The 144,179-nt window shown below is 41.3% G+C and overlaps 1 protein-coding gene across 1 annotated transcript; it reads right to left on the reverse strand.

The window, feature by feature from the left end:
* Positions 1-39,127: 39,127 nt before the first annotated feature.
* Positions 39,128-96,968, reverse strand: SLC7A11 (solute carrier family 7 member 11; the record flags this gene model as incomplete). Its single annotated transcript, XM_082315279.1, has 12 exons — positions 39,128-39,195; positions 44,269-44,446; positions 46,166-46,315; positions 49,296-49,392; positions 49,889-49,992; positions 51,161-51,284; positions 76,882-76,926; positions 80,057-80,156; positions 82,386-82,511; positions 89,399-89,514; positions 93,596-93,722; positions 96,692-96,968. 12 exons carry the CDS (start codon positions 96,966-96,968, stop codon positions 39,128-39,130), a joined length of 1,512 nt encoding a protein of 503 aa, XP_082171405.1.
* Between the last annotated feature and the right edge of the window lie 47,211 nt (positions 96,969-144,179).

Raw genomic sequence — 144,179 nt, forward strand, 5'->3', positions numbered from 1 at the left:
TGACTTGTGAATGCAACAATTTCAAGACTTCTTTTATTTTTGGAGCATTGATAAGCCATTGATTGCATTCTCTTCACCTAATCTGGGAAAATCCATCTTTGTTTTGTAGACACGGTCAAGGGAAAGACAACCTTTCTCTTTTCCAAATAATTTGTTTAACAATAAGAAGCAATCTTGAAATCATTTTGGACCTTTCTTTTCCCATGGAAAATCTGTTGAGGATGTTACAATGTTCTTTCTTCTAGATGTCCTATTTGTTCCACTCTGGATGGAAGCCACCTATTCACCAGGACAGCTCTTAGGATCCAGCAGGCATTGAACTTTGTTTACCCACAAAAGTAGGAGAATAAATTATATATAAATAAAATCTAGGCTATATGGTGACGCAAAGCACTCAGTATGGAGTAGTTAAGAGCAAATATGTCCAAATAAAGCTTGAAGTAAATTTTTGCTTGCAAAGAAGTTGCAGACAGCAAATAATAAATGTATCTGGTAGGCTGAAAATAAATAAATTGGAGTGGAAGATAATGGGAAGGAAGGTTTCCTACAGGCGGCCTGAGGAATGTTAGTGTCAATAAATAGTAACATATTTCCATGCTATACCATCTATTAATACTCCCGCAGGAAGTTAGGCATGATAAATTAACATTCCCCTTTTCCAGAAAACTGTGAGAGGAATCAGTAAAACTCAGATCGTCTGAATCCAGTGTCCTTTGTTACACAGTTCCTGTTTGAATTAAGATAAAAACAATACCTAGGTCCAGACTTTTACTAAATACATTAATACTTTCTTTAGGTGATTAGGTCACATGAAAGGATAATAGCCGAGAAATACAATGTATATAAAAGAACATAAAAAGAGACTAAAATGATGGTGTTCTGTGGCAAAAGGGAACCAACCAAACCAAAACACATTAAATACAATAAATAAATAAAACACAATACAATAAATAAAACAAAAAACAACCCAAAGTTGTATCACTCTTCATAATGAAGAAGAGTTTCTCTAGAATAAAATGGGACTCTGACTTCTTTGACCATGTATTAGTTTAGGTAATTACATAGTGCCTCACTATAGCCCCAGGAATCTATGTTCACTAGATGATCATTCACTTTTGTATCGAAGAGTTGCCATGTTTTGTCCTGCAGAAGGCTGCATTTCAACAAGGATTAATAATACTTGTGTATTGCTTGCAAATCATTTTGAGTTTTTAAAGCTTCACAGGGCTACCTGGTCTTTTGTTCCTTATAAAAGATACAAGGATCATATATAAGGAAAGATGTACTTTCTTTGCTCAGGGATCATGTGGGAAATGTCCCCTCCACCACAGTGACCATTGCTATATAATGGCAAAATAACAAGTTAGTTCTTATGGAGGACTGATGTCAAAGTTGCCAATTAAACCTTAAAATCTCCCAAAATGGGAAAGGTTTGGAAACTGTCCAATGTTCTTCGGTTTTTTAAATCATTTCCTCAACAATATTTCTAATATAGCTTGTGGTAAATTAATAAAAATAGCATTGCCTTAGGATTCCAGTAGTTTCATAACAGTCCGTGCCACGTCAGATCTTGCAGCAAGAGCAAACACATTGTCGCGATTTTCTTTTTTAAATGAGCCCGTACTGTTCAACAACAAAACCAGCAAAAGGCTTGCTATCCCGTATTTTGCAGAAAGACTAGATTCTGACGCTCTGACTCCTGCCAAGAGCTCCTTCCTGCACAAACATTTACGCTGACTTAAATGTGGCTATGCAAATCCTTGAACCAGGAGGCAAACTTGAACTCTGGCATGTAAAGAAATCTCACTCAAGTCAATTGCCATTCTTAAATGTAAGCATAGGCATAAATTGCCTGTTGAATTTTGCCTACGATGATAGTCAGGACTGAAGAAATTCATTAGAATTTTATTTGGAAGAATCTAACTAGCCAGAAGGAAAAAAAAATCTTACTGTTTAACTGTGTTTGAAATGAATAATTTAGTATCCAAAGACAATGCACCTGTGTCTGGTTCTGACAAAATACTGTAATATAGATATGAAACCCATTCCCCATCTCTTAACTATCCTTTGAAAATATCATTTTCATTCCAAATTGAAATAGTTTCACAAAGATCTACAACATAATTCTTCTCCCAAGGACATAACTCTGGAGGGGAAAACAATAAAATAAAAAATTATGGAGATTTCCAAAGACTATTAAGTAACTATTAAGTATATTTAATACTTAATTTATTATTATTATTAATTAATTAATTAATTAAATTTGATACTTAAAATTTAATAACTATTAAGTATATTTAAGTAACACAACCTGAGCAATGCATTGGTCATACGTAATAATTATGCAAACCTCAGAAAAAGTACATGAAAGTAGACACAGTCTTTGTCTCAAAGGCTATTGAACCTGAGAGCAAAAAACCATATAATTTGGTATTAGCAGAATTTTCCTGTGCTCCAGATTTCCCTTACAAATGTAGCACGGCTGACTTATAACTAGGATTTTCATGGAAAATAGGATGAAGCAAGCGCATCCTCCCTTTCAGACAGGTGCAATGGAGAGGTACCCCCATCACGACAGCCTTCAGGCTACTGCGGAACGAGAAGGCAGCCTCGGAGCATGTCCTCCTGACTTATCTCAGGCTGAAGGAGTCAGTCTGAAAACATTTTCAAGGTGCATGGGTCTACATTTGTAAAAATCAAAAAGAATAATGCAACAGGCAACAATAGTAGTCAATGTTTTTATAAGCCAATGTTCTTCTGGTAGCGTGATTTTTTTTTTTTTTTTTTTGAGGAAAACACTTGCCTTTTTGCCACAGCAGCACGGTTAATAAATCTAGTCTCTCTCAAGAGCTCCACAAGCCCAAGTCTTCCTTGCCTTCCTCAGTGCAGAATAGCCCATACCTCTGCCAAATGCTGCCACAGGGGACGTAACACAGACAGCAAGACATGAGGCAGGAGAAATTCAGCCCCTGAATCTCTGGTTAAGTCCCAAAAGAGGCACTTCCAACTATTGCGACTTTTAAAATGAAGCTGTCCCATCCTCTGGCCTTCAGACCTAACCCAATGGTTTTCCCTTCTCTGCAGTCAGAGCACCCTGCTTCTTATCCCCTTAATGCCTCAGGTGCTCCCGCAGCAAACAGCATATACCAAAGGGTCCTTAATTTCCACAATGCCTATACTAGCAGCAATACCAGAACCAAGGATGATAGCATATGTACTTCATTTCTGAGTCACACGCTGTTTCTTTCTCTGAGTTTTGACCTTCAAGCTCCCCATTAAAACTGTTGCTTTTGGCAGAAGCAAAAGCTCTTGACCACAAAATAAGGAGGAGGAGGGAGAGGAGGGAGCAGTGATGAAATGGAAAAAATCAGGCATCTGACCAGAATTTAGACTGTTGGAAGAATAACATTTCCAAGTTATTTTTCCCATCAGAAAGAAGGAAGAGAAAGGCCACGATAGCTTTTGAATCTGTGAGCTGCAGGAATGGTGGGATTTGTGGTAAAAAAATAAAAAAGAAAACAGCAGTACTCATATTTCATCCAACGCTCTCTAAACATTGTATAAAATGGAGAAGCATTATCAGTCCCTTGGGGATACTGAGAGGACGAAGTGACATCGTGAAACAAAACTGCCAGGTGACTTTCCCTTATGCCTTCCCCTTCCCCTCCTCATCCTGCCACCCACCTCCCGTCCTTGTCACGGCCAGGCGAGCACCTCCAAACAGCACGGAGGCAGCCCAGGTCCCTTACCCCTGCACAGTGCCTTCCCTGCTCGCCGGGGTTTCCCCTCGCAGGAGGGACGCCTTCTGCAAGGAAAATACATGCTCTAGGTAGTGCCTTATTCCAGCCTCGTCGTTTCCTGGCTGCATCTGATTCAATGACAAGAGTCTCAAGGATGATCTCGTGAAAATTGTGTCTTACCTACCATGGCCCAAATACAAAGAGGGACATCAGTCAGCGCGCCTCATTGTTATAGTCAGATGGGTTTGTATCTCTCAGAGGAGAAAGTCAGGAAAGAGGAAGGGAGGGAGAGAATAAAAGAAGGATTTTGAAAGAATGCTGGTTTACCGTAGCAGTCATTAGCCTGTTTTGCTAACCTCCTTTGACTGCCACTGCTGTGGTCTTACAGCCAGTTCTCCTCTACTTGTGCCCTGCAGTGCAGGCCCACGGCTAGGGATGAGGGGTGCGTGCGCGTGTGTGTGCGCACGTAGCTTCGCGTTTTGCACCATCGGGGCAAAGCACCATGGCAGAAATCTGTTCTCTCATTCTCACGTGGTGTGGGGCTGGGGTACTTAGCAAAAAAAGAAAAGCTACCAGCTGAGGAGGGGCATCGGAAAGAACAGCTTTGGAAAGGAACGGGCCACGCGCTTCTTTGAGTCTGAAACTGCCTGAAGTTAACAGCTCACATAAGAAGAATAAACTGGCGGTGCTGTAATTGAATTTTTATGGAAATAAACAGGTGGCAGATTTACTATGGCTGCGGGGATAGCGGGGGGTGAAATGCTGCAGCCACATTAACCTGTTTAATTTAATAGCCTCTCTACTCCAAGAGAAAAAAAAAAAGATACTGTGCAGTTAGTTCAGTCAGCTGGATGCCAAATGTAAATAACTACAATTACCCTACTATGCCCATGTGCTGGATGGGAAAGGGGCTTTGTGCCAGCTCTCACTTAGTTGTCATGTTTATTAATTAAGCTCCAGGAAGTTTCAAAAACCCAGAAGTTTTCAAGAAAAAGCAAGACACACAGGAGGAGCATGCATATGGCAGCAAGCACAGGGTTTACCTGGATCCCCTCTGCAGCGTCTGCTACTTAGACCCCGCACCGCAGCCAGAGAGATGCCACCGAGTCGGTAGCTTTGTGCCAGGCTACCGCCTACTGGGCTATTTAATAGCAACTTTAATGCTCACAGGGAACCTGCATCAAATTAGCACAGGGAATCCAAAACCATTATGTATTTATAATCAACGTAATTGTAGGGGGAGGGCTGGAAATATTAGATTTAGCTTCTTTCCCCTTAACTGCTGATGTGAAACAAAAATAGGCTGAGGCATTAGTAGCGCTATATTTGCATCCTGGCATGTTAGAGGTATATGAAAGAAATGCTGCAATAATATTTGAAGAGGGCTCCAGGGCAGCCCTATAAAATTACACATTAAGGGAACGGGGAAGCTGCACAGTTAGGCAGCCGCCAGCCAAAAATGGGTTCCAGGGCTCTGCCCCTCGTGCATATGGATGATGATACAGTCTTTAAGTATATGATCAGTCTTTAATGGTGAAATATAACAACAACGCACTTCTTGGTGCACTGCTCTCGCTAAGTTGGTGTAACCCCCTCCACCTGTGGCTAAGTAGCCATTAAAATATTTTCTACGTAGGACTTCTTTTAATTCAAGCAAATGAACATACTTCCTCAGAAAATTGCTCTGTTCAAGAAAGGGAGTCACGTTGTCTGTTAGTGTATACTGGCACTGGCTTTCATAAAGCTACAGCAATTTATATGCATTGAAGATCTGGTCTAAGCGATCATGTAATTAAAGACTGCAGTGCAATTGCATCTCATTAGCATGGCCGAGATAAACCTTTAATTTGTCATTACCTGCCTTCTGAGCAAAATATCTGTGTTTTTAACATACTTTCACTGTTAGTCTTTATGTAATTTCCTAGCTATCTTAAGAAGAGCATGACTGAAAACAAGAAGATCCCATAATTTGAAACACTTCAGCAAGACATGACTGGAAAAATGCACATTGACCCATGCTTCATTCACTATGCTCTCTGCGATGTACAGACTGCACACACAAGCATCCCTCCTCGTTCCTCACTAATCTTCAGTAAATTATTGCCTTTTCTCATTTATTCATGGACAAAAAAAAAACCCTGCCTTCCCCTCTGAACATTTAACAGTTGCTGCTCAACTTACTAAACATCTTAAAAACCCTTCTCATCATACTGTTTTGCTATACCTGCCACTCTAAATGACCTGAAAAGGTCAGGAGGACAGCAAAAATGGAAAGGAGTTTTTAAAGAAAAGATGTCTTTTAAAGCACAACAGATTACATTTGGCTGGGGAAACTGAAGTCTGCTTTTCTGTTGTTCTAGGTATTCTCTAAATCCCAAGAAGAAAAGCAGGAGCTTGCACTCCTGGCTCCATTTTAAAATTGTACTTTCTGAAAGAATACTGATTTTGAGTAGTTATGGTGATAAAAGTATAAAACAAACGCAGAACAAGGGCCGGGTTTTCTGTCCCCAATGATGCATCTAAGCAAACCGTAAATTTAAACACCAGTAAGGACTGCATGTTGCAAACTGCAGCTGTTAAAATATAGCTCATTCCGAGACATTATTCATGACCCTCCTTTTAGCTGTGATCTGTCTTAAATATTGCATTGCACAATTAGGGTGTGCAAAAGATACAAGGTAATGAATCTGTAAGCTGAAGGTAAAAAAAAAAAAATTCAAAAATCTGTTAGAGAGCTCATTCTTGTCTCCTTTGCTTCTCTCAACAGTCTTCAGCCTGATCCGCATGAAGTCCCCGTGGGTGCATCCCCAGTCCTGAGAGTCCGTTCACCCCCTAATAAATGCCAGGATCACCTTTCGTGGGGAGACCCCTCCCCAGAAGGAGCCTGGGGCACGGCAGAAGAGAAAGAACACCGGTGCCTGCCATGAAAAGGCAAATCCCCGCCGCAGCGACATTTTGCAGGCACACCCGGCAGTGCCCAGAGGAGCTGGGGTTTGCGGCTGGGTTGATGCTACCACCTAGTGGGTCTTGCTGGGAGGAGGCGAGCAGCCAGGGAAGGACGAGCAGCTCCGGGGCGTCCAGCGCATCACCCCCGCGCTCTGCCAAGCCTGCGACTGGACTGGAACCACAGTGAGAAGGGTCAAAAAAAAATGGGCTACAGATTAGCAGCCTCCTGGAGTTCGCTCTTCCTCGGGGAGGTCTCCAACCCAGCAGTAAGACTTGCTGGAAAATGTTTTCTTTGAGCAAAAAGCAAGTCCGCACTCTTTAAAAGCTGTCAGTACTCTGTCATCCGCTGGTAGCAAAGGCTGATCCATGCTCTGTGCCTTTGGACTATGAGAAACAGCCTCAGGTCTGCAAACTGAAAACTCAGTGTTTCTCAGTATTGAAGCTACCACTAAAATTTGGAAACATTATCGCTACAATTGCAAATTAAAACAATATAAACTCACCTTATGGGCATCAAATCAAAATTTATATATATATATATATATATAAAAATAAATAAATAGAGTGTTTATCTTTTTTTTTCCTGAAGTTCTGTTAAACTTAAGGAGGATTGCTGTTCTGGAAGAAATGTCTTCAGGCTTCCCTGGTCCCTCACAACGCTTGGATTTAGCACAGAGGGAGAAGACATTTTTATGGGCAAAATATGCAAAATATTGCACTGATGGGGGCCTTCTTCCTCAGAAACCTGTGTCTAAACTGGCCACTACAAAGCATAAATGCAGGAAAATTATGTTGCTCCTCACAGTGGTATAGGATAATGAAAGTGTTGAAACTAGAAAAATGTGATACAGGTATATAAGTGTCTTGGGAGTCTGAAGGTATCATAAACCACTCACGCTTTTTTCTTTTTACTGTCAGAACCCCATAATGCCTGCATAGTGTTTTATCACCAGTTTTTCCTCAGTTGGTTCTTTATATGTAATGGATACAAATAACTCTCATAGGTAGTGGTGTAGTATTCAGTTATGTAGTACTGGTAACCTAAATACTCATATTTTATTTCTTCTTCAGGGGAACTGGTTTTTTAATCCAGGTTACTCTTTGGCACACATGCATGAGAAGTTAATATTCCTTTGAGTGAACAGAAAAATGAAAGTAAACCAAATAAATTTGGAAGGATTTCCCCCTGACAGGATGATAAATATTCCAAGGAACCCAGTTCTACCTATGTACAGGAATTTTACAGTTGTTCTGCTATGCATTCAACAATGTAAGTGTAAAAACCACAGCAAAAACCGAAAGCTAAAGAATTTTTTTGTGTATATCTGCTTATCAAAGTCCCCAAATATTTTTGCATCTTTTGTGCTGTTGTCTCATCTTTTTCTGGCTTTTTTGTTGTTGTTTCTGTATTTGGTTATTGTCATTCAAGCATCTCATGTTTATTTCCCAGAGCAGTATTTTCAGTCCAGAATAATGTATGCAACATATATTTAGATCTTTTGATACTGATTCTTGCTTTGTTTTTTGGGTTTTGGTTTTTATTTTGTTACTTCCACAATGGCTTCTTTACAGCATTATGCTTCAAAACATGCCGCAATCTCGCTTTTAGAAATACATTATCTTGTTTACATTTTCATGGGTGCATGAGCTCCATAGAATATTCTTCATTCTTCCATTGCAGGAGTGCTAAAAAGCCTGTGCCTTTGGTTTCACAGAGTTTTGGGTTGGTTTCACAGGGTTTTATGTAAAATGTTCCTTCAACTGCAGTCTGAACGAGTGCGATTTCCTTGAATTTTACTGTTTCCAAGCACATAAGGGATCTCACCCTAGTGAAATTCTGTCTCAACTTGAGTTTAATCTGAATTCACGTCACCTCTAGCCAAATTCCTTTTCTTTTTCCAGATATAGTAGTCCAAATTTTAAACCAAGTGAAACTCAACTCACATCCAACCTAACACCAGTGCACAGTCATCTGAAATGCTTGGGAAGCTCTTATAATGGTAAACAAGCACAACTTCACTTATACCTGTAAGCTGTATGATAACTTGAATAGCAGGCCAGAATAAGTCCCGTGCCTCTGAAACTTATTTCACAGCCCAAGTCTGAACCATCACAATTGAAGCACCACTGCAATTTGCACGTTTCCATTTGTTTGCAAATATATCACATATTGCTTTTCTATTAAACCAACCCAGGTGTGTGAATACAACATGTTAACTCGAAGGGCTCAGAATCCCTGCTTATGAAAATCAGCTGACATCAGTGGAATTGGTTAATTTACACCGTTTAGCCATCTGGCCCTCTGGCATTTTCTATCAAATACAGCTAAATAACAGCCGAGTAGCTAAGCGTAAACTAACAGGTAGTGAACATATGCAAAACAGTTGTACATTTTGTAACTGGAAAGTAAGAAATAGGTTTTCCAGATGAGACTTAGCTCTCTGTCTGGCACTGAAAGTGCCTTCACCTGAAATTTAGATGCTGACAATACTGAGCTGTAATCTGCCTGGTGGTAATACACAGAGCTATTGCAGGCTGGACACACACAGACATACCCAGCATCCGTGCCGGGGCAAATCCCCCGGAGCATTCACCAGCAGGTGTTTCCCTCACCACCTAGGGACACGCTGAACTTCTCCCGCTGAAGCGGCTCCACCTGCAAAAACTGATTCAATATGAAATCAGTGAGGAACCCCAGCCCTGTGCTCAGGGAGTTAGCATCTCTCTTTCTCACGGTAGTGGTAGAAACCAAAATTGCCTGAAGCCCTCAGAGGGCTTGCAGTGACACTGGTGGCTTCTCCAATGTTCATTGAACTTCTCCGTTTGTTTGCTTGTTTGGAGGGGGAAGGCGCCGACCAGCCTTTGCCCCTGCCCCCCAGCCAGCCTTCACAGCTGTGCACCCTGAACGTACACGGAGACCTTTCCCCCCCTCATTTCTGAGCAAGGCATCTAAACCCTTCTCTTCCTTTCTGCTGGTCAGGCTAAACAGCTCCCTACTCAACATGCTGGCTTTTACAAACCCCAGCCTTAGTCCTTTAACGTATACCCCCGAAGCCGAGCGGTGGTACTCAGGTCAGCGCGGGTATCAGAACGGCCCCGGCCGCGTTAGCAGAGCGCCCATCGATAACCGGGCTGGGCTGTGTGTGCCCGGGGAGGCTGTTGATCTAACACGGCCACGCTCCCGCCGGCACTCCATCCAGCTACCTGAGCAATGCAAACTGCCTCTCCCTCTGCGGCACCCCCGAGCCTGCAAGTTTCTTATCGCAGCACTAAGCCCACCTGGGAATCTAATCTTAGTTTTTCCATGGCTAGAACAGGCTTATTTGCCTGTTGACATGGCAGTAAGAAAACTGGAATATTTGTTCTCTTTTGGGGATCTGAATCCAGACCTAAAAACCTTCCTCGTCCTCCTGTCTCCCCCTAAAATCCATTCCACGTGTCTGCCAAAGCTGTTTGTCTCTGCTTCAACAATGACACCAAAATAATGCAGTTGTTGCCCAAATGCCAGTCGCTGCCATCCTCTCAGTAGGAAAAAGAGGATCTTTGATCTCAGCTAGTTATTCATCCTGCCCCACACCTACTACTACTGTTAAAAAACATAACACACTGGAGGGAGATTGTGCTATATTTCATGAACATTCATTGCTGGCGCTAAGGGACATACCCATCTGTTATTTGCTCTCAGCTTTGCTTACTGATAAAACAGGAAAGACAGCTTGCTGATGGGCTCTTTGAAGCAAAAGGCTTTTCTCTTTTTTGCAATTAAAGTCTATACGTTATCTTTTTCAGTAGATGGTATGCAGCCTACCTCAAATCAAAATTACTTCTACTAAAGTAAAATTAAATATTCTGTATATCTTTTTGTATCACATGACTTTGAGTGATGGAACCTTACAGTAGTGTGACGCTCCTTAAAATGTATTGAATTGGACTTTTTCCCAGCACAATCTCGCTTTGTGTTATCTGGGTTTCAAACATATGCTCTAGTGTGCTTTTGAGCTATGCTGTCACATAAAAACGTGTGAGGGAGTTAGTGTGTTCTGGCTCAGGGGCCCACGAGGGAATTAAGGGCAGAGGGCAGGCAGGAGGACATAGCTGCCTGTAGGATGGAGGTTATGACAGATACTGGGCTATGTCCTTTCAGGGGGGCTCTCTACTCATTTTTATGAGCATCATAGATCCCAAGAACATCCCGGTACTGAAGACAGACAGCCTGCTAACACCCTGGGAGTGACCTTAGCTGTCGGACACACCATACAAACCCCCTCCGGTGGTTACTGCATCCACCAGAACTGTTAGAAGTCATCCTCCACTTTGGGCTCTCTCAATGCAGCCAGGGGCACCAGCATAGAGAAGGTCCCATCAGAGCAGGTCCGTGCAGGGACTTGGGTCTTGCCATGATGAGCGGGCACTCCTATCTGTTCATTTCTATGCACCTTGCTGACCTTTCCCATGCCAAGTTTCTGCTCGTGAGGGTGTAGATCTCTACTGTGCAGAGAACAAACATAAAAGCATAAAATTAATGCCAGGAATACACCTTCCAAAAAAACCCCATAACTAACACCCTTGTTTTTGTTGTACTTCTACTCTGCATGTGCTCAGACACTTCAGTTACCTCATGCTTTCTCAAAAAGGCAGTATCTGAAGATTTCAGCATCTCAGCAGGGGTGGTTTTCACCTCCAGGAGCATGTAATCAGGGATAAAGCACACTTTAAACACATGGGATTTATGTCTTCAGAGCGACAACCGGTCCCTCCTTTTTGTTACTTAGAGTAATCACTGCATTGCCAACCACCATCAATCAGTGCATCAGCTCAGATTTAATGCCAAAAAAGATTAAAAATCCTCTAGAAAGTTTCCAATTTTGCCAAACAAACCCATAACCTGGCAGCGACCCATCTAACACGAGGTGCCTGTGCCGCCCATCAAGCCCTGTCAGCGGACCGCTGCCCAGGCGCTGGGTTCCTCTTCGCTCCGTACAGCAGTGACAGCTCTGAGGAATGGGAGCTACTCAATGGAAAGGGGCACCAGCGACAGATGATATACAGTTTCTTTTGATATATAGCTCAAAGCAACATTTAAAGCTTTGTGAGGGAAAGTTAATTTTCTGGCATTATAATGCCTGCTGGTATTATACCACCAGGAAGCATAGGAAGAGCGATCCTCTCTGACTCACAGTCAATGAGTTCCGAGCTTTCCAGATTTCAATGCGCTGTCTAATGAAGTGCAACAGTTAGCAGCATACTCTGCGCACTTCTCAAGATATTTGAGAACAACTCATTGTTCTGACAAGGTCATGTCTACTGCTTGGACCAATTAAACCTCTTAAAGAGAAAAAAATAGATTGCCTGTTAGCACAGAAAATTTAGCTGTAGATTCAAGATATTTCAGAGTGCTTGCATAGTTCAGAATAAATAACCTTATAATATCAGAACAAATTTGCTAGGACAAACATCTCTGCACAACCATTTTCATTTTGCTAAATGTGATGAATATACAGAATGCCTGTAAAGGAGTCCTATGGGTGTGCGACCTCTACACGTGAGATATCCAAATAACTAGACCAGCAATCTTTCCCCATTCCTCTTCTCCCCATTGTTCACAGCAATCTACAACACAGGAGCAAAATCTGAGGAGGAGTGTTGACTGGTGAATTCCTATTGCTTTAGGAGGCTGGAGGTCTGCGTAAGCTGAGTCACCGTGCCACAGGTGTCGTCTTAAAATATCCTGGGAAAACATTCAGAGAAGAATACCAATGCTCTCTGATTGTATTGTTATTCTACCTTTCCTATACCGACAAGCCCTCAGAGAAGGCTGATGAGTACTGTCTTACTAACAGCAGTCAAGTGTTTTGAGATTCTCGATGAAAAGCATTGCTGAAGTGCAGGTGGTTCACAGAGGGGCAGGTGTCAGAGCTGCAGTGTGCAGGTTCACCTGGTTTATGCTTAAAAGGTGACTTAAGATGGAAGGCAAATGGAGGCAAATGCCACACCAAGTGCAGTCACCCCTTTGTGCCTCTGGCTACAGGAATTGATTTGGCTGAAACACACTGTACCGGAGGGTCACCGGGCTCAGCTGGACTTTGGGGGATACACCGGTATGTACAAAGTCAGGGTAACCTCACAGTGGAAAAGTCTCAACTGTGTTACTGCTTTGCTTGCAGCAATCGTTGTTATCTCTTCCGTAAGCATATCTGTCATTGTTGCAGGTGAACATAATTACAATAGCATTTGTCTACACTTTGAAAAAAAATGTGGTTTGCAATGGTGTGACCCACTGTCACGACTGTCTTGGCTCCATTGTTCTCCCCCATACAGCATCTTTGCCACATGTTTGGGTTTTTTTTCCTCTTGGGCAGGATAAACTAAAAAAGCACGTAACAAAACCTCCGCCAGTCCTGAAGCCCTTAATCTTTACTCAGGCAAATATGCCTTTAAAGCTCAGTTGATATCTGCCTCTGTTCAGAGGGACCAGCCCCGAAAGGACAGGTCAGGTTTCTCCCCAGGTACTTCCCCGTTCAGGCCAGCCCTGGGCACTGGCCTTCACCTGGGAATACTGGAAGAACCGCACGGACACACTCACTCGTTACGAAGCCGTCCATCACCACTGACCAGGAGGTGTCCCTTCCTGCCCCAGGCAACAGAGACCTTCCTCTTGAGACTTTTTGGGGCCACGGTACACGGTTCTTCATCCCACAGGCAGAAAGGGCCACCTCTCTCTCATAGTTCCACAGCATTTCCAATGCACCAGAACAGAAAAAGGGCTTAAGTAGCAACAGGTCATGAAACCTCGTGTGATGTGGAAAGGGCGATCTCCTATGCCCTTTTCCTTGCTTAAGATTGAAGAAGGGAAAGAAGACAAGACATGCACAAGCACAATAGAAGTAAAAAAAAAAGTCAATTACAAAGTAGGCTGAAATACCTATACTTGTGCATTATTTATGATAGATTTACAAATGCTTTTCATCTCTAGTCATCTAATACATCCAATCCTTGAAATATACCTACTTTTTAGTAGGGTCTGTAGAGATGGGACAAGGACTAATGGTTTTAAACTAAAAAAGGGTAGATTTAGATTGGACATAAGGAAGAAATTTTTTGTGATGAGGGTGGTGAAACACTGGCACAGGTTGCCCAGAGAAGTTGTGGATGCCCCATCCCTGGAAACATTCAAGGCCAGGTTGGATGGGGCTCTGAGCAACCTGATCTTGTGGAAGATGTCCCTGCTCATTGCAGGGAGGTTGGACTAGATGACCTTTAAAGGTCCATTCCAACCCAAACCTTTCTATGATTCTATGATTCTGTACGTGTGTATACATACATATATATATATGTATATATATATTTCCTGGTATAATCAGTTCATTTGTTAGCCTGTTTTTATGCTGTCGAGAGCCTTCTGGGAGAAATACTAGGGATTTCATGGATAGTCTGAACTTACCATTCCTTCCTTTCAAACAAGGTCTATGGATTATTTATCCGTTCCCTTCAAGTGTGAACACATTCTGTCATACATTATTACATGAAGCTCCTTAGGGACTATATAGTGCAATTAGATCCTCTTCTGTCACCTTCTTTCTAGGCCTGGAGATATTGTACTCTCCAAACCCCTTCTCATACATAACACATTCATTTAATTCCCTGCAGTACACTTCTTTTTGCCCTTCTCTGCACTTCTTACGGTATTTAGGTACCATCTTCAAACTTTTGTTATGAGACTAGCCAACAAAACAGCACACAGGAATTAGTCCAATTTTTGGAGATGTTGTAGAGATGTTTTCTTTTCTTTGACTCATAACAGTGCTCTTCCTGGTCTTCTGGCAGCTCAATCCTTTGAGAAAAGGAGCCTCAAAAGCAAGCCATTTCTAAAAGAGAGCTAGAGCTTGTTGCTTTTTCTGGTGCACTTCAGGCATTTTCAGGCTGCACCGAGTATCCTGGGTTATATGATTTCCTTTTGCTCAAGCGTGTCATCAGCATCTCGAGTCTGTTCTGGTAGTGTTACAGTCAGCACACAAACAGTGCAAGCCATGAATTTCAAAATAGATATGCTGGGAGCTAAAGGGTATTTTCTTAGTTTTCAAAGTGTTGTCACAAAGTGCTAAAACCTTGAATACCTATCAGAAAAAATGAAACATCTGTTAGGAATGGAAGGTTATAATTTGTAACAGCAAGAGTTTCTATTCTTAAAAAAAATAAAATAAAACTGAGGGAACAAAATATCAATCCCTCATCAAGCAATCCTCTGGAGAAATCAGCTGTCTCCTTACAAGCAATACCACTTACGAGTGAAGCGTTCTCCACTTTTCTTTCTCAAATGAATTTTGTGCTCAATAAAAGCATGAACGTGTGATTACATTATGCTTCTTACAGTTGCCAGTGCCTGACTATATTTAGTCCGCTTCTAAACCCTGTCAAGTTTACATTTTCCCTATTGTTAAATAGACTATTTTGTGCAGTTTGTTTCTTCTGCACAATAATGAGCAGACTGGTATGTGTCACTCCTCTACTGTCATTAACAGCGGACTGGAACGAGGCCATGCCTTGCTGGAGCAAAGCCAGAGCAGAGAAGTGTCTTAATAAATACCAAAGCTTGTCGGAGAGAATACCCCAAAGAGAGCGAGCCAGAAAATTTCCAACAAAATATGTTCTTATTGAAATGCATCAGGTTCCTCAAACACAAAATACTAAATAGAAACATGCTGATTTTGGTGAGAGGGGCCCTGAGAAGTATGACTGGTTTCCAGCCAGGTGGAGCAACCCTCCGGAACACAGGGTCTGTCCTGGAAGCATCTTTGCTATTAATACCCCAGCAGTTATTCCATGATTCATAGCCCAGGAGCAGATCCCGCTTGCAGGCTGCCATAGGTAAGGGGCTCCATGAATTTCTCAAGGAGGTTTTTTTCCCTAGTTTTTTCATTGGAAGTTTCATACACATACTTTTTTTCCCTAAAAACTAAAAAAAAAAAAAAAAAATCCAAAGCTCCAGGGCTTCTGAATACCTCAGGACTGTGAAAAGAAATCTCTGTTTTCCACTAGCTCTGTTCTCCAATATTGACTTCTTCAGAAAGCTCACAGTAAGTTTGAGATGCAGGTCTACACAATGCAACACTCGGGGTGAGCATACACTTTAAATTGTAATTGCTTTGGTTTCCCTACGGGTATAGGAAAAACACACTAATAATAGTGCAGTGCTGCCCACTCTTATGTTTCTCTTATTTCTTTCTCTTTTGGTGAAATACACTATATTTCAAATTTTTCACTGGAGTCATCAGCAACACTGTACAGCCTCATAGTACGGGAATTAGGCTCCTTGAAGAGTTAGCTTGGATTTTATGGTGGGTTTAATGTCTAGCTAGTGTGCTTCTCTTCTTAATCTGAGCGTCATTACAACTCGCCTGTGTGAAACGACATGAAGATCCAAAACAGATGAATCAGTACCACATCTGCAAAATGAGTACAGCATTGAACTCTGGTCTTCTCACTAGTGTAGTGCAGTGCAACTGTAGAGATGACTTATGACACAATTCCTCTATATTAATTTAGATGACATGCTCTCCCCCTCAAAAATAACTTAGGCATTCTTCTGCCCATGCCACAAGTACATTTTGCTGAGTCAGCCTCTAGCTAGCTCTTTATTTCAGCACCATAAATTTCAACAACTGATAATAAAATGTATACTTTTTCTTGCTTAGGAGCACCAGGAGTTTAAGGTCTACACTTCTCTAACCCTGGAGCTGGGTTTGGTCATTACAGTGGTGCCTGGGGGTAAAAGTAATTAATTATCCCCGACAAATACTTTTCCATAAAAACAATTCAGCACCTGATCTAGTTGAAGATGTCCCTGCCAATTGCAGGGGGGATGGACTAAGTGACCTATAAAGGTCCCTTCCATCCCAAAATATTCTATGATTCTATGATTTGTATATATAAATATACGTGTGTCTGTGTCTGAAAAAAAGCTCTTAAACAAGTGAAAAATTCAAGAGATGTAAAAATTTGCCTTCGAGTTGGGGGCAGGGGTGGTGGTGCTGACAGCCATATTTGCAAATGAAACCACTCTCAGTTTTAAGACCCAAACTTGTCTTAACTATTCCATTGGCAGCAGCACCTGCTTTTTTTTAGAAGATCACTTATACATGACAAATCCTAAAAGTAAGATTTTATTTTACTATTATCCTGAGTCTGATAGGGGCCTGGGTTGCTATTTCTGCCATTTTAATCCTCTTATTGGCTGGCAACATTGCCTGGCATGTGCAGTGTCATGCCACACCGGGGGAGAGGTTTGCTTTCCCCTGGAGCACTGCAAGCACTGTTCGCAGACTCTTAGCGGTAATAATTTCTACTGTCCCCAGATCCCCGTCCTGCTCACACACGCGGTATCAGCCTGTAAGCCAGATTTCACGTCTAGACAGGTTTTATATCCTGTTGGCTTGGCAAGGACAAAAAGATGGGGGCTTTAGCTCTCTATTCTGTGGAGTACAAAGTGATCCCCAGGCTCAGATGGGCGTTTACCTGGCAAAATTGCTGTGCCACAGGGACACGGGACACTGGTGTTTATCTACATATACATACGCATACATATACATAGGACCTAACCTCTCTTTCTCTGTTTTTGACTCTGGCTTCTCTCCAGTGCCACTTGCTGTGGTTCATTATTATTTTCGCCTTCGATTCACTTACCACAAGTCTTACATTGATTATAGGGTATCAGAGTGATTTGTGACCTGTTGAGGCTGGTGACAGGTGGAATAGATGTTCTGTAGACCCTTCTAACCCAGACATCAGTAGTATGGTTGTCTGTGATAGCAATCAGATGATTCCTGCATTTCTAACATATTTGAGCAAATGTTAAATGCATCCTGCCCCTTTCTCCCTTTGTTTTTCCTCTTAAAATGTCATTTGTAGAGTTAGACTTGTAAGACAGAAAAATATCTGAAAATATCTGATTTAAGGCTAAATTTACCTTTGCTCATGAATATCTACATTGCAGAGAAAAGGACTGTAGCACTTTGGAGGAAACACTGTAGTGCCTTCAAGGAAAGAGTGAGAACCAAAACACGTATTTTGAAGAAAATACATACCCAGTTTCACATAAGACATCTGAAGGTGTGGATGAGTATGTTGAATCTTACATTTAACTTCACGGGAAAGGTTATCTTTGTTTTGTCTATAAATATAAAGAAAGACCAAGCCCAAAGGCACGGATTCAGCTCAAAGTTTGCAAATGCCCCTCTATATCGTATCGCAGGCCCTGTAGGTGAGGTTGCTTGCTTGTTCTGGACCCCACCACTGGAAATATCCCTTAAGCGTAGAAGTCTGTAGTTAATGTCTAAAGTTAATCTTTGTGACTATTCCAAGGTTTCAGCCTAAAGTAGAAGCTTCAAACAACTGCAGACAGCTGAAATTAGGATGTTGTATGGGAAACCATTCCTTCATTCAGCATTATGTTTCATCCTCTCAAGTAGTTCCAATTTAATTTATCTCTAAAATATTCACCACTTCTCTTCCAATGTGAGCTCTCAGTGTGCTCTTGTGGTGATGAAGGTTGACCACAAACTGGGCTGTACTGGTAAGACTGGAGGCAGTAACTCAAGGAAGTCATTATTCTCCTCTTTTTAACACTTCTGAGACCACATCTGGAGTAGTGTGCCCAGTTTGGGGCTCTCCAATACCAGCAGGACATAGACATACTAGAGCAAGTCCGGCAAAGGGCTACGAAGATGGATGGGGGTCTGTGAGGAGAGGCCAAGGGAGACACTCAGTGAAGAGAAGGCAAGTAGTCCTCAGCTGTCCAGTGGGTGGTTTTATGGAAGAGAAAGCCAGATGCTTCCTGGAGGAAGAACAGTGAAAGGACAAGAGGCAAAAGACATCAGCTGATGATGATCTGAGGAACAGAATTTCACCACGAGGGTGGTCAAACACTGGAGCAGGCTGCCCAGAAAGGCTCTGCCATCTCCATCCTTAGAGGCATTCAAAACTCCACTGTGCGTGGCCCTGGGCAGCCTAGTCCAGTGCAGAAGTTGGCCAGCTTAGATAAGGAGGCTGGACCAAACAAGCTGGAGAGGTCCCTTCCAACCCAACGTTTTCTGTGATTCTGGTCTGCAGATCTAAAAGTCCTACAAAGAAATGGAGCAATGTGCGAATCAGGAGGCAGAGGTATAAAGAAAGGGAGGAAACCAGGGCAATTTTAATCCTAAGCTGAATTCCTCTGCCATTTGCGATAGCAAATTATTTCATAAACATAACTAGGAAAATGTCCAGTTCCTGAGGCCCATTTATAAAATGCACTGACATTGAAAGAAGTCTTCCAGAACAACATCCTTCCCCCTCTCGCAAAATGTGCTCGGATTTTTGATGACATTTTGCAGAGGGACAGCCAGCCCTGAGAGAGCTGATTAATTCCACTCCCTAGTCACCGGGGGTAGGTTAAAAGCTGGAATGCAGGCATCTAGCCTAGCAATACCAATTATAATAGTAAGATGACTAATGAGATGAGTAATGGAGGATATCATGGCTTAAAATTTCACCTTTCCCAGAGATGAAAGGTTGAGGGAGATAGTTGCATTTATACTCTAATTCCTTCCATATAGGGACCAGATGGCTTTTAGAATTGATTCCATTGATTTTCTTTTTTTTTCTTTTTTTATTTGACATTCCAGCAAGAGAGCTCTGCTTTCATAGCAGCTGTGTGACTTATCTTTGCATAGTCCTACAACAGTTCTTTCTTCCCTTTCCTTTTCCTAATCTGTGCTTTTTTTGATAACCAAAAAGCCAATTTTGCAAAGTTTAAATGTAGCAGCAGTGCAAGACGGAAACATTATTCTTTTGCCTGTTATTAACATGGTTTGTCACTTATGCTAAACAAAAATTCTGCCCTCAGAAAAAAGGTTACATGTGAGAGAGATAAATGGTGGCTTACTGTACAGCATGTTAAAATGTTTTACCTTCTACTAGGTCCACACTGTGTCCAATATTGTGTGTCTAAGTCACACCTGGAAAAGCACTTAAGCACATACCTATTTATAGGTGGCAGAAGTAGATTGCTACCTAGGAATGGACTACTCAGCTGGGGACTGCATTTGCAAATCGCACATTTATCAGCAAATCTGAGTAAGTATTATAAAAGGCACTGTCTGAATACCACACATATGGCGCAGAAATTGCCATACCACCAGAAAGGAAATATACAGAGTGGTAACGATAATCACTATTATTAGTGGTTTAATCAATGGAAATGATGAGTAACTAGTAATAATGTATCCCGGTGTTTTGATTTGAAAGTTTTTTTCTGAGATTAGGAGTTTCACAGAAGTTTGCACTATAAAGGGCAATATTTTAAGAAGGAAGGCAGGCTTAATGCCGTGTTTTAAAGAGCTCTGAATATCAGGATATTTCAACAGTTCAGGCTCATCCAAGCATGATTTTGCAGGGTGTCATGAGGTGGCACTGCTAGATCCCACACTAGGAGGTCTCCTGCTGCCTGTGAACCCGTGACCGGGCCTTGCAGCAGAACTGACTGCACTCAGGTCTGCTACGAAGGGTCTCTCCAAGTGGAAGAGAGACGCTTTGCTTTAGACTCTTTGTCTGTTGACAGCTATTGAGGTCAATAAGTGGTTTCCAATGAATTTATCGTCTGCATCAGCATCAGGCTCTCCTGAAAAGCGAGGTTTCCATATGCTGTTTTATAAGCTTTGCAGCAGTGATTATTGCAATAAACAAGTTTGTTTCACAAGGAAACTCTGACCTTTATATTCCCAACTTCCCTCTGATGAGAAGACAGCTTGCAAGACTGCAACATCTGCTGCCTCTTAGACACAGGACGATGATACTAGCTCAGCCCTATTGCACAGGCAGCATACTTGCATCCATGGAAATGTGGAAATCCGACCACAGGGAGTGCACTGACCTCCCAACTCACCTGGAAACTTCTAAGAGTCTTGCACATCAGGTCAGATCCACCAGTCCCACCAGTCCTCTTTTGCCTCAGTGGAAACCATGGAATCTGTTCACAGTTTTTACTTCACAAAGCAAGACAGTGCATGGAGAGTGCCAGTTATCTTTGCTAGGTGACTCAGAGTCTTCAAATCTCTGGTCAAGAGGTCTGTCTCTCAATTTGGAAGGGTTTTTTATGTTTTCAATTTATTACTCTGAGTTACTATTTTCTCTGAGATACTCAGTTTAACGACTTGAATTTATAGGCCTTCTGCTAATAACTTCATCTGACTATGGAGTGTGAACAACAATGGTAAAGACACAGAGTAGCCTTATAGCAAAATAGCTTTTGAAAAATTGAAGTTGAATTTATGCTAATATAGCTATAAATAAACGGAACTACTCTATGACATCTCTACAGAGAAAAATAACAGCAGGGGTACTTCTTACAGGCTTTCTCATGCCTTTTTGTGATTATTCAATGACTTCAACTTCATGCTCTTCAGAGAAGCGCAGCAATGCCTAGTTGCCATGGCAGTACTAAAAAACTGCTTCAAATTCACCATGAATGTAGTCTCTTGCCTGTATAATTTTTTTCTCCTGGTATTGGTGGCCATGAGAGGCTCGGTCCTGATCCATGCATCGTTGATGGGAAATAGAGAGTATTTATCCCATATGAGTGCAAGACGTGAACCCTCATGTGGGCCAAGATCTTGTCTCTGTTCCACACCTCCAGGAGCCATTTCTCTTTTCACTGGTGTAAGGCAGACTGAAAACCACTGACAGATACTTTGGAGAAAGGGGCTTTTCTCACAGCCTTTCCCTCCCTGTTCCCCTCCGCTTATGGGCATTGCCTAACATACCTGATAAAAATCATAGAATCATAGAATAGTTTGGGTTGGAAGGGACGTTTAAAGGTCATCTAGTCCAACCCCCCCTGCAATGAGCAGGGACATCTTCCACTAGAGCATGTTGCTCAGAGCCCCATCCAACCCGATCTTGAATGTTTCCAGGGATGGGGCATCCACAACTTCTCTGGGCAACCTGTTCCAGTGTTTCACCACCCTCATTGTAAAAAATTTCTTCCTTATATCTAGTCTAAATCCACCCTTTTTTAGTTTAAAACCATTACCCCTTGTCCTATCGCTACAGGCCCTACTAAAAAGTCTGTCCCCATCTTTCTTACAAGCCCACTTTAAGTATTGAAAGGCCGCTATAAGGTCTCCCTGGAGCCTTCTCTTCTCCAGGCTGAATAACCCCAGCTCTCTCAGCCTTTCTTCATAGGAGAGGTGCTCCAGGCCTCTGATCATTTTTGTATGGAGAAGAAGAAAGCATCCTCCTTCCTGACAGCAATGACTTTATTTGCAGTTGACATTTATCCAGGGTTTAGACATCACACCTATCTGTCGCCTTCTCCAGCCACCCTCCGCTTTCTTTTGGAAACATGAAACCTTTCACTTGCACTGCCCTTTCTGACTTGCAGGTGGAGCTTTGACTGCAGCTGAACTTAGAAAAGTCTCTGTTACCTGTTAAACTTTTTCTTTCCATAGCTGTATTGCAGTTCAGCCACCAAAGTCTGATCCAAATACAGTCTCAGGAACTGAAGAACCAAGAGGGCAAATCCAGAGCATCATACAGGCAGCTCCGCTACATAAATACGTATGTGTGCGTGTGTCTGCGTGTGCACGTGAGAGGGTGCATGTGCACACACACGCACAGACCCCAATTGCTAAATTGCACTTTTTCCATAACTTCAGTCTGAGACAAATGAAACTGCCCCCCAAAAAATAATGAAAGCCAAATTGATCTCCTAAGTGGATCAATAGAAGCTTAACTGAAATAGATAGGGGAGTTTATCAGACTTGATGTAGTAAAACACTAATAAGATCACTTCCAATTCACACGTAGAGAACTAAATTTTCAGAACAAATTGATCTCATTGCCAAGGATGAATGGGAACCTTTAGTAACGGATTAGGGCTGTAAAGCATTCTTTTTCTATACAAACAGTAGATTTTCCTCTTATCCTTACTGATTGCATATTTTTAATGCTGCCTTTCTTCTGCACAAAACAGTAGATTTCTCTCTGAAGTGCTTATTTGTTTCAGAAAACAAACTATCAGTTCATTGTCTGCACCATTTTGCACTGAATGGTACCTGAGAGAAAGAGTATGGGAGTAAAAGTCACTTATGGCTGTGAATGTAAAAGCATTCCTCCCAGAGCCCTTGTTGCTACCCCTGCCGGCAGCGACCACATAAGGGGTTTGGATGAAGCGGAGCAGCCTCAGGAGAGGGGATGGAGAGAGTCCCCAGCAGCACTGCAGCAGAGGGAAGATCCAAACCGGAGGCTCCCATCGCTGGCACTGACCACCGGCTATTTGACACCTCCTTTAAATTTTTGGTTTTGAGGTTGCCTGCAAGAAAGAAAAAACTGTTTTTTCCCCTAACTCCTTGACTATGAAATCTGCAAAAGGCAAGTCACTCCCTCTGCCCCAGGGACAGGCACCAGGCCGCCTTTTGGAGTGGGGCTGAAGCACCCCCTTCTCTGCATTCCCCCCGGCTACCGCGATGCTTTCTTCCCCCAGCACGTTATCCTGGCTGCTTACCCAGGCATACGGACTGCTAGTCGGATGGATAATCTTGTTGGGTTTATCACTACTACTTCAAAGAGTGGGATTTACCTCATGTATTTTCAGCTGCCCTAAAGTCCGATGTGTAGCTTATGTTCTTCTGTAGCCTAAGGCTATTCTCCATGGTCAATGGGGAAAAACAGGCTCCTCCAGAGGGAGCGATAAGAAAACCCACCGTACTCAAATGGCCGTGAGCTGAGATGTGGCGAAGAGCAGCAGCGTGAAAGGCAGTGAAGTCCAACAGTACTGGAGAGACAAAATACAACTCCCCTAAAAGCAGAAGGCAGGCAGATAGAAATTCATCCCGCATACGCCAGAATAGCTCACATCGCCTCCTGGAAGGACTGGTTTCTCCCCAGTGACTACAGAGATCTTCAACACTTACACTGACTAAATGCTTAGTTTTCAGATGGTTAGAGGCAAGTGAAATGAGTACAGCTTTGAAGATCCAGCATCCACAGCTGTGAAGTTAGCTCTTAATCTGATCCTATTTTTTTCTGGAAGGCTGTTCATGCAGCTGGAATATAACTTGTTTGCTGCAGGTTGATCCATTTAAAGGATAAAAAAATGAGGGCAAGAGTAAGCGCTCCCCTTCCCATTTTTAGTTACATGCATGTAAATAAATGCATTCAAAAAGGAGACAGCCCTTGCACAGCTTTACCTTTCTCTATCTGACTCCTAAAATACAAAGAAAGAAAATAAAAGGAATTGCCAAGAGAAATCTTCTTGTGCTATAGGACATGGGGGGGGGGGGGGGGGGGGGGGAGAAGACACCATAAAATATGTAGATAAAAAAGCAAACCTAAGTTTTGACCATGTAAAGTTTTGGTGATGTTAAGAGGTACTCTCTGTACCAGCAATTTCAGACCCATTGCGCATAGGATACGGAGTTTTGCTGCAGCCCGGTCTGAAGCTAGCGTAGCGTCTGCGAAGTGATACCCATCATTTTGATACAGAGACATTCAGTAAGGCGTTTGGTATGCTCTGGGGTCAGAGGATCCAGAAGACTTTCAGCACCACAGAGCAAAGATGGCTGAATATTTATATCCTGAGGTATCACATTGAGAATGACTTACAGGAAAAATAAGGATGAAATTATAACACAGTGTAATAAAAGGCTTTTCCTAACGTTTTTATATAGAGTGATATTTAACAGGATCATTCATACTTTTTAACTGTAGAACCAGCTATATATCATTAAGAAAATGGAATTCATAGATAAATACGTTTATAAAAGTATTCTACCAAGGTAATAATCTCTTTGTGAGGAAACCCTGGAGCAGCGTACAAGAAGGAACACTGCAGAACGATACTGGAGATTTCTGACAGAAAGACAACTGGAGACCAAATGCAGGACTCTCGGCATTGCCAATTACTACAAATAAACTTAACGAAAACCAGACAGAACTGAAGAAAGATAAGATTTCCTGGACCAGAACTTCTGAACATGAATTGTTGTCTGAAAGAAGCATGTTGAATATGGCATATTATAATAGATGAGAAAAACAACAAAAGTGGAGCTACAATCAATTTTTGAAATAACAGAACCATAAATAAAAGAGCAGCAGTATCATGATACCCATCGGACCTGTATTTTGTTAATGAGGAGTAAAGGATTTCTGCAAAATAGGCTGTTAATGTAAAATCCATAACTGTGCCTAGACTTCAGATAGCTGTCTCTGGAATGATAGCTCCTAGTCTGCTCCTAGCATTGCCAAGAATACAAGAATATATACTGTATCCAGAGTGCAGACAATAAACACAAAACCTTTTTTTTTTTTTTTTAATGAACAAAATCTTTCAGTAATGGACTCGAATTGCAGGCTTTGCAGCAAAAATTTCGAAGCACTTTTGGAATGCAATGAGCGGTACGCACCCTGTTCAGAAGAAAAAAAAATAAATTTACTGCTCCAAATAGAGCCCACAGCTTCTAAATTAAGGCTCTGAAAGTTCCTTTTAAGTCTGAAAATTAAGCTCAAAATATATCAAATTAGTTGCTCCAAAACATAGACAACCAAAATCTGTTGCTGTCTTTTAATATATTTTTTTATGATTTGAAAAGCATAATTGTAACTGAAGCACTTTGTGCATGCCCTTTCCATTATCATTTGAACTGAAATTTTTGAAGTAGGTGCCCCAGCAGAACAGAAACAATGTTATGTGCCTGTCTCAACCAATTGCAATTGTTTTACGGATATAAGTCCTCAATTGTAGACTAAAGTATTCAAAACAATATTTCTCAAATACGCTTGAATATCAGATGACTCTCAGGGAACGACAATTTGTTAATTGATACAATAGTATCAGAAAAAGGATATACAACTGTCAAAACAGTCATTAAAAATTGCATTGTCTATGTATTAGTAACAAACCACATCAAGAAATTAATTTCTATTAGATGCGTGTGCATTGAGGGCAGGATGAGGAGCCACAAATCTTACCAGACTACATTTTCATGGTGAAGAACGGCAGGACAGAAACAACTTCAAAAAGGCTGTACTGCAGGGAGGGTTACCCCCCTAGGACAGGCAGCGCGCTGTTACAAGTGAAGGGAGAGGCGATTTGTGCGTCGCTTTAGAAGCACCTGCAGAGGGATGTGGTGGGTGCCTGAAGCGGCAAACAACCCGTCCTGGGCCCTGGCTCACCTTTGGCAGCGGGATTTGCGTGAGAACCTGCTGAAGGTCCATGTCCAGCCAGGCCACCTGTGAGGACGTTGCTTCTTTCTTCACCTCTTGGCCGAGCGTTTCGCAAGATGAAGCGTCTGACTCTGGTCATGGCTGTGGGCAGAGGGACCTGCTGCCGACGGGCATTTTGTGAAGTTTGGCTCAGCCGTTTCGGCGTCTGAAGAACATTTTGGTGGGAACTCATTAATGCTTGGTTATTTCTTTAAAGAGCTTTGCATGTGGCACGGCTGTCTGTTAGGTGTCTCTCTCTTAGCCAGGGCCAAAATAACATCTGCTACACAATTTGTTAAAAAAGCATTGTTGCCTCTAGTGAAACTTGGAAATATATGGTTTGTCCTAATGATTAGTTCTGACCTGGAAGAAAATTAAAGAAAACAAAAAGGAAAAAAAAACCCCAACCGCAAACCCCAAACTACTATTCTTCAAGCTACACAGTAACAGGACAAACAGAAATGGCTATCTAACTTTCTTCCTAGATAGGTTCAAAAAGGGGGAGAGAGCACGTTTTTTGAGGCCGTGTTCCTCACAGCTGTTAAACACCCTGGTCCAGGTGCGGTCGCTGGCTCGGGGAGTCCTTTCCCCCAGCCGCTGAGAGGTAGGTCAGGGAAGCCACGTCTGGCCCTCTTCCCAGTACTTTTTTGTTCTCAGAAGAAAAGCCACAGGCAGGGACAGGACACTAGATTATATGGACCTTTGCTCTCGGTCAATACAGCAACTTTTATATTCATAGACCTGTATCACTAGATTATATGGACCTTTGCTCTCGGTCAATACAGCAACTTTTATATTCATAGACCTGTATCATCCATTTACATTATCAAAAAAAAAAAAAAAGGGAAAAAAAAAAAAAAAGGTTAGATTGCATAGAATACAAAGAAACTCCTGGAGTCTCAATTCTTGCTTGTTTTGGTCCCATTTGGTGGCTGGAGGCTCTTGGGACAGACACATAGAGGCAAACCAGGCCTCGTAGTGGAAGGGACCCAAACTCAAATACATTTGTTGCCTGAAGCTACATAGGGGAAAAACACAGAAGGCAAACCAGAGAACTTGAAAGGTTTATACGAATGTTCATTCTGTATTCGTGCAAATGAATGCCACAACAGCTTTGACCTCTTTTCAGCTCAGTCCTAGCCAATATAACTTGTCCCAGGCATCTCTTACCTGCCCTCAGGTGTCATCCATCAGACGTCGGTTTTCTCTGGCAAGGAGAGATAGATCTGTCTCTCTGGCATCCTCCTTCAGGAGAACTTCAAGCCTGTACTTGCCTCTTCAAGTCACCGTGACTTGAAATTCATGGGGACAAAACTCTGCTCATTCTTTCTTACAGGCAATGGCTCTGTCAGTGTATTGCCCTGATCCTCAATTTAGTCCGTCTCGCTACTGTTAACTTTCTTCTTTTCTCCAGCCTCCTAAAACAAGCCAGTCTTTGCAACTGCCCTCAAGAAATGAGGCTTTTTTTTCCTCCTTTTTTTTTTTTTTTTTTTTTTTTTTTTAAGATGTGCTTGCCTCTCCAGGGAGCTGAATTAATTATCCTCCACAGGGGCAGGAGCACAGAAATAGCACAACACTGGCAGCACCGGTATGTTCGGGTTTGGGGCTTATTTCTTTAATACGGCCTATTGTAGCTCAGTATGAAAGACTTTATGGTTTGCAAGCTTCCAGTAGCTCCCATTTGTCACAAACACTGGTTTCTGGGTGGGGTCTCAAAAGCCACCTGTTTTTCCCCAGACTTCGCTCTTATTAAATTCAACAGTCCCCGTGGGCACGGCGAGAGCAGGAACCACGCGGTGTAGAGGTCCACGGGGGCTGATGGCTTTCCCAGGCACCTTGCTTCTGCGGATGCTCTGCAGCTCACGCCTTCCATTTCCTTCACCCGGCCGGGGAAGAGCCACTCCGGACAAATTTCTCCGCGGTGTCAGCACCTGAAAGATCGGCGCTGGAGGTGCTCGGGAGGAGAGACGTGAATATCAGAGCAGCGTCCCAAAATTGCAGCAGCACAACTCTCCTGCTGCAGCACTCGCTCCTTCCCCGTGGCCGGTGGCCCAGAGCTCAGCATCAGCACACACAGCGTTGCTCTTATGCACTGCTTCCACCCATAATGCTTTATCCCCTCCCTCACACACACATATATTAGAGTGAAAAGGTTTTATATAAGTCTGGAGGATTGGGTTTTATTTTTAAAATGTTTGCAGTAGCACTTCTGAAGCATCCCTATCGTCTGGCAAAAAAGGAAGTTTAATGTAAAACCATATTTCAGTCGCTCTCCCAACACTGCTGCTTCCCCTACAGAAATTGTTTTATTGAATCTGACTTCTTTGAAATGAATTTGATATTCATGAAAGAGCTCAGATTGATAGCTTGGAAAGCGATGGCCAGATTTCCACCCAGAACCCAGGTAACAAAACTGATTTCAGACCCGCTGCAATGACTGCTTGAAGAAGCTCAGTTTTTAAAGGGGTTCAGCTGGGGTTTTGGTTCTAATCCACAGAGAAACATTTCACCCATGCGCACAGCATTGTGCAAGGCAGTGTTCCCACTGACACCCGGACTTCTTCCCAGGCTCATTTTAAAGGCTTGGGTCGCCTGGGTTGGGTTCTGTGGGATAGCAGCCTCCGCATTTGGTGCCTTTGGGAGGCAGCGTAATGACAGACAGTGACCAGTAACGTGGTCAGTGGTTCAAACAACTGAACCAACATCAAAAAGCTGATTTATTACCTGACAGATTCAATCTTCTCTTTCATCAGTTTAGTTAGAAGGAAAGGAAATGGTTGGATTTTAAGAGCAATGTTGAAAAATATGCTACTGATGAAATATGAAACAGCAATCTTTTTCTTTCTTAGAGTATCAGAAAAGACTAGCCAGAGCCTTACACTAGTGGTTACATCCTCCTGTCACAGTTTAACGCCAGCCGGCAACTAAGCACCGCACAGCCGCTCGCTCGCTCCCTCTCCCCTCCCTGCCCTGGTGGGATGGGGACAGAATCGGAAGGGTAAAAGAGAGAAAGCTTGCGGGTTGAGATAAGAATAGTTTAATAATTAAAATAAAATAATAATAATAATGATAATGATAATAATAATAATAATAATAATAATAATAATAATAATAATAATAGTGAAAAGGAAAACAACAACAACAAAAAAGGACAACACCCAGGAAAAACAAGTGATTCAACTGCTCACCACCCGCCGACCAATGCCCAGCCCGTCCCCAAGCAGCGATCGCTGCCCCCTGGCCAGCTCCCCCAGTTATATACTGGGCATGACGCCATACGGGATGGCAGAGCCCTTGGGCCAGTCGGGGTCAGCTGTCCTGGCTGTGCCCCCTCCCAGCTTCTTGTGCACCAGGCAGAGCAGGGGAAGCTGAAAAGTCCTTGACTGGTGTAAGCACTGCTGAGCAACAACTAAACCATCGGTGTGTTACCAACATTGTTCTCATCCTAAATCCAAATCACTATACCAGCTACTAGGAAGAAAATTAACTCTATCCCAGGTGAAACCAGGACACCTCCAAAGGACTTCAAATTTTGCAGCAGCATTTGTATCTGTCCAAGAGCGATGTTCACATGACCCGATAGGCACAGCCACTTCGATATGAGTAAACACAGGTGCAGATTTGCATCAATCAAAAAAAAAATAAAAAAAAATAAATCTGTGTTATGTTTTTCCAGTAGCTCCCTTTTATTATCTTTTCCATTTCAATCTAGCTTTGTTCCAAGTTCAAAATAACAAGCCTTCGCTTTAGGCACAGTTGCAGTGCTGGTACGATACCTTACCAATAAAGATGTTCCATGCACAAGGAAAACAGGGTCCATCTTATTTTGTCTTATTTATATTGGGGAAAAATAGATTCTGAAGTACTGTAGATTTATTACAGAGAGCTTGAAGGAACCTCCTAATTATTATTCACTGCTTTATAGATCATTGTTAAAAGTGTTAATTTCAATTATCTAAATGTTTTTCTGGCTTGTATGTCATTTGCAATAAAATTACTAGGGCCAGATTTACTGGTGTACACCATTTGCTGTGTGCAATTCCAGCCTCGGGTTTACGACTGCTTTGTGTTGCTGGAGTGGTGCACTGAGCTTTCTAATGATTCTGGCTTATTGCCTTTTCCCCACACATTCTATATCAATTTATTATTCCATGGTGGATGGTTATATGCTTTCTACAATTTACTTTAGAAATAGTATTAAAAATGACGTTGACATGCATTAAATAATACTTTATTGATTTTCTTAAACTTGCAACACAGGAACGCACCTCTGCATCGCTAGCCCTAAACCGTACATACGTATATATGTATATACAGAAAACCACACGTATAATATAAGAGAAAGCCTGATGAAAGCCACACAAGTTGAACATAAATACATCTCAAATGACATCTTGAAAAATTGTGAGGGGAAAAAAAAAAAAGCAGCATACTGCACCACTGTGTTTTGTATGTGGGCACATTCGCAACATGAATGAAATACAATTTCTCCCTGAGCGCAGCGTCCCAATGAGCCACGCCGTTACAGCGGCTACACAAACCGCTCACCAAGAAGCCCAGGAAGGGGAGACGGCCACACGCCGCTCCCCCTCGCCTCCTCTGCACGGGGACGTTGTTGGGTTTCAGACCGTATTTCAAGCACAGAGTTTTGGTGCAGACATCCATCGTCAAGAGCCAAACAGCAACAAATCAACCCCGAAGCTGTAGGACTAGATTGTTTCTGATACCCAATTAGACAGGTTTTTTTCTAAAGCAGGAATAAGGGGAGCGTTTGGGTGACCACCTAACCTTTTGACTAACGTATAACGATTTAATTTCTAAAAGTCGCAACTCTAAGTGAGCGTGGAGATGAGGTATTTTATTACCCACATGTGGCTGCTTTAGATAAAGGCTTTACATATCCATTTTGGAAAGCATTTTGAAAACAATTTTTGTTTAAAATATGGGTAAAGGAATAAAAATGGGTCAAGGTGTATTCAACACAAGACATAATTATTAGCATGAGCTACAGCCTGAAGCATTTCAGAGTACACATGCCGCTAGATAAATATGACACTGGTGCAGCACAGTATGCTATCTTCTAAGCTAGCGTGCTTTTCATCATCCAGATGTCTTTGTATGATGTAAAGTAGGGCTGCATGAGACTTGCAGTCAAATGCAGTGCTGTCAGAAAGGTACGATCAATCATCTCTGCCAAGCTGACAGTACAGGATCTGATTTATCCTGCCTCTGACTCATATATTTATTATAAAATCAAAGGTAGCTAGAGTTTAGCATCAGTACAAAGTGCTGGAATTTTGTTCAATAGTGAGCTATTGCATGTGGAACAAGCATCAAATCTCCTGGCATTTAATGATTCATTTTAAATATATCTGGCACATGAATTAGCAAACAGAGCTGTGAAATACTAACAGCAGCCAAAAGTAATTTATGAATATTGAATTGCACTGTGCAGTATGTCAAGTAAAAATACAGCAAGAACTCCCTTAAAAGCTTCTTTGCTTGTCCCAGCTTTCTGGTAATCAGAACACCTGAGAGAACTGTGCTGAATGTAATGCTTCAAATCTCCAAAAAGAAAAAAAAAAAAAAAAAAAAAAGAAAAAAAGAGAAAAAAGAAAACAAACCCAGAAAACCTGAAACGTCCCCCTAGAAATGGGTAACAGGTATTTTTTTTAATGAAGTTGTTGATAATTGAAAATATGCAAGTAATTAAGTATACATAGATGGTTAATCATAAAATTCACTGCTGTGCAGAGTCTTTCAGTTTGTCCAAATCTATCAATATCCCCACAGAGTTTTCATAACCTCTAGCAGGGTTTGTCATGTGTCCAAATTTTCTAATGCAAGCTGGCCGTGTCAGGACCTCTAATGGGGTGTTGGAGTGCGAGTGCAAGGATTCTATTAAGACCCTGCAGCACATCTGAGATACCCCAGAGGAGCTGAGTATTTGATGTGGTAAGCTTTAAGATCCTCTGATTGCAGTCTGCAAACAAAACCATACAAGCCTGTAAGGGAGGAGCTGCTTGGCAAGGCTTTAGGTCCTTATGTGGCCATAACTCATGATCATGTTACTTTTTAAAAGTACTGTTACAGCCTGGAAAACTGGGTTTCTATGACGTGACAGTTTTCAGATGAGGAAAAATAGGAGGCTTAAAAAAAATCGAAAGTGGATGGGCAAGAATAGCACCCAGCTTAAAATTAAATACAGATGTCTCAAAAAGCTGGCTTGCAGAGGAGACACTGAAAGGAAATGCTTTCAGTGAAAAGTTATTTGTAACCTTCAGTCCGGGTGAATGTAGGAGAAAGCACTGGGGAAATGGCAAGAATCATCATCTGCCTAGGAATTCGTGTTTATACCTCTAAGATTTTCCTCATTTTCTCCCAGAAATTTTGCCAAGCGCGGCAGAACGCACACATATACACAGTCTAAAACACCCCTGGCTTTGCACACACCGTGTCCTGGGCTGTGGCACAAGCCCTTTGGAAACCCCCCGTCCCCTTTAAGCCAGAGATCCTGCCTTGATGCTTTTAAACAGCTTGATACGTAGGTACCGTGAAAGCTCAAGTTCTTGTGAAGACTTATTCATCTGTACAAGTCTGTCTACTACGCTATGCGTATTCACTGATTAGTATCCTTAGAAATCAGCTGGATATCATAATTAAGACAAGCCAGCATTGCTAGCAGCAAATTATACACGTACTTTAGATCCAATTACACTGTAATGACTGAGTGGCAAAGAGATATTGGCAGCTAACACTGCATCAAATGGCTTTCTTGAGGCAGAGCCAACAGTACGGGGTAAAATTAGAAAACTGTCCCATAACATTTAAACTTCTCATAACAAACAGGGAGGGGGAAAAAAAAAAAAACCAAAACACCAAAATTCCTAGGTAACAATTTTATAAAACATTGTAAGTACGAATGGTAATTGCAAAAGCCAGCTACTTTATAAAAGCCAGGACTCCGGCTCCCCTTGAAGAGAACAAGCTCTGGGCTCAGCAAGGCGCCTGTCTGCAGCTGCGGCCACTTGTTCACATCCAAAGCACCAGCTGTAGGTGGTGAGGTGCACCCCAAAGGAAGGGATGGTATTTCCCTTTCAAAGGAGATCTAGCTGAATTCCTGGGAGCAGAAAAAGGCCTGCAGAAAAGCTCAGCAGTGGGAAAGTTTTGTAGCTTGCGTTGTGAGAAGAGAATGAGCTACAGAAGCATAAAACTGAATGTAGCCACAGTGCTTTTATAACCATGTTGGATCATCATCAATACGATATTTAGAAAATATCAAAGCTTTGGTTTAGATCACAACACTGTAGACATTCCTGGTACAGGGAATGTAAAGGGGATCCAAACTCTCTCTTGATAAAGTCAAGCCTTTGTTGAAAAAGGTGTTTTATCCATTTGGGTCTTTGCGCTTCAAGGAAAAAATTCTTTCAAAAATTCCTTTGAATATAAAGGAAACAAGACAGAAAATGTGAACAGAATTGGTGTGTCAATTGTAGACGTGCGCCCCAGCAGTTTCTTGGCAAAAAGACAATAACGGAAATCAAATTAAACATGGACTGACAAGCAAGAAAAATATATAGTCTTCCGAAGGCAAGCAGGAAATTCCACGTCAGTTTGCCAAGTCTCAACGAGTCACCAGTAGGTGTTTAAGGCAAGGAGACTTCCCTCAGTTGCTCCAGACTCATCACCAGAGAGAGCTGGGTAACGGAGTGCACGGGGAATGTCCGAGGGGGAAATAACCACAACTGCCATCTTCTGCAGACAAGGGCTCCTGTCTGGGCACAGGGGTATCTCAGCCCTGACACCTCCCTCGGGCAGCACCAGCCTTCCCTGGGGACTGACCCCGCCAGGGCAGGGAGCCAGGCTGAGGGGGAGTCCACAGCACCTTAGGCAGGACACGAGCTGGCGTGGGCACTAGCGCGCTTTCCCAGGATGCTTATCCTCACTACTGTTCTGAGGCTTGCAGAAAACCACCTGTACAGACTACGTATAGAGTGTGAGTAAGTTTAAGAGAGGAAGCCAGTTCAAATGCCTGAAGGCCCAGTGATGTTCCTGAACTGGCGTTCATTACTGGCCTTGCCTGTGCCAGCAGCCGCACGGACACTGCAGTCGCTGCAGAAAAGACCCCAGTCTCAGGAAGCAGCCCGATAACCAAACAGGGGTTATCACACGTTGTCCCGCGCGTCCCCCTGGCCGCCTTCTCCTGGGTTCAAAATGCCGGACTTTGTCACTCGCATCCTTCCCAGACATAAATACACTTTTTGCACTGGACTTCAGTGTGTTCCCTGCTACAGGCTCTGCTATACGAGCCATCTGTGCTCCGCTGGTCATTAAACACAATGTTCGATAGGTATGTTGGAAAAATGAAATACCTACTTCCTCCCGAAGAAAGATCAACACCCATTTTTCTAAGACCTATATTGATTAAAATCTGTCTGGATCCTGATTTATGCCTAATGCTTGAACCAAAAATTCCAGAGGTACTGAACGTTATGGAAAGTCCTTTTCATTCTTGTTGCATCAACACAATTAGCTACCTACCTTGTGGGTATAGGTTACTTCTATCTTTTTCTGTAGAATAATGTTTGAAAAATATTCTTAAATTGAAGGCTGATTTTCCTCTGAAAATCAAAAAACAGGAGCATACACGTTCAGCCAATATTTATATATACACAGTCAAAGGCAGATGAACTTCTTGCAAGCAAAGTTTTTTGGTTTGGTTTCAATTCAAATTGAAAAATATGGAAAATGCAGTGTGTTCTAGTCAAAAGAAACCTCTATTGCAATTTGAATTGAAAATAAGTAATTCTTAGGGGGCAATTGTGATCCTCAGTATCAATCAGTTTAGAACGCAAGGGCTTTCAGTAATTTTGTTATAGTGGCTGCAGTAACTTAGGGTTCATTTCACTCCCGCTCAGCTACCTAACATGTTAAGCATGCCTAAACGAGTCATCCCATCTCCTCCTTCAAGAAAAACAGAGCTACGAGCAATTCCAGAGATCAGTTCATCTCATCTACCTTAAATACCTGTCTTAGCATGGGATGCATCACATCTGGAGGCAGCTTAGTTGCCTTTCTCTAAGCCAGCTTGGCCCTTAGTTTATGATGTCAGTCAGATACATATTTATATCAAATCAGATTAAATGCCTTTGTAACTGTACACTAGCATTAAAAGACAACTTTTGAAATGCACAAGTGAGAGTAAAAATAAGCAACGATTTCTGTATAAAGGGAAAAACATACTAAAAATTAAAAAAGGTGGCATAAAAGTTATGACAGTTACTTCATTTTGAATGGCTTTCCCCAAAGTATTTAGAAGCTTTCTCATAAAAATATAACTTGAACACATGTTATGGCAATATATACAAGTATATATATATACACACACACACACACACACACACTCCTACAAGATATTGGATGTTTAGCTGCTGAAGCCGCAGCTCTGAGCTATCCACCTCTCTCCACTGTGGAGAGGCTCCAGAGCCAGCTCCTAAAACACTGTGATTGATGCAGCAGTATTTTAAGGCAGACCAAAATCAATGCAGGTTAACTTAAAACACTACATGGGAAACTGCTGCAGGCCTGGGAGCTGATTGACAAGGCAAGGAGCCGGCGACAGGCATTGCGCTAAAGCATCTTTGCTCCTTGGCCACAGCCGGAGGCCGCGGTGTCCCTGGGAAAGTGCTGCCAGTCGGCGGCCTGTCGGCACTACCGCTTCGCAAACCCCATGCCATCGTGACAAAAAGCACCCCTGAAACTTTGCAGCTGCCAGTCACGTCAAAGACCTCAGTGTGTTTTGTCTTGTACCAAAAACGTCTACACACAACAACGCAAAAAGGGCACAATACCTATTAAAAGCTCTGTAGGCTGGATCTGGAAGTATTTCACACAACATACACAATTCAGATTTTATCAGACTACAGGCACTTCATTTAAAAAAATGGGATTGTCTCTCACCTGCTTTGATTCCTGTGTATAAAGGAAATTACCTGGAGTAGCAGAAATGCATCGTGAAAACCCTAGGCCCAGACAAGGAATGTATTGCTGACGTAGGGAAGGAAAATGAGACCCTCTGGCTCCCATCCGATAGCCCCTCGAAAGCCATGGCAGACTCCTGGGCTGGGAGGGGAGGGCAGGGACAGACCTGCAACATGCGGCACCAGAGAAAAGGTCGCTACGCTGTGCCCATGCAGAGCTGGGAGCAGGCTTCAGAAATCAAAACGTGCCCCTCAGATAAAATTATGCCTTAGGCCACGTAGCAGTCCAGATCAGGAGGCGCAAAGATAGGTCAGCATCTTCGGAGGCTTCAGATACTGAACTCTTTCTCTAACAGGTGTTGTACTAAACCTCGTCAGTATTTGCTACTCACATAAAATGTTCATTTCTGTTACCTTTGATGACACTTCTGCCTATATGCCAGAAGAGCAACAAATTCAAAGCAGAACGGCAGCACCCACCTAAACAAAAAGAAAGAAATGTTTTGACAGAGTCCAGCTGATAAAAAGGTGCAAAGAACAAGGAAAAAAAGGTAAAAAAAATGGCCTGACCACCTCAGGCCCTAATAAGAAAAATTATAAAGTTTATCCTTTATTCTAGAAGAATTTCCTTTATGACTCTGAAGGCAATACTTTTAAAAAGTATTAAAAAATAACCTGATGCTTTAAAAAAAATTATAACTTGTTTTTCCTCCATTTGTGAGGATATGCTTCACTTCAAAGTGTAATAAAAGTCCTTAATACTGACTTTTATAACACAGTGGAAACCCAGTTATAATATTTTGCATTTTGATTGTATGTGCTAAAGAAACTCAACTTGAAATTAGAACCCCTGTGCATTTTCAAAAAAATAGTTTTCTATTTTGCAGGTAATTTTTTTTCCTCCTAAAATATACAACTTCACAATCAATGAGTCACAGCATTTCCCTGGGGAAAATTAACCCCTTACATCAAATAAACCTAGTAAAATGTGGTCATTCAATCAGGCTTCAGGAACATTTCTGAACTTCAACGTCCACGATGAGAAAATAAAGCAACATTCAATTATATTTACAGAGCCCATTTATTTCTACAAGTTAATACTGCCTACATTTAAACTTTCAAGTAATGTGGCACAATCGGATTTAATACGTGGAATAAAACAGTTGGTGCTGAAAACCTGGCATCCACACTCTCACTGTTCAGGCGCTTTTGCTTTGGACCAGCTCTGGTGGGATCCCACGCGCTCAGCAGCCGTTAGCGGAGGAGTGTGTTAGGTGTGCTCCTGGAGGGCGTCAGGCAGTTTATTTTTATCCAAGAGAAATGCAGTTTGTGTACTCTGAAGATGCTCCACGATGACACAGGGCAAACCCTGGTGAACTGGGATGGCAGAAGAGGGCCTCACAAGCAGAATTCTGACCCAAATGTAAATACCAATTAAACACATGCACTCTCAACATAAAAATCTCTCTCAAAATGTTTGCCCAAAAAAGTTTCAAATAACACTTTAAGTTACTGTAAATAGAAAACATTTAAAGAAAAAAAATGTTTGCAAAATGTTTTCTGTGTCTTAAATTACTGCTCTTCTACATAATCAGTTACTCCCATTTCCCTACTTCTATGAAATTCCACCATGGAAATACAAGAAAGAAAAACATGTATAAATTTTAAGACATTTTACTGTACACCCTTAAAATGGTAGTTATTCTGATATATACAACACACATACAATACGCAGTCTCCCTTTACTGTAGTGGTCTGGCTACTAGTTGTGCTTTTCTCCCAATTTAGGAAGTTTAATGTTGCTTAGTTCCATAAAAGTTTTCATGAAACATATGACTTGCTGACAGCAAACAGCTCAAAAAGTAGTGCATTCAATATTTAAGCATTATATTCTTAACAGAGTGATAACAAACCTTAATCTTAAGGTTGAGTAGTCTTTGATATAAAACTGAATTTCTAAGCATAAAAAAATTTCTTTATCTACATCTGTCTTAAAAAAAGGGCAAAACTTCAGCTCATATTTGAGCCAAATCTCAGCTCAAACATCATTCTGAAGATGAATTTTGTTTGATTTTATCAGTTTTGATGGCCTTTCTCTGTTTCTGCTTAGATAAAACTGGGAAGAAGACATTGGCAGAGCACCTGTTCCTTGGTGTTTCAAAGCCCAGTTAATTGGAGTGTGCTTGAATGAAAAGCCCACAGATTAGGCACATATCCTACTCAAATCAACAAATCTATTGTAGCTTACCTTATACCTTATTCATAAAATGGTATTGCATTTATTGCCATGTCTATACAGTATTCCCACCAGTGACTATTACTCATTTCTGCCCACCGACAATGATATAAAACTTTAAAATCAGGTTTGCCTGACTGAGAACTGCAGGTCCATATGCTTCCAGATAGAAAATATTCATACAGCAACGGAGGTCTCACTCAAATGTTTTGACTCATTTGAAGGTGATTACTCAGTTACTGTATTTCCTATACATATGTACACAAAGAAACATTGGTAAAAACAGTAATCACTTCCAGACCGGTAGAAACTTTAACATGTATGAAATTACTGCCCCCAGGCTAAAATCTTCCTGCTCCGCTGGCAGAAATATTAATTCTCAGAAGGTGTTCCTATCGGCTATAGTATATCAACTCTGGAATGAAGAAACCTTGAACTTGCCACCACAAAGGTGTGGAAACTGCTGTGCTTCTGCATCAGTGTGCTGGTGCTCCCAGCGAGCCAAAAGAAGTCAGATCGGGCTGCCAAATGCAGTGATGGGAAGAACACTAGTAAGTGAAACTCAGCAGCTTTATCTCACCCTTTCTCTGGTGAGAGTGGGGTTCTTCAGGGACAACAAGCAGGATACATTCTTCACAGTACACCTGATTATTACTTACACATTCCTTAAACCTATTTTCAGTGACAACGCAACCAAAATCCTAGTTTGACGAACCTACGGTTTGTTAAAATATGACACTGTAACAAAAGAATTAGTAAAGAGATTAGTTCCCTCATAGCACAAGTTCTTGCTTTCTACATATAAACCAACCACATTAAAAAAATTTTTGCAACATTATAAAATACAGTTCTGGTAACTGACTCGCTCAGTATCCATCTCAGCTGTGACTTGTTCCTCCAGTCTGCAGAACATTAGGTAGGGGGAGAAATCTCCCTACTCTCTTCCTCAGGTTGAAATGAAACACCAAGCCAAAAGCTGTATGTGAAGATCATGATTTCTGGTCTTCTTCTGGTGGGATGACTTCCAAGAGGATTTGCAATGTTAGAGTGACCTTGTCTGCAAAGATAAAAGCATACACATAGGAAATTTTGGTGGGGATGGAGAAGGCAGAAGCAGCTAGGAAAAATTATCTGAGCTGCTATACAGCCTACTTGCACAGACGGTTCACAGTGGTCATATATACCAGGTGCATATATCATTTAAATGTCTGATTCAATTTTTTTCTTTTAAACTATGTTTTCTTTGCCCCTGATCCAAGGCTATGCATATACAATAATAATGGAAAGGTATGGAGTTATAAACTTGGTCAATAAAGGTCTTTGTGCATTTAAAGGCTATCTTAAAGCATGACTACTCTGCATAACTGCTTAGTTTTAACGAAGTTGCAATGTCGAAATAAAAGTCTGAAAGAGTTCAAACAAGTTAATTCAGCTGTGCCAAGATCTGTCTAAGCAAAAAAGAAAAAAAAAAAAAATAGAAGGAAACAATGATTACAAAGCTTCACAAGTCTAAGGATTTCATACACCCAAAGACATACATCCTGTCTTTTTGTCACTCTGGACATTTATTTCCTTCTGGAGTTTTTGGTGGTTTTCTTTTTAAGGTACTGATTCATAAATGGCATAGCTAATTTACATATAGAATAGTAAAAGAGCATTCTCTTACCACTCCTTTTGCTTGTCACTTTTTTTTAGTAACCCATTTTAAACAAGCAGGAGTTATTATAAGAGAGAGTTCTGGTCGTCCTTGTCTAGCAAGACACGTCAGCATTTACACCAGCACAAAGCGAGGAGGGTAAAACAGTGCAACTCACAGAAGACATGAACCAAAACTACTTTCCTGCTCTCCTGTCTAAGGCAGACTCTACCATCTTTTGCTCTTCTCTCCGGAGGTCACCAGTTCAATGCAAAGCCAGGTTGCCCTTAGACTATAAACTGATGGGGTCAGAGAGGCTGAGAGTCAACAGGGACTGCATTTTCCTCCCATCTCCCTCCCCTACCCGCAGCGGGGACTTCAGGCTGGGCTGAGCGTGGCTGGGGTGAAGGACAGGAGCAAAGTCAGCAGCAGAAAGCCAGCAGGGCTTCGCCCCTGCCATCCCACCTCTTCCAGATTTGAGGCTGAGCAAAGGAAGAAGAAATAAAACAGACTTTCTGTCAAGCTGAGCTGTGGTATTACAGCTCTTGGAAAGGGGCATGGCAGCAGAGGGAAAGCCTGGGCATCTTGAGAGCTGGCTGTGATTTTAATGTCCTGTTCGACAAACTGGACAGAGCCACCTGCGGCTAGACCTTGCCCTCGCTGTGGCGGGAGGCAGTTGCCACTCTTCCATTTCCACGGGGTGGTTGTGCTCTGTGCTGGGATGAAGCCATGGAGAAGCAACCAGACAAGCTGGGGGGGCCGGGGTGCTTGCTTGTGGTTTTTTTGGTTGCAATATACTCACGATAAGATAGCGTAAGGAGTGTTTTCCCCAATAATGTTCCAAGCTGTCTCCAGCCAGTATCCCTATATTGTCTGCTTTGAGCAGTACATGGAGGACTAGCTTCACATTTGTAACAAGACAACTCAACATATCATGACAGTAAGGATGACTCCCCCCCAATTTTAAAATTTTCCCTTTCAAAAGAAGAATTCACTGTAAATAGGTCCCAGGGGACAACCTTTATAAAAAACCCAGACGTGGTATCTATATAAGCATCACAGAAAGCTTGGGTGAGGAAAGAGCAGTAATTTACTGCATATGTATAAGACTGGACACAAAATCTGCAACAGCAAAATGCCGAGATGACTTCCTGCGGATCCAAACATCACAAACTCAACAAAGAGAAGGAAACTGAGCATATAACACCATGTCCTGAGCGAGCATCATCCTCTGGTGTTTGTAAATAACCCTGAAAGAGACAGGTTACATAAACAGATCTCTCTTCCAGCACAGGCTCGGGCCGTGAAGAAAGCAGGATTCAACTTTTAAGCTGCTCGCAATTCAATCCACTGTAAAGAAACAGATGTTTTAAACATGAGTCCAAGGTTGGGTTTTCAACTGAGGAAGCCCAAATGGAAGCGTTCTGGTGCTGGTGCCGCATGCTTTTACACACTGATCTGCTTCATAGGATTTGCTAGGCTTGACTTTTTTCATTTTCACATTAGTTCTACAAAAAGCAAGAAAGCGGAGGTCAAATGAAGCCTATACTAGCTGAAAATGATTTGTCCCAGCACATCTGGTGCTACAGCAAAATTTCTTTGGAAGAGAAGAGAACAAAAGGTTATTCTCATGGCAAAATACCACCCAGACCCTATTAACCCCACAAACTGTGGGGTTACCTTTTGTTCAATACAGCAATTTGGTAAGGAGAATGGGCAATGTAAATGCCATTAAGGACAGTCAAAACGTACAGAGCAAAGACATTCAGCCTTGGAGAGGATTTCTTGGGTAATCCATTTGAGGGCTTTGCTACTGTAACCAGCCTGAAACCCCTTTCATAAACGTACTCCTCTTCAGGCTGGATCTTTTATCCCAGTGCTCATTCTGTCTGTTCAACATCCCCTTCCTCTGATCCTTACAAAGCCTATTCTGAATATCCAGTCTAATCTTATCTGGGGCTGGTCTGTACTCATATGTTTTTGCACCAGTGCTGCCCTTTAATTAAATAGCACATGTTCCACGTAGGGTTTATGAGCAGCAGTCATCTCTCCTCTCTGAAGCACGTCTGGGTAGCCGAACAAGTCAAGTTCCCCAACCAGGTAACTTTGCAAATGGGTAGAGAGAGCCCCACACAGCCCTGTTCATGTGCTGAGCTGCGCAGAGGAAGCAGCCTGGGAACAGTCTTGGTAGCAGGATGCTGTGTTCAGGCGCCCAGGCTTTGACTCCCCCTGTGGTACTACACAAAATGCCTTGTTGAAGTCTAAGTAGATTGGATCTATCATGTTCTCTTTTGTCTAGAAAAATCAGTTATCTTCTCAAAGAAAGTTGCCCAGTTAATCTGGCAAAAATCTACCTCTTAAACGACAATCACATTTTTTCATGTTGTCCATTTACCTCGCGTCTGGAATTACTCTTTCATGCCTATGTACACCTAACGCATATTGTTTCAAGGTTAGAACATCAAGCTTGCAGCTGCCCCATGACTTTTCTATATCTCACAGAGGTACCTTAAGTGAATTTATCCTCATTCAATGCCTTTGAAAAATGCTCTCAGGCTATACAGTGGAGCTCCCTTAACACTCACAAAATGGTGCCAGTTTAATGACTCCACACAGGAGGTTTATTGCTTCTTCTGAGGAAGAAAAAAAAATAAAAATATCTTTTTATTTAACAAGTAAATCTCCACTCAGCTCCACCCCAAAACTGCCAGCATCAGTTTTCTATCATTACTGTTGTTATTTTAGGACTAATAATTACAAAATAAACAAGCTGTTTCACCCAGTGACTAGTGTCTGCTGCTTTCCCCTCCAAGCCAGTACACTGTGTCCATCCATAGGTATTACACAGGCACCAGGCCTTCTTCCTAGGAGGAGAATTTTGTTATCTGAAAAGCTAGAAGGTTCACCTTCATCGTCACAGCTGGCAGAAAAAGCTTCACATCTACCCAGTCTACCTTAAAGAGAATATTTTTTCTCTCACCCAAGTAATGTAGTTCAACACTGGCATCCTGTGGCCAGAGATTCAAGTAACTGTATTCCAAAACCTCGGAGACTTCACAGAAAATGCCAAAAATCTCCTGGGTTTGATAAGGGAAAATTTCCTAGTCCCTAAATGTCAAGGCTGAGAAATTATAAACAGACAAAAAAACCAACTATTTAATAGAATGTCCTTGTGCATATAACTGTTTTCATTTGCACTGGCGCTTTCTACCCATTCCCAGGACATTGCAAGTAATTTATAACTTTATGGATATAAAATTAAGACAACCAGAGCGTGCTAGCCTTAAACTAACATCTTTTTCTGTAAATACTTTCTACCCTATTGTCTATGGACTTCCCAGCATGAATTGAGAGAGAAATTCATAGATCCTACAACAGATAGAATATAACTATATAACATATAGTTATATAGAGAAAATACATATAAAAGGTTACAGTATAATAACATATATACAATAAAAGAATAGGAGTTTTATAAGCAGCTCATTTTAAACCATCCCTTAAGACTGAAGCACAGAAGACAATATGCATTTTTGATTCAGCACCTATACAAATAAACTATTTTTAGTTGAAAGCTTTCATGGGTTGAGTTTTTCTTTTGCACCAGAAGAGATTTTTCTTTCAGTTTTGTTTAATAAATTATCCATCATTCCTCAAATATTTTGCCTATGTTTTTGTTTTGTGTTTTGAAAATTACCTCCATTTTGGAAACCTCCTATCATGCTCAGTAACAAAAAAGAGAAGAATGGGGAGCTGTAACAAATGATACTGACTTCTTTCTAATTTAAATTCTTCAAACAACCCGTCTCCAACATATCAGAACTTCCACAAATGCTTTCAAAAACTTTCAGAAATGGTATGAAAAGATTCTCAGTGTATTTCAGGTGTGAAATACTACCGCCAAGTCACTCGGAAGTCGTTTTTCATGAAGCACAGAAACAATTTCCACAGAGGTGTGTCAGGCACAGTATATTTTGCTGTCATTTTGTTGGGAGCCACCACTAAGGACAATATCCCCATACCAAGCCCGACGGAGCCTGTCCCATTCCAAATACTCCACAGATGCGTGGTCTCAGCAGGGAGCACTGAGCCCATCCTGTCATCACAACTGTGATGTTTAAGTTTCCAAACCGATTCTCCTAGGAGTGAAATGCTTTCTCTATTAGCATAGGGCAACAGCCACAGGAGCGACACGGGTGATTTAAAAGGAATCAGATGTTTGTAGGGGAGGGAAAGGAGCAGGGGAAGAGGCATCCAGTCATTTAAAGTCAAGCACTAGCTGAGGAATAGGCTTGCTGTAAACATATCTCGTTAGTTAACAGACATTAATTGTAACCGGCAGAGCAATGCTATAGCACGCGCTGAAAAGAAACTTGCATTGTCATCCCCAGCTCAGAGCAGCTGAGAGGATCGATCGGAAGGATTTCACAACACGGGGAACCCTGAGAAATTCCCGGAGTCAGCACGAAGGAGTGGAGTCCCACCGGGGCTTACCGAGGAGCTTTCTGAACCACCTTGGCTTCTTGTCCCATACAATAAAGAGGTAGTAGGCAGGAACTCCGGTCAGGGTTATTGCAAATCCAATCCCTGTATTCACTGGATCAGAGTAAAGTGACAGTGCAACCATGAAGAGGCAGGTGAAGGAAAACAACGCTGGAATAAATAGAGGCACCTGAAACATAACCACACAAAGGACCATTACTTTACATTGACCTTGTTATTGAATGACTATGGCATTTAATGTTCCATGAAACTTAAATTGGATAAAACCCAGCAGTACAGGATAGTTCTGGAGAAATACGGGTATCTAGAACACGCACACAAAACGTCAGTGACTGCAGAAACCAAGCTACGCAGAGTGCTATGCAGTAAGCACCATAGAAGTCTTTTAATTACACACTAAAGCACTACAGTGTTTTACCTCCCTTAAAATGTAAAGGCTGTAAATAAGTTACATTGCAAAAGTCCTTTCTCTAATCCTCCAGTAGATAAGTAAGCGCACTAACTGCAGTAAAGATTTCCTCTTTGATAATTACCTATTAGAAAACATTTTAAAACACAACCAAGAGCTCAAGTCACCTTTTAAAACTATTAAGAACATATTGATTTTCTTCCTAAGTTAAAAATTAAAATCTGGCAGGAAGAGAGCAAATTAAACACCAATTTGACTAGTGATGAAGATATTCGATAGCATTATGCAACTGATAGCTACTGAAAAAGCACTTTTTGACTGTATGACTGATAGCATTATCAGTGTCGCTGCTGAAAGTACAAAAAAATAACATCATCACATTAATTCTTTCCATTTCCAAGAACACCACTACAATCACTATGTTAGCACCTCTCTGAAGGAAACGCCTACAGGCATGGCTTGCGAGATGTTCAGTGTAACGGAGAATTGGAAAATTCCTTGGAGATTATTCTCTTCCTTTCATGCCTTGAAGCATTATTGTTCCTCTTTTGTGCACTGTCAAAGCATTTTTTTTTTTTAATCAAAGCAAAATAGGTTGTGCTGTTGCCCTTCTTATTTACAGATATACCTACAAGAATGCAACAGAGCACGTTCTTCATTTCTCCACAAAATAGGCTTCTTGGCAATATATAAATAGGGGTAGATTCCTCCATTTTTTTCATGATAGACATTATTTTTCTGGATACGCAATGGGACAACTTACTTTGTAAGATGTCGCTTAAAATAAGCAAGAAGAGTGGCAGAACCAAGGCCAAAACAGCTACTGTTCAATGGGCCAGACTATCAGCATTTTCTTTCTGGGTTCACAATAACTGTGTCTGCAAATTCTTTGCAAGTCCCAAGTATCATAATAATAGCACTACTAACTTATTTGCACATCAAATTGGCATATTCGATATTGGATAGGCAATGAAATAAATGTTTAATATCAATGCTTATGCTTGACATGAATTCTGGTGGCAAAATTATTCAGGCCTTTATCAAAGGAGACATTAAATAGAGGATTGGCTGAAAAGCAGGTTGGCACATGTAACCCCAATATTTGCAGTCTGAACCCTGTGTGACTACGCAGGACTAGAGGTATTTTCACACAGCTTGCCTCACGCTGCCTCAACGCCACAGACAGGCAAAACTGAGCAAACACCTTCACTCTGGCACAGCAGCTTCAGTCGCTGCCCCCCAAGCACCAGGGAATAGCCAAGAACTATCTTTCAGAAGGCAGCGCAGCTGGGGTAGCACCGGGGAGCTTGCAGGAAAACACTCGGAGACCCTTCATTGCAAAAGACTGTTTTCTATTAACTCTGTTTTTCTCAAAAAAGAGGTTAGCTTCCTCCAGCAGAAAATGCTCCTTTACTGTCTGACTACACAATAGATAGGAGGGAGAAGGATTCATGTAAAACAGTAGAGAGCGGAGGTTACCTTGAAAGGACGAGGCATATCAGGATGTTTATATCTGAGATAAATCAACCCAGCAACTACTAGTCCAATAAAAAGCCACCTGGCAAAACTGAGGAAATTCAGGAGGCTGTAGAGATCCCCGTTGAATAACATTATCATTGTGAGAGGATGCTGCAAAAGAAATTCAGAACATAAGAGGGGTTTAGTGGATTGATCTCTATTATTTTACAGCAGCAATGTCAAATTTTTCCACAGGGACAAGCAGCACAGCCTTTTGCAGAGACACCTGAGGGCCACAGACTTTGGTTCTGCCTTTTTCATGCCGATCAGGTGTGTGACTGATACCTAGCTGTCTCCCGAGATCATGTTCGATCAATATATATCTGTCCCAGGTGGCCACAGGTGATCAATACATATCTGTCCCCTGTGACCCCGAGAAATACACAGGCGCACAGCCCACCGCATCACCAAAATACTTGAGCATCCTGGGCACCATTCACACGGGACCTGACAAATATATTAGCTCACTGCAGTTTTACTCGCTCATCGCTGATGCAAATGGTAAGAGCAGTTAAATTTTGGTCACACAAAAGTGGAGGTTTCTAGGTGTCTTGTGGAAGGAAAATGCAGGCTGCAACAGGGGAACTCAGCAGAGAGGGCATGGCAAGGGGTAGCTACACCCCAGGGGATGCCAGCGGGGCACTCCGGGTTGCCACCAGCTTGTATTTGCAGCATGCCTTTCAGGCTTGCAGGGTGTAGACTTATTCCACATTGGAAGTGCAAACATTTCTAAGCAGAGAGAGGCATTTAGCTGTCACTCAGGTGGCTACTGAACAGCAAGAAGGAGAGGGGACACTAGAATAAATACATTTCCTCATTAGAAAGCTGTTCTGAGATACAAGGCTTCTGCGAGGCAGGCAAAAGCTTATATATCAAGTAGAGTGTTGCACCATGGGTTAGATGATTAGTGTAAGCTACAGGGATCTATTTCAGGGGAATCTCTGGACAAAAGCAGAATATTCGTAGCTTGGATCAACTCTGCAGTGTAGTCCGTGCTTCCCCCACGAGATACCCTGTGCCCACAATGACAGAGTCCTTGCGTTTGGGGATGAAGGAAGGAGTCAACTTCACTGTAGCCCTCACTGTTCAGCAAGAGGGAAGATCCTGGCAGCGACATCCTCTCTAGGTTTATAACGAGGCAACAGGTGAAATCAACTGCAGATGCAGTAAAATGCTGGGCTAAATCTTTATGTAAGGAAAACTAACTTGTATTAGTTATCTAGACTCACTGCCTCTCTCTTTTTCTTTTTTTTTTTCTTTTTTTTTTTTTAAAGCAGTGAAGACAGCTTGGATTTGAACAAGAAGGGTCAATATTTCAAATATGGGTCTCTGGCTTCCAACCTCTAATGACTTACAAAGCACTTGGTTCTTTATACACAGGTATTAAGCAAACTCCTTCTCTGTAAAGGTCAAAGGAAATCTTACCACTGAATTATACTGAGCAAGATTTCTTCCACACAGACTCAGTCCCTAAAACTAAAATCTAGGTTATAAGCACGATAATGCCAGAAAGGCCCACAGATGGTGAAGGAGAGCCACCAAGAAAAACAAATAAAGGAGGGTTACAATAGATTGCATGATTTCTTGGAGTTGCTACACACACATCTATCAAATACCAGGACATACATACATAAACAGATTTCTTAATTCCCAAAAATGCTTTTTTATTTAACAGGCCTCAAACACTGAATGTGCTCATTTTCTCAGTTGCTTCTCAAGGGCTCTTTCCTTTCTTACAGTGTGTAGACCTTAGCAGGAGAAATAAAAAAGGAAAATGCTAAAATGCAGACTATTGATGCAGAATATATCCTGCAACTACTCTACTTGCAGTAAGGTAAGAAAAAAATATTACAATCTCTGAAGGATGGGTATGTTCACATGAGAATCTGACTTTTTCAAAGGAAATCAATGCACTGGTGTAACAGGACCAGATGCAGTAGCAGAAAACATCTTTCAGAAAAAAAATAATGTATTAGTCCATTTTGTGCATTTCATTCCACAGAAAACAGTCAATGTAATTTACCCAAAAGGTATGACTACTTCAGCCCAAAGAAATAAAATGCAAAGTAAATGCTTACATAAAATGAATTTGATTAAAACTTTTCACCATAATCACATTGCCTAATTTTCAAAATTTGGATGCCTACAGTTGTACGTGCACATATAAAATTCAACACTTCAGCTGGCACTTCAGAAGCGAGCTTATAGGCATCTATAGCAAAAACTGATTTAAATTCCAGGACAAGCATCCGATCTTACTAGCGTACACTCATAGATGCACACGTCTTCTGCTGTGGCTGGAACTCCCCGCAGATGCAGAGGTCTGTCCAGATAGATTACAGTCATCGGTCCCAAAAGAGGGTCTGGACACCCACGGTTATGAAGACTGCAAGTTAAGTGGAAATCTTCTTGGCACTATGCAAACTGAGGTTTGAGGTTGGTATTTTGACATTTTGTCCTAACATTTTACCATACAAATTAGTCTGCAATGCAAACACATAGTCAATTTAGCTCTGCTGCTATTTTCGAAGTCAGTAATAGGATTTCCACTATAATACTGGTGTTTTTCCTTAGACAATTCACAGACTATTGCCCAAGCACACGTTCTCTCATTTTTTAATCACCGCTACACTGCACTGCTGAGGGTTTCCCTTTCATTATCTTAGTCCATAATTGTTTGCATTTTTCACTATAAGGTGGTATAATGAGCCTTTAGGGCGCTCCCAGATGCTGATGTTTAGCTGCACTTTCGGTTAAATGAATCCCTTTTTTGTTTGTTTGTTTGACTGGAATGTGCTTCTCTGAAAGGGAACTAGCTCACCACTAGCAGGTCCTTAGAAATAAAGGGCAATAAGACATGAATTAGGCTGCAGCAATAGGCAGTTGAGTGCTACCGACAAGATAGCAAGGAGATGATAGAATAAGAACAACTCCCAAATCTCATTCCTCTCTTTACTGTCCTCTGCCCTGCCCAAAGCCCACGTACACATTAATAAATGAGACTCAAGCAGTGCCCAAATTCTGTTCGAATCCTCCAGAGCAAGCCTGTAATATGAATTCTTGTGCAGGAACATTTGTTTGTATGATTTACCAAAACAATGACAGCTGGCAGAGGAGTGTGCTTGCGGACATGAATCATGGAGAGAATTTCCGGAAGGTGACCCTCGCGGGATGCAACGAAGAACATCCTGGTGGGAAATAAATGTGGACAGACTTTAAATGTGCTCATTACTGTGACTAGGCAAAGCGGCTCATGAAAGTCACAGAGCACAGCGGCACTTCTTAGGCTTGGTTGAGGTATTCTGAATGAAAACTAGCAGGAGAAGCCCGGACGCAGAAATTAAAGTCATCTCTGAACATGTCCCCTCCTTACCTTACACTATGATCGGTGTTTGGAATTAGTTAGTATTTTCCCTCCAATTTCCCTCCTTCACATGAAGCAAAGCAGCCACTAATTAAGTGCTATACTGAGAGGGATCCATTTCCAAACCATTCAAAGGGTTTTAACAATAAGATACTAAATTCAACGGGAACAAAGTAAGAAAAAGCCCTACACCTGGTAAACATTATAGTCATTTTTCATTTCCTGCTAAAAGAATTAATCCTACTCTCCCTTCCGCTTGCTTCCTCACTTTCAGTGTATACCCCATGCCCTTCACCCCCAGTAGTATTAGCAATGCTCACCTGGAAACAGCAAAAGTGCCACCATTCATAGATCCAAAGCAGGAGAGAGCAACAAATACTGGTACAGCTAAAGAAAAGTTTCCCATTAGTCGTTCGGCAAAGGTCTGTTAGAGGAGAGAGAAACATACAGTGATTTTTCATAAAACTTGAAAGTAATTTTACTCTATTAACAAATTATTAATAAGTATGGTAAGTTTTATTTATACCCCCTTTCTGCATCTCTCACTGAAAGTTGTGCTGTTCATTTATTACCTCTTATTTTGTGACACCAAGGCTACTGCAGATGAGGTCTCCCACCCTTACTCCTGACTGCGTGTGGAAGATTGCCAGCTGAGGCAATGCTGTGGAGGTCTGATTTATGTCAGCTTAGACCATTATGACTCCAAAAAAGAAGATCCAGTCTGAATGGATCAAGATCTGATCTGGATACCTCATATTTTGTTTCTACAGCCTTCATTTTACTTAGCTGATGCTACCCAATGGTATAGTCCATCCATTTACACTTTATTGTTCTAGGTTACCAGAAGAGCCTTAATTGGAGTTTTGGGCACCACAGGAGACATGGACAATTTTCTTCAGGTTTGCAAAATGTTTTGTTTCTAACTCTCCCATGAGCTGCAGAATTTGGTCATTTTTTAAATGCCACATCAATTCAAATAGCCATGGGCAGTGTCGCTACTGGAAAGTAAACGGAAACGTTTGTTTCCTCATTGCCAGTCAGAAACCATAAATATAAAAAAATCAGTGTCAACACCACAATTCAGCAAGAACAATCAAAGCAGTATTTCCACGCCAGGTTGCCTTGCAACTCCTTCCCAAATGAACTCCAGTATTCACAGCAACCCCATTCCTAAGTACTTGGGACACACGTTGCGCGTTACCGCTTCTTGCTACAAAAAATAGTTCAGAGCTCCCGCTTCCACAAATATCTGTGTTTCCTGCTTCCCAGGAGTTTGGCCTACAATTTAGCAAAGAATTTTTCAAACATGTCCTTGGCTATAAAATTTAAGTCCTATTGACTTTGTTGTATCAGGTCAATAAATACAGTGTAACATTACGTTACAAATGCTATCAATGGCCTTAAGTGCAAACCTACTCATCGGTCAAAAATCAGACTAAGTTCACCAGGATGCTAATACGTGGTGTAAAAGAGGAGCCATATAAAAGGCTGATTGGATGTGTCCCCCCGATTTTTTCCCCTGGAAATAACAATATATCAACAGACACAACTGCAGCAGGGATATAGCTTTGTGTTTTTCTTCTGTAACTTACCACTGCTACAGCTTTTGAAAGCAGCAATTCCCCAGCACTGATTGTAGTGAAATAAGCCACGTTTGTTAACACATAGCCAACTGTGACGATAATCATTGAAATGCATATTGCGAGGGGTATGTTTCTGAAATACACAAGGTAGCTCATTATTTTGCAATCTGGTTGCTATTCCCTGAACATGAAACAAATAACATGAGAAGAAGCCACTAATGATGGTGAATGCACATTTGGTGATCCTGAAATATCATAATTAGAAACTATCGGTAAAAAAATAACACATCAAAACAAACCATCTAGACAAAGCAAATAGGTTTATAATGAAGAGGTGAGAAACCATTTGAGGGAGGAGTCCTTTGGGGAGGCCAAGAGGTTGTGGTCCCCATGCTTCCCATGCAAGACATGTGGCCCATTTGAGCTGCCTACCCACATTGACTTTAAAGCTGAGCCCAGTAGGAAGGCAGCAGGTTGCAGTGCTTGAACCAGCAATAAGGCAGATGACAGATGCAGGGGATTCAGCGCTCTGTCTATCAGGAGAGCAATCACAGTGGCATCTCCAACATACCTACTGGCACTCAGTAACTGCCCACCTGGAGGTGGTTCAACATCTTCCCCTGGATGCCAAAACGTCTAGTATGTGCAATTCTGCCCTCTCCTCCTCTGTGCAATTCTTCCCTCGCATACCTTACCATATCCCAATTATCTCTCTCACTATTCAGGGATACATGAGGGCAGAAAATGACACAGAAATAGGTACAGCACAAATTTGTACTGTTAGCACAGCACAAATAGTACTGAACAGTTCAAAACCCTTGACATCTTAGCTAAAAGACAGAACAACAACACACAAATACGAATAACGCTGGACTTTTGTATAACATGTCCTCCCAGTCAGCAAAGCAGAAAAGCAGAATTATTTCTATTTTAAAGAAAAGGAACAGAGATACTGTGAATTTGTCCGAAGCCACGCTGCAGTCAAATGTTTGAGTTAGGAACAAAACCCAGATGCTTCAAGTGTTACTCTAGTCTCCTTCCACTTGACGTCATTGCTTGATATCATTGATATCTGCATCACACCAAGAAGAGACTCAGATCTGAAACCAGCGTTTACTCCTTTAATTCCAAGGCCGAGAGTTGCAGTTGGAAAGATGCAGTACATGCGCTCCCTCTGAGGAGAGCTGAGAGCTCCTGCTTCATGGTCGGTTCCCGCCAGCTATCTATATTGATTGCGTTTGAAGAGATGCAAAGTTTGCCACGTTTAGAGAACTTTGTTGTGAAGGTCACCCCATCAGGTGGGAGAAAGCAGAGACAGAATGAGCAGTTCTGTTGTCCCAGAAGACCACAAGCACAGTGCTAAAAGACTATTGCAATTACCTCAAAGGAAAAGGTGTTTTGAAAATCAACACAAAAATTCATCATTTTCTGATTTTTTTTCTCAAAGAAACACAGCTGGGTCAGAATTTAAGGATCCTCTTCACTCCCAATCCTTATTTCTCAAGGAAATCCTTCACATAGCTATGCCTGTATAGAGCTGAAAAGAAGCTCTAAACTGAGACAAAATAAGTAACTAAAGCAGGACAGTATTGCTGTTGCACATCTTGCCCACCGTAGAAACCGTGGTGTCAAATACTGTCATTAACCCGGACACACAGGCAGGTAAGAGGATCACGCCGTATCGCAGCACCAAATGTGGGTAGACACGATGATACTGCATGAACCCACTGCTACCTCACGCACAGGGTCTCAGGGGAAGCAGCTGGAAGGAGGGGAGTCAGTCAGCTTGTGGGGTGTGCTTGTTGATGGAGAAGGCAATGGCAAGGACCATAGCAAACAGCCCAGAATACAAGTGCTGTATTGCTGGAAAACCCACAAAGTTACTGACTCAAGAAATACTGCAGCACTGCCTGTTGATAATATGTCTGTGCAAAAAAATGTTTTTGTAGGTCAGTTGCCGGATATTTTGCAACCAGTTTTGTTAAGCTTCTTACCTGACCCGGGTGTAAATTGAATTCAGTCCGCTTAGCATCTGATTCAAGGTTACATGGTTTCAAAGCCTCCCAGAACAGAGATTTTAATTGTATCTTCTGCATCACAGATGAATGCTTCAACCAACAAGCTATTGGATAAATCAGCATTTACTCCAACCTTAAAAAAATCTTTCCAGCCAAAGACAGCAAATTTGTACTGTTTTCACAAATACCATTTGAATGACTGAAACCACATTGTTAAACTTAACAAACTATCTTTTTCCATTCTAACTCTTACCAAACACCTGCTTGCTGTATTTACTTCTAATTTAAATCCCAGTCTAATTTCCTCTAAAACAAAATGGCAGTTCAAAACTAAGGGGGAAAAAAAAATTATGCTTCCAAACATGACCGTTTCCTTAGCACTGTGGGTCCTGCCTTGTTATACTGAAGAGCACTAACCCCTTTGGAAAGTAATACCAACAACAACAACAACAGAAAAAAAAAAAAAAAAAAAAACAACAACTCAGGAGAAGAATAAAATTCAAAACACAAGCCAGAACTAGTCAGCAAGCACTATTCATTAAAAAGCCTGCAGATCATAACCCACGCCTGGAGCAGCACGAGGGATGCTGTGACTTCTAAGTTCTTGAGCCCTCGTCTTCTGCGCGAAGCAAGCGCTCGGGTTGCAGCTCCTTTTGTCTCCCGGCAGGAGCAGGCCTTCGCAGGGCTGCCGTACCTTCGCACACAGCCCCTCCGAGCGCTGCTTATTAGGCACTGCTTTCGGTGACAGATTTAGACAAAAATGAAAGGCCAGTTTCAAGATTTCAGGAATAAGTAATACAGTACGGTTCATTTCTCACTGACACCGCAGTTCAGATTTACACTTGGTCCTCAAATCATCTGAAAGCAGACAGACAGGTACGAACCATATGTAAAACCACTGAGTGAGAACTTTAATTGTATCTTTTCTATCGATCCAATTTAAGAGGCAGTTCCCAATTTGCAACAGGATACCATTATCAAACTCTCTGCTATGAACTACAGTTACTGCATTGGAATAAAAACTATAATGCCATTAACATTAAAGATTACCTCCTTTCCTTGGAGGATCACTGTACCAATCTCGTATTTTAGATATTCTCCTAGACTTCCAAATCTTCTCTCCAAATCAGGAAAAAACATACCTAAGTTCTATTCTCTGTTAAAATGCCTCTATTGATGCAGATTTCACCTTTTCACTTCTGCATCCTATGAACCGAACACAATACATGGTGTTAGCACACTGATAAGCCACGTTTCTGATATAATGCAAATTCACAACTGCTACACAGCTAGCTGAGAGTTTTGGACTAGAGGGAATCAGAAAATTCAAGAAAAAAAAATATTTTTCACTTTAAGACTTTGGTTCATTGAAGTTAAAACTTTTGATGGGAAACGTGACAATTTCAGTGAGACGTTTCTTAGGAAAAAAATCTTAGAACCAGACAGAAATCTTGTCCAACTGGTAAAGACCTCAGAATAGCCAATGGCTTAAAAACCATAGCATTATGTGTGCTCAGATACAATATTTTATTTACTTAAAGCAGGCCCAGGACTTGAACTTGCATAGAAGTGGCTACTGGTTACTGTAGGGCAGTGCTTTCCTTTTGCATTTCATCTCAGAGTGAAATCTCAACAGATTTCAAAATCAAGAAAAACTATTTTCAAATCAGCCATTTTTCTGAGTAGACCTCCAGGTGCTGACGTTAACCCCAAACCTATACAATGATTTGAAAGTGTCTCATGTTACTGCCAAGACGATATTCAAGCAGGCTGCTCCTCAGGTAGAAGGGGAAGCTGCTGCCAGCAAAGTCTTTTGCAATATTCATCTCTTCTCCCAGAACTTTGAAGAAAAACAGCATCAAAAGGAAAATAAAAAAAAAAAAAATCTGAGGAAACCTGAATCAGGAAAATATTTACAATATAATTAAAAAGTCTTTATAAAATCAGATGAGAGACAATTAGAGTAGCTTCTAAGCGTCTGAACATTGATGAAAACTGAATTGAATCTCCATACGTTTTAAGATTTGCCCATCCCTAGCCACTATTCAAAGCCAAATCTTCCCCTTCTGCCCTATATACAAAGCAATATAATGAAGAATCACAACAGCTTAGATGAAGAGCACATCTACCTTGCCCTTCCCAGAAAAAAGTCACTGAGGAGTCTACTATCACAGAGAAATTCAGCATTAGTAATACAGCTAGTCTATCCTGTGGCTATACAGAGCTGAAACTGCCAAGCTATGCTGTATATGGCTTGGAAGCAAATTTCCTCCTTCTAGAGCCTGTAAAAGGCCCCGGAGCCAGGGCACAGGGTTCAGTTAATCAGGATATCCACTGGGTTTTGGATTTGACCTTCGGTGTTGCAGAATCATAGATCTTCTGATAATCTGCTCTGGTACTGCACTACCTTCTACAAATATTTTTGAGAGAAAAAACACAGAGCAGACCAAGTAAGAGAGGATGAGGGAAAAAAAAAAAAGGAAAAAGAAAGCCAGAGCGAGAACCTGGGGATAAGAAGAACAATGTCAATAAATCAGCCGAGGACTATTCCCAGAAGTCTACAGCTCATATCCCAGCTTAATGACAACTTTTATAACAACAAACAGTGAGCGCTAAGAGCTGTGACTACTGCGGGCTGTTCTTTCTATGAAACGACAAGCACAGAGTCAAATATGCCCCACTGAGCCAGCTGAGTTCACAAGTATGAACCACATTGTCAGCACATCTTTTGTTGTTTAGAGGCCGTGCCAAAATCATTTCCTTGCGTCCATTTCTAAGCCAGGTTTTGCAAATGCTCGGTCTGAGTTGACTGTCCTGGAAAAAGCTGCGCCAGTGGGACCCAGCTGGGAAAAGTAAATAAGAAGGTCTGAACAAATCAATTCATTACTGGTAAAGTTAGGTGAGATAAACCACATCTCTACTGTGCTATGGAAATTGTGAAAGATATTTTCTGTTACATTTAAATTAAAAAAAAAAAAAAAAAAAAAAAAAAAAAAAGAGAGAGAGAGAGAGAGGAAAAGTCCTAATTCCTTCACGTGTTTTCCAGGCAAGGATTTGCTTGGGTTTTGTGAGCATGAGCCTGTAGATGCTATATTTCTTTAGGTGAAAATTTACCACCACAGGAATTTCAAGATCCTTTTCAAAAGTTCCCTTGTGCAATAATTTATTCACCATTTGCAATCTGTTAAGCAATTTTCCAAATGAACTCTTTGCAGAATTTGGCACTCTTAAAAAAATCTAATCATCCATTCCACTGTCCACAGGGCCAAAGCTTGGCAGAAGAAGTCACAAGTGCAAATTTATCCAAATAACCTGATACTGGCAAAAATAACCAAATACAATAGAGAAAGCAGCAAGAGAGCCCTGGTAATCTAATATTCCCAGGACTTCAGGGCAAGACCAGAAGACGTACAAGCTTGGCTTAGCAAGTGACACATTCCAGAGCCCGACCTGTATCTCTCACCTTTCCCGGGTAGTCATTCTGTGAGCTGTCGAAATCCCAAATCTTGGACAGCAAAGCAGTATGCTTTGATAGAAACTTACTCATCTCTGATGCATGTTTTTCATGTGAAAAACAGCCTACAAGACAGCCCGTTACACTGAAGGGATCAAATGGTTCTCACCGTGTCAACGTGTGAAAAAATTACAATCTCGCCCATCTGTTAGGAGAAAAGGAGGATACAAAACTTAAAAGGAGGCCACCTCCCAGGACAGAATCAAAGCCAGGAATAGAGAGGCAAAAGGATGGGAATCATCACAGCACCTCTCGAATCCACCTATTTGTAAATGCTAATACAGGTCTCAGCATTAACTGACTTTAGCAATGAGCTATTACTATTTTGTTTGTTGTAGCGAAGGTTCTCCTCAGCAGATCACTGCTTCTCCCCCTTCGCTGCCTCCCAATATGCTCCAGCCTTATGTTCCAGATCGGAGCTGCTGTTTCTGGGCTTGCAGCTCAGACGCTATTAAATTACGTGACTTCTCTTCATCTTCTTTTGATTGTGATTTTCCAGGAGAGAAATGAAAAAAAGGAAAGACTAGCTATTAAGCTGCACTGTCATTTACACCACCACACACTCCACGGACGTTATGGCTGGAGCGAGCGTTAAGGGGCTGCCTTCTCCATTTCGACGCATTGGTTCTGTAGCTCTGACATCTGCAGAGAAACAGCAGCGTGACACTGGGATAATAGAGTGAAGAATCAGGCCACAGTCTGCATTTAAAAGCCTTCTTGCTTTCCATCGCCTAGCAAGAGAAGAAAAGAACTTCTGCTGTGCCTAATTACTTGCTTTCGTCCTGGTGTTTGACTTCACTGGCTTGGATTATAATTGGTTACAGTTCATAAAAGGGGTCTTCTATGACCAACTGACTTTAAAGGGTCAAACTGTGTTACAATTGTGCTGGGAAGGGCAGTAGATTTTATTAACTTCTCAAATGTTTTCAACACCCTTTCCAGCAGGCTTTCCTAATACCCTCGTGGCTAAAACATAAGACCTAGAAAGGTATCAACTGCACAGGGTAACACTGTTCTCCATAACATCCCCTTCTAGGCAAGCCCTCCCAGCTGAAGTCCCAAGCAGAAACAGATCTGTCAACAGCCCTGGAGAGACTGAGGATAATTGTTACGCTCGCAAGGCGATTTGCTTTATTTTAACAGAGGTTTGAACCTGGCTGCGGTCACATCGTGTACCGACTCAGGCTGGCGAGCCAGACCTCACCAGAGTGCTGTATTCGTTTACATCACAGCCCAAGCCCTAGCTTGTCCAGCCGATGCCTTTTGTGAAATACCTTTCTTTGAAGAGCGGAATGGATTCCTCTGGAACTTGGACCTCCAGCCAGAGAGACCTCTCACGTTCAAGCAGGATCCTGAACCTTTTTGCATGGAGTGGATAGCATTCCTAGCATTCCCAAAGAAAACTAAGCCCAGACAGCAGATATGACAGCTAAATCCACAAAAGACTTTTGAGGTTACAACACTAAATATTAGTCACACTGCCTCTGCTTAGCCGTGCATGTTTCTTGTACAGCAAGCACGTGAGCACTGTTAGGGGTCAGAAAGTGAGCACAAGAGGCAGTACACACAGCTGCTGAAATAATATGAAATGCAAGTAAAATGGGGGCTTAATTTTTAAAAATATCTCTCTAAAAAAAAGAAATGGAAAACAAACTTGAAACATAAGATATAAATCATCCCCTGTGACTTCTCAGTCAACTCTTTGATAAACCATTTCCATAAGTCCATCAAGTGCCAGTATCCAGCATCTTAACATTACCCCATTTGCAAACTGATTACACAAAGTTCATGACTGTTTTCAAGACACATATGAATAATCAGACCTGGCTTTTATTTTGCACTGTAACTTGACCCCAAGTCACATCCCTCCTGAGGGCCTAAGCTGGCTTTTCTTTCCCATTGTAATAGTCAGGCCTAGCCACGCCTGCATGGAGCTAGGCTTGCCCTGGAAGCTCAGGTGTGCTGGTCCTCAGAGAGCCTGGGAGGCTTAAATGGAGAAAAGTAAGGTGCCTGGAAGTATGGGCAGCAGCTGAGCAGGATCTGTAGCAAAGGATCTGCATTTTGCATTTCAGGACCTAAAATGGTAGTGAAGATGCTTCAATGAAGATGCTCATTTATCCAGAGTATTGCAATTCGGGTGTGGTTTAGGCTGGACCTGTAATTGAAACAGTGCCTGCCACCCTCCTTCATAAACACTTGCCTTTTAAAAAGCAGCATAGTCTAAATTCAGAGGATTCAAATACAAATACAAACATATTGTCACTCTTGGGTTTGATGGACAACTTCCATGCCTCTACCTAACATTGGCATTTTAACATTCTCCCTTCATTTTATTTGTAGGAAACTTTCGTGTACTCTAGGAAGTTTGTGACCTTTTCCACCAGAGACGCAAAAACTCAGATTTGACTTTTATTGCCTAGCTCTTGCTCAACCAGGAGACGAAGGGAGCACCTCTGCTCTTTCACAAGCTCCAGCACTTTATTTTCTTCTGAGGCCTATTTGCTGGAAGTGCTTACAGCACTGCCAGCAGCGTAGATTATGGTAAGAAGCAATAGTAAATCACGGTGCTTGCTTGGAGGCAAGGAAGCTATAACCACAAACCTGACATGGGGCTGTAAAAACAAAACACCTGCCTGCACCCAGCTCGTGCAGGGAAACGAAGGGGAGCGGGACAGAGGCGCGACTGAAAGCGCTTCCTCCGAGCTGCCTCACCTAGCACGGGATCGCGGGTCTGACTTCCTCTTAACTGCTCTGCACAGGCACGTTCCTCACTGCCAGACTTAAAATAAATGTAAAAAGAAGGATGTGATGTAAGTGTGTGTTAAAAGTAGGTTTATTTATTACAGGAGGCGCTCCTGGGAGTTTGAAATTATTAATTACCTGAACACCTGATTTATGAACAGGGTCTACTCTCCCCAGGCAGAATCACTTTTTGTAGGAAAGACGGAGTCTCCTGAAGCTCCATGCAGACTTACATTCAGGCAGAGCCGCTGCCCTGCACGGCCGCTTTCCCACGAAGCACAAAGACAGCAGCCGGCAGAGCACTGGCAGTAGTTGGGGGGAATACTTAGCAATATAAACAAGGGAACCTGAGGTGGGAAATGAGCGGATCAGGCCTCATAGCTGGGAAACCTAAGCCAGCAGACAGCAGCTACCACATAACAATAACGTCATGGCCAGGGAAAGAGATTACGGTGGTTACAAAAGGAATCCCACTAAAAACCGTGCTACCTGTCACAGCACCCTTCCCATACTACTGCAGGTACCTGAGCACTTGCAGGCAGCAGGGTAGGGGTGGAAGCAGAGCCCTGCCTTGATCTATATGTATTTCTACTGTCTATACTGAGGACATAGGTTTCTGGTTTATGGCACGGCAAATAGCAAAGCGACGCTTTGAGTAATGCAAGGGAGCAGGCTGGCGAGGCTGCTATCATTCCCCAAATGAGCCGCTCAAGTTCAGAGCCTGGGAACAAGCAGCCCGAATACAAAACACCTCACTCGGCTCCGGCGGAGGATACAGGAGGGAACGCCGCCCCCTCGGCCCCGCAGCTGAACTTTTTAGGAAGCATTGCTGGTAGCATATTAATGACTCCGTATGGTAACAAGGGAAGACAAAGGCTTAGGTGCACAGAGGGATGGAGGGAGAAGCGTGTGTCGCTGTGTGTGTAGGTGCATAAAAGGAGTCAGATTTTTCATACTTGTTAAATTCCTTGACATTTAATTTTGAGCAGGAGAGTTTCCACAATGCCAAGGATCATAAAGGAACAATTTGCTGCTGTATGTTACCATTGATATTTCGGCATGAATGAAAATTGCACCATTCGGTGATGAAAAGAGCAGCTACTTGTAATAAGGAGCACCATGGAAACTGAAATATCATTTACCAAGAAAGGCTCTTCTTCTGAAGGAATTCAAAATGAGAAAAATGGTAACTGTGGGTGCCTTGAAGCATTAGCATTTGAAAAGATATGAAAGGGTTTAAATGAAATTAAAAGGAGATGTCTTAACAATACTGCACTGCCATGAAGGGGGCTGTCTGGCAGATAAATAGTTTTCTCTGCAGAAAGCAAGGAAATGAGGCTCTTGCTAAGGACAGCCTAGCAGACTGGCTACAGATGTGGGACAGCCCATATAGCACACTGAAATAACTCTGTAAGAAATGACTAAGTTCTGACACAGAAGAGAAATCCAGAAAACTCCAAGTGTGACCCGAAATATGCCTTTGTAGCGTGCAGTAACTGGAGGCACTTGAATGGAGTTCAAACGGGAATATCAACTTTTTCTATTGTATTTACCTTCAGTGCTTTGAGAAAGGAAATATCAGTGAGCTGAAATCCTCTCTCACTAAAACTTCGTCATACTTGAACTACAATCACATGCATAGGAGAAGAGCTTTTTTTTTTTTCCTTTTTTTTTCTTTTTAAAAAGAAATGATGAAGTGATGTCTTCAAACTTTTCAAAATCACCAGTAAGGCTGGGTTTTCCTTTTTCTGTGTCCAAGCTGAGAAATCTTAAATGTAACCCTTAGAGAGCTAGTACTGAAACCATTCCAAATGCAAATCAAGTTCCTTCCAGTTTGGACAGTGACATGAAATAGCCAGAATTATTAATCTTTTTCAATGATCTTGGACAGTATGGTCAATCAGACCTAGGATTTTAAGGCCGACTCATCTTTGCAATCGCACGCTGTTCAGTGTACCCTCTGTCAATAATGCGCTACTCTTCCATGCTAAAATGTTAAAATGTAAGTGATAATGATGATTTGTACAAAACTTACTGCACCGTCTCTTATTCTGACTCAAAATCAACCTGTTAAAAACCATGGACTGGTGCCATCAAAAAGCCCTACATCCTGGCACTCCATGGCTCACTGGCCAGCACCAGCCTCCCCGACGTCTGCACCTGAAAGTAAGCCTAGAGAAAACAGCAGCTCTGTGGGACAGGATAAATTTATGTGTTAGTTTAGCAACAGTGCTTCCAAGGCTTGTTTCAGTGATCAAAATAAGCACAAAGCAGATGGCAGGATTTGGGCCGCTGTGGGGGAAATTATTTGCTTAGGAGCAGAGAAAATATGTAATTCATTACGCTACAGGGTAGTTCCTCCAGAACAGCATCCTGACGCTGACAACGGTCAACACCGTGCCCAGGTGGCCTACAGTTGGGACCTACTTGTGTCTGGGATGGCCTGCAACTAAGGAAACGACTCTCCTCATGGCCTTCACAAGCACCAAGCAAGAATCCTAAAGTAATTCTGCTTATTTTTCACATCTATAGAAACGTTTTGTCCTTAGACCCACAAGAAGCTCATCTTCTAATGAAGTTTTGCCCAAGGAAAAGGAATTTCATGGTCTTCTATGCTCTTTGTGGATAAATCTTTACTTTTATCTTGTTTTGCTCAGCAGCTGTTTTTTTCCTGTAATAAACAGATATGAAAAAATAGAATCGCCTGTCATTCCTTCACTGTAAGATGAATCTAATTCTTTTTTTCTCTAAAATAACCCCACACAGAAGTTAAACCTCTGTGTCAGACTAGAGTGCTCCTATTCTCTATCCATTCTCATGATCTGTGGAGGTGGTCTCTCCATTGCTGTTAGATCTTTTCAAATGATGATATCGAAACTACTCTTCTAAGGGACATTTCATTCCATCATACTTCAAAAAATTAAATACTGTTATTATACAGTCCATTTTTTTTGCAATGAACAAAACATAATGACAAGGTGAAGATGCAAATAACAGTACTTGCTCAACAACAAGTGTTACAAGTGAATGAGGATTGACATAACGGACCACAGCAGTGCAACTTGTAAAGTGCAGATTATTCACTTCACAGCTCCTCTGGAGCCATTATAATCTTATATAAATCCTCTTAGTTTACAGTTCATGAATATAGGCTGTACTATAATTTAAATGATTGAAAGCCCTTATGGGTTGTTAGTTAATAATATTCTTTTCTTAAATAAAATATCACTGTCACTGTGTATTTAAAATTCCAACACACTCACAGCCAAATATCAAAGTACAAGCTACACTGTAAGCGACTCGCTTCCAGAACAGCAGTAAACCCATAAGCACACGCATAAAGCAGTTACCATGTAGGGAAGGGGTGTGCAGGGGAATAGGAATCTGAGCACTCGCTGGCTAAGAACCTACAGTCTCCTCTGATGGAGATTCTGCGATCACACAGAAGGGGATATGCTCATCTACAAGAAAGATACACAAAGCCAAATTGTCTTGATACGACTATTACATATCTTAAATACAAACCAGCAATTTCACTACTTATTAAAGCCAAACAATCAAATAAGACAACCCCATTGAATGTCTCATCCAAAAAGACTGTGTCAAAGTTGAGTAAGTTATTCTGCTAGCAGCACCAAGTGGAATATATTCCTTTTCTTTTGTTGCTATTGATATTTTGACCATGCTGTTCTAAAGGATAAGTACTCTTGATGACATGGCATGTGTTAATAACTGTTTGTGCAGTTATAAAAGTCCAGTCTGATGCACATGAGTACAATGAAGAATACTACCCTTGCAATTTTAGTAGTCCATTCCTTTATTTTTTATTCTCCCATTTTGTATTTTATACCAGTAAAAAAAATACTATCTCACTCTCTCTGTCAGTTAGTTGCCAGCATCAGCCTATAGAAGTTTTAGACAGTGCTCTAATAAAAGGTTACTGTCAATGGCACGCAAGATGCTGCTACAGCTTCTAGTATAACACCATGCTCACCTGACACTGGCTTAGCACTCTGCACTTTGGCATTTTTGAGGCTCGGGATTAAAGGGAAAAGGAAACAAAAGGGGCACAAAGAGGCTCCTCCTCTTCTGCAGCCAGGAAGGGGTGCACCACGGTGCAGATCAGAACATCACACTGTGAATTAAACTAGCAGTCTCTGCCATGTATAACTACGCATAGGTAGTGGGTGTTGGCTTGCTTTTACAAATAACAGGAAAAACAGCTGTAAGACTCCCTTTTTCTGTACAGAGGACGTAACTGATGCTGACAGTAGCCATGAGCGAAGACTGCTCTACTCCTGTGCAATTTCATAAGGAATTTTTTGGCTTCTGCTGGGTTTTACAGTGAGATTTCAGTGCTATTTGAAACCCAGATTTAAATCTCAGACCAAAGCATTAAGGCAAGTGCTCAGAACCACCTCCCCCACCACTAATGCCCTTGGTAAATAAGGAAATAAAAGCACCAGCGTCAGAGGAAACCAGGCTCCGGTTTTACAGTGGGAAGGGGAAAACCCGGGAGAGGTTCGCCTGCGCTGCAGAGCAGCATCAACACCAAAAGTTGCATAAACCACGTGTGCTTTCTTTCATAAAGAGTATAACCCCCAAGGTTATACTTGGGGTATATACAAGGGCCCAAGGTGATAAAGGTGGAGGCCATGGGGAGCCGCAGTGACTGTATCCAAAGGCAGGCTCTGAGCCGCCTCACGTGGACCCACGCTTTGTCACCTTACCCAGCCGCTAGCCCAAAGCATAGTCTGATAGCGGTTATCAGCCGAGTGCAATCAGGGGTTTCAGGCATTGCGTTAGCATACAAAGAGGCGATACACCATAGTTAAATGAAAAACTCCTTCTCAAGCCAGTAGTTCTTAGGCAGACAAAAGGTTCGCTGATTTGGCCTGGTATGTTTGGCACGAAGGACTCAGTGCCATAGCTGACATTGTAAGTGTACAGATACAGCTTTATCTGATCCCTACTTGGACAATATTTTTTTTTGCCTCATCTGGTTATAACTGATCTGGTGAGTTTACATACTTTTCTATCTACCACTAATGCACTGCTGTCTCACCTCTTTTCCAGTAAATTCAGCCAGGCCACCTGCTTATGAACCACCAAAAAAGAATGAAAATGTCTAACGAAAGCCTGGGACCTTCACTGTGGCCAAGAGAAGAGCTAGCTTAGCCCTGAGAGACCCATGATCTCTCCAGTAAAATACAGTATGTTTTACAGCTCTGGACATTTAGCGGTACATCAGCCTTGCAAGAGATTTTTATTCCTGCAATGAATATTCTGCTGAGCAGCTCGGGGTGCCCATAAAGAGGGTACCGTCAGCCTCCAGTACAGGCACTGCTGTGTCCCTCAGTGCAAGAGAAATAGATGTTAAAATAGTCCCACATGTATTTCAGGTGGTGAAAGTGAGGGAAAAGGCAGGCCAGTGGAAACTTCGAAGGTTACATTGTTTCGTTGTTACATTACATGAGCCTGCTGGTAAAGCAGATTAGGATTTTGCCAACTACCCCAGGGAGACCGTGAATAAATGTTTGTTTTACTTCCTTAGCAGGGCTGATTCATAGTAACAATGGTTCACATAAACAAACAAAAAAGGGGGGAAGGAAAAAAAAAAGGAAAGCAAACACAACTTGCACTCAGCAGGTTATCACATCAGCAAGCGAACCAAGCCACGAGGGCTGGGAAGGAGCGACCCGCTCTGCAGCCACGCGATGCTGCGCAAGGCAAACAAACAGCCGCCGCGGCCACCAGCCCGGGCTGAGGCCAGCACATAGGCTTATCGCACCCTTACGCCTGGGATCCACCAATGCTCTGTGAAACTCGGAGGCAGAGGTGCTGCAAGAATCTCCGCGACGGCCAGCCAGCTCCCACAAACCTGCGGGGAGCTCGGCAAGACACCTCCACCGCTCTGGAGGAGGAGGGAGGGCAAGAAGCCCCAGCTGAGTTCCCTGAGCTTTGCTTCCTCCAAAGAGGTGCCACGGGCTTGGCAGAGGATGAGAAACCTAGTTGAGGGTTTGCCTCTTAAACATCCACTCCTGTGCAGATGTTTGCCTCTTCCGTGTATGCTCCAGGCAATGACTTCACCCGTGCCCGGTCACGACACCTTACATCACCAGCATTAAATTGACAAAGGCAGTGACTTGTAAAAATCAAAATGTTGAAATACCCCCATCCCTACAGAAGAGATTAGCCCAGACCCCTTTCCTCCACTACTCTTGGATCAGAAAAAGTAAGGCTACGGATCACGGCAGGCCACACAGCTGCTCGCCTGCTCATCCCACCCGTCAGCCACAGGAGCCTCTCCCTCCAGCAGACACCTCTCCTTCGGCGGGAGCCTGCCCGAATGATGCGTTTTCAGAGCTACAAGTAATTTTCAAAAACTTTTGAGCGTTTCCAGAATTCTGAGAGATTTTGTTCAGTCATTTTCATTCCAAGTTGGGCCTTTTATCTTGAACCACAGAGTCTACGTAAACAGAAACAAACATTTCAAAGCAATGGCTTCTGAAGTACTGCCGTAACGGAGGCGCGGTCTTAGCGGGGGGACCGTCGCACAGCAGGCGGCCTGCCCTCCCGTCCTGCCTTACCCTCTGAACAGCACGCACAGGAACAGAACCACTACTAACCCTGTGACCCGGCATATACCAGCGAGGTGTTATGGCCTCTGCCTTTGCAATTTATCTTTTCCCCTCTCTTTTTCGTTCCATCCTCCAGCTATGTTTGCTGAATATCTTTGATTTTTCAGGTAGCTGACTACCTTCCTGATTTCTGTGCTAATATATTCACAATATCTTTATTACATTCTTGAGACATAAAAGGAATTGGAATCAAATCCTGTATCACACAATTAGGAGAAAAAGAATAGCGATAGTACTATTAATTTCAACACACATATGCACAGCTAAAACCCAGCACAGCAATACTGATCTAACCCTGCATCTACAGCATTCATTTTTGTTCTGCCATTTTTCCACAAACTCCTCCTTAAACACCCATGCCAGGCATCTGCTATAAGTTAACTTTGGCTGTATGAAATAATAAATCATACTACGAAAATCACACAGAACAAAGATAGAAAAAGACAACTACAGGGGTTTTTTTTTGGTGTTTTTTTTTTGTTTGTTTGGTTGGGTTTTTTTTTTTAATATTCCCTCAAAGCATAGGTAGGAAATCTGCATTTCTGAGTCCTGAATATTTCCACGGCCATTAGCTCAACTTTTGTGTGAGTAGGAGCATTTTATACAAGGAATATAAATGTTGGAACAGGTAATTATACAAGTGACCTTGCCTTTCTTCATTCGATAGTGAATTATTAGTCTCCTCAACTGTAATTTTATGAGACACCCTTATTGTCTTAATTAATGATCAAGGTACATCTTTGAAACCTTTACAGACGCTATAGATTACATCAGTCTCTTTTCTAATTTACACATATTGACTGGCATATCAGTTTAAACCCTGTCACAGGCAGGTCTTCACTGCAGTTAATTTCTAAACAGAACATCACATTTCTTTGGTTTTTTTTTACGTTAAAATAGAAAGATAATAAATTGGAAGTAGGAGATAGAAAGATGAAGTCAGTTGAACCAATTCAAATGCTAAACTGGTGTTTAGAAAACAGCTGCCAATGACAAAGATACTGGTGCCTGAAAACTGCAGCTGATGAGCATCTCTCTCTCTCATGGTGTGGAATTGCACCACAGGACTCAGCACTTATACAAGCACCAAAAAACACCGGGGGGGGGAAGAAACTGCACAAAGGAAAAAGAAATAACAACATATGATGAACGTATTTTATAGATTGCGATAGTATCCTTTAGGTCAGTCCCTAACTAAATGCGTAAAGGAAAACATGCAACTTCTGGAAAGCAGTATGCACACACAGCAACTACCTCCGACTGTCTGCAGAGGTAGGGAAGAGGAATAGTGCCCAATGAAATCTGCAGCCTTTTTGTTATCCCTGCTGCTGAAAACTTTGCTCTCTGTGATCCCTATTGCAGATGACAGGTGAATTCACACAGTGAGTCATCTTCCCAGCCCCTTTGCTGTCTGCATATATTGCTCTGGTGAATGCAAAGCACCGCTCAGACAGAAAGTGCACGTGTCAAAGCCAAGGCAGGGGATTCAGGTTTGCAGAGTGTCTTTCTGCTTGCATCCGGATCACTCCAGACTCAAACCGCACGGCACACCACATTTTCCAGCTGTGCTCTCTGTTTCCTCTCTCTCATGACACAGCACTGCTGTTGAGGAGGACCCGCTGCACCCACAGGGCAAGGGAGACCCAGGTGTGGTAGGAGGAATTTGTGTTCAATAGCCCAGAACGGGGAAAATAAGAACCAAAGGACTGAATCTGCATCCTCAGTTAATTATGAGATATTATATATGGTAGCTAGTGTGCTAGAACTCTCAAAAATTGTAGGGCCAAAGAAAAGTCTGCACTGCAAGAGCATGGGGTAACTCACATTATCAGATCCAAAAATCTAGTTCAATGTAATTGAAGCTAAAAAAAATAAAAAGAACTCAACTACTTGGTTTACTTAATTTGGTTTACCAATTTCAATTCCATCCTGACCTTTTCCCTGTTTTAACTCAAGCTGTTAATACAGTTTAAGTCACAGTTTCCCTTGTTCACTCTCGCTGGTTGGAAATATTTTGCGGATTCAGTGACCCTCACCAAATCCTATCACAGACAGAGCCCAAGCATGCCTCAACAAGCAAGTTGCAGCCCTTGAAAGACTTGCATGTCTCACACGTGGCTCACTTAATTGCATCCATCCTCAGCAGAACCAACAGATTGTCAAGGTTAGGGCATTTACAGCGCGTCTCGTGGCGGGTGGGATGGAGAGGGGAGAGAGAAGAAGCTGGAGCCAGAACTCGGCTGAACCTGCCACAGCATCTGCTGCTCCAGCATGGACTTTTCCTTCAGGATCCTTTTACTTGTGACTCCAAAAGTTCCACTCACTGACACGCAGGACAGTAAAGCAGCAAAAGCAATATGTCCTGAAGGAAGTCTGGTGGCATTTTATAAAAGCTTGTTACTCCTTATTGATTTACCGGCATTCCCATTAGGAATTAGGAGGCACTGCAAGAAAATCTGACTGCAATACTACTATGTCTAAGCTGAGATCATAGCTGGCCACAGAGTGTTGTCAATACTTCTCCCCCCAGCTTTCTAATTGGTTTTGAATCCAAGCTGCCTCAAACTATCACCAAAAATTAGCTGAGATCAGGTGCAAAATTAAGTAATAATTTCTCCTTCCTACCGGCAAGTTGTATTTATGAAGCATATCATGTCACAGCTAACGCCTGCAGTGCCTCCCACGTAACAGTTTGTCAAGCAGTTCTCAGCCTGGTGTTGTACCCATGGTCTTCAGGTGACACAGTTTGGGAAACCCCTGTGTACCAAACCACAGGGCAATTAAAGTCTCCCAAACTAGGAGTTTTAGAGAAAAAATATGCATAAATAAAAGCAAAGCAACTCAGAACATTCGGATCCCACTCATAAGAAAATTTCCAGCCTGCAGCAAGAGAAGCAGCAGCATCTTTTAATTAAAAAAATTTTTTTCGCAAAGTACAAAAAATTAATGTCTATACTAAGATTTCAGGAATCTGAACCCATCAAAAACATGCATCCAAGACTGAAATACGTAGTCTCAGAAATGAATTATCAATCATTTATAAAAAACTATGATGAATGAGTTGACAATGTGAGGCACGCAAGCAGTAAGTAGTTAATAAGGTTAGCGAGGGAGCAAAAGTAAAGGAAAGCTCATTTTATCAAGAACAGTTTCATGCTGGTGAGCCAGCTCCCCTATAAGCCAGTAATTGTCTTTGAGAGGGAGAAACAGACACACAAATACGACTGAATTACATTCTCAATTAAATGCTTTTTCATACAATTTACAAATAGCAAAACCCGTGGCTGGTTTTGTTTAAGTATATTTGACCTGGTAAATTAATTTGTTTTCTTTATTTGGCAGATTCAGCTCCCCATTAAATGATTTTATAGTTCTGAAGACATGATTGTGAATCTATCATTTTATCCCTCACACAGGGCACAATTAAACTGTGGAAAGTGATGTTGGATTCACCAGCGTTTGGACACCTCCTCTTCTGAGATGCTGAGCAGATAACTGAGGGAATTTAGGTAGCCTGTTAGGCTGTTAGATACAGTAAAATTTAGAAAGAATAAGATTTCTATTGAAGTGACACATAAAAATAGCTGGGGGGAGGGTAATTAGAACATCCTCATTCTATGACAGAGAACAGTATTAAAATAGAAAAATAACCGAAGACACAAATAATATATTGAAGAAAAAATGCAAATGCTCACTTAACTGACCGGACTTTCCCTTTAAGGTAATCTGATAAAATCACATGAGCAAATGGGCTTTGCAAAGTATCTGAAAGATTAGCATTTGTCTCTTTTGATAATCTTCAGATAAAATATCACAATGTAATCCTATAATTTCTGCACTGGCTATTTGGCACCATAGTCTGACAGGAAGAAAATGAATTGGAGTTAAATGTACCTTTTACAAGTAAGCAGAACAGAATAACGCAAGAAAGATTTCAAATTCCAGGTACCAAAGCTATTCTGCTTATATCTAGGCAGGATACCTGCATCCAGTGTCAGACTTAAAAGGAAGGAACTGTATTAATGCCCAGCTACTTTGTGAGAAAGGTTCGTCCAAAGTTTATTTAAAAATAAGATTGTATCCCCAAGGGGAGCACCCCAGGTGCTAGTTACTCGTGTAGGGACCTACAAAGGCTTCCTTGTTCCACAGATACCATATGAGCCTTTACAGGACTGGGGCCTATAGAAGCCACACCTAGGGTTTAATAAATCTGCTAAAGCCTTCAGTTCAAGGAGTAGATGTTTAGATTTTTAAATCCAAATAAACCTTTTTTTCGTTCCCCATAGCCCATGGCTTACCCTCAACCTTAGAAGGACATAAGATGAAGCCAGGAGGTGATACCTCCCACTCCATAAAGTGGATAGAGAAAAGAAAGGGAGGAGAGAAAGGAGGGAAACAGGAGGAGAAGAGATGAAGTAGCCCACCCTCCATTTTCACAGCAAGTTTGTGCCTGAGACAGTTCTCCCGAGTCCTAGTTCAGTGCTTCAACTACATCATCTGTCTTTCCTGAATAAAAGGCAGTGATGAGGTGCATTTAAATGATAGACAGCATAGCGGCAGGGAGATGAACTTCTGACTTTATTCATTATCTGGTGCCTAAGATAATCAATATCAATATTAATATTCCTCTTCAGAGTAGAGCTTCTCATTAAATTATAAAATAACAAAAATGAACAAAGAAGCAGAGAGGCAGAAATAGCAAAAGCTTGTATCCTCTCAATTAACATTAAAAATATTTTTCATTGTTCTGATTACTAGGAATAACTAGTCGGGGTCTAGATTTGTAGTGAGCAACAGTGCAATTCAAGTTTCTGATTGATTTTGGAAGGGGGGGGGGGGGAGGGGGGGCGCATCCCAATGTGAAGTGCCAAAAATCAGATAGCTACAAACGACTAGGGAGCTGGAAGAGTTCTGGTGTCTTAGCCACCATTCTCCTCCCATCTATCTGCATCTCTATGATGCTTAGACACCCTGAAAAAAACTCTAATATCACATTTCTCTCACCCAGTCCTCATAGATGCAAAGTGTGACTTTAAACATAAATTAATACAAATGGGTGGCACATATTAGACTAATTAGACATGACATTCACATTATTTAAACCCAATAGAAAAACAGATTATATCAAACATCTTGATGTCCTGATTTTACAAAAGGTCTGATGACATCAAGCCTTGGCAACTTGCTATACATCTACTGCTTCTCACTTCCTTAGAAAAGAAGGAATAAATGAAGTGAGAAGAACACTGGAAAAATCTAATAGACAAACTGACTAATCTCAGACCCCAAGGTCATAGCAAAGCAATTCATTTCTTGGCTTTTCAACAGCACAAGACATGATTTATCAATCTGAGACCAGGCTTATAAACACTATACATCTCAATAATATGTTCTTTGCACTGTGTAACTTTTTAAACAATGATAGATTGCCTGGGCTGGACCAAAGTTATTTTACAAACAGAAGCAGTACATTTGCAAATGAAATGGCCCAATAAGGAGAAAAAAAAACAAAAAAAAAAACACAAAACAAAACAAAAAAAAAAAACCAAACCAAAACAAAAAAAAATGAAGAACAAAAAAGAAGGAATTATTATGCCAAATAGCAGCTATACTTAACTGCAATTGCAAAGGAATCTAACTTTTTGCTGTGAAATATTTTCAGAATCCACATCCTTTAAAAATCTCCTATCTATCATTTTATACAAATGAAATTGAAGACCACTAAAGGAAAAATATTTCCTAAGTTCAACAACAATAAGAAAAACTTACACTGCCAAAGAAATATGATTTTGAGTTAAAGGAGGACTGTGAATCAATACCTCTAGTTGCCTGCTTGATCATAGACTTCCTTGAAGTCATTAAGGAATTCAAGTCTTAGCTTCCCTTCCCTTAAAGTGAAATAATGCTTTCTTTCTTTTCCAACAAGAGCCTAATCTTTGTAATTTGAAGTGTTGGGACTCATCATCTGCTCATACTGAGGACGTAGAGCATAAATTTTTTAAAGCAAGATTCTCTTTGGCCAGCATCTGACACAATCTGGCCCTGACTCTGACGAGGCTCTGAAGACATTGCCGTAATGTAAAAATACTCCTGTGTTGCTTTCTCATCTGGAGTCTGTCAAAATTCCTGACAAACTAGAGCGCTGATCCTGGACTCTGCTCTGCCTGGGAAGGGAGGAGGGAAGCGCCATTCAGGCACAAGCTGCTTTTAGGGTCTTGATTGACAAAGCTTGGTCTGTTTCTTGAGAGTACAGAGTGGATGCTCAAGAATACAGATGAGCTCAAAGACTATGTATAAGAAATGAGTTTGAAAGTTCAACATACTTGATTTCCAGTCCTCTAAATTTACTGCTCCAGGCAACAGGGCTCCTGTCAATTTTCAGGTGACAAATTCTCTCTCAGAGACTCGGCTGTTCCTTCATTCACTTATTATTTAGACAATACAATACGACCTCAGTTTGAGTAGGGCTGATCCTTATAATGTAAGAAAATCAAAAAGATCAAAGCTGCACGTGACGCGGCTGCATGAGGTTATTTTAGTGAAGCTCTGCTTCAAGGATTATTCAGATATTTCATTTCAAACAGCAACCGCTATTGACCCAGCACACATGCAAAGCATAATTTTCAAAAGTAAAAGAAATTTATTATTATACTTCAACCTTGTTCCACATATTCTTGATAATAAAATTATTTCAGGCTTTAAAAAAAAAAAAAAAAAAAAACATTAAAGCAACCGAACGCTGCAACAACAGCTCCTTGTAAAGCAAACATCAACTTCATGTTGCTTCAGGTCCTACTAATGCGGTATGAGGGAAGCACTTTAACAAAGAGGAATAAAGCAATGAGTTCAGGCTTAAAAATGAGACATCAAAAAGGGGTTTAGCAGGAGACAGAAAGAGCTACTTTTACATCTTATGATAACTGGGGTTATAATAATGTCCTTTTTCTTATACAAAAGGACTGTGACATTTCCAAAGTGAGAATTCAGCACTACTTCCAAAAATCTGTTCAAAAAGTAACGCCATTCACTTTCAGATTTTTCTTCTTGCTTTTTCCATTTTCCCTTCTATAATTTAAAGGGCGCTTCCTTTCCACTTGGCTCATTTCCACTGTCTGTGTGTCAGCTCTCTCTATCTAGGATTTCATATCACCTAGGTAGTTCAATGCCTCAGGCCCATATTATTTATCCTATTTATAGACCTAAATCTGCCATTTATTGCGCCTGGGCAGACTGCTGCACCTACACAAACTCCCACAGCCTTCAGGAGCCCTTTCTGCCTGTACAAACAGCCACTCCGAGGGAGCACAAAGGCGGCTTTCAGCTGGGCAAGGTCACGAGCATCCCCCCTTCCCCTGCCTCTCTCCTACATTTCCAACGGCACTTGCTGTACTCCAGCAAGCCTTCCTGGTGCCGCACACACCACAGCAAACAAAGCAATCCCTATCCGGAAAACTTTCATGTCTAAAAGCAGATGTTTCCACCTGCCTGTGCCTTTCAGGGTATATTCTAGGGCCCTGACCCATCTCTCTCTCACCCTCCACAGTACCACAAGAGCAGAGAGGGAGTCCAGGACTCACCCCATGAAAAGGGGCTTAAAGCCAGGTCTGCACAAACGTGGGCCCTTGGCAGCTCCGCTGCAACTCTCTGATAGAGCATTTCTGCATTCCCCATGCTGTAGCTGTGCTATCCTCTCCCACAACGCTTTCAGTACACTTCACTGCGGGTTTGCAGCAGGCTGGTTAACATGGGGACAGTGCTGATCATTCATCTCAGCACCAGCTGTCAGTTACTTTAAAAGCTGCTGCACACCTGGAAATACGCAACTGTGACTGATTCTCGGACAAACATTTACCTTGGCATGCACGGTGCGAAAGGCACCACCGCATTCACCTCTGTCGCTGTAAGTAATTTGCATCCCTAACCATTGACAAACATTACAAATTGGACACCTGGAGCTGTTACAGACTCTAAGTGGTTCAAGCCTGTACTTTGCTCTTCCCTTTTAAAAACAGCTACATAATACCTCCGCAGCACGATGTGCAACCTCTAACATAAGGCATACAACCAGAATGAAAGGAAAGACAGCATTTTAGGTTAAAAAAAAAAAATAAAAAGCAGCTGAGTTCTAATAAATGCCTACAACAGCAGCACGATTAGTGGCTCACCTAACACCTGCACTGCGTTTGGTGGGAGCTGAGACAGTTGCCCCTGGGATTAGTCCACACTATTCCATTGCCCTGTACCTTTGGGAATGGTGGTGGAGCAGGCCCCCGTTCAGCAGGACATATTTCCAACACAGCCATTCACAGGTGGCAACTGGATAAAAAAAATATTCCAACTGTTTCATTTAATTGCTTCTTTCTGGTTAATGGAGTCCAGAATCCGCATTTACAGGTGGTGCAGAGGTCTCCATCAGCACAGCCGGTAGCAATCCACTTGCCCTGCCATCACCTGCCACTTATTTAGCAATGTTTAAAATCCCAATCTCTTCTACTGTATATTTGTACGGGCACATAGAGATTGTGATCCAAGGCACCCGGCTGCAAACACTGGGCATCTTCCCTTCTCATCCTCTCAAAGTGCAACCCCAAGAAGAAGAGCAACGAAGGGAAGCTTTAACAGCTTTGTGACAACATTGCACATGTAACACTGCGCTGGTTTTTCCAGAGCCGTCCTGGAATACACCAAACCAGCCAGGCTCTGCGGCTCGCCCCCTGGTCCTGCATCCCCACTAGCAGCACAATTAACCTCAGCAGCGCTCCAAGGGTAACCTGGCAAACAGAGAAGCTCTCCCGAGATGAGGGCATGAAAGTGTCTCCCTGCCTCACACCCCAACCGCAATGAGGAAAACCCCCAAATCTAACCCACACCACCTTTCTTAGCTGTGATACAACATGCTTCAAGGGGTGTTAAAAAAAAAAAAAAAAAAAAAAGGAATTATGCCTTTCTGTCCTATGCAGCAGAGGGCAACATGTTCAAAAATATGCACTCTTTTAACTAAGACCACAAGAAAAGGAAGTCAACATAAACCAAAAGAGCTGTAATGAAAATTACCAATAATTTCAGTTAATCACCATACAGTTCAGAGGACTGCAGCGACACATAAGTGTATGAAAAGTCCCAAAGGGTGGTAGGCATGTGCATGTTTAAAAACATTACAAAGTATTGATGGTAACCACATGATAATTTACAAATTATATCACTTCTAGTAAATGCTTTTGATCACATCACCAAGACTCTGGCTCCTCACCCATCCCCCCAGAATTTCCTGAAGCAGTCCAAGTCTCGGACCAGAATCACTTCACTCCTTTATTTAGTTTCACATTTCTTTTCAAGTCAGTCTGCCATGCAACAATTTTTCAAAAGTGAAAAAAAAAAAAAAAGTAGGTTTTTTTTAAATGTCTGCCTCCCCTGACTTTATAAAGCACACAGCTCCTTGGTGTTTAAACCCAGATTTGCTGCTAGATTATCTAGCCTGAGTCCTGTGTGTCCCAGGCCTGGGAAGCTTTAGCCAGCTGCTCTCCATCGAGCCAAATGATCTGTGTTTTACTAACACACAGCTTCTAAAAAGGTGTTCTGTCTGAATGGAAGACTACCAATGAAAAACCCAATTTTACATAGCTAACTGTGCTAATGATTAGTCAACCACCTTATTAAATATTAATGCTGTATTTTCTACCTGCGTTTGTCTGGTTTGAGCTTCCAGTCGTACATTCCTCAGTATACATATCCTGATCACATTAAAGAGCCCGTTAACACCCAAGACCCCTCAAAGGCACTGAAACGACAGAAACCTGCCAGTCTTTCTGCCATCCTCATGTTTTATCATCAATTTCTTTATAATTGTTTTCAGGTCTCTGTTGAAAATTCCAAACAGCATCAGGCTTGGTTCAGACTTTGAAAAAAACAACTAGTAACCTTCTGCATGCTCCCCACTGATGGCTGTTTGGGTTATTTTTTCTTTCTTTACATGTCTCAGATACGTAGCTTTATATTCTCTGAGTGTATAGTGCTGGAGGTCTTTTTAAACGGTAAGTTATTTGGTACCCAGCCAGGTATCTTATTTTAAAAAATCTAAGAAAATTATATCTACCCATTAATTTTTAATCAAGTAAATTGTTAATTTCCTCAAAGAACACAGTTTGATTTGACAAGGCGTATTTTCTTTAATGTTTAGAAAAGGTTAATAGCATTTTATTACTGGTTGCATGTACCAAAACATATCTACCAAAATAGATCTGCCAAATCAAACTCTCTGGAACAGGATAGCTTTTCTTTCCATATTTTACAGACAGGCGCTGTGAGAGTATTCATCTCTGGTTTGAAACAGACTCCCACCAGTATCCCCTGTTAGGCTTAATTGGATCGGATGCTGTGCTATGTGTATTCAAGATCCTGCAACTCTGAGACATCTAAAACAAGCAAAACTAAGTATTTGATTAATATTTAAACATAGCAAAACTGCCAAATATTGCAGCAGACAAGTTTCTTGGGCAAGATTTCCCTGACAGGATACCAGTAACTTCCACTGAAAGAAGCCACTGATAGTTACTTGTATCCTGAGGGGGAGAATCAGAGCCCTGGAGATCTACTTAGTTTTCTGCTTTCTGTGCACATGAAGGCAGAATACATAACAAGGTCACGACAGGCCAAAAATAGCAAATCTTCAAGCAGTTGCAATTCAAATAGATGCCAGATCTGCTGGAAAGCAAGCAACTTGACCAGCATGCAGAATTTCTGAAGATCACTACTTTTACAGCATTTTAAATTTTACGACCATTTTTCAAAAGTCAAGAAAAATATTAAGGTACATACTTCTCAGGGTTTTCCACTTCTTCAGTAACAAAATTGAGGTAAAACCTAGAAAAGAGTTATAAAATATATTATAAGGGCTTGGTAGATTTTGATTCTGTATTTCTTTCCCAAAGAACCAAGACGATGCTTTTAGTTAAGCACTGCTGTTAATTATAGTAGACTTTGCAGACCCATGTTTGGATTAAGGAAAGTGTGAGACTTAACCTTCCCTCATTGCCACACTCAGGAAGGGAATTCTCAGAAAAGACAGCAAAGCAGAAAAAAGACAAAAGCTACGTAACATTGCTGTGGATTGAAATCAGTTTTTTTCCCCAGCATACTAGGCAAATCATGGTTTACCCTAATCCTATACACAAACACACACGCAACTTCAAGCCTCATATTTTATTTGTGGCTGTAGCCTTGTACAATTTCAGGTTATATTGGCAAAAATTCTCTTCAGGGTAACTGGCAAGGACTTCTTAACAATAAAAGTGAATGAAGCCTCAAGAAAACCCTCCTAAAACCAGGATTTTGACACTAGTGTGTCATATACGATCACAAACCCAGGCTGCTAATCCTGCGTGCTCTTGCACAACCTCCAGTACAGGTTGCACTCTGGTTGTATTCCAGCAGCGTGCAAGAGACAACTATGTATGGGAATTCATAGGAACTACTCACTGGGAATTCATAGGACCTACTCACTGGGCACAGCCCTGCATACAAAGCAACCATAAGCCTCAAGGTCACTGAACCCTCTGTTCTGCATTTATTAGCACCAGGTCTGTGCATCGCTGGATCACACAGATGCGCCTGGCTCAGATACGGCACAAAGTCACATCCTGGCTAATTAAACAGAGCAGTCAATGCAGTGCTTATGCTGGCTTTCTACTTTTAGGACAGACGCAGGAAGACAAATGATATCTGACCTAACAGTCCTACAGTGAATAAACAAACGGTACCTGATCTGGCAGAAAGTCTGGGAACTTTTCTCCATCACAAGTCTTGGACCAGATCTGGGTTAGCAGAACGAGTTAGCGCTGGCTCACAGTTTTAAAAAATGTGATTTTGTGACTGAGCATAAAATTCTGTAAAACTAGATTTGCCACCTTATACAAAAACCTCAGTACTTATTTCTAAACTTGCTAGTCCACAAAGCACAAGAGGTTGGGATAGTTCAAAGGAGAGATGGCTTCTGACAAGATGTTCAGCTGCTTCTTTCTGATCTTAGTCCTGCTTCTAGACAGAAGTAATTTGACAGCTTTGCATCAGTCCTTTTATTGATGCAAAGACATGCTTCCTTGCATTCTTTTCTCTACTTGCCCTTTTTCACCCAGCATTTTATATACCCAATAGTCTACACTTGCTCTTTGCAGGATGAACCCACACATATAAGAGATACTACCTTTGTTTTGTTCTTTAAAGCTGTATCATTAAAAGTTAATAGTGCCATAGGCTATACATAAAATTCTGCCTGCGTCCTGGGACACAACACCAACACTGCAACACTCCTTCACATTCAGCTTATTGGATTGATTTAGCCCCATGAAACTGATAGTGCAAGGGTATTGACACTCCACTTAATGGTCTGCTCTGCTGTGCTCTGAGGCAATCAATTTGAGCTGGTGACAAAGACAAATAGGCAGCTGGGAAGAACCACTAGCCAAATTAGGTGTTTTCCTGCTAATTTCTTTTATAAGTGCCAAATAAGGACCTTGAAATAAAAGTCAGAAGGTGTAAAGGAAAAGCAGATGATTTTTATCGTAGGGGTTTGGAATGTTAGGTGGAAAATGGAAAGAAATGGGAAAGAAGAAACAGAATAACAGTATTTTTGATGTAGCATTTTACAGTAAACTAACTGTGCCTTGATGGTGAATAATATTAAAGAGCTTTTAAAATTGCCTTCATACAAAAATGTACAGTTAGGTTAATATTTTAAAAGTGAGAAACCATCGCATGTATGGATATGAGAGACAGAGGCAGTTATATGACAGAGCTGGAAGAAGGTAGAGATTGTCCACATAATGAGTTCAATTTCTTTGAGGCTTCAAAATATCAGGCTCTTTTCTTATACATCTATCACAGATAAAGGCTTTGGACTCTCTTGGGTTCCCTCCGCCCCCCACCCTTTAATATAAAAGTTCTGTTCAGTACTTCAGCGTGCATGTTGATAATGCTCCTGCAACCGGGGAGCTACAGACAGGCAGAGAACTCAAATGCTCGGCCCATTGTCCCTCCAAACTAAATAAATAAAACCCTTATCTCTCAGCCCTCGCCTTTTGTGCGAGGTAAAGAACTTGGCTGCCTGTGAGGCTATGGAAAGGAAAGGAAAGACCTGTAGACAAAGCTATCTCAAAATAAGCCCACTCCGTGCATTGTAGTCTTTTTTTTCCCCCCACACCGCTGCTGCAAAAGCACATTGGCACTGTGCAATGTGGAGCCCTCACTACGCATGAATAAATCGTAAGGCAGATTCGAAGAGCGGCAGCACCTTTCAAACCAGCTGCTGTATACTTTGGTGGGGGAGAGGGAGAGAACTTTCTTTCAAGTTCTGAGCAGGATACTTGAAGGCAGATTCTCATGCCTTTGCTCACAGTCAATAGCACTTGACTTCTATGGAAGCCAGTTGCACTCCTTGTTAAGTGAGGTCCAATTCTCTCTGAGCAAGAGGCGTAAGAATCTAGTTTTTTACCTTGTTTTGTGGTCCATACTGATGTTATCATGGTATTCTTCAAATACGGCTTTTATAAAGCAAAGGCTGAGGTCCACAGAAGTGGGATGCAGATTCACAACTTTATAACAGTTCATAGACTTTTCATGTAATAACTGACTTGCTCAGCAAAAATTAAAGCTTCATTATCCTTTTATCAAAATACCTAATGAAAATTTAAGAACATTCCGTTCTTGTTGCCTTTATTTCTAGTCTTAAGAACAGAAATAAAAGTCTGATTTTTTTTAGTGTTCAGTGCATGTTTACCTATTGTACACTGGAGAAGAAAAATTTTTCCTTTGTAAAGCTGCTTGCAGAACAACTGCTAAGCATATGGAACAGTGGTGAGGCCTACGCTTACTACATGATGCACTTTGGCAAAAGATGTGGAATGCACTACTCATTTCTTCATATAAATAAATGTCTTTGTTAGGGCATATTAGTGTCTGTTTTCAGGACAAATACTTATAGGTTTCAACAACTTACCAGCCTGAATAGGCATACATTCCTGAATAGAAAGCAAGTGGTAATCCCATGACACTGGCATCATTCCCCGCAAAGGCATTTTTAAAGTGCTGTGTTTCTCCTGCAACATCAACAAAAACAATATTGAAAAATAAGCTCTTTCGTCACCTACTACTTTAAAGCAAATAAATATATCACACCATGGAACATTTAATCACCCAACAGTTCACTGACTTCAAGTTCTGCCCTTGACCTTAATTTCTGACCCAACCCTTGCAGCTGTAGTCTGCCAGCAATTGTAAAAGGTTTCGTGGTGTCCCTAGTCATGCAATAGCAGAATTTGACCGATTAGTTTTTTTCAAAGCATTCTGAGCTTGATGACACTCACTGCACTGTCATCTCCAGCAGTGACTTACATCAACATGAAAAAGCATGATCTCTGTAGTTTTTGCTGTGGAAAATTTCACTTGTTTGACATTTTAATCAGAAGGAACATTGCTAGCATTTCACTCACAAGCAACGTTTTTAAGGTAAACAAACCCAATACCTTAAACATTTCTACCACTGAAAAATTTAGTAACTCCCTACCACATTATAGTCAGTACTGTATGAATATTACACTAAGTAAGAATTACATATCTGTAAATGCAAACCTGTAAGAGTTGTGCTATGCTCCTATTCATTTACAAGGTGCTCTATGGTTTGTAAGACCTCCCTACAATATCCCAAATTTCCTGAGAAACAATGATCCTCCACAGAACAGGAGGAGAAAGAAGCAGAATTCATTCAGACTTAAATTAGCAGTGGGTAAAATCCTCTATCCTTTACTCAGTTTTTACTGAGCCTTCAGTCAAAATTCCCACTGAAACAGAGGCTTTTTGGGTAAGGGAAGAGCTGTGGCCAGAGGAAGGTCCCAGTGGGGAATCAGGGACACTATCTGAGCTACTTAAGGGCAGCAAAATCCATCCGAACCTGGGTCTGGCCTGCTCTAAAAGTCTAGGAGAAATAGGGTGGATGGGAACAGAGAGAAATTTTGCACATGAAAGGAGGTGAGGGAAGAGGCATTGAAACTGCCAGAAAGGAAGTGAAAAACATGAAAACAGAAATAGTGAATCAGCAGAGCACTACACAGGAAAACTTTTATTTGAGAGGCTATTGCTAACCACAGAGAACCGCCTGTCCCAGAGAAACTGAGCTCACCTGCAGAACCTAGTGCTGTGCTGTTGACTCAGATGGGAGGCTTTGTGAAGCATCATAAAAGAGCATCGCCAGGGACAGAGCCAACAACTGTGATAAGTTTTGTTAGATAATAACTGCCACCAATTCATTAAAAAGTGCTCCCCGTTCTGACCCTCTGTGCCAAATGGCTCCTTGTGCCTTTTGTGGTTATTGTCTAGCGTTATTGGCACGAGCGTGAGCTGGGGCTCGTCACCATCTCACACCCGCTGCTGATAGGGCTGTAATGGAAAAGCCTCTTTAGGTAGCTGAGCATATCTCAGTGAAAAGAGTTTCTCTGCCAGCATGGCATTACCCAAATGACTTCCAGTGAACCAAGGAAAGGCCTGTGCAGTCATGTCCGTGCTGCATGCTGCTGGGGAGGACAAAGGTGTGTTTTCACACTCCTTGCTTATGCAGCAACATTGATAGAGTCTGTAGAGTAATTCTGGCCCTCCAAACACTTCTGCTTTCCTTACCTATGCTTGCGTTAGCCCTAGACTACTGCCTTTTGCTTTTTCACTTGGAAGAAGTAAAGCATGCACGCAGCATGAGCATCCAGTACTTGCAGGCAGGAAGCCCATGAAAGCAATAGCTAACTACGGTTTCTCTTGCCAGTACAGCAGCTTTAGCTTCACAATTTACATCACCAAAGTGGCAGAACAGCATCCACGGTACTGCTTCTTTCATATATTCCCCAATTCTGAGCCCCCTCCACCGCCACATACCCAGTACCGAACAGGACTAGGCACTAGTGCAGTTAAAGGAGACATATTCTGCCTGGACTGGGCATGTGCTTTGGGGAGGGGTATGCCCGTCTGTCATTAAAACCCATCCTGCCCCTTTCACAAAGTTCACGCAAAAGGCAAATTACAGAGAAGAGCAATCCTGTTGCTCATTTGAAAACTGAGTCTGATCTAAACAGACTCATTGGCATGCTGAAGGAAATACCAGTTCATCCCAGTGTAGTTCCACTTCTAATCAATTACATGACAGTACAGAGCTTCAGTTAAACAAGCACAGACTAATTAAGAGATTTTGCTGCTATAAGCATTATTTGGTGGAGGCAGATGGGGAAAGACTAGGGAGGGTAAAGATAAAAGCACTTTAAAAGCATTTACTTTTCATTTCATACCTTTAATTAGCTGGATAACTCCAGGGACTACAATTATCAGAATTGCTACAAGCTTGCAAAAGGTAAGGAAAATCTGAATGCGGGCACTCCAGCTGACACTCGTGCTATTCAGGACCATCACCAGCGCTGCAAGGGAAAAAAGAAAAGTCAGACAGAAATACTTGTGCTGCTGAAATTGTCACAAAACTCTTTGTCAGCAGAGAGGCCACACGCACAATAGATCCTGATGCATTCAAGGAAATACACCTCGATAACCTTCTCCAGCTGCTGCCCTCCTGCTTCTCACATTCCCCTTCCAGAGGCCGCATGAAACGCTTGAGCTGAGCCCCTCTGTCTGACCCACTGCGCGGCCCATCCGTCTCTCCGTTCTCTGCCTGGCTCCCTCTGGACCAAATTACAGCTTCGTTTACCCAGAATCATTAGCTGTTGGTAGACAATGGGCTGGCAGGACCCTGCCTTGGATGAAAGAAATTAATTGCCCAATCCTTGTCACTCCAGATTTCTGTATCAGTACTGGTTTGAGTAGAGATTTGCATTTTCAGAAAACAATAACAAGTAATAATCATATTAAACTTTCTCACCCCCATTTAGGTCCTGCATAAATTTGCCACTTATTTACCCCTGCTTCTCTTTTCCACTCTTTCTCCTCCCTTATTGCCACACCACCAGAGATGCAGGAGGGCCAGAGCACAAGTAACATTCTTGTCCCTGTTGGGAATTGGTGAAGAAACTCTTGAAAACGAAGCCCAGGTCTGCACCTCACTAACACGTAGAGAGGTAAGTGAGAAGGGCTTTTACATCCTGCCTGCTCAGCTCACATCTCCTTCTGGGTCAGGGAGAGCATCTTCTGGCCTTTACTACAGCACTGAGTGACAGGAGGATGGTAGGTCTTATCATCGAGTGCCAGTTGTTCTAGCTTATTTAAACAATTACCCTGGCACAACAGAATCAATAAAGGAGTTCAGACATTAAACCAAAAGAATTTACCTAAAGAATGGAAAATGTGAGTCATTTCACTAGATAAAAAGTCCCTTTCCCCCTCTCCTGCAGGGAAAGGTGGACATAGTCAAACAAGCCTGCTCACTCATCTTCTCTTTCTTGCCATCGTATGGAGCTAAAGAATTAGCTCATCACAGTCCTCCCATACTTCAAGCTCTCACAACAGAGAGCTCACAAGGTTTGTCTGTATCACCAGCCACATCACACATCTTAGGACGCATAAACACACAAGTTATCGCCCGCCAGAGTCTGGGAGCTAGTTTGTATGAGCTAGCGTTGTAAATCTGGCATGGTACGAGGTTTCTGGCAGCAAAACCCACTGATTTATCCCAAGTCTTTTATACAGATTCTGTTCACTGGCATGGCCAAAAAAATATATCACAAAAAATTCTTCTCAATTTAAACCAAAAGTAGTTTTGGTTTAATAGAAAAGGGAGAAAATTACAAGTAATCTGGATTCTAGTGTATTTTTTAGATATTTGTAATAAAATTAAAATTCCAGAAAAAAACATTAAAAGTTTTTATTTGGGAAAGAGAGGGCCCTACTCTCAAAAAAAGTCAACATAAACTCGCAACATCAATTAATGTGATTTTTTCACCAAAAAAAGATCTTAAAGATCAAAATGTTTTTTCAGTTCTGTATTTCACCATATTTTAGACCTGAGGCATTCTTTTCTAAGTCATGAAGAAATCACTTGGACTTCTGCAAAGTATCACTTGAGATCCAAATACTTATTTTTTGCTGTATTACTTCCATGGATACCTATAGTTAGCAGGAAACATTTAATCAGGAAGCTGAAGGGATACTACACCTGCAGCCAGGCCAGTGCACATGCCATTAGTTTTGCTGGTCCTCTACAAGAAGTAGTCCCTTGCAGATTTGGATGACTGCACAAATACATAGTTCAGGTTGCAGGGCTGAGACTTAAGTACTTAGAAGATTTGAGACCAATTTGCTATTTTTTTAATTCCATTTTATTGGACTTAATAGGCTATAAGAATTTACAGTCGTCTTATCATATTTAGTCTTAGCAGTTCTATATGCATAACAGACATATAGGGACGTGGGGCTTATACTGCTATCACGTACCAGCACCATACCGGTTGTGTTAGCAACCAGATAGCGAAAGGCAATGGAAGAGTTACGAAGAAAGCTGCTAAAGAATATGACAACTGTGCCAGGATTCAAGAAGGAAATTATATCTTGGGACTATGGTCATTATTCAACACCTCTCGTCTATGAATAGGGCCTTATGGAGATACTTCAAGAAACTGATTGCAGACACTTTGATACAGGATCACAGCAAAGATCAGAAGGAAGCAGCAATTCCCCAGACAAAGGGACAGTGAAAGGAGGACTCATCTCTAACTTTGCTAACTAAAAGTCAGGCATCTAGTGTGGCTGCATCCTCAATGAAGAGACAGTTACTTCCAGAGGATGAATAACAACACCTCTTTCAGATGCCTGTCTCAGATGAGATGAGTTGCCTTCAAGAATATGACAATATGTCTCTTTCCCTCTTTCTCCACTAACTCTATGGGGAGCACAGACAATTACCTTAAACTAAACACCTAACTAAAAGTGAGATGAATCCTAACCGAGGGGAGTATGGAAGGAGAACAAAATGGGGTTCATGAACAATCAAACACAATGGTAACACTGATCACGTTGCTTTTGACAATATCTTTCCTTCACACAGTCACAGCTATAGATGGGTAACGAAATCTAATGGGAGAAGCAGCAGTAAGCATTACATCCTGGCCTACTTTTCAAGAATATACCTACCATTGCCTCAGTGGGAAACCAAAGAAACTACCCTCCCCTAACTTGTCAGGCTTTTAGGGTCAAGGCATTCACACAAAGCAAAAAGTACCCTCAATTTGCAGATCCTAAAGCGTCAATTAAAACGAAGGCACAGGAGGTACAAAAGCACCCATCAGAGCAGCTTTTGCTATCCCTGCAAGCCAAGAGATGTCTTAATTTAAACTGCTTGTCTGAAAACTGTCAGTGGTAGAGAATGACGTCTGTAACATCTGCCATGATGGGGGGAAAAAAAAAAAAAAAGGCAACTTAGCTGTAGATTGACATACACACCAAATTTATGCCAATAAAGTTTTGGGCTGGAGCATTTGCCAGCAAGCACTGATAGATCTGTACAGCTGACCTTGGTTTTCAAGCCTCTAACAGCCATAGTTTGGGGTATTTGAGGTTTTTTTGGCAGACCTCCAAAAAAAGGGGGAAATTATACATTATTGTGGCATAAAATGCCTGAAATATGCATGAATGACTGTAAAAACTTTAAAAACATGTGCGAGTTGATAACCTGCTTTCAGTCTCACAGTTTTTAATAGCTGAAACCTGTTTATCTGCTCTCTGATATGGAGGCCAAGTGAAAAGATTGGAACAGGCTCAGTTAAGATTGCTTATCTATTCAGGTTACATATTGATAGTACAGTTCAATACCTTTGCACAGTATAATTTATCCCTTCCAGTTACAAATATATTTAAGCTTGCCATTAGGAGAAGAATTAAAAGATACAAATAAAGCAATGTATGAATATAAGGGGTTTTTGCACTATCACCGTGCTTTGCAATGGTGATAGGCTGTTTCTTCATTGGAAGAAAATATAAATACGGAGTCTACCAGCTTTCACTTAAAGAGAGAAATGAATTTGCAACTCTTTCTCCTAAAAAGACCATCTTCAGCATCAGAACAAAGGTGGACAGCATCCCTTCTGCTTTGTGTCCTGAGGCTGTTGTGTCCAACTCAAGCAAAGCTGGGCATTCAGAAGGCCTTGTCTCCTCTTTGCATTTTCTTCAGCTGTCCTTCCCTATGCTGGGGCACATCCACGTTCTCTCTCCTCTACCTGTCCACTTATTCTCATAAAAATTGCAGTAATTAGGTATCTTTGAGATGTCTGCTTTTCTCTCAGGTACAGCTAAATTGGCTGAGTTTAGAAAAAGTTTATGACAGACTGACAGATAGACTGAGATATGCGTATCCAGTATTTGCCTACGTTTTTCTCCTCATGGAGACTCACTTGAGAAATATCAAGTGAATTAAAGTGATTTCTAAATTTGGAAAGAACAGGCAGCCTTTGCTTCAGAGGTTCAGAAAGCTGGGGTATGTGAAGAGAACTTGCACACAAGCATCCTTCTCTCTACCAAGACACTGAAGTGTTTGGACTTTTTGGTTGGTTGTTTTTAGGAAAAAAAAAAAAAAAAGGCACCATATTGTGGAACAGAGAATGTGTTTCTACAGATTGTTCAAAATTGCTCAGAACAGATGTGATTTTGAGGGGAATTTTGTACCCAGCACATGCTTTTATCCTATAAATAATAAACTAAGAATGAGGGGTTTTTTTAAAGGTCACCATCCCCAGTAGTTCCATTTTAGCTCTCACCTGATCTACATCTTCTCTGCTGCACCATTGTTCCTTTTTTACCACAGAGCTACTGAGGTGGAATGGTGGGGAGCGGAATGGGCTGTAGCCCCTCTATGAGAAGTACTTGTTTGCAGCTGGTAGAGGAGCAACAGTATTTGTCACTCCCCATCATAACCCTGGTTGCATCCATCTCAGGCAACCTTTTAATAATAGGCTTAAATAGCAGAAAAAGAGGTGGGGAAAAAATGAGAAAAGCTATCTTGTGACAAGGATAGAAAAAAGTGGGCTACAGTATTGGTGAGGCTTTAGAAACTCCCTCACTGGAGGTTTTAAGACCAGTTTAGACAAACATCTGTCGGAAATTGTTTAGATACGCTGATTGTGTTTGGGGGCAGGGGATCACCTGGAGATTTTTCAGAATCTCTTCCTGCCCATTCTAGCATGATCAGAAATGGCAAGGTAAAACTACAGAGCAAAGCCTCACCCAAGGACAGAGTTTAACGGTGCTTCCCACTACCTTTCCCCGCCACACAGTAAAGACAGATATGCAGTGAGTGCTCTGTCACGAGGCACAGGAGGGAGAAGAGACCAGGAATGGATAAGAAGACAAAAGGCACATCAGCTCGCTCTCTCATTAACTTAAAATTTTCATTGGAAGCAAACACTACCTTTGGCGTTGTTAAGTTGGATTATCAGGGCTCCAACGTGTCTGTTCAGCTCAACACCACCTTAATCTTACCTATCCCTCTGCCTACACGCACAATACAAAACACTCATAACAATTACCCCCACAATAGCTAATTCTTACCGTACAAGAATAAGTCATACACTCTGGCATCCCTGAGCTTAAGCGTACCATATGATCAAAAACTGCTACAAACAAAACTCCACTGTAGAGTATACTGCAAAAAATAAAGACAAAGCCTCAGTCTGACATGTCGCTGTTTTCCTCGGCATTGTCCCATTCACCATTACAAACTTTCTACAAGAATCCCTTCTTTCGGTGAAACGACAGCTCATCCTACCTGCGCTGCACAGACCCGCGCTCACTGTAGGAGCAGTCTGCTGTGAACTCCTCTCTCCCTTTAGGCTGTAATTATTTCAGCGTAACTCCACCCCCCCTGCAATGCTACTTCTTTGTTTAATTACTTTGCGAAGCTCTGGCTTATCACACAGATTTTCAATTAAATTAAAAGCAATAAAAACCTATTTCAAATTGTTCACTTATTGTGCTTGAATCACACGCACTTAACAAAATGCTTTGATGGAGTCCTCACTTAACATTCCTTCTGTCTCAGTGACCTTGAAGTTACCGAACATCTGTTTCACCCTTATCTTGCACTGAAATATTTTAGACAGATGTAGCTATAAAAAGTCATTGACCTCAAAATTCAAGCCCTTAATTCAATTATTCCTATGAAACCTATAGTTTGTGCATAATTAAGTTAGAAAGAAATGCGGTCACATACTGATTTTTTTAACACTCCTGGCAGAAGGGAATTCTTACCAAGAGAGCTCCTACAAAAAGCCACAGTAACCCAGAGACTGGAAATTTCAGTGTCAATTGAACTCCCTACCCTAAAGAAAGAAAAAGTCATCTGAACCTATTATTGTGCAAAACTGAAGGGGTCTCCTGCGTGCCTTTGATCATTTTGCATGTCTTAATTCCTTTTTCCAGTCCTTTTGTTTCCGATACGTGCACTGGCCAAATTGAAAGGAACGATCTGTTACCAATTACTCGGGTCTACTCCGCACTCTCCTCCCCGCACAGCTGAACGCGAATGCGTGCGCACGTGTGCAAGGAGCATCATCACCAGTGACCAGCAGAACTGGAAACAAGCCTCTAGCGCTACGGGCGCGCGGCACCACGATTTGTGCCTTCCCGCTTCATGCGGCCCCCCACACCAGCCCAGGTACACTGTAAAGCTCCTGGTCTCAGGGTAGCCTCCCTCCTTCTACTGGTAATTACTGGTTCTCTGTAGCCCTAAATGGTCCCTTTTACACTAATCACAAAGTTAGCAAGAGTTGGACAAGCTGCAGGTAATAGACATGCATTTTCACCAAGCTGTATACCCTGCTCCCAAAGTCATGAGCTGGGTTCCTGCTTCCCGAACCGCAAGTGTCTCTAAGTTTTATTGCCATGAAGGACAGAGTGGGACGAGGGAAGATGATCTCATGTTGCCTGTGCTCCACTCAGGAGAACTACATTTCTTCATGGCATCATACTTGGCGCTCGATTGCCTCCTAAAACAGAGGTAGAGCAAAGCACTTAAAATCAGGTAATCATTCTTCCATATCTCTGGCAGTGGCTCACCATCTCTTAGGGACTGAAATTGCTTCCACAAAAGTAATGAGAGTTCTGCCATTAATTCAAGCGGCAACAGAATCAGCCTTGGCAATAGATTTTCCCTGCCATTAATAAAGTCTGGGATTCTTTTGACTACTGCGTATGCTCACAAACACACATACCCGGGCAAAAAGTCACGCTGATGCCCTTGGCATTGGATGCACAGTCATTTTGTAATGATTCACATCAAACAGTTACCTGTTCAGTGTGAGATTACTTTTTTTTTTCTCCAATTTACATCATCTTTACCCTTCCCTGAAACCTAAAATTGGATACTTACTGATGCCAACAGCTGTAATAAGTTTAATTGCAAGTTCTGGGATTTCACACTGCATAAAGAAAGGTTCCAAAATGTAACGTCCAAATGCCAACGATATCACTGCTGTGGCAGCAGGGCTAGAGTGAAAACAAAACAAAACAAAAAAAATCACAAAATTAATCTGCAATATTACATAGGTAATATTCTTATGGGATCATGCTGTAACTTTATTACCACAGAACTGTGAAACATACTTAATTTTGGTGCTTGCTTGTAACTATGCTGCCGTGTGCCATGATTTCTGAATGCAGCAGGAAACCACAAGCAGTTGAGCATTGCTCAGCCGTTCTATGTTGAGAGCAACACTTCTTACCAGGATTTCTCTTACAACTTCCATGTTGTGAAGCGTCCGTAAACAGAAAGGAAAGGTATCAATAGAAATCTTCATTCACTTGTTTGAAGTGAACATGGCCGGAATTAGATTACATGGGCAAAACCCTGAGCAAAAGTCATTGAGGACTGAATTTTAGTGGCCAGGTATATCTCACCCCTCAGAGACACAAGCAAATTAATTTCAATCAAGCTGAGAATTCTGCTTTACTAAGTAACCCAAGTCTCTTATTAAAATCTGAGACAATGCAAAAAACAAATGAAAATGGGATTTCCTAAAATGCAAACAGAACTTGTTCCTTTTGCTGACCAACAGCCTCCTAGCACTGCGAGTGAGAGCAAAAATCCCCTAAGTACAGGAAGCACCTACCATGAAACAGAGAAATGTGAAGAAAGGCACGCATGCAGTCATTGCATTTATAAATCTGAAATACTCATTCATACAGCTTTTCTCTTTGAGACAAGCCAAATGTTTGCCAGAAGCCTTAGCACTGACACATATTAACAGCAAATTACCCTGTGCCTCAAGTCAGACACTGTCTGCATATTACAGATCCAGTGGTCTGTTCACGTTTGGTTTGGGAGGACACTTTCACCCTTCTTAGGGAAGCTGGTGGCATCTGTGCTTCATCACACACTCGTACACAATAAGGATGAAAGGGCATATGATTCTGCCTCAAAGGACTTTTGAGTTAAATAAGAGTCCATGCAAATTTCTTGTGAAAAAAATCTACAGCATTTAATAAAAAAATGCCTTACGTTACAGAATTTTAATAAAAATATAGTTGCCAAAAATGCTATGGAACAGTGTAAAAATTCTGCAGAATTATTATTATTCTCCATTGAACGATAAAGGAATTTTCCATAAGAGAGTTCCACTTTTAAAATAAAACCCACGTTCTTAGCGTTATGACTCAACCAAAATGTCACGCACTGTGTTGGACCAAAGAGCAGAGGAGCACAGAACAGAAGTGTCTTCCTTGGAAAGTTTCTGCATGGGCAAGGGAGGGCTGCTGCTTGTGCGTCCCCCACGCACGAGGACTGTTCCTTTCGCTGGCCAACAATTGGCTTTGCAACTTTCGCCTTCGTTCAGGGATCGAATATCCTCTGCGCTGCATTTACACATACATTTACTGACTTTACCTCGGTGCAATATTTCTAATTTACATGAGAAGATCACCAGGCTTCTGGCTTTTAAATACTGCAGCCTGCCAAAAGTAGTTTGAAGTGTCCTAGATCAGATGAAAGATAAGATCTTTGGAGCTTTCCCAGACTTTTTTCCTCAGTCCCAGCTCCTTTTTGCAGAACCTGGATTTTTCCCTCTCATTTTCAGAAAGGCCTTTTTAAAGAGGCAGTTGCTGCTGTCCACACCACTATGTTTCTAAGAACATACCTGCTAAATTATACCTCTAATAAATATCTGTGTCTCTTGTAGGCCCACGTTTGGAGGGAGATGTTGCTGGCAGTGTAGTTGATCAATGGAGGTGGAAGTTGAAGGAATGGGGCACTTTCCCTTTGACTGCAATGCCAAGGACAGACTGGCAGCCCCCTAACAGCTGTGTGCTCAGGAGCGGGACAGAAAGCCCATTAGCAGCTTCCATCGAAGGGCAAGGAGCACAAAAAGGCACCAGGGAAGGAGCAGGCATGGTGCCCCAGCGCATACCGCGGGGGAGTGAATCACTGGCTTGGCAGCTCGCTCCCACCCAACCTGTGTTTAGCAGCCACCATAGTCAAGCGCTACAGACAATGCATTCACACCGTCATCTTCATTTGTTTGAAAACTAGTTTGGGGTTTTTTTTTTTAAAAGGTATGTAATATACCCGCCACCTGACTTTTGGGGAGAAAAAAAGTTCCTACTTGTACTGGATGAGGAGCAGCACAGTGTAAGGCACTTCTAAACAGCAGGTGATGCTGGCAGAGTTGAATCAGTGTGTGGGCAGAGTTTAAGTGTGTCCTAGACTGTAAAACAGTGGCTGAAAAGATATACGAGAGCCGGAAATGTTTATTTTGGTTGCGGCTGCTCCACCAGCCTGTGGGTGTGATAATCCTGCAATCTTTCAGAGGAAAAAACAGCTTAGCTGAGAAGTGCGTGTGCAACCTCATCTACTGAAAAAGACCTAGCTACACGTTAGGTCTCAGCTTCTTTGATAGCAGCAGCCCATTAGTTTACCGATGCAGGAGTCAGACATAAAACTCTACACAGAGTTGCGGCAGCGCTGCTCTGATCATTGCAAGTTATAACAAGTACGCCTCCCTCGCTGCCTCTCAGATTTGATGATTAAAGAATCCACTGATGTTCTTTCCCATGCAAGATGGTTATTTTCTGGGTGTGGGACAGATCACAATGACTAAGAGTGTTTTCATGACACTCCTGGGACACTGTCATACATAAAAAAATAATAATTTTGCGAGGAGAGGAATTTATGAAGCCTGTTTCCTGTGGGTATTTGTGCCTAGGTTAATAAGGTCCCCCTGCCTAGTAAGGTGCAGCTTAAGAGCGGGATTTCTAACACTGCTCTCTTCTGTTGATTCTGCGATGTGCACTGATACAGCTACGTTCACAGCACTGTGCTGTGAACATAGGTCTGTTTCCTCTGTCTGGTTTTCCTTTTTGGCAAAAAGTAAATACGGTTAAGACATCTGCTCCTCCACCGCGCTTGATGGAAATAATGCAGTTAATTCAAAGGTGGGGTGGGGAGGATGTAAGGGACCATCTGACATACACAAGGATTTCCTCCGGAAACAAGATAAGGATTTACGGGTTCATAATGACTCAGCACTATCAGTGCTTTTAAACTCAACAGTCTATGCTAGAACTTGTCAATATTATGTAAACATAGTTGTGATTTGAAAAGAGGCTTTTGCTTTTGTGACTAATTTGCTGATTGCGGAAAAGAGGGGAAAGGAGTGCTAACTAGCCTGAGGCAGGAATGGAGCATTCCTGAAGTCATTTTGTATAAGTGAGTTGCCGTGTTCTGCATGTAACAAGCTCTCCAGCCCCAGCCATACTGTAAAAAAAAAAAAAAAAAAAATATATATATATATGTATAAAAATATATATTCAAAAGGCCACATTTGAGTTTGATACAAAGATCCATTTACATTGAGAAAATTTATTTTATATGATTTGATGATTTGGCATCTTCGTATTGTACCTCACCTATACAACATAAAGGGCTGCATGAGCCACAGGCTTAGACACACCAAAACAACACTTTGGAGATTTTAGATATGTAAGGACTTAGTGTTGTTGCTTTATTTGGCCAGTTAGTGCTTTTCATAGTAATCAAGAGTTAAGTCCTCCAACACCCCACAAAAACAAAAAATGGGGACCTGAATTGACATATAAAGAATAAGTGGTTCCCCCAAATCTGAAAGCTACTGGGCAATAGCATCACCAGGAGTTATTCCTGTATCCACAGACAACAGCAACCGCTCCAAAAGCTAGTACCAAGACTGAAAAAAACATAACGGTGACTTCCCTCTTCTGCTATACTATACATTAGCATGGGTATTAGCATTATTAGTGACATTAATGGATACAGTAAGCTTAGCAAAATTAAAGCAAGTAGCTGAATTTGTGTGGCAGGCAGTTTTCTTAGAATCTGGTTCCCCCCCCATACATGTACATATGTCTTTTTGAATGTTTCAACGCTGACAAGCAAAATAGCGTTAAATTCTCTGAAGCAACCATACTAAAAGACCACAGCTCATTGATCAAGATATGTTTGATTTATTTTGCACATCATGTATTGGAAATTTTTCTTAACAACTGAAAAGCATATTGCCATCAGGAAAGAAACACAGAAAAGCCACGATACACTTACCGAATGACGAGTAATTCAACCCAGACTCTCACAAAAGCAGGTAATGGGCCAAAGGCCTCCAGGATATAGGTGTAGTGACCACCAGATTTCTTAATGCATGTTCCTAGTTCAGCATAGCAGAGGGCACCTGTGAGAATTAAACCGTGGCATCACAAGAGATATCCAAAAATACCTTTTGAAAACATTCATAAGCTAAACAATGGAGCTGCCATGGTATCACAACTACTTTTGATATATTTTAATCATTTTTTCCAAGGAATTTTGTAAGCTTTAGTTCATTCAGCTAGACCTGCAGTTAACCAACCTGTACGTATATCTGCTTACGTTTCCATGTAAGCCACTGAACAAACGATTTGCTATCAACACATTTCATTACTCATCCGTATCTCGTGAAGAGGGACAACAAAACACTGTGTCACGCCAGCTAGCCCAGCTCCCCAGCCAGCCTGACTGCACCACCAAGTGAAAGCCTTCTGACACATTTGCTTGTTATCAAATGATGATCACCTCCTTTCAGCCTCAGAGATGCCTGGCTCAGCCTCTGACAAAAAGACAGAAAACTGTATTTCCCCTTCTCAGCCACAGGCGAAACAATCAACTGACCAAAATATGGAAGCAGGAATTGCAGATTAAGAATTTTCCTCAATAGTTCTCCCAACGCCTCATATACAAAATTCAGGGCATGGCTTAGCCCTGGCTTTTCAACACCGGTGCAGTGTTGTGTACTACTAATGCAATGAAAGCTCAGTTCATTTCTGCATTGCCTTAAATACAGACCACTTCATGTTTTCATAGCAGGAGGCTCATTTCGTCTTTGGGTGCATTTACATTGACTAAAATAAAACGCAAATCATCATCACATTGCTGCATTTGTTCGTGCAGAAGTGGCTCAGGCCCCTTTGGAGCAAGTGCTAGTGGCATTCTCAGCAGGTAGCAGCTCTCAGAGAGCTCCCCGAGGCTGCTGCCGGCACAACACGCAGCCTCTGCCATTACGGAGCAGGCAACAGCACGCTGCAACTACGAGGACCTGTGTGAAGCCTTCTTCACCCATGCACCGTCTGCTACCGTTGCTTAATGAGCCATCACCCAGCCACAAAGCCCGTGGATTCTCAGCTCCACGGGCAGACCGCGTCAGTAGAGAAGCGCACCACATCCGATAAACGTAGGCAGCCCTTTTAGAAGAGTCTGAGAATCCAGATGAAAACAGTAATAAAGTTTGTAAACACTGCATCGCATAGTTAAGATTGGCAACATATATGAACTCATTTCAGCTCCGTTCCCTGCATGCTTTTATGCTGCAGCACTTTAAGATGAAAACTACAGTTGTCAAAACCACGTAACATGTACAAGCCCATTAAAGCCATACCACATTATGACAAATTCCATTCTTGTTCATTTGCTTTATTTGGGGCTTTGCAAATATGTAGCAGCTTTTATCTGCTATTCTTCAACTTACGTGAAAATGTACTTAAAGGAATTCTTACAGCCATTTAAAAAAAAAAAAAATAAAAAAAAATCTATTGCTAGGTTTTCTCTTGCCAGCCTCTTCTGTTGAGGTTCAGGGTGAAATGAAATTGTGTTTCGATACATGTTATACACACAGCCTCAGAAAGACCTTAAGTGATCTTTGCATGTGATTTTACTATAATTAAGTCATGCAGGGAATTTAAAACACCCATAGCATAAAAAAATATGAAAAAATAACTGTAACAGGTCCATTCGGAGAAAGAGATAGTATCTTTTGCTGGGCCAAATTACACAGCTCTTCATATCTTGAGATCTGGAAAATGACCTAGAAAATCCGTACAATAAAAGAGATGGAGCTTTTTTGTATAGACTTTACTTCACAGCCAGAATATTACTACTATTAAAGTAAAAGCCAAAAACACAATGCTTAAGCAAATTCTGTTTTGACTAAATCTAAAGACCAAGGTTTTCTGACAGGGTTACAAATTGTATCTGTGGTCTTTCTTTATAGGGGAATTTTGGTTACAGGCAGGACTTCCACATTTGTACAACAGATTATGCTGCACATTGTACCAACACATTTAACATTTGACCAAAAGGGATCCTAACTTGCTTGCACTGTCTGTTTGGCTTGGGTGGGCTTAGCCTGTAAACAGCCCATGTTTCTTTTAAGCTCAGAGCCAATTTACACAGGGTGGCATTTGCATGTTCCACCTACTAAGCAGACACGTGTTAGTCTGTGTTTGTCCTCTTTACCTCCTGCCAGAAAACAAGTCGTTTCTGTTTTAAATAAAGCCAATATTCATGTTAGTTCTTCAGCTTCTTTGAGATTAACTCATTAAGTAGGTCAATGGACCCTCTGTCCCGCAGAGGCCAGGGTGGGGTTTTCCACTCTGAATGGGGGCTTTGTGTACAGAACAAATAAACCGGCATTCTTCAGAATTTGATACTCTACAAAAATACAGAAAATTAGTAAAAATTGTCACAATAGGCAGGCCGGCAATAAAACTCGCATTACAAATTTCTTTCCATCACACTGTTTTTTGCAGCGCAATCTTTCAGAGCAACGTCGTGAGCGAGGAACGAAGTAAAGAGCAGTAATACAAGACTGAGGAGAGGGATTATTAGTGTTTTAATTTTGCTCCCTTTTATGCCAATACAGCTTGTGTCCAGTGGGAATTATTCCTCTCAGACTTTGCTCTAGCCTCTAGGGAACTAAGTCAAGCTGTCTAAACATTTCGCCGGTGTTCGAGCAGAGTGACCCGCAAGCCCAGCTGCCGGGGGCCTTACAAGCAAACTGTAAAACTACCTCTTACAGCCAGAAGAAAAACATTATACATACAGCACATTGTATGGCATAAAACGGACATTTACTTTTCCTGTTCCTTTAGGGACCCGTAAGAAACCATAATTTACGCTTCCAATCTTTACCGACCAGGCGCGGGGGGACAGGGGTTGCATACCTCTGCGCCCTCCACGCAACCTATCAGGCAGCAAAAACCTCCTGTAGCCCTATTGGCCCTCAAGCTCCACACTGTGCCTTGCTATCCAATGGCAAAATCGGAGAAATAACAGCAATAATCCACCGGCCGCCCCTCTGGACCAATTAGAAACTTAGAAGGGACTTACCGAAGAGCGAGAGGATACCACACACTGTCCAGACAGTTAAGGACATGCCCACGCTGCCCGTGTTCTTCAGGATGCCTTTGGGAGAGATGAAGATGCCAGCTCCAATGATAGTGCCAATTATGATGGATATCCCCCTCAAAAGTGTCACTTTCTTCTTCAGCACAACTTTTCCCTCCGGGGCCGGCTGTCCGCTGTCCATAGAGGGCAACCTGCCATTAGCTTGCCCCTGCAAGTAGCTCCCATTAGAGACCGTGGTTACAGCAGCTTTCCTAACCATGCTACAGTGCCACCGGCACACCGACAGCAAGCGCAGGCAAAAAAAGTTTGCAGCAGAAACTCAAGGTTTTTTTCCTCTCTGTGTAGCCAACTACTTAGTCTCTTCCTCTGCCCTCTCTTATCTTTCCAGCTGCTCCTACGCACAGGTAGCAAGCTCCTAAAGTGTTTTTGAGCCTTTAGTGCGATCTGAGCGCTGCTCGGGAACACCTGCGCTTTCACACTGCGAGCTGGTACTGCCCTATCATTGGAAACCAGCTCAGCTTCCGCGTGGACTTGTATTTAAGCTCTTGTCATACCAAGTTACTCCAGCTGAATGATGATGCAAATTCTCCAGGTTTGCATCAGCCATTTGAGAAACCTCTGGCATTAGTCAGCATTTCTTTTTTTTTTTTTTTTTTTTTTTAAAAACAGTAGAGGCATGTTGCACAACTGACCTGAGGGTGGTGGGAAGAACAAAGCACTCACAAGCAAACTGAGCCAATCAAGCTAAGCCCATCACCCCGAGACACCCTCCCAAATTTTTTAAAGCAACTCGGAGCCAGAAACAAAAGCCTGCCTAAACACAAAGCTCATCAGAGCGCAAGGGGAAAAGAAATCAAACAGGATACGTCATCCCTGGGTCTAATCCAATTTCTTTCTCGAAAACCTCCTCTTAATGAAAGTTAAGTTTACGGGGCTTAACTTCTTGTGTCGCGGTTGATCAGCCTTTCTCACGTCTATGTTACTTACCTGGAAATCTCTGCAGGGACCTGTACCTACCTAAAGAATACACACAACCCCCTCATTACCCCGAGTTGCCTAGCAACACACCCAAATCAGCCTAATGAAAACCGGGGGTGATTTCCACAGTACAGTAATTTTCATACAGACAGTGTGTTTCTGGGATGTCGGTAAGCAACGCTGCAACGACACTTCCCCTTAAGAAATACTACTAATGCTCACAGCCACCTCGCGTGTGTGCGATCTGGCAGGAGGAAGACAACACCCCAGAGCACAGGATCTCCAGCGGCTCAGGAATCAGAAAGGGGGTTTTGTGTTATTGTAGAGCTTCCCTGACCAGAAAAACAGATAATCAGATGCATAAATACTTGTGTTCCATGACCTGATCATTCAAATTCAAACCTGAGAAATTAAACTGTTAAAAAGAGGAGCATTCTCATAAAACAGAGCAAAAATCAATAGCCTTCAAGCACTTGGAACCTAATCGAGGGACAGCCTGTGCAGTATATGCCAAAGGGGAAAAATCCTTCGTAGCATAACTATTGCAGCTGCTCATGCCTTCAGATTAGATCAGTGCAAAGAGAAATGATTACTGCAGTTACTGCTCTTACAGTTACTGCTTAATTAGTGCCTAGGATTGGGGGGGGGGGGGGAAGATAGCAGTTAAAACATTTTATCATTTGAAAAGCAAGCACTGAACTCAGAGCTCTACTGTGCTTTCAAATTTATGTGAGAAAGAGGAGATCCTCGAGTATCAACAGCTGTAAAATTTTTCAGTGTTTTTAAAGCCTCACATTTTCAGTTACAACTCACCTGTAATAATTTGCACTGAGATAAAAGAAGGCATAACAAAAAGCTCATCTGGTTTAAATGTACACAGGTAAAAACCAAAGTGATTGTAGCTTTTGACTACATACTGGTAGCGCTTGCCTATTTTCTGCACACATCCTACTTCTCCCTCCATCTGCTGATCACTCGCTTCTCCGTACAGCTCAGGCTCCCGCTGTCACTGCACCGGGCGCCCGACCTTTCGGGGCAGCGATGCCCCTCCAGCGCATGCCATCGGCGACCGGGGGCAGGACCTCCTCTGGTCACCGCGCAGGCCAAACCAAGCCAATTTTCACGGCGCCAGTTACATGCAAAGCCACGAGCAGGTGGTGTGCTATGCAGAATTGTTTTCCCTTGATGTACATTTCATAGGCTGCCCCCCAATAAGATTATAAATGCCTGAAGTAAGTAACTAGATCAAATCAAACCAGGAAAAAAGCATTAACCACAGAACTGGGTTGGGCTCGTGACCTTTATTTTAATTTTCAAAGGCTGTTTAATGAAGAAACACATGACATCTTAAAACATCTAATACTTAAGATAATCGTTCTTAACTAATGCTTACCCTTCATTTACACAGGAAGATGGTTCCAAGATCAAACCAAAAACTCAGTAACCTCCCAGACGATCCCGAGGCAGCTCCCAGCAATCCAGCTGTCTGCATCAGCTATTCAGTAAAAACACTGGACAGTATAATGGCTTTCAAATTTCATTTGACCACTAGCCAGAAGAATGAATGTTTGCCTGTTGGACATAGCTATTAATGCTCTCCCACGCAGGGAAAAGGGTGCTTGGTGCTTCTGTGGTATAGGGATAACACGCATGCAAAAGCTTAGGACCATGTGAAATTCCCAGTGAAATTTCTACAGTGGGAACTACGGAAGGCTGGATACAGAAAACTCTTGTTCCTAAATACTGGCAGCTTGCTAGCAATCATGCTATTTGTAGTCTTCCCAGCGAGTACTGTGGTGCACACTGCTTCTCAATGCTGTCCACTAAAAATAAACAAAAAAATAGGAGCACTTTTTCTCCTTTGAGTTCAAGCCTTACTTCCAACTATCAGTTCCACCCAGGATAGGGAATACATTTTTGGTGTTGGGGGATTATTTGTTATATTCTGGAAATTTGATGAGAATTCTCTATCACCTGAGCCCAGTCCCAAGGAAGGCATGAAGCTGGAAAAGGCCCACTACTGTCTGCTGCCCCTGTTATATACAGTACACTCACAAAATCTGGTCTGATTATTTGTAGCCCACCGGCCACTTTCATCTGAATTATTCACGACAGAGCAAGGACCGTGGTATCACTACGCAACCGCAACACGCAATGCTCAGTGTCTTTTCAGAGAGCTCTTCTGAAAGCACAGGGCTTAACCTGTCCAACACTCAGAACAGCCCTGTTCTTCCATAAAAATCCACTCTGAAAACAGAACAAAAAGGTATAAGGTGCAATTTTCTTTAGACCGATGAAATTATTTAAAGCAGTGTTTCTAAAAACGATGCTGTGAAAATAAACCTTCAGCTTCTAATGGCAGCTGGCATTGTGCACAGCCTTTTATTGTTTCTCGCTGGTTGGTTTTTTTTTCCCAATTCATAGACATTTTCTCCTGAGCAAACATTTTAAAGCATAACCGAGATCATCGCTGTGAAAGGGTTTCCTTTTGAATCTCACCATCAGCCCTGAACTACCTACCCACTCTCTCTTTCAAACAGAAATCCTTACCGGGCGAGCCTGCGCCTCCTCCTCAGCCGACACCCTGCACAGAGCTGAACCACTAGCCAAAGGAGTCGGCTCCCCGCGCTGGCTGCCTGCTGCCATCCGTGGGCTCTGGCGACCAGGACCAGCTGTGCCGCTGGACCTTTTGCGGTGGGTATAACATAATCTTTCTATCAGCTGCACCACACTACTCCAGCAAATTAAATACTCGAGCATCACAGGGAATGACGATACTGCAGTGTTTCTTTCACAGGCTAAACATGCCTGATATGAGGGCACCCTCGGTTTTCACACTAGTAGAGCTTGTGCCAAATACCTGGACACAGCTATATCTCCGACTCCAAAGAAGCTACAATTTTGATATTTCCCCTGGGGAATGCCACAAAACACACACACAGAGCATTCCCCTGTACGGGAACGCTACAACACACACACAGCAAAGTGAAGGACCTAAAATTCAAGCCTGGACTTGAGTTTCCACTTCTCAAGCCCACAAAAACTCCTTAATTTCTAGGTGTAGCAAGCATACCTTGACAATCCTTCTGGGCATTTGTATATCAGCTTATTGCATCGAGCAAATCCAAAGAGTCACAAGCCAAGCCCCCAGGCCACACATTGCCACACTGACTGGAGATACGGGAATAAAAAAGGAAGTATATCAAGACTGAAGAGGCGAGGAAAGCCCCAAACTCTTTTGTGTGGGTGGCATGGCATGAAAAAGTTGTTTAGAAAACTGAGCTGAGCCTTCTCTGTATAATGCAGAGCTGTTTGTGAGCCTCGGAAAGCAGCCCTGTAGGAAGGCGGTAGTCTGGTTTCAAATGTCAAAGGAGGATAAAATACCTAAAAGTATTTGTTTCATGTAGATAATCTAGCATTGAACAGTTTTGACTAGGGATTTTCTGCTCCTTTTGTAGTGTTGAGAAATATTTTAACTAGGGGGGGGGGGAATCTGTAGGCAATTTAAGAACTAAGGTGTCATTGGAAATTAAGAATAGTATCATCATGAAGTATACAAAAATCTCAGTAGATCAGGATATGTTTTTAAGTTATAATGCAAACCTAGAACTGTAAGAAGACTAGAAAAATTTGTTATTGTCTCTACCATAGGTCAAAGCTTTAGTTAAAAATGGAATTACTGAGAATGTTGGGGGGAGTGTTATCTTGTAGTCAGACTCGCAAATTACTCGCTTAATTATTTTGCATTCCACTTTGTGCTGGATACAAAGAAGATATTTAGAAGAAAAACAAAAAATGAGAAGAAATGAAATACACATCCAGATCAGAGGCCTTAAAAATAAGACAAAATCCTATCAGAAATCCAAGAGCAATTTAAATGCTATTTCTTGTAGTTTCAGTAAAAAGCTTCCAACAAAATGCCTATGCAGTAAGCAAATAGAAATCTGGTTCCAAGAAGACTGCAGACAACGATAGCAGTTTAGAAGGCAAATACTTCTGAAAGCTTCCCTGTCTCCAATTTGCTGATAGCTGCCAGTCAATTTTCAGCTGAAAAAAGGGAAAAAAAAAAGGGGGGGATTTCAGAAATCCCTCCTATTTTTCTCACTATTAAAGCTTTATTTCAAAAGGCATGATGATTTCAGCTGAATGGTTTGACATTTTAATGATTTTTTTTTTTTTTTTTTTTTTTTTTTAAAAAAAACAGACAAGAGTCGTTAGCGCCTGGTACCAAGCAAGAAAGCTCCACACGAGAGAAAGCAAATTCTTACTGAAGCCCTGTGTATGTGAAAACATGAGTGTGTTTTATACCATCTCGTTTTCAATATTCAGGATATATGCAATTATAACCTAAGCAATGCTGTACATAAATATTATCCTGGATTTTTCTATGTTTGCATTCCTCATCAGCAGAATAAGACAACAATTACCAGAGTCACTATGTTATTGTTCCTCAGCTTTTGGATGCAAACATTGAGACACCCATGGCTTTCAAGAAATCAAGACCTCAGGGTAAATTTCCATCAAAACTTCATGTGCCAGATACCTGGCGCAATGGCAAGATTGCTGTCGGCTTCAGTGAGTCAGGATTTTACTTGAGCTGTCTCAGGCTAGGCTAGGCATGTGAACAAAATTAATCAGCACTTCTGAAAAAAATTAGGATTTCTAAAAAAATTCAAGATAGAGACAGAATTAGCGCTGAGAACGTTTTCTTTCCTAGCTCATTTCTCCATTTTCCAGACGAGAATTCTTCACACCAGGCAAAAAGCTTATAATGTGAAGAAATTATACAACAGCTGCCTAGATGATCAAATTTAGGCTTGCCCATTTAATTACTCCCTATTTGCTTTTATTGTATTTTTCATACAATTTATACAGTATCATGTATACAAGAAACAGGATCCTGGGGCATTTGCGTTACTCCTCTATTTGGCCACGTGCCGCACTTTATGTGAATCATGTTTTTCCACTGTGAATCAAATATTTCTTTTTTTAAAAGGGTTAACTATACTTATCCCAATTCACAGGTGTGACAGACAGATTCAGCCACTGAATTCTGTTACCAAAATAATCTATCCATAGTCTTGGAAAGGGGAATTTCAAGAACTTAAGCAAAAGTTTTAATTTACTGACCACTCTATGGGGAAATCTTTCAGATCACTTGTCTTAATTTGAACTCCAGTTCCTTCTTCTCACCCTTAACAGGAGGTCACCCTTCTTTCCTGTCAGGTTTAGCAAGCTCATTCCCCTCCTGTTGCATACAACTTAGACTAGATGGAGCATACATTCAAAGTTATTTGATTTTTCTGAAACAGAAAACTACACACTTACCCAAGAATAATTGTAATGGGATTTTTAGTTCCCTTCTCATTCCTCTCTCAATTGCCAGATGCAGCAATAGCCGCATCCATGGATTTCTCTTTTGGTTCATTTAATGTAGCTTTTTGTCTGGAGACCAAACAAGTCTTGGCTGCGGCCTCTTGCAGGTCATGAACGCAATAAGGTCAGGCTCCAGTCAATAAACTGCCAGGTGGTTAGGGCTTCTTTAGCATCAGCAGCAATGGCACATCATGTGCATCGAGACAGGCGGACAGAAGCATCTCAATTAAGGGTTGAAGCGGTGACAGAGTTTACCACAAGAAGGGATTAAACTGCAGAAAAGCAAAAGCACGTCTGTGCAGAAATGCTTGACTGGTGATTGGTGGCCAATCGTTCACACTGTCATCGTAATTTAGCATTGAAATGCAGCCTATGGATCCTACGGGGAATCATTTTATTGGCATCTAAATGCACATACTATGTCTTCTTGAAGTATTAAAAACTCCATCAGAAAGGGCACTCGTTTGGAGCACCGCCAAGGCGCTTCAGCAGTTTGTACTAGTGCAGCTCCATATATTATTCCCACATTTCAATAGAGGAGCATCTTATTGCTGAGGTCAGCCTCTGTTTCTTCCTTGAAAGCAAAGTTCCTCTTTTCCACATTCACAATGCATTCTTCAGAGACACTGCCTTCAAGCGTAGTAATTGTACCATGTTTTGTGACATTTAGTAAGAAGATTATGAAGCCAATGTACAGCAGACGCATACAGTGCGTGGGCATGATGAGAGTATCTCTGTCTTGTCTACTCTAGACTTTAAAATTTTCTGCAAAACAGCTTCCATGTCAGAAATCTGCCCTCTTCCCCCTCACCACACTTGCAGGGAGGTACAGGTTATCCAGAGCCTCAGAAGTCAAGTCTCCAGGACAACAAAAATAGTGACGTGGATTTCTAAGCACATTTCAAATTCATGCTTCACATATAAGCTTACAAACAGCCAGCAGTTGAACGTCCCTCTGTGTATAATGCACCAATTCTAGCCTTTTACCATCCCTCCCACATTTAATCTAGTCCGAAGGTTAAGAGAGAAAGCTCTTCTACCAAATGCTTCCACGTTTATCATAGGCTCTTTTACAACAAAACAGACACTAACTACAATGTTTTATTCTTCTTTGTTAGTATCTTGCTTGCACTTCAAGGAGAAATGTTGAGAGGACTCTATAAGAGCACACTTTGACAACTCCTGCCTTAAAATAAATTGATATAATCTGTATTGCTCACACTTTTCCAGAGGGTCCAGGCCCCTCACTGTAGGGAGTGTGGCAGAGAGGGGCTCAATGGGACAAAAGACTCCCACTCCTCTCTCACACACACTCTGCTGAAATTTGGAGCCAATACATAGAGTAGAAAATGTATATAGTGAGCCGTCTCCGTAGCAAAAGCAAATCCTGCCCACTGCATAACCTGTCACACACAGAAGGGACCTTTCCCTTAAGTATACAATCCTGAGTATATAGATATCTCCATTACAGGGTACCCCATCAGCTTTATGAGTCAAAGTACAAATCATACTTGAGTAAAAACAGTACACAAAGTTAACTATGGTCATTTTCAAGAAGGACAATAGCTCCCTGTAAAAGGTACTCCCTCTGCATACAGAAGGCTCGAAGAGGGAGTACAGAAAGATGCTGTAAATCATGTGAACACTCACCAGAGAATAGGTCAAAGTACCACAGAAATTTAAGTCGGAGAAACTTGACCTGCTCCTGGATCAATTTCTATTCAGGTTACACAATGCAGGCTTTTATTTATTCTTAATTTAAACAAAAAATGGGAATAGATGTTTATTTGGACAGGAGTATAGTCTAAGCAGAACGATCATGCTAATCGTCTGAGTGTATTTTTTATTAATAATTAATTAACTTCAATTTATTAAACCCTTTCAGAGAAAGTAGGGAAAATATCCCAATTTGGTTTTCTGAAAATGACATAGATTTAAAGGCACCTCCTCAGACATGACAGTAATGAGTTTGGTACATGAGGGATACCTTGCCATTAGTTGTTGCTTTATTTTGCATCTTTATTTCTCTCCTTTTCTCCCACTTAAAGCACACTTTCTAAATTCTGAGCTAAAGTAGGAGCCATTCAGAATTTCCTCTTATTATTCCATATTTTTCCATGCTTCTTTCCACGGGGCAATGAATTCCCAAGTCTCAGTGAATCTCAGTGAATAATGCGGAATTCACTCTTTGATCCAGGTACCCATCATTATCCCAGATAGCTCAGGCAAGCCTGCACCAAGCAAAGCAGTTTAATCCAGAGCTTTTTATTGTCCTGCCTGCCCCTCAGGCTATGCCAGCCTTGCACATTGGAGGAGGACTTGACCAGCCAGCTGAGCCAGCCTTGTGTGTCCACACTAGTGCACAACCAAGCAGAAACCTCAGTGAGAAACCAGATGCCATTAGTGCCATTTCTTAAGCTAGTCTAGGGGCTGCCACGTCGGCTTCCCTCCAGCGCAGAGTCAACTCGACTCAGGGTACAAAGACAGGAATTTCTGTTTTTCTCTAGACAACACAGCAAGAACGAGCAATATCGTTAAAATAGGAACTACTCTATTACAGGTAATTTGGGAGTAATTCCATTGATTCTCCCTTTCCAGATGGGAAAGGCTTCATTGTTCCTTTATCATCATGGAAGAACAGAAGAGGCACTAACAGTTAAAATGCCAAAAAGGGCCAACAGATCCTGTAGCAAGAGTAGAGAGTTTTTTCATGGGCTCTCTCTTTGTACGGACAGCCTTGCTAATCTTCACAGAATGGAGGATATCACCATGAAGCATAGTGCAAAGGACTGAAAGGTCGAAGTAGTGAAGAATTTTGTTTTATAGAATGTATTTTGCATTATATATCTAGGATTGCTTCTCCTGAAAAAAAAAATCTCTTCTGAACACAGTGGGCAACAAAATTGAAATTCAACCTCCTGACAATTACTCTGTCAGAGAACTGGAAATGAGAAACAGTGCTCTCAGCTACTGTCCGTCTCCCTAACTCTCCCTTCGTCTCCCCATGAAGGGTACAAAGTCCAGTTTTCCTGGAAGAGCTCCCTTTCCGCTTGTCTTGCACGCACATGCAACCATGTATTTGGGAACCTATGCACCAACACAGTGGAGCCACAGTGACAGACAAGTCTCTCCAAGATTTGGGAGAGGTTTTTACATACCCTGTTTTAATTTTATCTTGAGCGCTTACCCTACCCAAGCTTCACCTATCCAGATATACAAAATCCACCTCTATAAGCTTCAGGATCTCCTAATAAGTGAGTTCATCTTGTTCCATCTGAAAATGAAGTAATCTTCCCACTCCAAACAGTCCCATGTATCATCTGCTTAGTCAGTATGTTTTCTTTTGATTTAAACAAACAATACAAATGCAATTTTCAACCACTTAGGCTAAAGACTGAAGCTAAAACTCCTCACACACCAGGGGCAGAACTTCTTCCATCACCTCTTATGCTATGCTGAGCATAATACCCTCAAATTACATGAAATCACAATATGTCTTGTCAGAAAGAAAGCTGCAACTCCTTGGGGTAAAAGACCCGTACGTTTTTATTTCCTCTCACATGGCCTTGCATTTACTTCCTCTTCTCCACTTCTGATAATTACTGACTGGGGAGGGCAGAGAGCAGAGAGAAAAGTGGGGAGAAAAGCCAGGCATTGTGCCAACTTCTGGTTTGAAAAAGTTGTTTTCTTTTCTATTTTCGCAGTAAAGTTCTGTATTAGTTTTCTTGCATTCCGTAACTGTAGCTATCACCGACTTAGTTTATAAGGGGAAATTGTCAGAGTATGCAAAAGTAATTCCAAAGCTAAAAAGCAGGAATGCTTCAGCCTCTATATTCTAGATTTTCATATGTCTGTTGGCAGTTTCTGTAATTGAACCAGCAGATTCAAAACTCAGCACCACAAAATATATAATGAGGTGTAACAGTACAAAAGTTTACTGGGTTAAAAGGAAACCTGCAACTATTTTGTTCAGCGAATAAAGTCTGAAAGTAAAAAAAAAAACCAACCATCTGGGAACAAAACCAAATATGCATAGTTTGTTTTTTCCTTGAAAATAAATGCCCAAGCGCTTAGCTATCACCTAGAGAGTGAACATTTCGGCACACCAGGGGGTATGCAAGCGTGAATGAAGGGACTTTTGGCTCCTTTCTCTGCAACCAGTTGACAGGCTCCTCTCTGTGTGTATTTTAACAGAACCTAGGGATTATGTGCCCTTGTCACTGTTCAGATATGAAAAGAGGCAGCCATACCTGAGGCATTGCTATAAGGACTGCAAGACAGAAACAGCAGCCAAAATGGCAGGCAGGCACCAGCACCACTCCAGCATGATCAGTGCAAAAGTAAAAAAAACAAAAAAAAACAAACAAAAAAAACCCCCAACAACAAAAACCCCACACACCTCTATTTCAGTGATCACCTTGTAGTGTCGCTTTATCAACGTCAGGTTCAGAATCTGCCCCTGCATAAGCACTGACCTACTGGCAATGTCTATCTCGTTGAGAAAGGGACGCTTCTTTCCTCCAAAAGACAAGACAGATGTGCAGTTTAAATCCTCTCGGTTACCAAAATCTCCTTCCTACCTAGCTGCCAGCTAAACCAGTCAGCTTTGCACGATAACCTGGTAACATGAAGTGCAGCACAACATCTCTGGTATTTAAAATTACGATGCTGCTCACAGCTATGCTCAGTACTTAACTTTATCTGCATGGCTTTTCTGCTTCCATACTCCTCTTCCGATTTGAAATTACAGAAAGTTATTTGCATTCAGGGCTCCTCAATATATTTTTTTGTTTTTTTCTGTTCATTAGAAGGATATTTTTGTCTTCTAGAGTCTGACACCATCCTGAAGAGCAAAACATTATAAACAAATTACAAGCAGTGTGCATCTAAATAAATTACATGTTTAAATGCGTCAGTTAAATTATAATGCTCAATTAGACAGCTAATTATGTTGAAAATGCAGTTATGTGCATAAATTGATGGCCACTCCCCCAGCCTGCCTGGCTGCTTCCATTCATATAGTGCCCCTTTATAAGTTTTATCTTTCAAATATCATGGGGCGGAAGGTTTATCTAAGTGCACTCATACACTGCTTTACTGTTATTTCATTTTAAAAAAATCATTTCAAATACAATTCAACATTCGTACCAAGTTTTACTACCTGCCATCAGAATTTTAGTGGCAGTAGGATTTGCGGACCAGGTTCCCAGTCTTCTCGGGGTCACATTCCCAGAAGGCCTTCCCTCTGCTTATGATGTCTCACTTTCCAGGATGCTTTTTAATCACTCTTACTGCATCATTTTTCACGGAAAAAATGAATTTCTTTTAAATTTACATGCACATGTGAATTTTACGGATGACCTTTTGAGTTCACAAAGAACCCGTGCATGACACAATAACTGACAGACCTTTATTTTTAAAACACAGTATTAAAATTGCCATTGCACTCATTAATACTAGCTAGGACCTGGAAATCGAGTAGGAAGAAGAGTCTGTTGGCATCGATTAATCAAAATTTGATTTAAGGATAATACCTTGGTATGACAAAATACATCTTCATACATATTCATGACATCTCATCCCACAATTATCATACAAAAAAGATCTTTTCAGATATATTCTCCATGTTTTACCCTTCAATTCAGCTTCTATAGGTTTACCATGGTTATTGGCAACCAACCTAACTGAAGCATTTATACACAGCAAAATCCAAGTTCTTGTAATTTATGAGATCTGTGAAGAGCTAAATGACTTGTTTGGTGTTTTCAGACTGTTACATATTTCATTTCTTTCAATATGAGAAGAATCATCAGTATCACTGTGTTAAAAATTTCAGCAAAACAAAGACAGTATGACACCAGAAAAGAGAGAAAAAATAAACTCCACTCCAGCTGAGCATACAGTAACATTTCAGGCAGTCAGCTGTTCTTTTCAGTTCTTATGTTTAAATAATACAGAAAAATTAAGGGACACACACAGACACACACACACACACCCCCCCAAGCCTGACCATTTTCTTCCTCTTCTAGCTTTTTGGTCTTTCTTCTGAATTGTGAAAGGTCAAAGTGTTATTTTAAGGTCTAAACCCATTGTCATACAGCTTCTCCATACTGTCAGGTCATACAAGCCATAATTATTTTTGAAAATGTTCTCAGTCAGCCAATATTTCCTGATAATCCATTTAAGATACCTCCCAGTAAAGAAAAAACAACCGAAATAACCCCATGTCTGCAGCTCTGGGCATATATGGTAGTAAAATCCAGCTTCTTGAGACATCTAAAATTAATGTGGATAAGCACCGCAAATGACAATGTATGAATCTACTCCAACTTTGACAACACAAGAAACAAAATGATCTATTGTACTATTTTTTTTTTTTTCTTTTAATTTATTACCTCTATGGTCATTCAAGAGGGAAAGCTTTCATAACCATGCTCTGCTTTGTCCTTTCAGGATTTGTAGTAGCTCCTCTGAAATATCTCGACAACGGAAACCAGGGAATTCCAGGGTATGGTTTTTTATGGCATGTGCTACAAATTATTAAATTCCACTTTGAAACTAAAAATTCTGTTTAAGTCTCTGGGTGGGTTGACCCTGGCTGGATGCCAGGTGCCCACCAAAGCCACTCTATCACTCCCTTCCTCAACTGGACAGGGGGAGAGATAAGGACAGGGAGAGATCACTCACCAATTATCGTCATGGGCAAAACAGACTCAACTTGGGGAATTTAGTTTAATTTATTACCAATCAAATCAGAGTAGAGTAACGAGAAATAAAAACTAAATCTTAAAAGCACCTTCCCCCCAACCATCTCTTCCCGGGCTCAACTTCACTCCCGAGTTCTCTACCTCCTCCCCTCCAGCAGCACAGGGGGACAGGGAATGGGGGTTGCGGTCAGTTCATTACACACTGTCTCTGCTGCTCCTTGAACCACTAGTCATGATACAACAGACTATTTGAAATATACAGAAGCTGGGTTAGTATTTATCATTTGGTTCTAGGTCTCTGAGAAGTGCCAGTCTGGTCTGCCAGCCTAGAGAGTCAGAGAGAGACACTGAGAGGAGCTAGAAACTGCTTAGAGATTTTTAAAGGTTCTTATGACTATCGCTAAGCTCACTGCTCCACAACAGATTGAAAAATGCAAGAGGTTTTCCAGCTGAAGTCACGTGTGTGTTAAAGAGGATTAACATGAACAGCCAACGAGCAAATGCCAGTTTCTTTCTTTCCAGTTTTTTAATCCTTCTTCCTTTTTATCCAGCAATAAAACCGGTTGTTCCCCCCCCCCCCCATTCTATATATTTTCCCTCTTTTGGAATAACGCATAAAGGAAGCTGGAAGTCATTTAACAGATGCATCTAGCACAACGAAATTTTGTGCTACAGACTCTGAGGATGCAGACTGCATAGTAAATCTCACTAGAAGCAGAGAGTATTAAATCACAGAACCACTGGAACAACTCAGGGTCACAACTGTTCATTTACACAATTCAGTTGTTGCATGCTTATCTCTGCATTCTCTCCTGTCCTCAGTGTGTATATCAACAAAACCTGTTCAGTCAGAAAAACACCTTTGGGTTAGCCTCCAAAGGCACTGCAGACAGAAATAAAATAGAAATGCTTTGTGTGAATCACACTAAAAGGCAGCCTTCAGAGTGACATCTCCATGAAGGCAGAATGCAGCACTGCTGCTTTTGGACGTTGTGCAGCCTCGTCCCATCAGCTGGCCAGCTTTCACCTTCGTCTACCTCTCCAAAACATTAATGACATCACAGTTTGGCCCAGTTCTAGAATTACTATTCACACACAGTATGTTGGCTGAGTACAGCAAGAAAATTGGAGAAACAAATATTGTAACTAACAGATCTCACCGTTTTTCCAGGTTTGAGTAGTTTAATCAAGTAGTTGTGTACTCCTTCATGTTGAAGCCTTTCCATGATAATCTGATCAGTTCCCTTGGTGCACACTCAACTAAAAGTTAAGGGAAAGAAAAAATACAGAGTTTTTTTCTAGTGGAAGAAAGTGAGACCAGAGGTCTGTGATTAATACTGAGCCAGTATTATTCACCTTTCTCTTCTAGGAACATTTCTTTTCACAACAAAAGTAATTTCTGGTTACTTCATTAATTGCTGTATACCAGCAAAATGCCACCACCACAGCAGTTCTTCAAGGCCTGGCAAATTGGGTTCCCCAACAAACACCATCCGCCTGCAGACCACAAAGAGTTAACTACAGATGCATTTCCAAGATTTCTTGACACAAAAGTTACATCTGAACTATCACTATTTTAACTGCCAGAACATGTCTCCACCATGAATTTGCATAAGTCCTTTTCAGACATAATTCAACTGTGGAGAGAAAAAAAAAAAAAGATGTTTTCTTTATTTGTGCTTGAAATTTTTTCTTTTGTTTTAGACCATCCACTCAAAAAAAACCCCCACACTGTGCTCTTTAAATTCCCTGCTTTCAGTTTAGAGGGAAGTTTTCCAAGATGTATTTTTCAACAACTTTAAGGAAACATATGAAAAAAGAAAAAAAAAAAACCACAACAAATCTTGATCTTCACTAATTTCTATCATAGGATTTTTTTTTTCCATTAACATTGTTGAATATCATTCACAAAGCAATTCGACATCTGTATGCACTTAAACTATGAACATCTCAACATTTCCCTTTTAAATTCCTCAGGAAGTAGTGGTCAGATTTAAATGCCAAAGATGAGGAAGATAAATTTCTGAATGGGACCTCTGAGAGACAGATTATAGCACGTTGTAACTATTACATTAAGTTTTCTCCAGGTGAAAAAAAAGCCAAAGGTAAAGGAGACCCCTGGGTCTCTTACACTGTTCATTTAGGTCAGAAACCTTTGTAGTGCTTAAATATTTCAAACTAATTCCCCCAGAAAAAAACTCAATCAAGTAGTATTTCACTTTTTTCAGTAAAACTTTCTCAAAGTACAAAGTTGGCTGAGCCAGGCTGAGCTGTACGTAGGAAGAAGTGGTACATTAGTACAGTGAGAGACTGATCTCACTATACTTATAAAGCAACAGACTAATGCTTTACTGCAATATCTTCCTCTCATGCCCTTTTGCGAGTGAACTTGATTTGGGCCAACTCTGCTCTCAGATATGGCTCCAAAAATGGGGTAATTTGGATGTCAGAATAAAATAAGCCATATTTTTTCCACCGTAGTTGTTTCATTTCTTATAATTCATATATTCTTTGGTCATTTACCTCACATCAGAGAGTCTGTCTATGTTTCAGACCTTAATGAGCACATAGTACTCTTCAAGAGATACCTGTTTGCTGTGTTTAAGGCATTAACTATTTGAATGCTATTCAGTTCTCACAGAGATCTTAAACTCCTGCTTATTCTGGTAGAGTTTTCTAGACATAAAAAACACCACTTCAGCAGATTATCAGCCATGAACTTTTCCAATATATATCCAATAGCAAATTTAAAAAAAAAAAAAAAAGAAAAAGGCATTCAGACAGATTTCATGGATCAAAGTAAGTTTGGCAGATCCTCATTTTGAAGCAAATATCATTTGTACCCTGAAATTGGTAACTCTACTGTTACTCCCAGTACGCAGGTTACATGTGAAAAACAGAAAAAACAAATTAAAAGGAAGAAAAATTCAGCTTCACATTCTCTTGAAGGAGGAGACAGGGATGAAGGTCCATAAGCAGCTTGTGGCATCCAGCTGTTCAAAGAAATGTGCACTGGCTGCACAGCAACCTCTGTCATGAACCATCAAGAAAATGTGGAACCTTGTAATATAAACCACCTCCACTGCAGAAGTAACTCTACCAGCTGGCAGCAGTAACCAGCAAAATGGCAAATTTATTTATCATACTACACAAGCTGCTTGAAAGAAGAAGGGAAGCCATCATTACATTTACTTTCTGCACAGCAGTACAGAAAGAAATGCATGGCTGGGTCTATGTGATTTAACTACGTTTATTCCAGAATCTCATCCAATGAAATGATCACTGACTAATCTCAGCATGTAACTGCAGAGACACTGATGGTACCGATCATTTTATTTTTACATGGCTATCAAGCAATTTGATTTGTTTTGAATAGAAAGCAGTCCACCCTCCTTTGTCTGCTGGGTTCAATATGCCCATTATTAATATGTAATTTGCTTCTATTGCTTTTTTCATAACTTTCATCATAATCTTGTGCTTGTGGCATCACTGCTGTGAAAATCATTACAGATTAGTGAATTATAAACAGCAAAATGGGCTTATTTTAGAGTATATGTCAGGTTTTCTAACGTTAACTTTTGGTAATTTTCTCAAAACTTCCCCCATGTGAGTAACAAACATGAGGGAATTTTTGACTCTGCTTTTAAAATGAGGAAAACAATCTGTAGCCTCCAAATGACTGTGGACCATGGGAGGATCCTGGGACTTCTGTTTTCACCACCTGCCACTTCCTTTTCCTCATATTCACAGCTAACATCCCAGGTCCCCCTGCCTACCCAGTGACTCCTATGCTTAACTTTAATCTGCTAAGCAGTCCCATGTATTTCAGTAGGACTTAGGCTGCAAACCCTTTAAGGCAGGGATTGGGTCTTTAATTTACAAATGTAAACCAACCTAATACAACAGCAATTCCTCAGACCACTCTGTACACAGGCACACACAGGCATCTTCTCACCCCGGGTATTCATGCTGCTGTGGCTACTCCGGTGCCACTGTCCATCCACACCGGTTCATTGGCATGGCAGGTATCGCTCCCGTCTGTAGCATAAACACATCAACAAGACTCGGTCAGTTCTCAAAACCCAGCTGGGTCCAATGCTGTGGAAAATAAAGCCACATGGTACAACATGCTTCCTCATCCAGCTCTGCTGATGGACCAGAGCCAAAGACTTCCTCATCACATGGGAAGCTGAGCAAGATCATCACTGCTTCACTAAAATTGTTGTAATCAGCTGTGTAAAGACAGGTGACTACTAAAGGCCCTGTTAGCCTCTGTCTCTTCCCCCAAACATTGTTAGACATGCAAAAGCAGCTCTTTAGACTGCTGTAATTCCTATACTTTTGAGAGGACGCTGTCTATACAACAAGGTTTGCCATTACAACTACGGCCATTGGCAGCGGAGAGGAGAATAAATCACTTTGTCAACCCAAATAAAGATAGCAAAATCCCTGGTGTAGAAACAGATTCACTAACAGCCAAGTACTTTTGCAGGCCTAGGTTGTGTCATTTGTCATTTTTTTGTACTATGCAAATACACTGCACCTCTGCTAGACAACGTCTCCACCTTCACCGTGTTAACATCGTGGCATATGCTAACGTATGTTACCATAGCCTTTCCAGCGCTGGCAAGGTCAGCATGAATGCTCAGCAACTCCCACAGTTTTTTTTTTTCATTTGCATCTTTTCTGTGAGGAATAGAAACCCTGCCTGGAGAAGGTAGATTCATTACAATACTTCTCCTTTTCTTCTTTCAGGTATGGGTCATCAGAGGCAGACAGGGGTGAGACTGGGCTCATAAAAAGACACTGAACATGCAGAGCGTGCCGCAAGAACTGTCTCGTTTTCACCCCTTGCCCTGTTCTAAGTTAATATGAAAACTATGCGTGATTAATTTTTTAAAAATTGGAAAAGATGATGCCTAAGGCATCTCTAATCAACTTGCTGGCAAGGTACATGCAATTCTCCTGCAGTCCTGCACAGCAAATAAGCTACATAGAATTTTAATACAGCAATTACCGCCTGCCACTTCAAGATAATGATTACCTACCAACCCATTTAAGATGTGTGCGTATGTGCATCAACAAGAGAGATAAATTGCAAGCTCCTTCAGATGAGGAGGCAGCAGAATGAGGGTTTTAACAAAGGCACTACCCCACAACACTCAAGGAGGGTAAAAGGAGTCATCTAGGTGAGGTAAACTTACAGCAGAGTATATCTGCTACAAGGCCCCTTGACAATGCTCCAGGGTCAGATAATGGTGGCATAACAAAAACAAGAAACAGGACCAGCCATCCACGTAACAACACCTAGCGTTAAAGTAAAGCCAGTAGTCTGCCAAATGTACTGGCATGGACATATCTTTGGGCAGAGAAAATGTTGATAACTGAGGAAACAACACTGGGAAAAGCGGAAAAGATGAAAAGGGTTTGGAGGGCACACCTATTACAGGGAAAAGAGGAACTTGAGAAAATTGCATCATTTCCCCCTCCTGTGCTTGTCTTTCTGACCTGTCCCTGAGCTCCTCTGCTTTTCAGACACATCCACATAATCCTTCTGGGCCATAAAAGGCTCTCACAACAAAAGGTGGTGTAGTTCCTCTGCTTATCTAGCATTACACAGCCCAGCTTTAAACCAAGTGCAGCCAGATGGAGAGTCAGAGGTCACTGGTTATTTTTAAGCTCCATCTCTCTAGGAAAAGCTTTTCCCATGGACATGAACTATCAGTTGAAGTAATTGTGTGTACTCTAGCGCATGCCAAGACATTATTATGCTAGATCCAATCTACAGCAAGCTTCTCTCTAGCTACACAAATGTAACATGATGTATTATTATGATGGCATAGTGATGGACAAAATTTGGCAGAAAAATCTTGTTTAGGGCAGAAAAATGCAAGAAGCTGCCCTTGGATGGCAAAAAATATATCATTACCCACATAAGCATGGCTAGGCACAATTTGCTCATACCTGGGACCAGCAGACCCTGGGAACATATAAGGAATCACAGAAGAAACAACTTATTGCCGCATGCCTCCGCCCCAGTCAAGCAAGGGAGCAGCTAGCTTTGAAAAACAGCCCAGCTTTCTAATGAGTTTCACCATAGTGCATAGATGTATTCAGAGAAACAAGAGGTGACAGTGAGAAACATTGCAATGTATCAGAAAACTGCAGGGTTTTTACCCCTGTGGGTAGATGCCGAGATAATAAATTTATTGCAGTTAGTCTCCTCTGTGTTTTGTTTTTAGAGTATGATACCAACGTGTGCACAAAATTCTACAAAAACATTCGATTCTTGGTACGTTATAAAGGATATATATGTATATATAAACACTTAACACTACACTACTTAAGATTAGTAGGATGACAACCATTTGAGCTCTAGACAGCATGAAAATGCCTACACGAGAATTTTCACTAGAAATTTCTGAGCGTGAGATTTGTCCTCCTCCTCTAGACAACTGCAAGGAATTCCTAAAACAGAAACAGAAGCTGGAAGGTAGATTCAGATTAGGAGTTTCAAAAAGATTTTTACAGATTTTTCGCATTCAATGCAAAAAAAAGTAAGTTCAGTAATTAAGAAAAATAAAAGGAAAGTTCAGTTACGGATTAAAAAATGAAAAAGAGGTCTTTTCAAGGTGGAGGATCGTTGAGTTACAATATACTCAGTGGAACTGTAATAACATTAATGCCCTTTGCTGTGTTTATTGGTGAAGTGGGAAATGGAGTAAAACAGGAAAAAAATTGCACAGAAGTAGTAAGAATTATGAGGAAAAAAAAATTCTAAAGTCATAGTAATACTAAAGTATGAGGCAATACAGTGCCAGAAAAAAATTAGTCTAAGCAAAGGCCACCTATGAACAGAGATGTCTTATGAATTACTACAGTTGCAACATCTCAGGACAAAATAAATGAGAAAAAAATTATGCAGTTACTGAGGAAAAGCAATAGTGGGGACTTTTACTCAATGCATAAAAGAGGTCAGAGGAAGAATATCCAATGACATGCTTCAGAATATCCTTCCTGAACGTCTCCAAAAATACATTTTTTATTACCATTTGCAGCTTTATGAAGAGCTGGAGCTCCATTTCTACTCTACAGCCGATGTTTTGATCTCGTATACGCAATCACACATTGCCCAGCTCCCAGGTTTGCAAAGAGTCCTTGGCTCTGTTTCTTTCAACAGTTCTGCTCGCACTAGCCCCTTGCTCTCAGAGCGTGCCACCAATTACATGGGAAGTCAATGCAAACATCGCTGACTTCGGAGGAGCTGCACAAGTACACACAGGATCTGAGACAACAGTGGCATGTGGACAGCAAGTAGCACTTCGTTAAACAAACCTGTTGACCATTTTGACCATGCAATCCAGCATGTCTTCCTGAGTCATGTCACTTGTGCAGGGCTAGCAGGATTTTATGTAAAAAATGAATTTCTGTTCCATTTTCCCCTAAGAACAGCGCGTATGACCCCGAATACCTAACAGAAGCTGAGACAACTCTAGCACCTTATTCCTCAGGTTTTTATAGAATTACTTTGCAGAACAGATCTTCTGCTTAAAGCTTGGTTCTTCCTGTGCTTAAAGCCTACTTTAACAACAACACATAAAACAGGCCAGCAGACAGCATTTTCCATTTAAAGTCTACAGTTCAGTGCATAGCTTCTGTACTGCTCCTCTGCTGAAAACTCTCTATATGAATAAATGTGGGAGATGGACATTTTATAAGGTTGGAGCACAACATGATACATGCCTGCACTCCTCACTGTCCCCTGACAGCTGCCTCATACTCAAGTCTTTTTTCTGGAAATTGCATATCACGGCATGTCGTGAACGTCAGGTCAGAAAGATTTGAGGTCCATAAGGAAGCATTTCCAGCTGTTCCAACTTTGCTGTTAGCACTTCTTTGTCCATCACACACTCAAGCATACTTAAAATCCAAATGAAGACGTTATGGAATTATTCATCATCTTTACAGGTAATTAAATAATACTGTACGCTGTTTTTTTTATTTTTACCTCAACTTCATGTTAAGATTAATATTTTCTTTTTCATAGAAATGTCTTTACTAATTTATAGCCTAGGAGGAAATCTTAAGAACATTTAATTGTCATGGTCACATTCCCTTAAAATTGTGTCCCCAAACCCAGTGGTATACCAAAAGGAGAGGAAAATATCAGAATAGAATGCAAAGACAGAGGATCAGCTTAGGCTGCAACTGAGGTCAAAACATTCAGCAACTCTAAAATTGTAATAACTACAGTAAGAAAAGATATGGAAAAATCCATCGTGCGAGGGAATCTTTAGCCACATATGAATGACCAGAGCAAAAGGCTAAGCTGTGCGGTCACCTTGCTGCTATGGTAGGCGATGCCAATGCTAGGTTTTTTGCTGAATAGGAAACTGCTAAAGTACAACCTTTGCAACGAGGACATGGCAGTAAGTACTTCTAATCTTGTGTGCTGTGGATAGCTTTTGACAGTGAAGTCTCTAATATGCTTGGCTGGGTTGTTTTTTTTTTTTTTAAGTTATTATTATTTTTAGTATGGCAGGCAGTGATTTTTTTTGTGTTAACAGTGGTATCAGGCAATACTGGCACCAGTACTTCTAGCTGTAGGACAACGGAAGACTTTAAAGCTATCTACATTCTGCTTCAATAATGTTGAGATTAGTGCTAGACAGTTGACACCAGCAGCAGCTTCATCAAAGCCAAATAATTATACAGTTAGCTTTCCTTTAAAATACATTTCATAGCTGCTATAACCTGTTAATAACTTTCTGCAATGTGTGAAGTATCTCTGAAAGTCACACACTAGCCAAAATATGTCTGGTCTCTCTTTAATCCCACTGATAAGTTTCCGAAATGATGTTATAGTTCAATTACATTATTCTTCTGGTAATATAACAGGAGATGGGAGTGGGTATTAAGTCATGACTCAAGCTTGCAGTTGCACCTCAGTTATAACATGCTTTTTCAGCACTGATACAAGGGAAAGATGGCGTCACTTTTAAAATCCAACAGATAAAGATGGAAAAATTCCAATTATTCCCAAATGCACAAAATTGGAGGAGGCTGTACAGGTCTGAAGTTTCTATTAGCAGGCTTATAATAGAAGACAAAAATAAAAAAAGCATAAAACTCAATGTAGCTTTACGTGAGTAAAAATTACTGCATAAATATAACAAAATCCCTGTAGAGAATAAGAATTTTCCTAAAATAAAGGTCCTTCACCAGTCTACATGGACACGCTAGTCTCATACCTGCAGGAAAAAAAGCAACTTCCTTGTATATTCTTTGAAGGGTTGATTTAACAAGTGAAGCCCCTAGAGTTTTCATGGTGCCCAGAGACAGTAATTTGGACCCAGCAAGACTTTGTTGTTACTGCAAAAGTGAAAGCCTGTTGAAGATGAACAAGTATGTACTCCTCCTTTCATTTTGCAAGGTCGCAAACATGGTGTTTGCAGCAATTTTTGAAAAAAATACTGCCTGCGTAGCTGAGGGATACGGTGAGCCAAGAGGTAACCTTCCTGTGTTCCACCAACCTGTTGTAGAGTTACCAACAACTTCTCTTCACTGAGGCAGTTTTCTACCATGAAAATAAGAGAAAAGACAGTGTCTTATTGAGAGAGAAAACGGAAGCCATCCGTCATCTACATGAATGACCCAAGATCATAACATGCTTCAGGAGCATTTCCCCATCCCAAAGCCGCCACCTAGGATTATTCCAAAAAGCACATCACAGGCATTACATAAAATAGCTGGTCTTTCAAAGGAATAATAAATTCAGAGTCCAGTTACGATCAATAAAGATCGGGTAGCAACTTTATAAAATCAACTGTGTCAGTGACAGTGCCCTAATTAAATTTCTACTCAGGTAATTGCGCTGCAAGGACCAGCAGCTCCTGCGGGCCCCTTGCCCCCCTCCCTTCCTACCTTCTCCATGTCCTCTGTGAAACTTGTCAATGCAGTCGCGCACTCTTCAGAGACTATTGCATTTCAGGGGTGGTCAAAGTTTACTTTGTATAGCTCAGTCGTTCCTTATGCCGTGGAGACTCGGTAAGTTAAAATAAGCACACCAATATGAGGTTTTTCTCTCAGAAGACACCGTAAACACTTAAAGGAATTACTGTATTGTCTTTAGACTGTCTTGGGGACAACTTTTCTCTTTCTAAATTCAAAACTTTTCAGTAGAAGAAAAATTCCCAATAGGACAACTTGCGTCAAATTTTACTGTATGTTTTTCTTAATATTGCCTATCTTATTTTACAAATAGCCTTTCTTGGGCTCCAGGCAGAGCTTACGAGCTCCTAGCACATCCCAGTTCCAGTGGGATTCACCAGATTATTCATGTCTACACACCCCCTCCTATCTAGCAACTAAACATCACCATAGACACAGTACAGAAAGGTACATAAAGTGAAAAAGTTTAATTGTAGCACCTAAAATCCAGGCTCACTGATACTCTGTTGTGCTGCAGTTGCTTTCCTTTGACTGCTGCTTTCTTCATATTATATTTGTTTTGGTCTACACAAGAGGCAGAATTCCTTTCCCACATCAAAGCTATTCTGAAGTAAATCCATGGAAACCTGTGTGGACATAGCACCTCCTGATCTGAAATCAGACTTGGGCCCAAAGTCAGGATTTATAAACCTGGTGGTAAAATTTATGGCAACACTTAAAAATGACACAGTTTAATTAAAATGAGAGATACTAGCGTGGATTCTTTTCTTCCTTTTTGTAGTTTCATGGCCAGACTGCTGCAGTAATTGAGGACTCATTATTGTGATCTTCATCATAATTATTTTTCTTTGTTTAATGTTCAAACAAAGTTTTGTTTCCATCTTCCATTTCATTTTACAGATTTTGATCTTACTAGCAGCCTGGAGAGCCTTGTTTAATTCTCCTACATGTTAGGACCAAAGAAGAGAGCTAATTAAAAAGAAAAACTGGCAAGTACAAAGACGGTTCGGGGGGCGGGGGGGGGGGGCAAGAGGGAAGCAGCACAACAACAATTGCCAATAAATGCACATCTAATCAGCAAGCAGAATTATTGAGGTATTATTCCAAGTATTATTCTCTTACCTGAGTAGTTCTGCCTTTCCTTACTGGGTCTAGGAATGCATTTCTAACTGTATTTTATTTATTTAACTGGATTTTCATAAGGCCCTCACACATCTAAGTTTCCTGTGTGATTACTTTAGGCCACATTGTGCCTTACAGGAGTCCTCACAGTAAGAGTTTGTCCAAAAACACGAATTATTTATATCACAGATTCCCCTCTTTCCCCCATTTTCACTGCAAAATTTCACCCAGCTTTACAGTCTTGCAAGACTAAATCCTTATCTTTTAAGGCACTGCTGGAAATGAAGTGAGGAGCTCACATCTCCCATTCACTTCTGTACATTCATCTTGTCCTAAGGGGGAAAATGATGTTTTATCTAGGGAAGCAATATGTTTGATGTTCCTATTTCAATATAAAATAATTCATTTGAAAATAGGCATAAATTTACATGTTTTCTCTGAAAATAAAATGGAATTATTTGCTTTGACTATACAAAAGTGTAAACAATTGTGTTGGCCACGCACTCAAAAAACTACTACCCCTCTGCGGCAGACAGTAGTTCTTGGTCAGCAGTTAACTATTGCATAGGTACTAAGGTAACTTACCACCTTTTTTTCTCTACCATAGCTTTTACATTTTTATCAGCCGTAGCAGCTGTCATTTCATAAGGCAGATTTGATATACCATGGAACCAGAGGCACTTGTTTAAACAACTTCTGGAAACCTCACTGTGATGTTTGCCTATTTATTCACTTACACTCATCTTAAGAAAAGCCACAGAATAATTTCAAGAGCATATAGCTCCTCTTTGTGAACTGAAAACCAATACAACATGAAAATCTTCTCTTTATTACAGAAATTATGAGTTCTGAGTATGAATGATGCTACAGTTAAAATCTGTCAACCCAGCTAATCCTTCCCTTACAATAGTGATAGCCAAAACATTATCCCCAAATTTGGCCTTGCCAAAGCACTTTTTAAAACAAGTGCTAGCAGACATAAAGTACTACTCTGCCAGTAAGGGAAGAGAAGATCAGAACCTGTCATACTAAGGAGCTTAATAAAGCAGAAGAAGGGCCAGCAGGTCACTGTTAAATTCTCACCTCTTAAGAGAAATTCACATGCCTAGCCACTGATACCTAGTCCATTTGCAATGCTTTCAGCTGTCTTCCTGCCTCAGCTGATGTTCCAGCTGGGCACAGGTATCCCACAGATCCTGTACCACATCTGCCAACCATACAGAGTTTATATCAGCAGGTATAGGTGTCTACTCCAGTTAAGTACCTGAATCACTTTTTTTATCTGTCTTTCACGGCCTGCAAACTGTAAGCTTGTAAAAACCTTCCTCGTAGCAGTACTACTCCTGATACTGCATCATCCATCACCGTCCATTGGCACTGGGACACTCAATATTTTATCTTGGAAAAAGGTCAGGTTTCCTCTTCCTACACTTGTATAATGCAATATACCAAAAAAGCATGCAGCACTTAGTAGATGGAAGTTAGACCGCCCTTGAGATCGAGTATATTTAATTCTCAAGTTTATGTATCAAATGGGCAAGACTGGGACAGATTGCATTGCAAGGCACTTCAGAAAAAGGCATCATTTAAAGAATCAAACTGCAGCTTCCACAACCATGCGCGTGGTCCAACCACATCCCAGCTCCACCAAAAGGAAACCCAGGCACCCGGACCAGCCAGAAGCTGCAGCACGTTCCCCCCGGCATCTCAAAAGGGGATCCGTGACTCCAGGGCACGCTGCAGGGTTCCTCTGCAAGTTACCCAGATGCCACTGCTTATAACATTCAAATCGCATTTCCTCTCTAAATTAACCCTGACTCCTGTGTTCACAAGGAATAAGAAGAAAGATTAGAATTTAGAAAACAAACAGAATTATTCTCCCTAACTGTTGGGGTTTCAGGAGACTCTGGCAGAAATTACCAGCAAAGACACTTGCTTTGAATTACAAAGAGCAACAGGGAGACAGACTTGTTAAGCTTTCAAAATTGCTTTCATTCCATTTACACCAAAGAAATCACACAGTGCTCAACACTTCTAATTTTCAATCACAGCTAGCCAACCTTGATCCCATGGTCTCTTATTAATTTTTCCTTCTTGCACTCCCAAGCAGCTGTATTAGTTCACCATTTTAACGTGCTTTCCTCCTGCGTGATTTAGATTCCAATGGCCACACTGAGAACTTCTATTACAGGTATCACTTAAATGGGATGAAGGGCTTCAGACTGCTTCTGTTAACAGAGAACAGTCGATCGTTTATTAGTTATATGTTTTCAGCTGGTATTTGAGACACTGCTGCTGTTTTGCATCTAAGAGGCAATTCAGCATTTTTAGCATTGCCCAGAGCCAAAAGGTCGATACATAAGAGCTGCATTATAATGTAAATATCACAGAGATGCAAATCTTATTCCACAGACACATCCTGAAAGAGAGTACCCCTCAGCCTTTTTCTTTAGGTGAAGATATTTATGACCAATTCCATACACACACTTTCAAAGAAAGTGAAGGGAAAGAGGTACCAAATATTCTTTTTACAGAATAAGGGTACATTCAGAAACAGCTATTGCAGTAATTAATATCCTATTGTCCTGTAGGTATAGATGGTAACACACATGAAAATCAGGATTAATACTTCAGGTTTTGTATCAAGTTATCTTTAACTGCCAGTGCAAAGCAAGTAAGACTTGGCATACCTTGATGGTCTATTTTTTATATGACTGTGCCTGTAGGCCTGGTTTACCTTATGAGGAGCACAAAATGATTTGCAATTAAAAAGCGGTATTATTATACTTTACAAGATGGTAAACTGAGAAAGGCCAACATTTTCAAGCAAGTCTTGACCTCAAGTAGGTGAATATTCATATTTACAGCTTTCTCCTCCTCAGGCCACTACTTCTCCTGGGTTTACGACCATTCTGAATTTCCCCAAAACATATATTTAACTGGCAACATTTAGGTTTAGATGACTAAGTTTTGACAGGTCATGTAAGGTAGGCTTCCTAACATTCAACTGTAGATTGCACCATAGGCTCTGTCAATAAACAGCACAGAAAAAGGCATTTTTAGGGCCACAGTCATCTGACCTGTTTCACATATTTACCTTCAGACATTCATCCTTTTTTCAATTGACTGCAAACGGAGCCTAGCAGTTTCTTCAGATGGAGACACACCATGGATATCTACATTTGAGCAAATTAATCCCAGCCAAAGAGGCAAAGGGCAAACTCCCACTGTCCAGTGGAGGGCTGGGTGGAGATCCCCGAGCCGGTGGTGAGCGACAACCCCAAACAAACCCACGTACACACGCAAACTCTACAACTTGAGACCCAAATACTGACCAACAGTATATGGACAGACAGCGGCAGAGAGCCACACAGCAAAATTAATCTGGGACCCAGGAGCAGCGGAGTGCTGCACTGAGGACAGTAAGTTCTGCTTTCAGGACAGCTCTGCTTGCAAAGCCACCTTCACAAGGAATGCTCCTCCATATCAGGAAACAGTATCTTATTCCTATTTGTTGAATATAAACAATCTGACACTCTTCAGATTCAAGTGAGGCCCACTAATGCACTATTTATAATGACTACTTGCTGTCAGAATGCTTTCAAGACATGTATTCGAGGTTCAATTATATTTTGCATGTCTAGAAAAAATATATTATTCATAATATTAAAAAATATGCGACAAGAAAATGTAAATAAATGCCCCTTGTACTGCAGAATTGGACTTTTTGAAAACTGGTGCAAAGCCTGTATTTCGGTATCTCTGCATAGTTAAGGATAAACACCAGTTTCATTTTTTTAAATGCCCAATGCTTGACAGCTTGTTAACTTCGCAGCTACAGATCACTATACCTCATTTCTAAAATAGAGGTCTGCAATCCTACCTATCACTTTATGAAAATACAGGTTAGTTTACAAGACTTCACATTTAAAGTTTTCTGGAAGTGAATAAAAAAAAAATCCTACCAAAAAAACCCAATAACTAAAAACTTTCCTGCAATAAAAGTCCCTATAAACAAATATTGGAAAACAGCAAATCACCCTCTAACACTACACAATTAAATAAAGCCTTTCAAATGAAAAAAAGATTACTTAACCTGTTGAGAAAGAGACTGCTGTTATGCTTGGATGTGCTTTAAAAGGGAAATATTTTGTAACTGGTAACTTCAACAGAAAAGGTTTTGCTGATCTTCTCTCCAGCACTTGTGAGCTTCATTTCTATCTGCTTTAGGTGCTAAAGGGGGTAGGAACAATAGTTATTAAGAAGGACTTACTTGAGGATTTTCATTGGTGCAGCATGTGTTTTTCTTCTTAAAAAAGTACTTGAGTTTTGAAGTTAAAGTTATTAATAACTGGCAAACAAAAAGTCCGTTCTCTGTATTTGTTTCCTCTAGTTAGAGTGTGTCCATTTTCGGGGAATACGTTTTCAATGTGACATCATGTAAAATCTAGATGGCATTTACTTCAGGAATGCCTCCAAACTGTAACAAATTCATTGCAAGTTAAAATTTCTTTGGAAGTTATTTAATGGCTCTAGCAGTTATGTTGAGACTTTACTCACAAAATTAACTTCAGAAACTGTTGAGCTAGAGATCCATGTCAGCAGTTTCCAGAACAAGTCTGATAACTCCACAAACAGCACTACATCTATAGCAACTGTCAGTCCTATAAATCTAGCCTTGGGCATTAGAACTCAAACATAAAAGTCATGTATTTTGTTCCCAGCACAACACAAAAAAAGGATTGCCTGTGCCCATTATTTCCTGAGGAAGGACAGAATTGTACTCCCATTTTATACCCTCAAGGTCTGACACTTCACGTTGGCATATAATGCTTCACCCTTCGGATGCCCATTAGGATTAACTACTCATATGTGTAAGAATTAAATTTCAAGAAGTAACGAGAAATAAGACTGAGAATAATGGGATGGAACAGAGAACAGGACAACACATTAAACTTCCTGCCCATGGCCCACGTGCTCAAGGGGGGCTGGTTGACTTCTTCATTTTGCCAAGTTTCTTTCTTCTGCTGTCACAGAGAAGCTGGGGGTGACCACAGTTAGACTCGCATGCTCTTCTGGAAATTTGAACCCTTAAGATATTTAATACCATTACAAAGTCTAACATCTGCCCTGAAAAACAATCCTCACCTGGCAGAAGGAGTAACGTGACTGCTTTACAGACCTCTTGCATTTATAATTACCAGAGCTATAGGAAACTAACACATGCCCTACAACACAAGTTACCCACATGTCAGTGCTCAGCAAAACACTTTGGGCTAGGAACATTATAAACAAATAAATACCTAGTCCTACAGCAGCTTTATCTTCGCTACTTTAGAATTAATCAGACATTAGTCATTTGTTTTGCTGACTACTCAGTCCTGGCCTTCCTAGGACAGAGTAATTCAGTTTTGCCTAGATTTCTATGAGCATCATAAGGAGAGGAACTGAAAGAATACTTTCCATAGAAAAATTAAGCTCATTTAAAACCTGAAGGTTTTTTTTAGATTAAAAAATTTCACTGTATTGTGGCTGTTTCACACATGGGGTTTTCTTTCTTATGTGAACAATGCACAATAGCATAGTTTCCCTAAAAATTAATAAACCAGTCACTCCTGCCCACATTTCTATGTTTTTTTCCATTTCTTTGAAATATGGATGATCAGCCTAGGATGTAGTCCAAAACGTGCAACATACAGACCATATTTTATAACAGGATCCATTCAAACCAAACAAAACTTTTTTTTTTTTTAAAGAGACAGCAAATATTGATCTCTTTTTGTTGCTTCTATCTTAATTTCCTGAACTTACCCTTGAAGATTTATGTATATAAAAAGTGAATAGCTAGAAAATACAGCAGGTGGCAATTGGAATTTTTCATCATTATAACAGGAAATATGCCACAGCAAGTCAAGTATTAAGCACTTTCTGGATTTTCTTTTTCCCTGGGGAACGCCTTGCTTTGCAATACACAAAGGATTTTGGTTTGTTTTTATTTAAAAAGAGCAACAAATTCTGCTGTTTGGATCACTGATGACATATTACAGAATTTGATCATTTTGTTATTATTTATATATCTGTTATTTATCCATCAGTATCTCCAAATAAACAGAGGTTAAATAATTTGACTTTTTATCTTAACAGAAGGGAAAAAAGGTGGTTGCCCAATCAGGACTACATAGATACAAACATCTCGGTAAAAATTTCCAAGCTTCCAAAAAAGGGTTAGCTTAGTTTGAAGGGCGATCAAAGTTTTGACATCTTTTACCAACCTGACCACAATAAGGCACATATCAAGACTGCTCCCTGAACAACACATTTTTAAGCTGGGCATGATATCTGCATGCAGAGAAGGCTCTTGGTCACTGAGTGACAGAAGCTATTGCAGTCACTCATCCTTAAAGAAAACATATTTTCTGTTAATACCTGCAAGTGCTCTGCTAACAGGAATTTCCAAAATCTGGATTACAGTGGCTTCAACATGCTTTATTGATCTATTTTATTTCTTTATTGGAGTGTGGCTAGAAGCAAGATGATCTGTTTTATATAATGTCCTGACCTTCCCCTAAGCTTGGCAAAATCTCAGGCATAGCTGGAAGTATAGATATCATGTAAAAAAATAGATTTTGAAAAGGCTTTTGAAAAATCACTTTCCAGTTAAAGGTCACTCAACACTAGTTAAATTATATAAGGGCACTGGGAATTAAGATTATGCACCTTTGGCTGTTTTCCTGCTTCACAGAATGTGAGAATGATTAATAATGCAAAGAGCTTACAGTATTTAATGATGCAGAGTGCTTAGCAGAAATACCCATGCTATTTCCAAGACACCACAACAAAGACTGAACCATCTGAAGGAGGTATGCTTTTCTGCCTGCACAGGATATCGTCTTGTTCCTTCATGATTTTTGAAAGCTCTACCCCACTCAACTTCTTTCCTGAAGGAGAAAAGACAAACACTATCCAGATTCCTCCTGCTTAATTAACTTCTTGTATAAAGAACCCAAAGGTTTACATTCTGTCCTCAATTACACCTGAACTTTCAGCTGACTTCAAAAAAAGTACCCAGGAGAGAAGCAAAGATCCCTTGCTGGGTTAATAAGCAGTTAAACAATATGAAAAGAAAGGGCCAGTTTTTGCAGGAGAGGGAGGCTACCAGTGGGGTCTGTGCTACAGCCCATTCTGCATTCCCCGCGTCTGCATAAACCGATAACCTGAGAAGACAGTGAAGTGACAAACTCTGTCCGTGACACAAAATCATTCAGGTGAATCAAATCTAAGCTGGCTACAAAGAATGGCAAAAAATTGCATGTTAACGTATTATAACCCTGTCCCTTGATAAGTACTCCATTGGCAAGTGCCTTGTGGCACACGTGGAAACAGTAATCCTCAACATGTATGTGCAGTTGTGGCTCTAAAGTAGGTAGTACCACCAAGATGTCCTGAAGTCACTGTAGAAAATGCTGGCTTTAGCATCACAAGAGAGAGAAAACGTTTGAAACCGGGAATTAGTTCTGAGAAACGGAGAAGGCGATGGAAAAGACCGCTCAAGGCCGGAGGTGAGGCAGAGGCGTGTGGGCAGCCATCTGGCACTGCCTGCACCCCGGGCGCCGGCAAGGCAGAGTCCGAGAGCAGGCCCCAGCAGACGTGATTGAAAGTCAGAGAGGGGAACCCAGCTCAACAGCCATCGGTGTGATGGCTCCATGCACCCCACCTGGGTCTCAAACTTGTGTACGTGCTTGTTAGAGAAAGAAGAGAGGCGGGAACTGCAGAGGTCAATACGTTGTTTTAATGCTTTCCTGAGGTGCGTGCTCAGAATAACAGATCTGAACGAGAAAAATGATGGAGTGTAAGAAATAGCAAAGCTTCAAAGGTGATAATGAAAATATTTGGTTGACAACTTCACTTACATCCCCTCAGTAGCAGTTCTTACAGCGGAAGCTGAAAAAAAGATAAAGCTAAAGGTATGAACACAGGAGTTGGGGAAGACTAGCTAGGAGGAAACGAGTCAGAAATGCCAGGCACTTCAGACCTTGGGACTGGCAACACCTTCCCTCTTCCCTGCTCTCCTTCTGAGGCAGGTGTGGATTTTAATCCCTCGTTACAGTGCAATTAGACACGCTGGGACGCCCTGTGTAGCAAGGGCTACACGGAAAACAGGTTCAGGGGAGTCTGCTAGGGGTCTGGTGCAAGTCTGCCCGTGGCTGTGGTGCCCTTCCCACCCTAAACTGTATGGAAGCCCACGGGAGACACCATCTGTTTTAGTTATCTTCATCCATTAAACTGAGGCAGCACAAGAGATCGGAAGGAAAGGAGTAAGGAAAGCAGTTGAAGGAGCAAGAACGCACTCAACACCATACCTGACTAATGCAACACTAGCACTCACTTCAGAGAGACAGAAACAGATTGAATATCTGATGACCTTTATTCACATCTTGCCTTTTGTACTAAAAATAAATAAATAAATAAATAAATAAATAAATAAAATTTGGCATAAACCCATGCCAATTCCCACATTAAATGAATGCTTTCCTGAGCTATACATACTTACCTGATCAAATCTTTCTTACTCACTCTAGAAGCAGAGTGATTCAATAAACTTGGGATAATGAAATAATCTAGTTAATAGTTTCAATTAACTGAAAACAAACAATCCTTCATTCATTTAAGGAGTCTGCAAAATGAAGAACAGAAAGTGAGCGGATGAAAATATAGAAGGGGAATGTTTTATTTCAGAGAACTAGCAACTTCTTTTGGGGGTTTTGAAAAGATTTTTCCTAACTATCACGCAAGTGTAATTAGTGTATAACTAATTTGAATCTAGCCCTGTACTTCTACAGAGCCAAGTCAATCTTGGCTCATTATTGGCAGACTCAAAATGAATGAGATATATATGTTTTTCGGGGGGGGGGGGGGGAGCATATATATCACTCATTTTATATATATAAATATATTTCTTTTATATATATATATATAGGAGATATATATCGGAAAAGCATATATATCCTATAAATATATATATATGTATGAAAAGCATGGGGCTGTTGTTGGAACAAAGTTTTGGAGAGTATAAGGATGTGTTTCACTGGGATTATTCTTTTGGTTTTTTGGTTTGTTTTTTTTTTTTTTTTTTTTTTTGCCTGTTCTGGGCATCTGCATTTTTATTTTTCCAGTGCTCAGAGTGAATGGAAGTTGAGAGGAGCTCCACTGCAGCTTTTACACTTTAGCAGTACTACTCTTGTGTTTCTCACTAACCAATATATATAAAGAAGAGGCAACGGCTGGTAAACATTTTTTTTTTTTTTTAAATTATGAAGAGAACCAAGGAGAAACATTTCTGTTTCTGATTAAACCTCTCATGAAATATCTTGTCCCGCTTACCTCTGCTTTCTGATGTTCTCCCTCCTTATTCATCTCTGCTGAATAAGTATTGCCAGAGCACCCTGTGCTGCAGTTCCTTCTTTCAGCACCACATCCAACGTAACTAGTTTCTTCAGCATAAAAGATGAGAACAAATATCTGTCTTTTCTTTTTAATGGATTTCATGCCAGGAAGAAAGGCAATACTATTTAGCAATGCTATTTTTGTCATCATAACCAGAACCAGAAGAGGTTTGAGCTACATCTGTATTACCAGGCTTTGCATGAACTCCTCTCCAAGGCAGAAGTGTATGCCCTCTTCCAGTTCTGCATCTGTGTGTGTCCCAAGCGATCTTTTACTCCTGAAATCTAGCTTCTATGCAGAGGACAGCTGGATATGTTATAGTTGACCCCAGCATATAGTCTAGGCGTAGCCTAGGTAAAGTCCTGCAGTACACCACCAGATAAATTTCATCAGGCAAATCAGCTCCTTCCATCTTACTTGGATTTGGGAGGTTGGTCAAGAAAATACAAGCATAACTGACAACTTTCAGCAACTTCTGCTTTACTGATAAAGACTTTGGCTGTGACTGAAATTTCTCAGAGGCTGGCAAGACTTTTCAGATGATCGGCACTCCTTGCAGCTGTGGTCTGCAAGATATCAGGAAATCGTTCATAAATGGCAGTTATCATTTTTAATAAAACCACAGAGAAACTCCTACAGATAAAAGCAAGCCACGAAACAAAGCAGAAAAAAATTCAAATTACACCTAGATTTTTAAAGTTAACCATTTTGGCTACAATGTCCGGGACCGACCACGGATTTTTGTCCATGATAGGTGGTCCTTAGATTGAGAACAACTGGGATACCCTAAAAGAGAGTACGCTGTTGACCAGGCTAACCCTGTGGTATTTGGATGGCTACCTGCTGCCTGCAGCTACATGAGCACTGATTTTAAGGTCTGAACAGAGAAAAGATTTCCTGAAACATGTTAGAAAACTGTAGTGCAACATAAGCAGAGTAAACACCTAAGCTTTGTAAAATTAAGTGCAGGTATTGACAAATCCAGTAAGGCGGAGAAGATGTCAGAAAAACTGAAAAAGCAAGAGGAAAAGGTAGCTGTTGGAGTTTCAAACTGCAGCCCTCCCTCTCCCTGTGCTGAGGACTGGAGAAAACATCACAACACCTCAGGTTCATCTGGTAGGAAGAGTTCAGTTTTGCAATAGGCCCGTGGCCATATGTCGAGCAAAGCCAGATCCTTTGATCCTGTAAACCTCAATCCCATTGAGAACAATGAGCAGCAACTCTCAGCCTGGGAAGGACATTTTAATCAAGGGCAACCTGTGACCGCAGGGCTCTGATAGACATGCAGCAGCAGATGAAAATTGGACAGCTGAAGCTGCTACCACTCCCTGCCTTCCTCCCCACCTGCCTAACAGATGTTGCTGCCCCCAAGGCAAGGATGTCTGATCCACTCATGAATCAACTCCTAACTCACCCCGCTTTTCAGCCCAGCGTTGTAAGGTAACCTGACATCAAAGTTGGTTTACCACTGGCGGGGTGGAGCAGACAGCTACGGGCAGTAACAGCTTTAGCCATCTGATGCTAATTCACTGCTGCGTTCCTGACAAAGCCGCTGGCCCCGCTGGGCGGCCAGCCATGCCCGAGCACCAGGATGGCGGTGGTCCCTCCTGGAAGCAAGCCCCAGCAGCGTGGGGTGGTTTGGTGCTCTCTGCCCAAGGACCGTCTTGTGCCTTACCGGCAAATCTGCTCCAGGCTTCAAAAAGGACAGCGATTTGGGGAAGAATTCGCAGGGGCAGGGAGATTTAAGGTCTACACAGATGCTGAGCCCTTGCTTTAAACACAAACTCGACCCTAAATACGTGTCCTTTTGTGCTATAATTTGGTGTTTCGGTGGGTTTCCAAGACTAACCAGAAATAACAAATTTAATGCTTACTGATCTGTATCCACACATCAGTTGAGGCCCAATAAGCATCTTCTAGAGATGCATATTTTTGTATAATATTTCTACTATAAGTTCACTGGTTATTTAAATTATTATTAGGCTATTTAAAATTATCACTTCAGTAGGGGCTTTTTTTTTCAATTTGCATTTGCATATATGTACATATGAGGTCTTTAGACGCATGAGATCTTGCGCAAGTTTTGCATGGTAATATGCCTCGGAAGGAAAAAAGAAGAAACAAAAGTCAGGGAAAAACAACATACTCCTTTGCTCTGCCTATATTGACCACTATCTCCTCCTTCAGCGTGGACCCTTCATTCAGTCTTTCCTCTCTAAACCTTGCCCTTGGAGCTATGTTTCTAACCAGCTCCCTTCAGAAGCCAGCCAGGACAGTTAGAGACAGCATACTACGAGAAAAATAGTCAGTAATAAAATGTAATTTAACTGGCAGTCAGGGCACTTTATATTTAAATCTGATTGACAAACTAAAACCACAAAGATTTGGGGATGTGGATCTAACAGTATCCATATAAATCCCAAATAGCTCCTTACATCAATGTGACAATATACCCAAGAGACAATAACATATAGAAAACAGCTAACGAGAAGCTGTACTTTGTCTCTGGAAAAGTTATCCAGGGTGTTTTTTTCAACTGTTTCCCTGAGCCCTTCGACATTGGCAGCTCTTGGGACACCACCCTGGGTTATGCTGACCACTGCCTGGCGAAATATTTTAATGCCTGAAACGGGTTATGTGGGAACAAATAACAACTTCTTCACTTCTGTCCTGCCTGAAAGCTGTCCACACTCTTAAGCAGGCAGGCGGGGTCCTGATTCCGGGTCCAAGGAGGCAGTAAGAGCTGCGGGTTCTTCACCACTCACTGGCCAGAAGAAAAACATTGGTCATGGTGGCTATAAAACCACCCAGGACCCCCTTCTGCCTCAGTACGAATCCTGTACTGAGCTACAGAGTGTGCTGGTACATAAAAGTGCTTCCGAATTGTACGTGAGCAGTACAGACACTACAACCTACCCATTCATTTCAACAGCTGCGTGCTTAGCAGGAAAAGGCCTGGTTTCCTCATAACTCCACTCACAAAATAATCTCTTTTACACAAAAAATTACAAGAGTTACTTTACACTTTGTTCTTCCACTGAAACAACTGAAAAGTTAGCTTTGTAGATATCCCAGGCACTGTATCCCTGCTTAGCTCCAAAAGGAATAGTCTGAAGGCAATGTTTTGTTCTTTAGCTATAGCTATCTGAACCAGAGCCAAAGAAGTAACCTTAGAAAAGATATCCATCCCAAAAAAAGGAAGTAAACTTTTTTAGGGGGAAAAAAAAAAGAAAAAAAAAAAACCAAACCAAACACAATAAAGCTATGGAAGTATTTGGAACTTCGACACAGGCAGCAAAAACCTGAGCACACTGAACTCAAATTCTGCTCCTTAAAGAGTTCCCAATCTGTTTGCCTGAGGACACAATACTAAGGACAATATTATTTATAACACACAATAAAAGCACAACTTTAGGTCCTTTTAAAAAGTTAGTGATATTGATCTTGGGTTCTTTATACAAGACAATATCTGTTACTTTCCTAACCATTTACTGGATTACAGCTAAATTTATTTTTTCATATAAAATGAAAGTGTGTCTGGCACAACTTACTTTTTTATTTTTTTTTATAATACCATATTAAATCAGTCCAAAGACATCGACAACAGAGCAGTAAATATTTAAGATTACATCTTCTTTCCTACAACACTATTCTTTTCCTTCTCTATCAGATCTACTGTCAAATAACTCAGTTCCTCCTTTTATTCTCACTCTTCAAACACTCTCAGCATCTCAGCTGCACCAAGATCATCAGATTTCATCAGAAAGATGAGCAGAAATTGAAAGTCTGAGAGAGCACTTATGGCATGATCCAAAGTTACTGGAGTCAAAAAGATATGCTCTCTTCCATTAGACTGGCACAACATTAAGACCAAAATATTTATTGCCACTTCTAGTGATCATATGCCAGCGCCTTCAATAATATTCATGATAATTAAGTGCTTATTGGAAAACAGCAACAGCAAATGGGTGAAAATATGTCCAGATAGAAAATCTAATATTCATAACCCTTCTCCTGTCTAGGGATTGCTAGAAGAGCAAACCAAGTAGTTCTTCCCATTTCTCCGTCTAAGAAAGTCTCACAAAAGACTTCAAACAAAGCTCAGGGGAAACATTAGGAAAGTAACATCATCCAGCAGAGCCAAGATAAATCCTGCAATTATTATTCTGATCTGGAATTCCCAGCAGGTTGACAGCTACTTTGCAAGAAACACTGGTGAACGTCTGGCAATCGTGATACGCTTCCTTTGGAAAAAAAGCAAACCCTAATCATCCAGTTGTGCTTAGATACGGCGGCACAAGACAAATGCTAGCTGCCATCCACAAACATTTCTCCAGAGAAAGGTTTTGTGTTTGTATTTCTCTGATCACGTGTTGCGTCAAGCAGGGGGTTGTGTTGGTTGGTTGGTTGGTTATGGGCTCCTGCTGCTGTTTTGTTTCTTCTAGATCATGGACTTGCCTCATTTGAAATTCTGATGCAAGCCACAGCACTAGGGCAAAGCTCAACATTTCAGGGATCTGCCTTTAGCCATAATTATAGGCTCACCTTTGTGCTCTGCACTTTCAAGGGTGGCAGTTGCTATAAATTACCACAGGTATAAAAAAACCTCACAAAACAACAGCAGCATTCTTGAAGGGGCACCAAACGAGCTACAAGTTTGTCCACTGACATTTTCCTCCTGGATAACTCAGGCCAGGAGGTCAAAACAATGGCTGACTAACAAGACAGCATGCAGGGAAAAGGTTACCATTAATAATGCAACAGGAGAGCACTGTGTGGACAAGTAATGTAGGAAAAACATACCAAGACAACCAGTAGGATACAGGGGTCATGCAAGAAATGAATGGACACTACTCAGAGAAGTGATTTTCTGAAAAGGATGCAATGTTGTTAGCTAAACATCCTTCCAAGCATTCAAACTTCTGCTCCCTATGTCTTTCCTTCAGAGGTAGAAAATACAGATCTACTAATGTTCTTACTTTATTATTAACATAAGTCGGTACTTTGATGATCTTTCTAGGTGACTTTCCTTAATGATCCCTGACTTGCGCAGTCAAAACAGACAACTCAAGAAAAAGGAAAAGAGAAAAGGACGAGGAGCACGTGAATGGTGCCCTTCAGGCAGATCTGGAGTAGAGGATTCCCTGCCCACGGCAACGACAGCACAAGCAGTGGTGGGTCAGTCAGACGATGCCACCCATCCCTAAGAGTCTCTCCAGTCTCCACACTAATTCAACCTTTGGTCTAACAGATAGATACTGGTATTACCAAAAAGATTCATGAAGGATTTCTGGAGGAAGCTAATGTCTACTAACCAAGTCAACTTCCGATGTAGCTGAGAAAAGACTCCATATCCTACCATTTCCAGACCTATGAAGAACCGAGTCTTGTACAAAACACACAATTTCACAGCAGCATTCTCACAAACAATATTGGTACATAACAACTTTGCATCTAATTTGGATAGAGCCTGCACGTCTAGGTTTCCTTTCTATGAACACTGGGGTGCAAACCTTGGTAGTGGAAATCCAAAAGCTCCAAAAGCAAGCAGTACAGGGAGAAGAGATGAATGTACTCTTCTCCAGACATTGTTGCACTTCGAATCCAATGTGGCAGAGACTTGGAAGCTTACCATTTGAACGGTGTAGATTGCTGATTTCCAAAACAAATTCCATTACCAGCGTTCTGACAAAGAGAATGCCTTCCTGCAAGACACACTTAATTTTAAAGTTCCAGAAATGTATAATACCAGGTATTAGTGAACTGCAAACCTGTTCCATTTCCTTAAAGCTAAGTATTATCTGATTCTTCTCCTACAGTACTGTAAACCAGGAATAACTTAAGTGAATTCCCGTGAGTTACAGCACTCTAAGGCTTATGTAAGTGGGAAGAAAATCATGCTGTCTATGCTCTGTAAACTACAAGCAGGGCGAAGAGTTTACATAATGGGTTTATAAACAAAAGCCCTTCATATCTATAATCCGTGACCAGAAAAATGAATCTGTCCTGCATAAAAAAGGAAAGATGGCCTACCTTACAACCCCTCATATGAATAATAAATATGAGGTGCAAGCCAGTGATTGATATGAAGGAATTACAAAGATAAAACATGAATGTTGTTCTCCTTTCTTACAATAGCTTTGGAGGTGGTTTTGCAGTTTATTTGTATGCAGACCATTCTTCTGGACAAGATGGGGGCAGGGAGGTGAGAGTATGTAATTGTGAGAAGATAGAGACAACGTGTAGGTAAGTTGCCTCTTTAGTAATCTTTATTGCTAAACAACCTCATCTCCTACTAATGGCAATATGGAAAGCAGTTTCAGAGTGTCCTTGCGTCATCTTTTGCCTGCTTAACAAAATATACTTCAAAAGAGGCTTTAAGTCACTGTCTTCAAGTACCACACAATAAAAATTCTTTCAAAACTGCTTTTGGTGAGGTAGGTGGGAAAACCAGCCTCAGCATGGTATCCTTCCCCTGTGAGCTCTGTATGAGTGAGGGAGATAACAAAAGTTTCAGTTTCCTAATGCCCTTTCTAATTCTGATCCCAGTCTTGTGATTTTAGCCAATCCTCATTGCAGGCTACTGAAATAAAGACTTAGTGGAAGTACGAGTGGGGCTTACTAAAAATAGCTAAGCATTACCTATTTCATCAAGAAGTAGCATATGTGCTGTATAGGTCAGAAGCCTATCCTGGCTATAATTGATGATGTCTGGAAGAACAAACCAAATTTCTTCACTGCAATGTGTCTGAGGTGTAAGCATGAAAGCTGAAGAGAGGAACAGAACATAGTTTTTTAAAAATAAACCAATTAGAAACAACTATAGTTATTTTAAGGACATTACCACTTCAAAAATGATAACAAATTAACATGAATATGACAACATGCACACATCAGTAAATTGTGTTACTGCCTTATCTGCATCATTCCCCAGTCAATACAAAGAAGCAGCTTTCCTGCATTTTGCATTACTTCTTTCTTCTCTGAAATGTCATTTTCCTCAGAAGCACAAGGACTATACTACAGAGACCAACGAAAAGAGAGATTTACACTCCTATCCCAACTGATTCATTTCTAGAACAATTAAGCCACATCCTGAGACCTTCGGAACCTCTAACAGCCTATATGCCTCATTGGTTTTATACGTAGCCCTAAAACCACTGTATGTTAAGCCACAAAATCAAAATTATCTGGACTAAGTGTTCCCAACCGGTGATGTTGCCACTGCACTCCCTCTTCTGACAACGCAATATCTGAGGAGAAAAGATGGAGAAAGAGATGGTTCCAGCCAAGGAGCTAGACAACTGTGACAGATGCGCTCAACCCCTTGACCAGACTGGCGGTGGTTTGGTGCAGGCTCCGGAAGAGGTAAAGGCCTGAGCTGTAGCCGGGCTGTGAACTCCTCCAGTTTCGATCTGTTCTCTGAAAACCCACAAAGGAGCAGAGTGGCACAGTGAGAATCGATGCCCATGACCTTCGGATACCGATCATGTGATTAACACATGAATAGTGGGTGGCTTTTCCAAGACTCATTTATCAAGGAACAAAGAAAGTTGTGGGTACAAGGAGCTTCCTGCATACATTTTCTATGGCATGTGATTTGACTACAAGCCAACCACTTTATCCTATAAATATGACAGCCTAAGTGAGCCTTCTTGTCTCACCAGGACAAGGTCTCCCTGCTAGGCAGCGTGGCTGCATGGCGGTGGAGTTCCCCTTGAGTTGGGACACCTTGAGGCAAAGAGACCTTTTACCAATGACAGATCTTTGGTAAGAGACTGATATCGTGCATAACCCTGTAGTATGGTAACTTTGACTTTGTCTTGGTAACTTTGATTGCATGCTGAATTGATGCTAATGAAATATTATATAAATTTTGCACATACAATCCCTTAGACATAAACCGTTGACCAAGTCTGAGGCTAAGATTGGACATAGCAACACCTAAGCTCCGTCAGGAGTTTGGAAAGCAAGGAGGTCTGCTCTGAACCTCGTGACTCAATGGGAGGGTCTTCCTTACTCTTTGCATCTCTGGTCTCTCTGTGAATCACTCTAACTCAAATGTAACTCAATTTTCCTTTGTATGGGTCTTCTGTGCAGTAATTAATAGAGTGAACCTTGCCATTGAACTTTAAATCGCACTTTTACAACATCACATTAAAACCACTTTTGCCAATACCTTTGCTGGTGATTCCTTAAGCATTCTAAATCACCCATTCACGACAAATTGGCATAGTCAGCAGGATCCTAAATCACAGTTCGCTACAACAACACTAATCCACCACCCTTCAAGGAGAAGGAATACTTTTGCATAGAGTTGAGCCTCTTTCTAGTCATGTGGATATCTAATCTCTATATCAGAGACATACTAATGAGAACAAACGAGGGTGCAAAGACAATGGGTTTTGCTAGACTTTGAGTGTATGAGCTCCAACTACCTTGGGGTTAGAAATAGAAAGCAATGGGGAAGCCAAGGTGTTGGCAAGTAAAAGTGGTTTTCCTGTTACTTAAAGACTCTCTGAAAAGCACACAGAAAGACGGAGGCAGCAGAGCATCCAAGTCACTGCAAACATGACAATCTGATTTTGGACTGGCACACTCTTTTCATCCTTTATTTAATGAACCAGTGAATTCAAGCTAGTGTTAAAGCACACTATTCATGTCTCGAGTGCTCTGTTACACTGTCAGATTTTATTCACGCTGTCTGAATAATAAAACTGACAGAACTCAAAGTTTATCTGAGCATAAACAAGGAAATGATACAGTGCCAATTTGTGCAGCAATTCTAACAGGGCCAGTTGTCCATTTCCTCTTCTCATACAAGCTGATACCCTTTAAAAAAGCAAGAAAAAGAGATGCAGAGCAGACGAGCCAGTGAATGAGTACTGAAGCACCTACCTTTTAAGCATCTAACCCAAACAAAGAGTGTGACAGGGTATGAAGGAGGCCTGCACTCCTTCGCGAGCACACATCTGTGCAAGCCAATGCGAGCCGCTGTTCCCTGCTGGGGATCAGGGAGCAGTGGGGGTGATTAGGGAAGGGTTTGGTTGACACGGCAGCAGCCCTTAGGACTCTTCCGGAGGAAGGAGAGCAGGCAAGGAACAGCCTCAGCTGCCATCCTGACACAAATCTCTATGAGGATTAACGCTCCATCTGGACTAAAGTATAACGCCACCAGCACCAGCCTCTCTAAAACTTCCAGCGGTGCCAGCAGCGGCTGACAGTGCCCAGACAACCTGCACCGCCAGTGGTGCTGCACATCTGCCAGCCTAGTCCTCGCTCCCTGGCGTGAGGGGTCATTTCCTCCCCGCTGCCCACCAACAACCAAACTGAAACAAAACCCTTGGAAAACAACGGACATGATGAGAAGGGGGCAACTGAAGTGACAAAGAGGATGAATTCAAAGGAAACAAATGCTTATTACAGAAAGAGTTATCATCGCCCCTTTGTCAAAGGGGAAAAGATACTGCTCATTTTGCAAACAGTCGTCCCACCAGGGACAAACAGGCACTGAAGAAAATCCAGCTCCCGACTGTTCCAGTCTGCTCCTCCCCACTCACACATTCCTTTTCAAGTTTTACGAACTGGTATAAGAGACGTAAGGATCAGAAGACACTGTGGTCATGCCCAATGCTGTTTTACACAGTAGCCAGCCCTGAATCAGCCGAGACTCCTGCAAATCTCACGTCTTGTACTTCAGCAAGAATTTTCTTTGAAAGGGAAATAAAGTAACTTTGCATAAGCGGCTGATCAAAGCGGCACACCAAGTTATTGTTCACATGACACCTCCTTTTGTTCAGGTGACCCCCAAATGAAATGTGGGCCCACAATTGGGTGATCAGAACACCCAGCACACTGCTGACTGTCAAATTATTCAGAACCTAAATGCATCTGTTTAATATCTGAAAGATTATCTTGCTTTACAACACACGAACAATCCGAGGATCAGAGTAATTGTTTCACAAGCACAGGCACTTTTTGTTCCCATAATCCACTCACCAGGAAGAGCATCCGACCTCCACAAGGAACAGAGCAGATTAAATTGTTAGCTGTCACACACAGGATAAAAGGGAGAAGTCATTTCTGTGCCTCCAGTTGCACAAGGTGAATCCGGTTCCAAAACACAAACAGTGCTGCCAGTTCCTGGCATTATAAATTCATTAGTCAGCCTTTACCCCTCCTGAAACAATCCCCTTTCTCAAATGCCTTTTAAAAATATCTTCCTCATGATAGATCCCTTTGTCTTGTGGTGTCTGGACGCTGACAAGGAATTGAGCTCGTATTTTCAGCTTTTCCTTGAAGAACAGCTGAGCCAAGAGATCTAAAACGCGCTCTCCTCTTTTTCTTATAAAAAATGAGGGTCTCCCCTCCACAAGTCAAGGCTTCCAGAAAACTGAAAAGGTCTCTGATGAAATGTTGGCACTTGTCAACAGATCATATACTTCTCTGACGTGGCAGAGGGAAACCAGGGGCGAAGCTAATTTTGACACAAGAATATAGCTATGAATTATATTTACAATAAGCATTAAATTGGCTTATAGTTTTGTAATGTTTTTATATGAATCCATGATACAATTAATACACAAGAAATTGATTTTTATGTATGACAGAGAAAAAGTGGAGAACTGTAGAGAATTGCATCTTTAAAAGAGTGTGGCATAAGCCAGTCAGAACCAGCCACAACAGATTTTCATACCAAACCAGGTGCCTCTAATTGAAGCATAAACTATTGGGCTCACTCTAGGCACAAAGGGAAAATCTTGTGGCCTGAAATATCAGTTTTATAAACACTAATTAATGTTTTCCATTTAGACTAGGTCAGGAAGTTCCAGCACTGAGACAATATTTCAGGAGAGTTGTCTGATTTAGGGGTTTTTTTTGTTTGTTTGTTTGTTTTTTGTTTTTTGTTTTTTTTTTTTTAAAGAAAGATAATTCTATAGTTCACAAATTAACAGACAAGGAAGTTTGGATTATCCTTAATTGAAACTAAAAGTACAGAGCATCTCTGTTCATCTCCTCACTAGAAAATTTCAATCATCTGTAATCCCAACTCAGTCCCCTGTTTTGTGGCCATAGTTCATATCTGTAGGGTCCCCTGAACTTCAAAACTACTCTGAACCTGTACTTTAGAGCTGAGTAAACACAAAATAATGTAGAAAATTTGGCCCACACAAAGACATAGAAAATAAAGTCATAGAACGAGCTTGTAGGATTTCATTTGGGTCTAAGCCATTTTTTATGCATTTAAGAGTTTGCACGTGGGCACAGAAGCGGCACTTCATTGAGAAGCAGCACAAGCCAAGGTAGTTATGTTTGGAAACTTTAATTTCAAATTAAATTCTAGGAGAAACTATTTGTTTATCTATTGTTGTGGTTTAACCCCAGCCAGCAAACTAAGCACCACACAGCCGCTCACTTGCTTCTCCCCTCAGCAGGATGGGGGGGAAGAGAATTGGAAAGGTAAAAGTGAGAAAACTCATGGGTTGATATAAGAACAGTTTAACAATTGAAATAAAATAATAATAACAAATTGTAATGAAAAGGAAAATAACAAAGAGAGAAACAAACCCCAAGACAGACAAGTGATGCAAATGAAAACAATTGCTCACCACCAACAGACCGATGCCCAGCCTGTCCCCAAGCAGTGGTCCCCCTGCCAACCTCCCCCCCAGCTTTCTATGCTGGGCATGACGCCATATGGTACGGCAGAGCCCCTTGGTCAGTTGGGGTCAGCTGTCCCAGCCGTGTCCCCTCCCAGCTTCTTGTGCACCCCCGGCCTGCTCGCTGCTGGGGTGGGGTGAGAGGCAGAGAAGGCCTTGACTCTGTGTACGCGCTGCTCAGCAGTAACGAGAACATCCCCGTGTTATCAAGACTGATGCCAACACAAATCCAAAACATAGCCCCATACTAGCTACTATGAAGACAATTACCTCTGCCCCATCCAAAACCAGCACATCTATCTATTTAGATGATCTTATTTCCTCCAAAGTCAGTGTTGTAAGACCCCTCCTCCTCTGCTCTGCTCTCCTGTATTAGTGAAAGAAAGCAGTTCATGAAATACGCATGGACGACACCCATTAAAAATGTCAATTACTATACAGAAACGCGTCATTCCTCTGACAAAGGGTATATACCTACATCTGGTATCCCATACCTTCCTGGACTTTCGTTAGAGTCAATGGAAAGAAACAGGGCACAGGTCAGGAGGAACTGAAAAATCAACTGGGGGCATCGTGTAATAAAATACACATTTCTCGCCTTGGACTACACAGGGACCTCATCTGACTGAGAGGAGGGATGGATAAGCGGCTGAAGAACCTCACCAGAAGGTGTTGCTGGAATGCAGGACTTCTCCGATACGATCATAAATGTACACATGAGGAATAAAAAACAAAAGAAAAAAACAGAATAACCAGAGGGAACAGTCTTGCTGAGAGCTCCTAGCCTTGTCAGCTACCATCTGACTCAAAAGATCGCTCCCATTTTTTTCCAAATATGCCCTATTATATTTACACTATATACAGATTTCAGAGGGACAGGCTCCATTACTAATAAAGTTTGTTTCACCTGTTCTCCAGCTCAGATGTCTTTCCTCCATAAATCTATGATTATTATTTATTTCCAGTTTTCAACACAAAGTCAGTCCAACCATGTCATTGAAATTCCATGTCCTTATTTTAAATGAAGGATATGTGTTACGTATATAATTTTTAATGAGAGCTATACTAAACTGTGTCTACAGAATAATGTCACATAACAAGATATCCAACCAGCAATCTAGAAGATATCTTAAATGGCCTCTCTAAAAAATGCACTTCAAATTCAGAAGGGTAGATAGTTCATAAATTGTGAATAGCTACTAAACTGTTATGCAAATATCTTTGCAGGATGGGGACTTTAAACAAGAGAGCAGTGATTCTATTCTCCTAGGGATTTGTTAAAAAAAAAAAAAAAAAAAAAACACACACACATAATTAGATAATACTCAAGACCTGCATATTATTCTAAGCTATTCAGAATCCAGGTTTCAGAGGGAATACAGAAAACTTCACATTTGTATTAATCACCACTACAGATTCTAATTCCTAATAATTTGCTATGAAGAAATGGAGAGTAATTAAAGACAACCTTTAATACTGGGAGAGAAGAGGAGAAAATTTAACAAAAGGTAAGCATTCTGAATGAACACCAAAAAGGGAAGAACAAACTTTTCTTCTATTTTAATTAAAAAGTTTTTTGCTTTTTCCTTAAAAAAGTGAAAAAAGAAAAAATATTTTGAAAAATTATTGTTCTAACCACAGTTAGTTATAATTAAAAGCCATCCAAAATTGCAATGTAGTATTTAGCAAACTGCATTTCAGGTAGTGACTGTTCAGCTGGAGATTCATCATACATAAAATTAAACCCTCCAAAATTAATAATAGAATGCATTTTACTGATTTGCCTAGAGTGAAAGATTAGTTAGTTCCAGCCCAGTCTTTGCTGTGATCTCATTATAAATTCCTGAAAGAAAAATATATATCCTTTTTTTCCTGCTGAATGCAGGGCATTCATCTCCTGTTGCTGCTACTGCTGTTATCTACTGGAATGGTTTTCATGCAGGTGGTACACATATTGCCACGCACAGGCCTGGCAGCAGTTTGACATGTAGGGTAGGTATTTCCTATGCCTTCCCTTCTTCCTTATGAAAGATCTGTAATAAGGTTTGTTCCCATACTATAAATTATGTGATCTAGAAAGCCAAGAAGTTTGACTGTAGGTTTGGGATGGCCCTAAATCACTCTTTTAAAGAAAATCTCTATTTTAAAAGGCTACTCACGGGACTGTCCAGCTTCCTATTTCAATCTCATGAAATTCCCATTTCACTCTCATGCTCCAGGCTGTACCCCCTT

This window comes from Platalea leucorodia, assembly GCF_965183815.1.
Source record: "Platalea leucorodia genome assembly, chromosome: 6".
Lineage (NCBI taxonomy): Eukaryota > Metazoa > Chordata > Aves > Pelecaniformes > Threskiornithidae > Platalea > Platalea leucorodia.